A 144,179-nucleotide genomic window follows, 5' to 3' on the forward strand; every position below is an offset into this window, starting at 1 on the left:
GCTGGATACACACATATATATATAAAAAAAAATTGGGGTGTGGGGGGTGTGGCCAAATAAGACTTTTGTTATTGGGCCCCATGATATCTACTTACTCCCTTGTGGAAAGGTATATATTTTTTGCCAAAATTACTGTAGATGTCTTTGAAACCGCTATTAACGGCATTTCAGGATTTCGGGTTTAAGATCGATTTGTGGGATAAATGCCTTAAAGACTCAATTGGAAATCGCCCATATATTAACTGCAAATCAAGAATCTCCAAGCACCAGATCAACATCAGTGTCACTGAAATATTGATGAAAATTAAACAATTAAAAAGTTAAAAAGATGTCTGAATATTTTCATCAAAGAAGTACACGATGGAGAATGTTCAATATAATGTTGAGGGTTGTTGGCACCACATTTGAGCCCATTGCTGTGCCTAGAAGTTGTAAAAGAGGTGATTTTGAAAACTCTTAAAGCGATTATCCCACATTAATCTGTAAAGAAAGATGCAGAACCTGCATTTTGCAATGTTATTATAGCGCCCCCTAGTGTGGCTGCTTATGTCCTTTCATTGACTCGTGGTGCTTAGATGATAGCGCTTCTTGCAGTGATGGATGGATCTCTTTTGGTGATCAGTCATCTGTAGCTTCTACACTTTTCAGAGAAAGTGAGGTTGACACTTTGCTTCTTTGGCTTCCTTTTCAGAGAAAGTGAGGTTGACACTTTGCTTCTTTGGCTTCCTTTCTGATAAGCAGATAATTTAATCTGCTATTTTATAAGGCTCTATACACATGTCTAGTTGTCATCCACCTGTAACAGTATTTATCAAACTGGATCCATTACAAATGGGGCAAAAACAGGTGCAAAATGGAAAGCAAAGTTTACACTTCGCAAATAGATACTTTGGTTTCCGCTTTGTATCCATTTTTGTTCACTTTTCAACAAAACCATATTTGCTAGAAGTGTCTTTGAAAACGTGCAGTGCTAAAAAATGGATGACCATACTTTTCCCGTAAACATGAATGCTAAAAAACCAGATCCAGTTGCTATCCGATCCAGAAAAAAACACAAAGGATTGGGTCCTGTACTGGAAAGTTTTATTGTTTTTATTATGATTCCAAAACGGATCAGAAAATGGAAATAACTACTGGAGAAATAAACGCAGCTGAAAGGTTTTTTTTAGGAATTAATATGAAGTCTTACCATTTATCCTGATATGTTCATATGCATAAAAAATGTTTCTTCGTAGTGATAGTGCGTCGCTTTTCTGACGGGTCAACTGGATTATTGTATTCCCCCATGAAATAATAATTCTTATTCATTTATTCTTAAAATTCTGTAGTAAGACATCCCTCTATTATTCCTCCTATAAATGTATAATTATATTGTCCGATCAGTGCTCATAGAATAAGACTCTAGGGAAACACATGTTTGACAAGCAGATTCCCGAAGGAACAACAGAGGATCGGCACAATGCAGAGTCATGGAAAAGATGTTTTAGAATTGTTATTTCATGGGGAATACAAATGTGCACTAAAACTTTGGCAAATTCTCTTTAATTATAGTGTTCGGTTAAAAAATAAAAATTTTGTACAACTTACCTAAATACATTGATGAGTCTCCATCGTCAAGCAAAAAGCAAAACCACAGAACTCACCAATATCCAGGGTTTAGTATGGGAAAGGATGAAGTACATGAGTCGGACCCTAAACTGCAATTGCAAAGGAGACTTGGGCTGTAACGGAGGTCTGTCCTCTTCGGGGATGAGTCCGCTTTTGTTTTGGACGCCATGATAGACAGATTGGTCTGCAGGGCAGAGCTGAGTAGTCAATAAGGCACTTTGCAGTAGCAGATCTGGATGTGCAGACAGCACTCCGGAAAAACAGAGATGAGTAGACAATCAGATACCTTGTTGAAGCAGAGCTAGGTGTGTTTATAGCTCACAGGAAAAGCAAAGCTGAATAGGCAATTAAGCACATTGTTGTAGCAGAGCTGGATGTGCGGATGGCACACAAGTAGTCAGACTTGACAAGGCAATCAGGCTCCTTGTAGTAGGAGAGCTGGAATTGTGGATAGCACTCAGAAACAGCAGAGCTGAGAAGACAATCAGGCACCTGGTAGAAAATCTGAGGAGGACATGTGGCTAGACTACGGCATAAAATGTGCTGCCTCAATACTACCTGTGGATGCCAATACAATTGAAAGTGGAGGGGATCTGGGGCACTGGATGGGCACCATCGTGGACCCTTCCATGCCCCCCACTAGCTGCACTTCTGATTCCACATTGAACCTTTTGTTTTTATTCACCTCCAACATGTAATGTACATTGAGATGTCTTGACTACAAAAACCACAATGTCCACACTTATAATTGCCCCTCGGCATAAAACTATTGAGCCATATACGGTGTGTCTCTGATGTGATCCAGCCTTTTCCAGAATAAAACAATTATTTTTCTTGGGCACTGACACTGGCAAGCACTGCCATAAATTATAAAACATTGACTGCCTGCAACCACCACTAGGGGGAGCTCAGAAGCAATAGAAAAATCTCTAAGCAGCAAGCTCCCCCTAGTGGTAGATGCAGGTATCAGCCAGCAGGAATCAGTGCCTGGAAGCTGCACCACTGGTATAGAATAGCTGACTGTTTTTTCTATTTCTATAACGCATACATATTCTGCAGCGCTGTACACACATCATCATCATTGTCCCCATTGGGGCTCACAATCTACATTCCCTATCAGTATGTCTTTGGAGTGTGGGAGGAAACTGGAGAACCCAGAGGAAACCTATGCAAATATTTACATATCCACTAAAACTTTCATGTTCTTAATTTATTATTCATTCTATTTAAACACAATTGTGAATATGATAAGAAAGCTCAGTCCCCAGCGTATCACATGTCCTGTGTACATACCCATGAGACACAATGCTGTATGTTCTGCGCAAACAGACGTGATGTGTATATTTTGTGGATGACTCGTTGGTCACATCGATAATGAGTGATATGATATGTGTCACCTTGTTGCAATGTTGCACACGTGCAAATATAGAATGACTCTTTTGCATTACAGCATTTGGCGCCCTGCTATTCTTTTTCTCAGTGAAGCTTTGATTCTAGGTTCTGGGGGTTTGTACTCACATTTTATTGCAACTCTCTCAATCTTTATCTCATGGTGGGAAAGAGTGAATTTTAAAGGGATCGTCTCAAGTTCCTAAAAGGATAAAATTGCAAAGTGCAAACAAGCAACTTTGCTATTTGCTCCTCTCTGTTCTCAGCCCCCTGCGATCCTCCCATGCTGCACAAGCATAGATGCCTCTGTTAGCAGCTTGGGAGACGGCTTAGTTCCAACCAGAGGTGCAACCGTGCTGCTGGCCTGAACTGTCAATCATCAGGAGTGCACCGCCCCCCCTGGCAAGGCAGGAAGCCAGGGGCTGGGGAGTCGTGTGCTCCTGAAGGTTCATCTTGAGACCACACCTCTAATGGGGCTGGCATATAGTAAAAATTCCTGCGTGCATGCTAAAAATCACGATCTCCTAAGAAATCACAGGTTATGCTTCATGGTAGTACAAAGATGGCAGCGACAGAGGCCTTCAATAGGTAATAGTAACCCCGGATCAGATGCCCCAACAGCTCTGCACCACTTAAATGCCGCTGTCAAAGATTAACACCGGCATTGAAATGGTTAAACTGTTCCAATCGCAGCTTTAGAGGCAGGAGCCGGCTTTACAACACAGCTGGCACCTGCCATGTATGAAGCTCAGCTCCTGAGCCCGCACCAATCACCCGCACTCGTCAAAGGACATACATGTATGTGTTATGTCAGGAATGGCTGGTGGCTAATAAAACCGCATCTTGGGTGTCCCCCATAACGGAACAGACAAACCCTGCGAGGTCCGATCAAAGGTCTGCATAGGAGCTGTATACACAAAACGGTAAGAAGTTTTGAAACAAGACTGTTAGCAGCCTTATTTTTTTTTCTCGATGGACTAACACAAAAGTAAAGTTGCAAAAGTATGCACGCCTTTTATTTTTACAGTCCCATAGTGACTATGGGACTGCAAATGTTCTGCAGTGAACTAGTTACAGCAGGAAGGAAGAGTTAAATCGCTGCACTCCATACAGTGAAGGAGGAGTCAGCGCTGAACTTTGCACATAACATAGAGAAGTAAGAAACTGTGAGAAGCTGATGTTTTCCCCATAACCAGTGCTGAGCACACAAGCTGCACTGTCACAGGGGCAATGGCGGCTGATCCAGGGACCTCCAAGCCACGGGACCAGGTCATCAGGGTCACCTACCTACTGACTGCCCTCGATGTCTCCTGTCTGTTCATGCAGTTTGCGGTGACACCGGTAAGTGGTGGTGATTGTGGTATGTGCAATGTGTCCAGTACATCTACATAGAAATAACTTTACACCATTACATCTGTATGCTGACGGTATAATATACTTTCTGTTTCAGTTTCTCCCCATTTTCAGGATCCATGTTCAGGACTGTACACAAAGATATAAGATCAAAACTAAAACCCAAAATAAGTTCCAACCCCTCTGAAATATCTGGCACGTGTGATCCATTGTTATTAAAATTAATGAACAGAATTCTGATTTTAGGTCCAACACTTTGAGCACATAGATGTAATGATGTGTATATACCGTATAAATGTATACGCCGCCCTATATAGGGTTGAAACCAGAAGTTTCCGTACACTATACAGTATATAAAGACACATCTCCATGTTTTTCTCAATATCTGACATGAAATCAGAATAAACCTTTCCCTTTTTAGGTCAATTAGGATTACCATCATTTTTAATATTTGCCAAGTGCCAGAATAATGAGAGAGAGAGAATGTTTTAAGGCATTTTTATTACTTACTGCAAACTCAAAAGTTTTCATACATTTCATTAGTATTTGGTACCATTGCCCTTAAACTGAATGACTTGGGTGAAACGTTTGGGATTTCCTTCCACAAGCTTCTCACAATAGTTGGTGGGAATTTGGCCCCATTCCTCCTGACAAAACTGGTGTAACTGATCCAGGCTTGTAGGTCGCCTTGCTTGCACTTGCCTTTTCAGGTTTGAGATCAGGGCTTTGTGATGGCCACTCCAAAACATTGACTTTGTTATCCTTAAGCCACTTTGTTACCATTTTGACAGTATTGTCCATTTGGAAGACTCATTTCCGCCCAAGCTGTAACTTCCTGGCTGATGTCTTGAGATGTTGCTTCAGCATTGCCACATAATCTTCTTTTCTCATGATGCCATATATTTTGTGAAGTGCACCAGTCCCTCCTGCAGCAAAACAACCCCACAACAAGATGCTGCCACCCTCATGTTTCACAGTTGGGATGGTGTTCTTAGGCTTCCAAGCTTCTCCCTTTTTCCTCCAAACGTAACGATGGTCATTATGCCCAAAAAGTTCAATTTTAGTTTCATCAAACCACAGGACATATCTCCAAAAATTAAAGGGAATCTGTCACCCCCTGGGACCCATCAGACCGCTAATATGGGCATACAGGTGATAGAAATGTGAATTTATACTTACTTGTATGGCCCATATTAGCGGTCTGATTGCTGTGTAATAACTTTTTTTAAATTCGCATTTGTAATGACTCTATATAATATATGAGTTTCACTTTTTGTATTGAAGAACTGAAAGAGACACACCTGTATCAGTGTAGCCCCAGCCTTATGGCCGTCATCATAGCAGCTCCTCCGAAGGGTTAAAGATCTTTCGGACAAAGAGAGAACTCTTCCTTACCCCACAGGTGTCTCCTTCCCTGTAGATCACCCCTTTGTCCTTCTGCAGGTGACGCCCCGAACATTCCTAATATTTGCCACTATATAAACATTGTTTTTGCTTTCTTCACATGATACATCCGTTCTCTGATTCCTGCAGTATCTCGCTCGGACTCTCGGCTTGGATACTGTCGGATTTGGATACCTGCAGACCGTCTTTGGCATCCTTCAGCTTGTGGGAGGCCCTGTTTTTGGCAGGTATAAACTTTGAAATACTATTTTTTCTTTTTTTATATTAGGGGTGAAGCAGTATTATTCATAAAAAAACAGCTCATTTTATATCCCACCAACTTGCAGCACAGAGTATTTCAGCTCACCATCCTTTCATGTGATTAGTGAGAAAAGATTTTTTTTTTAGATATATAACAGGGATATAATATGTGGTTTTGGCTGGACAGCAGCACAGAGTATTTAAGCAATGTGCTGATCCTGTGTGGAGCAATGACCTGTCCTTTCATGTGATAATTTTATTGAGGAGGGGGGGGGGAGGGGGAACCTTCCAGAAATTGTTAACAGTTTGTAGATCTTTGCTCTGATTAAGGAGCTGTAATGAGGTCAATCACTTCTGTCCTGGAGTCTTAAAGGTAAAGTGTCAGTGACCTCCTCTAATTCCGGGACTCACGTAAATCATTAATAATTTCAGGTGCAATTATCTTTACATGCATCCAGCGAATAAATCTGCTGCAAACCATAAGGCCGCTACTTCAGGGGACTGCCATAGACGGAAGAGGCCTCCGAGCAAGAACCGTATATGGGCCCTTTGCGGCCCAATAATCTGACTCGCTGTGGCCCCCTTCCCTCTTGTGCCCCTGTGTGGCTGCACCAATGCCACGTCTGCCCCTGTACTACTTTATGCATCCCCATAATACATGCTTAAGTGAAGCCAAAGACTATGATGTAGATATACATATGTACAGTGGGTACGGAAAGTATTCAAACCCCTATAAACTTTTCACTCTTTGTTTCATTGCAGCTATTTGATAAATTCTAAAAAGTTCATTTTTTTCTCATTAAAGTACACTCTGCACCCCATCTTGACTGAAAAAAAAACAGAAATGTAGAAATTTTTGCAAATTTATTAAAAAAGAAAAACTGAAATATCACATGGTCATAAGTATTCAGACCCTTTGCTCAGACACTCATATTTAAGTCACATGCTGTCCATTTCCTTGTGATCCTCCTTGAGATGGTTCTACTCTTTCCTTGGAGTCCAGCTGTGGTTAATTAAACTGATAGGACCTGATTTGGAAAGGCACACACCTGTCTATATAAGACCTCACAGTGACTGTCAGACCAAATGAGAATCATGAGCGCAAAGGAACTCCCGAAAGTGCTCAGAGACAGAATTGTGGCAAGGCACAGATCTGGCCAAGGTTACAAAAGAATTTCTGCATTACTCAAGGTTCCTAAGAGCGCAGTGGCCTCCATAATCCTTAAATAGAAGAAGTTTGGGACCACCAGAAGTCTTCCTAGACCTGGCCGTCCAGCCAAACTGAGCAATCGTAGGAGAAGAACCTTGGTGAGAGAGGTAAAGAAGAACCCCAAGATTACTGTGGCTGAGCTCCAGAGATGCAGTAGGGAGATGGGAGAAAGTTCCACAAAGTCAACTATCACTGCAGCCCTCCACCAGTCGGGCCTTTATGGCAGAGTGGCCCGACGGAAGCCTCTCCTCAGTGCAAGACATATGAAAGCCCTCATAGAGTTTGATCAAAAACACATGAAGGACTCCCAGACTATGAGAAATAAGATTCTCTGGTCTGATGAGACGAAGATAGAACCTTTTGGTGATAATTATAAGTGGTATGTGTGGAGAAAACCGGGCACTGCTCATCACCTGCCCAATACAATCCCAACAGTGAAACATGGTGGTGGCAGCATCATGCTATGGGGGTGTTTTTCAGCTGCAGAGACAGGATGACTGGTTGTAATTGAAGGAAACATGAATGCGGCCAAGTACAGAGATATCCTGGATGAAAACCTCTTCCAAAGTGCTCTGGACCTCAGACTTGACCGAAGATTCACCTTCCAACAAGACAATGACCCTAAGCATGCAGCTAAAATAACAAAGGAGTGTCTTCAGAACAACTCTGTGACCATTCTTGACTGGCCCAGCCAGAGCCCTGACCTAAACACAATTGAGCATCTCTGGAGAGACCTGAAAATGGCTGTCCACCAACGTTCACCATCCAACCTGATGGAACTGGAGAGGATCTGCAAGGAAGAATGGCAGAGGATCCCCAAATCCAGGTGTGAAAAACTTGTTGCATCATTCCCAAGAAGACTCATGGCTGTACTAGCTCAAAAGGGGGCTTCTACTCAATACTGAGGAAAGGGTCTGAATACTTATGACCATGTGATATTTCAGTTTTTATCTTTTAATAAATTTGCAAAAATTTCTACATTTCTGTTTTTTTCAGTCAAGATGGGGTGCAGAGTGTACTTTAATGAGAAAAAAATGAACTTTTTAGAATTTACCAAATGGCTGCAATGAAATAAAGAGTGAAAAATGTAAAGGGGTCTGAATACTTTCCGTACCCACTGTACAGGAAAGAAGAGTTTATGATACTTGATACCTCGTATAGTCTCCCGACCTTCTTTTCAGCTTACAAGCTTTGTAGCGTTACATCAGCTTCTTCCTATTGGGTCCCTGAGAGATACCTAGCAAGAAAAAGCCTACCATATGCTAAATTCTGCAACAGCAGCAACTGCTCAAACCAGGAAGTGCAGGGTATTGTGGTTTTATGTTGAGGAAGAAGGTCCTAGCAGGGCACTACTTAGCTATCTCCTATTGCAATGACTGCAGAAATAACATCAAGGAGTATACACTCTGCAGTATACACCCAATGGAGCAGCCAGTCCGGATTTGGGGCGTGCACATTCCAAAAAAATGACCAGCAGAGGGCGTTCTTTGATAACAGTCAAATATTTATTGTGTGCTACTTTCTTCTAGATTTTCGGATCAGTACGGGCCTCGTGCAGCTCTCACACTTTCCTTCCTGTCTGCGTCCATCTATTACCTGATCCTTGCATTTACCACCAGCATCCCCTTCCTGTTCCTGTCCCGGCTCCCATCGGTTTTCATGCATGGTCTTCCAGGTACTGAACTTGCATGGGATGAGATAGTTCTTGTCCTTCATCTGGTCACAGAATGAAACAATAAAACTGGCTACCTGCAGCAGCCACAAGGTGGCGCTCTCTATCTATGTATCTAATTTTGGGGGGCAAGATGCATGTGCAGCAATGTCCCCCTAGTGGCAACTGCTGGAAACCTTTTTGGGAAATTATCTGCTGGTGGAAGATTTAGGGAGTTTCCAATACAATCTAGAAGAGTAAAATCTGAAAAAAAAATTATGTCATAATGTAAATAAGAAAGAAAAAGGGGGATTCCACCCCATCCCTCTTCCAGTAAGATTCAGACATTTTTGGGAAGAATTTTTCGTGCCAGGAGGGGTGAGCTCAGTACCAATGCTGAGGGCATGATGAGCGCTTCACCTTCTCACTGGCTAAATGGCAGAGCCTATCACACTGTCTAACAAGATTGTTCTCAGTAAGTGCTCATTCACACATCCGTATTTTGCATACAAGTGTTTTTCACGGATAGCCCTTGTACCTATAATAGTGAATGGGATCAGTCACATGTCCATGATTGTTCCCCTCAGAATATATGTCCAATATTGATCTGAGTGTCGGATCAAAACCAGAAATGCAAATCTATGAATTCATGAAAAGATAGGACTGCATTCAGATGCCATCCGTGTGCTGTTCATTTTTCACGGACTGTTAGGAGAAGGTGGGATACTCAATGATACATTTTTAGGGAACAAAGGCTGCGGTCACTGCCCCCTCTCTGAAATGAAGCATCATCTACTGAGCATGTGTTGATTTTCAGTAGATTCTTGTCACTGTGCACTGTTCTTCTAAGTGCACAGTGACAGTGCGCTCTCACTGGCTCTGATCACAAGTAACAAATCAGCAGGAGATAGCACTGTTCATGTGGATTGTAAGAATACCCAGCGTGCAGAGACCAGCACCGCCCCCACAAGTGACAACATTTGTGGGGGGCGACGCTGGTCTCTGCATGCCGGGTATTCTTCTTACAACACATACTGACAGTGCACTCTCCTGCAGACTTGTTACTTCTGATCAGAGCCGATGAGAGAGCGCACTGCCACTGTGCATATTGCACAGTGACAAAAATCTACTGATCATACATCGGAGTTGACAATCGACGCATGCTCATTAGAGGAAGGACTAGCCCAGGTCCTGAAAAGGAGGTCACTGATGGTGCTTCGTTTTAGGGAGGGGGGAAGAGGCTGCGGCAGTGACCACAGCCTCTGCCACCCTGATAACACTCTGAGTAACTCAGCATGCACTGGGATTCTCAAATGAAGCGGCATCAAAAGGGAAGTATAAAAAAAAAATAGCAGTTAGATAGAGTAGTTAGTAGTGATGGGCAGTCCGGCTCTTTTTGGTGATCCAGCTCTTCTGGCTCCGCTCACCAAAAGAGCCGGCTCTTTTGGATTCTAAATGGATCCTTATTAAATATGTGTTCAGCATAGGTGAACACATATTCAACATGACGTTGATGTGGCCGAAACCCCGCCCACCCATGGTCGAAACTCCGCCCACACTCAATTAGCCAATTAAATTGACGAGTGGGTGGAGTTTGGTTCGGGTGGGCGGGGTTACGACTGCCGAACACTACAATTTTACGCCCAGTGAAAGCCATTCAGAGAATTTAGTGGCTCTGCACATCAAGAGCCGACTCTTCATCTTGGATCGTTCGCGGCCGACACGTCACTATTAGTTAGGGAAGGATAGGGAATTTTTAATGCAAGTATATTAGAAAATAGATTGATTATGGCACTAAATAGATAGGGATTTAGGATGAAAATGAATTGGTATTTTTCACCACCCCTTTAAGTCTATGGGTGTGCGAAAAAAAATAGGATTAAATATGGAGCCACCAAACAGTATCTGATTTTCACGGATACATTACAATTCTTTATCATAGTAAACTGCATTTAGTCTTGTAAATATTTAATAAAACAGATGGACGACAAATGAGAAAGAAGTAGTCTTTTGAGTTCTCTGAAAGAAATTTGGACGATTTCTTTATAAGCTCGTGTGAACTTGGATTTATTGGGGGCATTCAATCTATTTTCAATTGGCAAACAAGGTAGCAAAAACTTTTTTTTCGAACAGGCGTCACCTTAGGTGTTTTCCATTAGTGCAAATGGAGGAGCCCACCCAGCAGGTGCTGGAGGAGCAGAGATGGATGAGGAGGAAGTGTCCACGCTGCGCTGCACAGTAGTGATACTGTCTACCCTCCCCCACCCAAAAAAAGCCACTTCACTATGGCTGATGGCTGTTATTCCACATCTTGTGGCCCCTTCCTGTAAACCAGAACAATGAGTGTATTGTATGTGGACCGTATAGACAAGTGCTCTATGCTGAATGTTACAAATGTCTGGAGTGTGTATAGTCAGTGAAATGTATGCAGGTGTGTATATAAGTATGCAACATGTATTTGTGTGCAGTGGAGAGTGTATACAGCTGTGCAGTGCACCTACATGATAAGGGAACTTTAACACTGGCCAATAAGCATTCCTAAGAACTGGCCAGTGTAAAGCTGCGTTCACATGCAGAGGTCATGCAGCAACTGTCTACCTGCACAATTACTTATCTTGTAGGTAAACACTGCAACTCTGATCATAATTGCCCTGTGGGTTTGCAGGTGAAACAGACCGAATCTGCATGTCATCAGGGTTTTACGCCACATCTCAGGGAAAGCATTTTGAAGCCATTGCATTAAGTTTCAAAAGAGCTGGTTCCACTATGTAGCAAAAATTTATTTTACCCCCCAAATATATGCATTAAGTAGACAAAAATGCTACAGCAATATTAGTTTTTTTCCACTAGATGGAGACATTGTATCATTATTTTCCTTGCCCCTAGCTGTGTTCATCCTGTTGAAGAGCAGGAATCCTGAACTGTATCAATCAGTTTTCAAGATCTCTGCTTGCATTCATTCAGGAGCCTGCAAGTGGTAAAAATCTGTCAGGTTCATGTGATGGACATATAGCTAGCTAATTGCAGTGCGTTTTGCTGGCACTTGATTGATTCAGGACAGATTTGTATCACACAAAAGTAAATATTGAAAGTTTCTATTGAACAACAAGCAGAGATCTTGAAAACTCTGAGAAACATTGAGAAAGAAAATTTTAAGTTTTGATTTTACAAAAAAAATCTTATTTGCTCAAAACTTGAATATCCCTTTAAAGAAAAAAAATAAATTCCACTTGGTCTTCTAGTGTTTTCTGTGCCATACTGATATAGATGGGGTTATAATATCTCCTGCTCACCTGTCAGTAAAAATGATTCTTTCATGTTTGATAGGAGCTCAGATGATTGTAACCGACCTGACCACGGCCCAGGAACGCGCTGGCGCTCTAGGGAAGCTCGGCCTCTGCTTCGGATTAGGAATCATTGTTGGATCCTCACTTGGAGGCTACCTGGCTACAAGATTTGGGTGAGAACTCTCTAATACAGTGGCGGACACAGACAGAAAGGGCCATTGTGCAAGAACAGAACATGGGCCCTTTGCAGACAAATAGTTCTGTCTATAAATGAAGCTACTTTGGAGCTGGTAGTGGGCTCATGTGCAGCTGCACCTACTATATACAGTGCCTTAACTAGAGTTCGATAGGTCCCATGCAAAACTTGGACCTGAACCTCCACCTGCATACTGTATTTATCAGATGTATGGCCCCTTGTAATGTTTCAGATCATGTGTTCATCTTCTCATGTAATAATGTCCCCCATCCAGTAATAATGTCCCCGATCCTAGTCCCTTCCTGTAATAATGTGACCTATTCTAGGCCTCTTTCTGGTATAATGTCCTTTTTCCGGTATAATGTCTCCTTTTCCCCTGGTAAAATGTACCCTAGGCTCCTTTCAGTAATATATGTCCTCCATCCTGGTATAATGCCCTCCATCCTGGGGCCCTTCCTAGCATAATGTCCTCCATCCTGGACCCCTTCCTGGCATAATGCCTCCATCCTGGTCCCCTTCCTGGTATAATGTCTCCATCCTGTGCCCTTCTTGGTATACTGTCCCCCATCCTGGGCTCATTCCAGTAATATGTGTCCCTCATCCTGGTAAAATATCCTCCATCCCAGGCCCTTCCTGGTATAATGTCCCCCATCCTGGGCCCCTTCCAGTAATATATTTCTCCCCTTCCTGGTATAATGTCTCCATGCTGGGCCCCTTCCTGGTATAATGTCCCCCATCCTAGGCCCCTTTCTGGTATAATTCCCTACCACCCTGGGCCCCTTCCTGGTATAATGCCCCACCCTGGGCCCCTTCCTGGTATAATGTCCCCCATCCTGGGCCCCTTCCTGGTATAATGTCTCCATCCTGGTCCCCTTTCTGGTATAATTCCCTCCCACCCTGGGCCCCTTCCTGGTATAATGCCCCCCTTGTATAATGTCCCCCATCCTGGGCCCCTTCCTGGTATAATGTCCCCCATCCTGGGCCCCTTCCTGGTATAATGTCCCCCATCCTGGGCCCCTTCCTGGTATAATGTTCCTGCATCCTGGGGCTCTTCTGGTCTAATGTGCCCTATCCTGGGCTTCTTCCAGTAATAATGTCCATGTTCTGTGGCTCTTCTCCAACAAATATAAAGTATATATATGAATGATTCTACCCCACTTCCTCCATCTTCCACGATGTGCGGCGGCGTCCTCTTCCATAACAAGCGCAGAAGCTGGCAGCTGCCTGCCATGTTCCACCAGTGACTTGCATGTCGACGTCAGCTGCCGGCCAGTGATTAGCCAGTCAACTGCAAGTTAAAAGATTGAGCCTGCAGAGGAGAAAACTGGTGAAAGTGCAGCATTCAAGTCATATCATGCAAGAAATAGTGTTACACACAGGACAGCTTAATCTGAAAAGTTACTTGGAAGTGTAATGTCTCAGATACTTTGGGAGGCAACAGATATGGCCCCAATTATCACTTTCAGTCTTCGTAAATCCAATCATTATGTATTTCAGTGTACGCTACCCTATACTGACCTCCAGTGGTCACATCAATTACTGCATGGAGACAGTTACTGATGTGACCACTAGAGGTCGTGTGGCCCTTCTCATCTAGACCTGGACTTTATGAAAGAGATCCTGTCATCCGATTTTTTTTTATACTTTTTTTTTTCTCACTAAAAATCTGGTGACAGGATCTTTTTAAAGAGGTGGATCGAAGCGTTAACTCCTAATTGTCTATAAAGATGACAGAGATCAGCATTACAGCTTCTTACAGGAAACATGGAGGCGTTCATAAAAACTCCCAGTTACACTGAGGCAGCATGCCCCCCCCCAAGAGTCTATATTGTCAACTTGTAGATAATTTAAAATAGTATATGGCTGTACACCGCTAATATAGAATTCAGTGGGAGCTGAAAGAATCTGTATGCAAGGAGCTCCCTCTAGTGGTGGCTACAGGGAAAGGCTATGACTTTGTGGAAGCAATAAAGTAAAGTAGCTCAGGGCAGCCCTCTCTAACCACAAACTCATGAAAAGTAGTTGTATCCATTATTACCAGGATGTTGTACAATCATGTGTTAATTTATTTTGTATGATTGTTATTGTTTTGGAAGATTATATAATCTTCAGTATATATATATATATATATATATATATATATATATATATATATATATATATATATATATATATAATGTATTAATCTGAATACACATATTATAGAAAAAGGGAGAAGTTGGCACCCAACTTTATGAGATTCTTGGCTCTGCAGTGATACATTCCTGCTCCTTCAATCACTCCATAACTTTGCGGATTTTACATTCTGGTTTCCAGAAAACTTGTGTGAGAACCACTTTTTTTGGGTCCCTAACAGCAGCCATATCGGCTGTCGTTCAGCTCTGTAGAGAGTATATTTCTCTTTAAACAAATCTGCATTTAGAAAATAATTTAAAATAATATTCTGGTTCCATGATCATTGTATAGTAAAAAGTTATTCACAGTTTTCAGAAACTTTGCCTGCTGTCAGCGAAACCCTTATTACAGGGTGTGAAAATCTTGTACAGTCCTTGTACTACTTACTGCTGTGAGTTTGTGTAGACTGGATAAAGTTGTAACCATCTTCAGAGAGCTGAGCCAGAGGCACTCCAGGCTGAATACATTGTATCACTGCATATGTAAAGTGGTGAAATGTATGCTATTGGTGTGAATCTATCTAACACTGGATACAATTGTGACAACTGACAATCCTTTAGGTGTGGGAAGTCTAGGCTTTCTTTAGGGGGTTCCATGCAATAAATGTTTTATGGCAGTGTGCACCTGTTACTTTATAGACAGAATACAGTCTGCCATAAACAGCACAGACACTCACAAGTCTTTTACAACGTATACAATTGCTACATACTGGGGCTTGTAAAAATTTGGGCACCCCTGGTCAAAATTACTGTTATTGTGAACAGTTAGGCAAGTTGAAGATGAAATGATCTCTAAAAGGGCTAAAGTTAAAGATGACACATTTCCTTTGTATATTAGGCAAAAAATAAAATAGCGTCATTTTATAACATTTTAAAAATTACAAAAAGGAAAATGGGCCGATGCAAAAGTTTGGGCGCCGTTGGAGATTTGTGTGCTCACATAACTTTGACCAAGGTTTCAGACCATAATTAGGCTGTTAGGGTTATGGCTTGTTCACCATCATCGTTAGAAAAGGCCGGGTGATGGATCAATCATGCTTTGGGGTTGTGTTGCAACCAATGGCACGGGGAGCATTTCACGAGAAGAGGAAAGAATGGATTCAATGAAATTTCAACAAATTCTTGATGGAAGCACAACAACATCTGTAAAAAAGCTGAAGTTGAAAAGAGGATGGCTTCTACAAATGGATAATAATCCTAAACACACGTCAGAATCCACAATAGACGACCTCAACATGCGCAAGCTGAAGGTTTTACCATGGCCCTCACAGTCCCCTGATCTGAACATCATTGCAAATCTGTGACTAGACCTCAAACTAGCAGAGCATGCAAGACGACCCAGGAATCTCACAGAACTAGAAGAATTCTCCAAGGAAGAATGGAGGAAAATCCCTCAAACAAGAAATGAAAGACAAAAAGCGTTTACAAGCTGTGATACTAACAAAAGGGGGTATTACTAGGCACGAACCATGCAGGGTGCCAAAACTTTTGCATCGGCCCATTTTCCTCATTGTAATTTTTAAAATGTAAAAGATGAAAATATATGTTTTTTGCTTAAAATACAAAGGAAATGTGTCATCTGTAACTTTAGACCTTTTAGAGATCATTTCATCTTCAACTTGCTTAACTGTTCACAGTAACAGTAATTTTGACCATTTCTCACATTCTTATAACGGCTGAATCATTTTTCTTCTGCATCTGAAAAATCTCGACATTTCTATTTCACAATATTTGTCATTTGTTGAGCTTACACATGGAAACCAAAGATTGTTTTATTAAAAAAAAGTTCATTTTTTGGCTGCCACTGATCACATCTTGCTACAGTGTGTCAGTACAGGTACAATGTGTTCATCTGAAGTTCTGATTGTCTAGACTGGATACAACTGTAACAAATCCTCAACTCTGAGAAGTATAAGGCTGTGTGTCCACCAGTGGCGTACCGCCAATGGCGGCAGGCCACGCGACTGCTATGGGGCCCGTGAGCTGGGGGGGCCACATAGCAGTCGCCCCCCTCCTGCACTCCCCGCTCAGCTGCTTGATTGACGCCGCCACCCACCGGCATTGTCTTCAGGCATGGCCACGCGCAGTGCGCTGTGCGGCTGTGTATTGTAGTAATGACACGGCAGGGGCGACACTGCACCTTTAATTGTGCTTGTGTCGCCCCTGCCGTCATTACTAGCAGACACAGTTGCACAGCGCACTGTGCGTGGCCATGCCTGAAGACAGTGCGGTGGGGCAGCGGCGGCAATCAAGCAGCGGAGCGGGGGGTGCAGGAGGGGGGCCCCGATGAAGAAGGGGTCCTGATGAAGGGAGGCCCTGATGAAGGAAGTCCCCGAGGGGGGCCCTGATGAAGGCAGGCCCCGAGGGGGGCACTGATGAAGTGCTGTCAATTAAGCATCACCGGTGGAGCAGGAGGGGAGCCCTGATGAAGTGCTGGCAATGAAACACCGCCGGAGGTCCTCCCTGCGGAGATGCTGGGGAAGCGGAGTGGGCCCCAACGGCGAGTGGGCCCCTCTGATGGTCCAGGGCCTGTGATGGCCATCAGACAAGCCGGCGGCCCTGCACAGCTGGACCGGACACAGGCCAAGGGGCAGGTGAGTGAGGCTTGTCGCCAGATTCCCCAATCCCCATATTAAATATATTTCTAATGTGTCTTGTGTGTATGTCAGTGTGTATGACTGTGTATATATACAGTACAGACCAAAAGTTTAGACACGCCTTCTCATTTAAAGATTTTTCGAAATTTTCTTGACTATGAAAATTGTACATTCACACTGAAGGCATCAAAACTATGAATTAATACATGTGGAATTATATACTTAAAGGGGTATTCCCATCTCCAATATCCTATCCCAATATGTAGTAGGTATAGTAATAATAATATTACCAAATACCTCCAATTAGAAATGTAGTATAGTATTTTTGATTCGCCTCTTACCTCATGTGCAGGTATTGCAGGACCTTAGGTATCCATGGTTAAGACCACAAGCAGCTAGCTAACTAACTGTGACTATATCAGTGGACGTAACCATGGATACCTAAGGTCCTGCAATACCTGCACATGAGGTAGGTGGCGAATCAAAAATACTATACTACATTTCTAATTATAGGTATTTGCTAATAGTATTATTATTACACTTGCTACATACTGGGATAGGATCTTGGAGATGGGAATACTCCTTTAACATAAAAGTGTGAAACAACTGAAAATATGTCTTATATTCTAGGTTCTTCAAAGTAGCCACCTTTTGCTTTGATGACTGCTTTGCACACTCTTGGCATTCTCTTGATGAGCTTCAAGAGGTAGTCACCGGAAATGGTCTTCCAACAATCTTGAAGGAGTTCCCAGAGATGCTTAGCACTTGTTGGCCCTTTTGCCTTCACTCTGCGGTCCAGCTCACCCCAAACCATCTCGATTGGGTTCAGGTCTGGTGACTGTGGAGGCCAGGTCAACTGGCGTAGCTCCCCATCACTCTCCTTCTTGGTCAAATAGCCTTTACACAGCCTGGAGGTGTGTTTGGGGTCATTGTCCTGTTGAAAAATAAATGATGGTCCCACTAAACGCAAACCGGATGGAATAGCATGCCGCTGCAAGATGCTGTGGTAGCCATGATGGCTCAGTATGCCTTCAATTTTGAATAAATCCCCAACAGTGTCACCAGCAAAGCACCCCCACACCATCACACCTCCTCCTCCATGCTTCACGGTGGGAACCAGGCATGTAGAGTCCATCCGTTCACCTTTTCTGCTTCGCATAAAGACACGGTGGTTGGAACCAAAGATCTCAAATTTGGACTCATCAGACCAAAGCACAGATTTCCACTGGTCTAATGTACATTCCTTGTGTTCTTTAGCCCAAACAAGTCTCTTCTGCTTGTTGCCTGTCCTTAGCAGTGGTTTTCTAGCAGCTATTTTACCATGAAGGCCTGCTGCACAAAGTCTCCTCTTAACAGTTGTTGAAGAGATGTGTCTGCTGCTAGAACTCTGTGTGGCGTTGACCTGGTCTCTAATCTGAGCTGCTGTTAACCTGCGATTTCTGAGGCTGGTGACTCGGATAAACTTATCCTCAGAAGCAGAGGTGACTCTTGGTCTTCCTTTCCTGGGGCGGTCCTCATGTGAGCCAGTTTCTTTGTAGCGCTTGATGGTTTTTGCAACTGCACTTGGGGACACTTTCAAAGTTTGCCCAATTTTTCGGACTGACTGACCTTCATTTCTTAAAGTAATGATGGCCACTTATTTTTCTTTACTTAGCTGCTTTTTTCTTGCCATAATACAAATCCTAACAGTCTATTCAGTAGGACTATCAGCTGTGTATCCACTAGACTTCTGCACAACACAACTGATGGTCCCAACCCCATTTATAAGGCAAGAAATTCCACTTATTAAACCTGACAGGGCACACCTGTGAAGTGAAAACCATTTCCGGTGACTACCTCTTGAAGCTCATCAAGAGAATGCCAAGAGTGTACAAAGCAGTCATCAAAGCAAAAGGTGGCTACTTTGAAGAACCTAGAATATAAGACATATTTTCAGTTGTTTCACACTTTTTTGTTAAGTATATAATTCCACATGTGTTAATTCTTAGTTTTGATGCCTTCAGTGTGAATGTACAATTTTCATAGTCATGAAAATACAGAAAAATCTTTCAATGAGAAGGTGTGTCCAAACTTTTGGTCTGTACTGTATATTTATGTCTGTTTTATGTGTTTTTAAGAATGTGTTCAAATATGTACGTATGTCTGTATGTGTACTTATCTGTGTATCTGTTTGTGTATGTGCATAGCTGTGTACCATGTGCATGTCCGCTTACCGTGTGCGTGCATTTTGCTTACCGTGTGCATGCATGTTTGCGTACTGTGTTTGTGCGTGTCTGCGTACTGTGTGTGTGCATGTCTGCATATGTGAAGGATGAGGGGACAGCCTGGGCCCTGTGTACTATGCCTATATTTCTCCGCCGTATCTGTGCATCATGAATTGTGGTATGTGCTAACGGGGCCCACTGAGACTCTTTCGCCTGGGGCCCATGAAAACCTGCAGCCGGCCCTGGTTGAAATCAATGATGGAGGAGGGAACGTCATGTGACACTCCATCTCCCATCATTCCTCCTCTGCGTCTGACGCAGCGGCGTGATGACGCTCCACGCTCTGTCAGATAGTGGAGCTGGCAGCTGCTGAGGTGATGACAGAGACGCGCTGCAGAGACTGAAGCAGCAGGGAACGAGGAGCGGTAAGTATGGATTTATTTATAAATCAGTGAGTACTGATAAAACTGGAGGACTGGGGGCTGCATTTTACCCTATGGTGGGGGGAAACTGTATTTTACCCTATGGGGGGCTGCATTATACTGCGTACAGGACCATGGGGTGCATTATACTGTGTTGAGGACCATTGGGAGTGCATTATACTGCATACAGGACCATGGAGATAGCATTATACTGCATGGAGGACCATGGCGAGTGCATTATACTGCATGGAGGACCATGGCGAGTGCATTATACTGTATGGAGGACCATGGCAAGTGCATTATACTGTGTGGAGGACCATGGCGAGTGCATTATACTGAGTGGAGGACTATGGTGAGTGCATTATACTGAGTGGAGGACCATGGTGAGTGTCTTATACTGTGTGGAGGACCATGGCGAGTGCCTTATACTGTATGGAGGACCATGGCGTGTGCATTATTCTCTGTGGAGTGTGGAGAGGTGTGGGGCCATTATATTGTATGTAGGCCCATTATACTGCATGGAGGGCTGTGTGGGGGTCACAGTTGGGGGATCATACTGTGTTGGGGTCACCATACTTTGCCTTGGGAGTTGAGGTGGGGTACAATAGGGTCATTATACTGTGAATGTGGAGGAATTCACCATGGGGGTATCATACTGTGTTTGGGGACACTTTTGTTGGCATTACACTGTATGGGGCAATGAAAAAGGAATCTAGGACTTCAGCAGGAGGAAAATTACTATGTAAAGGCTGGAAAGTAGTGAGATCTGCTCCTCTGTGGCCCCGACAATTATTTACTTTTTTTTGGGTGGAGGGGGGGGGGGCAATTAGAACTTCTGCTATGGGGCCCCATGATTCCTATGTACGCCCCTGGTGCCCACGATTCGTTTTTTAAGTGTTTCTACAGCAGCAAAAATGCTGCAGAAACGCTTAAAAAACGCATGGTAGAAGGCCTGCCATGTCCCCCAATGATAATCCGCATGTGCTGTGTACATGCTGCAGAAATTTCCGCTGCGGATTATCATTGCGGAAAAAAACGCAGCACTACCAATTATTTTGCGGAAGCGCTGCGTTTTCGCCACCATTGACTTTCATTGGAACGCATGGATTACGCATCACTGTATATGTAGATGTGCATTCCATGCGTTCCAATGTGCGGATGGTACCTGGGTGTAGAGGACAGGAGACTCTCCTCCGGACCCGGGTACCATAGAACATGTAAAAAAAAAAAAAAAATCTACTATATAATTGTCTTATCCTGTCTGTCCGTCTGTCTGTCTGTCTGTCTGTCCTGGAAATCCCGCGTCGCTCATTGGTCCGGCAGTGGCCAATCAGTGCCGCGGGATTTCTGAAAAAAGATGGCAGCCGTTAGCGGCTCATCTGGCGGATGGAGGTCAGCGGCGATGCAGCGGGGAGATGAGCGGCGCTAGCAGCACAACTACCCCGACCGGCGCCGCTGACCTCCATGCGGCTAACGTCGGAAGATCAGCGGCTTGGCCCGCTGATCTCCCGACAGCAAGTGTGAACGGAGGACCGGGGAGCGGCGCCGCCGGTCGCGATGCTTCTGCTGCGAGCAGCCGCTCATCTCCCGGCTTCTCGCAGCAGAAGGAGCCGCACAAGCAGCGCCGCTCCCGGGCCCACACTAATACGACGCGACCAATGATCGAGATGGGCGGCAAATTTAAACGCCGCTCTGCTGATTAATCGCGGCCGGCCACCGCGACCAATCAGCGAGCTGGGCGGCAATTTTAAACGCCGCTCTGCTGATTGGTCGCGGTGGCCGGCCGCGACCAATGATCGAGATGGGCGGCAAATTTAAACGCCGCTCTGCTGATTAATCGCGGCCGGCCACCACGACCAATCAGCGAGATGGGCGGCAAATTTAAACGCCGCTCTGCTGATTGGTCGTGGTGGCCGGCCGCGACCAATCAGCAAGATGGGCGGCAAATTTAAACGCCGCTCTGCTGATTGGTCGCGGTGGCCGGCCGCGACCAATTATCGAGATGGGCGGCAAATTTAAACGCCGCTCTGCTGATTAATCGCGGCCGGCCACCGCGACCAATCAGCGAGATGGGCGGCAAATTTACACGCCGCTCTGCTGATTGGTCGCGGTCGGCCACCGCGACCAATCAGCGAGATGGGTGGCACATTTAAACGCCGCTCTGCTCATTGGTCGCGGTGGCCGGCCGCGACCAATCAGCGAGATGGGCGGCACATTTAAACGCCGCTCTGCTGATTGGTCGCGGTGGCCGGCCGCGACCAATCAGCGAGATTGGCGCTAAATTTAAACACCGCTCTGCTGATTGGTCGCGGCCGCCGGCCGACCGCGACCAATCAGCGAGATTGGCGCAAAATATAAACACCACTGTGCTGATTGGTCGCGGCCGCCGGCGACCGCTACCAATCAGCGATTTTGGTGCCAAATTTAAACACCGCTCTGCTCATTGGTCCCGGCCGCCGGCCGGCCGAGACCAATCAGCGAGATTGCCCGCAAATTTAAACAACGCTCTGCTGATTGGTCGATTTTATCGCCAAATTTAAACAAGCTCTCCGGTCCTCACTAACACAGTTCGCTGATTGGTCGCGGCCGCCACCCGTGACCAATCACCGATATTGCCGCCAAATTTAAACAACGTTCTGCTGATTGCGCCGCATACATATTCTAGAATACCCAATGCGTTAGAATCGGGCCACCATCTAGTAAAAAATAAATATCATATTTACCTTCTGATGGCCCCCGCTGCGTTTGTCTTCACTTGCCGGCAGATCGCAGTGGACTGGAGGACCTGCGCTGACGTCATTTAGTCATGTGACGGCTGGTCCTTCAGTGTACCGCAAGCTGCCGGCAAGCCAGGACGGAGCGAAGCAAGACTGCGGGGGCCATCAGAAGGTGAGTATAGATTTATTTTTTAACATTCTTACGGTCACACCATGCCGGTTGCATGGATTTATATAGTGTGACCAAGTTGTCAAGCACTTTCCAAGTGATGCTAAAATCGCTTGGAAAAGCGCTTGACAATCCGCATGCGTTTTTTCTGTCAGGGAGATGCAGAAGCGCTCAAGAAAAAATCCGGAGCTTTTCTGCATCATGGGCACATAGCCTTAGCTTAGTACTTAGTATTAAATCGTTTCCACTCACTAACAGCAAGCAGAGATATTAAAATGAGTCATTAAATTTGAAAATATAGTAGAAAGTTGTAGAACTTCAATAAATATTGACTAAACTTTATGTACCTAAAACTTAGCATTGTAGATTCTTGCTCTATCTCTCTATCTATTTCTCTATCTCTCTATCTATTGCTCTATCTCTCTATCTATCGCTCTTTCTATCGCTCTTTCTATCGCTCTTTCTATCGCTCTATCTATCGCTTTATCTATCTTTCTATCTATCGCTCTATTGCTCTACCTACAGTATCTGTCGCTCTATCTATCTATCGCTCTATCAAATCAAATGGGCTTTATTGGCAGGACTAATTACATGTTAGCATTGCTAAAGCAAGTGGTACAATAATGGGGGGATGGGTATAGTGATAGGGACATATCCAGGGTGGGGTATCGGGGTCCATGACATATCCGGCTCCTCTTAGTCTGTGGCAGGCACTGACATATTGTGCTGCTATGGCCGCTGCACTTTCCTCTTTCCCCAGTAGTATAGGCAGTTTGTCTTCCTCCTACATGGAGGTTAAGTCTGGGAGGAGATCGGACAGTCTCATGAAGTGAGTGTCCCTCACTGTGGAGTATTTGGGGCAGCTCAGCAAGTGAGCCTCATCCTCCACGGCTTCTGGGGGCACTGCTGGCAGAGTTTGCGCTCTTGGGGCTTGTAGTTATGTCGGTGTCGCCCGGATTCGATGAGTAGGCTGTGGGCGCCCAGTCTGTACCGGCTCAGGATCTGTCGCTCTTTGGGGTTTGCGAGTTTCTCTAGATATGGGGCCAGTTTGTACTCCCTCTGTAGGTTCTCGTATATCGTCAGTTTCTGTGATTTGGTAATGTCGTTCCTCCAGACGCTGAGATATTCCTCTTTGTCTTTGTGTACCATCCTCTGGATATCCCCTTTTGTCAGCCCATGCAGGTTGGTGGCTTGGTCAGGCTGGTTTGGGGTGATTTGTGTTGAGGGGCTTCGTTCTCCTGGGGCTTCCTGGTGTAGCAAGGCTTTGTGATGGTAGAAGCTGGGACTACTACTTTGTAGATGAGCCTTGAATGGTAGCGCCTTCTTGCGGATCGCAAGGTGTAGCGGGAATCTGCCCCACTCCGCTCGGCAGACGCTGTTTGATGTGCTCCGATGGACTTGGAGGAGGTGTTTGCAGAACTCTAGGTGGAATATTTCTGTTGGTCCAGCGTCACACTTTGACCAGTTTGGGTATGAGACTGGACCCCAGACTTCACTGCCGTACAGAAGGATTGGGGCAATGATGGTACCAAAGATTTTTAGCCAGACTATTACAGGTGCCTTGAGATGCTACAGACGTCTTCTGACGGCATGGAAGGCTTTGCACGCCTTGTCTTTCAGCAACTGTATGGCTCCCTGATTGGCTGAGTTCTAGGCCCAGGTAGGTGTACTTGCTGGTTTCTGTAAGTGGACAGCTGTCTGTTATGAAGGGCGGGTGGCCTGCTGGTTTCTGCTTTCTTTTTTGGAACTCCATGATATTCGTTTTCTTCCTGTTGATTGGCAGAGCCCATGGGGTGCTGAAGGTCTCTAGGATTTTCAGATTATCTTGGAGGCCTTTCTCAGGTGGTGATAGAAGCACGAGGTCATCAGCATACAGCAGAAATGTCACCTCTGCGTCATGGAGGGTGAGTCCTGGTGCTGAGGAGGACTCCAGAGCCACCGCCAGCTCGTTGATGTAAATGTTGAAGCGTTGGACTGAGGCTGCAGCCCTGTTGCACTCCTCGGCTCTGTTGGAAATACTCCGTCCTCCTTCCATTTACCCTCACGCTGCAGCTGTTCAGTGTAGGAGTTTCAGATGACATCAGATGTTTTACCTCCTATCTAACAATCTGCAGTATGTGTCTCATATCTATGTATCACTCTCTCTATCGCTCTATCTATCTATGTATCGCTCTCTCTATCGCTCTCTTTATGTATCGCTCTCTCTATGTATCGCTCTCTTTATCTATGTATCGATCTCTCTATCTATCACTCTCTCTATCTATGTATCGCGCTCTCTATCTATCGCTCTCTCTATCTATCGCTCCCTCTATCTAATGCTCTCTCTATCTATGCATCGCGCTCTCTATCTATCGCTCTCTCTATCTATCGCTCTCTCTATGTATCGCTTTCTCTATCTATCGCTCTCTCTATCTATCGCTCCCTCTATCTAACGCTCTCTCTATCTATGCATCGCGCTCTCTATCTATCGCTCTCTCTATCTATGTATCCCTATCTATCGCTCTCTCTATCTATCGCTCTCTCTGTCCATGTATCGCTCTCTCTATCTATCGCTCTCTCTGTCCATGTATCGCTCTCTCTATCTATCGCTCTCTCTATCTATCGCTCTCTCTATCTATGTATCGCTCTCTCTATCTATCGCTCTCTCTATCTATGTATCGCTCTCTCTATCTATCGCTCTCTCTATCTATGTATCGCTCTCTCTATGTATCGCTCTCTCTATCTATCGCTTTCTCTATCTATCGCTCTCTCTATCTATGTATCGCTCTCTCTATCTATCTATCTATCGCTCTCTCTATCTATCGCTCTCTCTATCTATCGCTCTATCTATCTATCGCTCTCTCTATCTATCGCGCTCTCTATCACGCTCTATGTATCGCTCTCTCTATCGCTCTTTCTATCTATCGCTCTCTCTATGTATCGCTCTCTCTATCTATCGCTCTCTCTATGTATCGCTCTCTCTATCTATCGCTCTCTCTATGTATCGCTCTCTCTATCGATCGCTCTCTCTATCGCTCTCTCTATCTATGTATAGCTCTCTCTATCCATGTATCGCTCTCTCTATCTATCGCTCTCTCTATCTATGTATCGCGCTCTCTATCTATCGCTCTCTCTATGTACGTATCGCGCTCTCTATCTATCGCTCTCTCTATGTATCGCTCTCTCTATCTATCACTCTCTCTATCTCTCGCTCTATCTATGTATCGCGCTCTCTATCGCTCTCTCTATCTATCGCTCTCTCTATCTATCGCTCTCTCTATCTCTCGCTCTTTCTATCTATGTATCGCTCTCTCTATCTATCGCTCTATCTATGTATCGCACTCTCTATCTATCGCTCTCTCTATGTATCGCTCTCTCTATCTATGTATCGCGCTCTCTATCTATTGCTCTCTATCTATCGCTCTCTCTATCTATCGCTCTCTCTATCTATGTATCGCTCTCTCTATCTATGTATCGCTCTATCTATCGCTCTTTCTATCTGTCGCTCTCTCTATCTATGTATCGCGCTCTCTATCTATCACTCTCTCTATCTATGTATCGCGCTCTCTATCTATCGCTCTCACTATCTATCGCTCTCTCTATATATCGCTCTCTCTATCTATGTATCGCGCTCTCTATCTATCACTCTCCCTATCTATGTATCGCTCTGTATCTATCGCACTCTCTATGTATCGCTCTCTCTATCTATCTATCGCTCTCTCTATCTATCACTCTCTCTATCTATGTATCGCTCTCTCTATCTATCGCGCTCTCTATCGCGCTCTCTCTATGTATCTCTCTCTATCGCTCTCTCTATCTATCGCTCTCTCTATCTATGTATCGCTCTCTATCTATCGCTCTCTCTATCTATGTTTCGCTCTCTCTATCTATCGCTCTCTCTATCGCTCTCTCTATCTATGTATCGCTCTCTCTATCTATGTATCGCGCTCTCTATCGCTCTCTCTATCTATGTATCGCTTTCTCTATCGCTCTCTCTATCGCTCTCTCTATCTATGTATCGCTCTCTATCTATCGCTCTCTCTATCTATGTTTCGCTCTCTCTATCTATCGCTCTCTCTATCTATGTATCGCTCTCTCTATCTGTCGCTCTCTCTATCTATGTATCGCGCTCTCTATCTATCGCTCTCTCTATCTATGTATTGCTCTCTCTATCGCTCTCTCTATCTATCGCTCTCTCTATCTATGTATCGCTCTCTATGTATGGCTCTCTCTATCTATGTATCGCTCTCTATCTATCGCTCTCACTATGTATCGCGCTCTCTATCTATCGCTCTCTATTTATCGCTCTCTCTATGTATCGCTTTCTCTATCTATCGCTCTCTCTACGTATCGCTCTCTCTATCTATGTATCGCTCTCTATCTATTGCTCTCTCTATCTATGTATCGCTCTCTCTATCTATCGCTCTCTATCTATCGCTCTCTCTATGTATCGCTTTCTCTATCTATCGCTTTCTCTATCTATCGCTCTCTCTATCTATCGCTCTCTCTATGTATCACGCTCTCTATCTATCGCTCTCGCTATCTATCGCTCTCTCTATCTATGTATCGCGCTCTCTATCTATCGCTCTCTCTATCTATGTATCGCTCTTTATCTATCGCTCTCTCTCTATGTATTGCTCTCTCTATCTATCGCTCTCTCTATCTATCGTGCTCACTATCTATCGTGCTCTATGTATCGCTCTCTCTATCTATCGCTCTCTCTATCTATGTATCGCTCTCTCTATCTATCGCTCTCTCTATCTATGTATCGCTCTCTCTATCTATCGCTCTCTCTATCTATGTATCGCTCTCTCTATGTATCGCTCTCTCTATCTATCGCTTTCTCTATCGCTCTCTCTATCTATGTATCGCTCTCTCTATTTATCTATCTATCGCTCTCTCTATCTATCGCGCTCTCTATCTATCACGCTCTATGTATCGCTCTCTCTATCGCTCTTTCTATCTATCGCTCTCTCTATCTATGTATCGCTCTCTCTATCTATCGCTCTCTCTATGTATCGCTCTCTCTATCGATCGCTCTCTCTATCGCTCTCTCTATCTATGTATCGCTCTCTCTATCCATGTATCGCTCTCTCTATCTATCTATCGCTCTCTCTATGTATGTATCGCGCTCTCTATCTATCGCTCTCTCTATGTATCGCTCTCTCTATCTATCGCTCTCTCTATCTCTCGCTCTATCTATGTATCGCGCTCTCTATCTATCGCTCTCTCTATCTATCGCTCTCTCTATCTCTCGCTCTTTCTATCTATGTATCGCTCTCTCTATCTATCGCTCTCTCTATGTATCACTCTATCTATGTATCGCACTCTCTATCTATTGCTCTCTATCTATCTATCGCTCTCTCTATGTATCGCCCTCTCTATCTATGTATCGCTCTATCTATCGCTCTCTCTATCTATCGCTCTCTCTGTCCATGTATCGCTCTCTCTATCTATCGCTCTCTCTGTCCATGTATTGCTCTCTCTATCTATCGCTCTCTCTATCTATCGCTCTCTCTATCTATGTATCGCTCTCTCTATCTATCGCTCTCTCTATCTATGTATCGCTCTCTCTATCTATCGCTCTCTCTATCTATGTATCGCTCTCTCTATGTATCGCTCTCTCTATCTATCGCTTTCTCTATCTATCGCTCTCTCTATCTATGTATCGCTCTCTCTATCTATCTATCTATCGCTCTCTCTATCTATCGCTCTATCTATCTATCGCTCTCTCTATCTATCGCGCTCTCTATCACGCTCTATGTATCGCTCTCTCTATCGCTCTTTCTATCTATCGCTCTCTCTATCTATGTATCGCTCTCTCTATCTATCGCTCTCTCTATGTATCGCTCTCTCTATCTATCGCTCTCTCTATGTATCGCTCTCTCTATCGATCGCTCTCTCTATCGCTCTCTCTATCTATGTATAGCTCTCTCTATCCATGTATCGCTCTCTCTATCTATCGCTCTCTCTATCTATGTATCGCGCTCTCTATCTATCGCTCTCTCTATGTATGTATCGCGCTCTCTATCTATCGCTCTCTCTATGTATCGCTCTCTCTATCTATCACTCTCTCTATCTCTCGCTCTATCTATGTATCGCGCTCTCTATCGCTCTCTCTATCTATCGCTCTCTCTATCTATCGCTCTCTCTATCTCTCGCTCTTTCTATCTATGTATCGCTCTCTCTATCTATCGCTCTATCTATGTATCGCACTCTCTATCTATCGCTCTCTCTATGTATCGCTCTCTCTATCTATGTATCGCGCTCTCTATCTATTGCTCTCTATCTATCTATCGCTCTCTCTATGTATCGCTCTCTCTATCTATGTATCGCTCTATCTATCGCTCTTTCTATCTGTCGCTCTCTCTATCTATGTATCGCGCTCTCTATCTATCACTCTATCTATGTATCGCGCTCTCTATCTATCGCTCTCACTATCTATCGCTCTCTCTATATATCGCTCTCTCTATCTATGTATCGCGCTCTCTATCTATCACTCTCCCTATCTATGTATCGCTCTGTATCTATCGCACTCTCTATGTATCGCTCTCTCTATCTATCGCTCTCTCTATCTATCACTCTCTCTATCTATGTATCGCTCTCTCTATCTATCGCGCTCTCTATCTATCGCGCTCTCTCTATGTATCGCTCTCTCTATCGCTCTCTCTATCTATCGCTCTCTCTATCTATGTATCGCTCTCTATCTATCGCTCTCTCTATCTATGTTTCGCTCTCTCTATCTATCGCTCTCTCTATCGCTCTCTCTATCTATGTATCGCTCTCTCTATCTATCGCTCTCTCTATCTATGTATCGCGCTCTCTATCGCTCTCTCTATCTATGTATCGCTTTCTCTATCGCTCTCTCTATCTATCGCTCTCTCTATCTATGTATCGCTCTCTATCTATCGCTCTCTCTATCTATGTTTCGCTCTCTCTATCTATCGCTCTCTCTATCTATCGCTCTCTCTATCTGTCGCTCTCTCTATGTATCGCGCTCTCTATCTATCGCTCTCTCTATCTATGTATTGCTCTCTCTATCGCTCTCTCTATCTATCGCTCTCTCTATCTATGTATCGCTCTCTATGTATGGCTCTCTCTATCTATGTATCGCTCTCTATCTATCGCTCTCACTATGTATCGCTCTCTCTATCGCTCTCTATTTATCGCTCTCTCTATGTATCGCTTTCTCTATCTATCGCTCTCTCTACGTATCGCTCTCTCTATCTATGTATCGCTCTCTATCTATTGCTCTCTCTATCTATGTATCGCTCTCTCTATCTATCGTTCTCTATCTATCGCTCTCTCTATGTATCGCTTTCTCTATCTATCGCTTTCTCTATCTATCGCTCTCTCTATCTATCGCTCTCTCTATCTATGTATCACGCTCTCTATCTATCGCTCTCGCTATCTATCGCTCTCTCTATCTATGTATCGCGCTCTCTATCTATCGCTCTCTCTATCTATGTATCGCTCTTTATCTATCGCTCTCTCTCTATGTATTGCTCTCTCTATCTATCGCTCTCTCTATCTATCGTGCTCACTATCTATCGTGCTCTATGTATCGCTCTCTCTATCTATCGCTCTCTCTATCTATGTATCGCTCTCTCTATCTATCGCTCTCTCTATCTATGTATCGCTCTCTCTATCTATCGCTCTCTCTATCTATGTATCGCTCTCTCTATGTATCGCTCTCTCTATCTATCGCTTTCTCTATCTATCGCTCTCTCTATCTATGTATCGCTCTCTCTATTTATCTATCTATCGCTCTCTCTATCTATCGCGCTCTCTATCTATCACGCTCTATGTATCGCTCTCTCTATCGCTCTTTCTATCTATCGCTCTCTCTATCTATGTATCGCTCTCTCTATCTATCGCTCTCTCTATGTATCGCTCTCTCTATCGATCGCGCTCTCTATCGCTCTCTCTATCTATGTATCGCTCTCTCTATCCATGTATCGCTCTCTCTATCTATCTATCGCTCTCTCTATGTATGTATCGCGCTCTCTATCTATCGCTCTCTCTATGTATCGCTCTCTCTATCTATCGCTCTCTCTATCTCTCGCTCTATCTATGTATCGCGCTCTCTATCTATCGCTCTCTCTATCTATCGCTCTCTCTATCTCTCGCTCTTTCTATCTATGTATCGCTCTCTCTATCTATCGCTCTCTCTATGTATCACTCTATCTATGTATCGCACTCTCTATCTATTGCTCTCTATCTATCTATCGCTCTCTCTATGTATCGCCCTCTCTATCTATGTATCGCTCTATCTATCGCTCTCTCTATCTGTCGCTCTCTCTATCTATGTATCGCGCTCTCTATCACTTTATCTATGTATCACGCTCTCTATCTATCGCTCTCACTATCTATGTATCACGCTCTCTATCTATCACTCTCTCTATCTATGTATCGCTCTGTATCTATCGCTCTCTCTATCTATGTATCGCTCTCTCTATCGCTCTCTCTATCTATGTATCGCTCTATCTATCGCGCTCTCTATCTATCGCGCTCTCTCTATGTATCGCTCTCTCTATCACTCTCTCTATCGCTCTCTCTATCTATGTATCTCTCTCTCTATCTATCGCTCTCTATCTATCGCGCTCTATCTATGTATCGCTCTCTCTATCTATCGCTTTCTCTATCGCTCTCTCTATCTATGTATCGCTCTCTCTATGTATCGCTCTCTCTATCTATCTATCGCTCTCTCTATCTATCGTGCTCTATCAATCGCGCTCTATGTATCGCTCTCTCTATCGCTCTTTCTATCTATCGCTCTCTCTATCTATGTATCGCTCTCTCTATGTATCTCTCTCTATGTATCGCTCTCTCTATCGATCGCTGTCTCTATCGCTCTCTCTATCTATGTATCGCTCTCTCTATCTATGTATCGCTCTCTCTATCCATGTATCGCTCTCTCTATCAATGTATCGCGCTCTCTCTATGTATGTATCGCGCTCTCTATCTATTGCTCTCTCTATGTATCGCGCTCTCTATCTATCGCTCTCTCTGTCTATCGCTCTCTCTATGTATCGCGCTCTCCATCTATCGCTCTCTCTATCTATCGCTCTCTCTATCTCTCGCTCTTTCTATCTATGTATCGCTCTCTCTATCTATAGCTCTCTCTATCTGTGTATCGCACTCTCTATCTATCGCTCTCTCTATGTACCGCTCTCTCTATCTATGTATCACGCTCTCTATCTATTGCTCTCTCTATCTATCTATCTATCTATCGCTCTCTCTATCTATCGCTCTCTCTATGTATCGCTCTCTCTATCTATGTATCGCTCTATCTATCGCTTTCTCTATCTGTCGCTCTCTCTATCTATCGCTCTCTCTATCGCTCTCTCTATCTATGTATCGCTCTCTCTATCTGTCGCTCTCTCTATCTATGTATCGCGCTCTCTATCTATCGCTCTCTCTATCTATGTATTGCTCTCTCTATCGCTCTCTCTATCTATCGCTCTCTCTATCTATGTATCGCTCTCTATGTATGGCTCTCTCTATCTATGTATCGCTCTCTATCTATCGCTCTCACTATGTATCGCTCTCTCTATCTATCGCTCTCTATTTATCGCTCTCTCTATGTATCGCTTTCTCTATCTATCGCTCTCTCTACGTATCGCTCTCTCTATCTATGTATCGCTCTCTATCTATTGCTCTCTCTATCTATGTATCGCTCTCTCTATCTATCGCTCTCTATCTATCGCTCTCTCTATGTATCGCTTTCTCTATCTATCGCTTTCTCTATCTATCGCTCTCTCTATCTATCGCTCTCTCTATGTATCACGCTCTCTATCTATCGCTCTCGCTATCTATCGCTCTCTCTATCTATGTATCGCGCTCTCTATCTATCGCTCTCTCTATCTATGTATCGCTCTTTATCTATCGCTCTCTCTCTATGTATTGCTCTCTCTATCTATCGCTCTCTCTATCTATCGTGCTCACTATCTATCGTGCTCTATGTATCGCTCTCTCTATCTATCGCTCTCTATCTATGTATCGCTCTCTCTATCTATCGCTCTCTCTATCTATGTATCGCTCTCTCTATCTATCGCTCTCTCTATCTATGTATCGCTCTCTCTATGTATCGCTCTCTCTATCTATCGCTTTCTCTATCGCTCTCTCTATCTATGTATCGCTCTCTCTATTTATCTATCTATCGCTCTCTTTATCTATCGCGCTCTCTATCTATCACGCTCTATGTATCGCTCTCTCTATCGCTCTTTCTATCTATCGCTCTCTCTATCTATGTATCGCTCTCTCTATCTATCGCTCTCTCTATGTATCGCTCTCTCTATCGATCGCTCTCTCTATCGCTCTCTCTATCTATGTATCGCTCTCTCTATCCATGTATCGCTCTCTATCTATCCATCGCTCTCTCTATGTATGTATCGCGCTCTCTATCTATCGCTCTCTCTATGTATCGCTCTCTCTATCTATCGCTCTCTCTATCTCTCGCTCTATCTATGTATCGCGCTCTCTATCTATCGCTCTCTCTATCTATCGCTCTCTCTATCTCTCGCTCTTTCTATCTATGTATCGCTCTCTCTATCTATCGCTCTCTCTATGTATCACTCTATCTATGTATCGCACTCTCTATCTATTGCTCTCTATCTATCTATCGCTCTCTCTATGTATCGCCCTCTCTATCTATGTATCGCTCTATCTATCGCTCTCTCTATCTATCGCTCTCTCTGTCCATGTATCGCTCTCTCTATCTATCGCTCTCTCTGTCCATGTATTGCTCTCTCTATCTATCGCTCTCTCTATCTATCGCTCTCTCTATCTATGTATCGCTCTCTCTATCTATCGCTCTCTCTATCTATGTATCGCTCTCTCTATCTATCGCTCTCTCTATCTATGTATCGCTCTCTCTATGTATCGCTCTCTCTATCTATCGCTTTCTCTATCTATCGCTCTCTCTATCTATGTATCGCTCTCTCTATCTATCTATCTATCGCTCTCTCTATCTATCGCTCTATCTATCTATCGCTCTCTCTATCTATCGCGCTCTCTATCACGCTCTATGTATCGCTCTCTCTATCGCTCTTTCTATCTATCGCTCTCTCTATCTATGTATCGCTCTCTCTATCTATCGCTCTCTCTATGTATCGCTCTCTCTATCTATCGCTCTCTCTATGTATCGCTCTCTCTATCGATCGCTCTCTCTATCGCTCTCTCTATCTATGTATAGCTCTCTCTATCCATGTATCGCTCTCTCTATCTATCGCTCTCTCTATCTATGTATCGCGCTCTCTATCTATCGCTCTCTCTATGTATGTATCGCGCTCTCTATCTATCGCTCTCTCTATGTATCGCTCTCTCTATCTATCACTCTCTCTATCTCTCGCTCTATCTATGTATCGCGCTCTCTATCGCTCTCTCTATCTATCGCTCTCTCTATCTATCGCTCTCTCTATCTCTCGCTCTTTCTATCTATGTATCGCTCTCTCTATCTATCGCTCTATCTATGTATCGCACTCTCTATCTATCGCTCTCTCTATGTATCGCTCTCTCTATCTATGTATCGCGCTCTCTATCTATTGCTCTCTATCTATCTATCGCTCTCTCTATCTATGTATCGCTCTCTCTATCTATGTATCGCTCTATCTATCGCTCTTTCTATCTGTCGCTCTCTCTATCTATGTATCGCGCTCTCTATCTATCACTCTATCTATGTATCGCGCTCTCTATCTATCGCTCTCACTATCTATCGCTCTCTCTATATATCGCTCTCTCTATCTATGTATCGCGCTCTCTATCTATCACTCTCCCTATCTATGTATCGCTCTGTATCTATCGCACTCTCTATGTATCGCTCTCTCTATCTATCGCTCTCTCTATCTATCACTCTCTCTATCTATGTATCGCTCTCTCTATCTATCGCGCTCTCTATCTATCGCGCTCTCTCTATGTATCGCTCTCTCTATCGCTCTCTCTATCTATCGCTCTCTCTATCTATGTATCGCTCTCTATCTATCGCTCTCTCTATCTATGTTTCGCTCTCTCTATCTATCGCTCTCTCTATCGCTCTCTCTATCTATGTATCGCTCTCTCTATCTATCGCTCTCTCTATCTATGTATCGCGCTCTCTATCGCTCTCTCTATCTATGTATCGCTTTCTCTATCGCTCTCTCTATCTATCGCTCTCTCTATCTATGTATCGCTCTCTATCTATCGCTCTCTCTATCTATGTTTCGCTCTCTCTATCTATCGCTCTCTCTATCTATGTATCGCTCTCTCTATCTGTCGCTCTCTCTATGTATCGCGCTCTCTATCTATCGCTCTCTCTATCTATGTATTGCTCTCTCTATCGCTCTCTCTATCTATCGCTCTCTCTATCTATGTATCGCTCTCTATGTATGGCTCTCTCTATCTATGTATCGCTCTCTATCTATCGCTCTCACTATGTATCGCTCTCTCTATCTATCGCTCTCTATTTATCGCTCTCTCTATGTATCGCTTTCTCTATCTATCGCTCTCTCTACGTATCGCTCTCTCTATCTATGTATCGCTCTCTATCTATTGCTCTCTCTATCTATGTATCGCTCTCTCTATCTATCGCTCTCTATCTATCGCTCTCTCTATGTATCGCTTTCTCTATCTATCGCTTTCTCTATCTATCGCTCTCTCTATCTATCGCTCTCTCTATCTATGTATCACGCTCTCTATCTATCGCTCTCGCTATCTATCGCTCTCTCTATCTATGTATCGCGCTCTCTATCTATCGCTCTCTCTATCTATGTATCGCTCTTTATCTATCGCTCTCTCTCTATGTATTGCTCTCTCTATCTATCGCTCTCTCTATCTATCGTGCTCACTATCTATCGTGCTCTATGTATCGCTCTCTATCTATCGCTCTCTCTATCTATGTATCGCTCTCTCTATCTATCGCTCTCTCTATCTATGTATCGCTCTCTCTATCTATCGCTCTCTCTATCTATGTATCGCTCTCTCTATGTATCGCTCTCTCTATCTATCGCTTTCTCTATCTATCGCTCTCTCTATCTATGTATCGCTCTCTCTATTTATCTATCTATCGCTCTCTCTATCTATCGCGCTCTCTATCTATCACGCTCTATGTATCGCTCTCTCTATCGCTCTTTCTATCTATCGCTCTCTCTATCTATGTATCGCTCTCTCTATCTATCGCTCTCTCTATGTATCGCTCTCTCTATCGATCGCGCTCTCTATCGCTCTCTCTATCTATGTATCGCTCTCTCTATCCATGTATCGCTCTCTCTATCTATCTATCGCTCTCTCTATGTATGTATCGCGCTCTCTATCTATCGCTCTCTCTATGTATCGCTCTCTCTATCTATCGCTCTCTCTATCTCTCGCTCTATCTATGTATCGCGCTCTCTATCTATCGCTCTCTCTATCTATCGCTCTCTCTATCTCTCGCTCTTTCTATCTATGTATCGCTCTCTCTATCTATCGCTCTCTCTATGTATCACTCTATCTATGTATCGCACTCTCTATCTATTGCTCTCTATCTATCTATCGCTCTCTCTATGTATCGCCCTCTCTATCTATGTATCGCTCTATCTATCGCTCTCTCTATCTGTCGCTCTCTCTATCTATGTATCGCGCTCTCTATCACTTTATCTATGTATCACGCTCTCTATCTATCGCTCTCACTATCTATGTATCACGCTCTCTATCTATCACTCTCTCTATCTATGTATCGCTCTGTATCTATCGCTCTCTCTATCTATGTATCGCTCTCTCTATCGCTCTCTCTATCTATGTATCGCTCTATCTATCGCGCTCTCTATCTATCGCGCTCTCTCTATGTATTGCTCTCTCTATCACTCTCTCTATCTATCGCTCTCTCTATCTATGTATCTCTCTCTCTATCTATCGCTCTCTATCTATCGCGCTCTATCTATGTATCGCTCTCTCTATCTATCGCTTTCTCTATCGCTCTCTCTATCTATGTATCGCTCTCTCTATGTATCGCTCTCTCTATCTATCTATCGCTCTCTCTATCTATCGTGCTCTTTCAATCGCGCTCTATGTATCGCTCTCTCTATCGCTCTTTCTATCTATCGCTCTCTCTATCTATGTATCGCTCTCTCTATGTATCTCTCTCTATGTATCGCTCTCTCTATCGATCGCTCTCTCTATCGCTCTCTCTATCTATGTATCGCTCTCTCTATCTATGTATCGCTCTCTCTATCCATGTATCGCTCTCTCTATCAATGTATCGCGCTCTCTCTATGTATGTATCGCGCTGTCTATCTATTGCTCTCTCTATGTATCGCGCTCTCTATCTATCGCTCTCACTATCTATCGCTCTCTCTATATATCGCTCTCTCTATCTATGTATCGCGCTCTCTATCTATCACTCTCCCTATCTATGTATCGCTCTGTATCTATCGCACTCTCTATGTATCGCTCTCTCTATCTATCGCTCTCTCTATGTATCGCTCTCTCTATCTATGTATCGCTCTATCGCTTTCTCTATCTGTCGCTCTCTCTATCTATCGCTCTCTCTATCGCTCTCTCTATCTATGTATCGCTCTCTCTATCTGTCGCTCTCTCTATCTATGTATCGCGCTCTCTATCTATCGCTCTCTCTATCTATGTATTGCTCTCTCTATCGCTCTCTCTATCTATCGCTCTCTCTATCTATGTATCGCTCTCTATGTATGGCTCTCTCTATCTATGTATCGCTCTCTATCTATCGCTCTCACTATGTATCGCTCTCTCTATCTATCGCTCTCTATTTATCGCTCTCTCTATGTATCGCTTTCTCTATCTATCGCTCTCTCTACGTATCGCTCTCTCTATCTATGTATCGCTCTCTATCTATTGCTCTCTCTATCTATGTATCGCTCTCTCTATCTATCGCTCTCTATCTATCGCTCTCTCTATGTATCGCTTTCTCTATCTATCGCTTTCTCTATCTATCGCTCTCTCTATCTATCGCTCTCTCTATCTATGTATCACGCTCTCTATCTATCGCTCTCGCTATCTATCGCTCTCTCTATCTATGTATCGCGCTCTCTATCTATCGCTCTCTCTATCTATGTATCGCTCTTTATCTATCGCTCTCTCTCTATGTATTGCTCTCTCTATCTATCGCTCTCTCTATCTATCGTGCTCACTATCTATCGTGCTCTATGTATCGCTCTCTCTATCTATCGCTCTCTATCTATGTATCGCTCTCTCTATCTATCGCTCTCTCTATCTATGTATCGCTCTCTCTATCTATCGCTCTCTCTATCTATGTATCGCTCTCTCTATGTATCGCTCTCTCTATCTATCGCTTTCTCTATCTATCGCTCTCTCTATCTATGTATCGCTCTCTCTATTTATCTATCTATCGCTCTCTCTATCTATCGCGCTCTCTATCTATCACGCTCTATGTATCGCTCTCTCTATCGCTCTTTCTATCTATCGCTCTCTCTATCTATGTATCGCTCTCTCTATCTATCGCTCTCTCTATGTATCGCTCTCTCTATCGATCGCTCTCTCTATCGCTCTCTCTATCTATGTATCGCTCTCTCTATCCATGTATCGCTCTCTATCTATCCATCGCTCTCTCTATGTATGTATCGCGCTCTCTATCTATCGCTCTCTCTATGTATCGCTCTCTCTATCTATCGCTCTCTCTATCTCTCGCTCTATCTATGTATCGCGCTCTCTATCTATCGCTCTCTCTATCTATCGCTCTCTCTATCTCTCGCTCTTTCTATCTATGTATCGCTCTCTCTATCTATCGCTCTCTCTATGTATCACTCTATCTATGTATCGCACTCTCTATCTATTGCTCTCTATCTATCTATCGCTCTCTCTATGTATCGCCCTCTCTATCTATGTATCGCTCTATCTATCGCTCTCTCTATCTATCGCTCTCTCTGTCCATGTATCGCTCTCTCTATCTATCGCTCTCTCTGTCCATGTATTGCTCTCTCTATCTATCGCTCTCTCTATCTATCGCTCTCTCTATCTATGTATCGCTCTCTCTATCTATCGCTCTCTCTATCTATGTATCGCTCTCTCTATCTATCGCTCTCTCTATCTATGTATCGCTCTCTCTATGTATCGCTCTCTCTATCTATCGCTTTCTCTATCTATCGCTCTCTCTATCTATGTATCGCTCTCTCTATCTATCTATCTATCGCTCTCTCTATCTATCGCTCTATCTATCTATCGCTCTCTCTATCTATCGCGCTCTCTATCACGCTCTATGTATCGCTCTCTCTATCGCTCTTTCTATCTATCGCTCTCTCTATCTATGTATCGCTCTCTCTATCTATCGCGCTCTCTATCTATCGCGCTCTCTCTATGTATCGCTCTCTCTATCACTCTCTCTATCTATCGCTCTCTCTATCTATGTATCTCTCTCTCTATCTATCGCTCTCTATCTATCGCGCTCTATCTATGTATCGCTCTCTCTATCTATCGCTTTCTCTATCGCTCTCTCTATCTATGTATCGCTCTCTCTATGTATCGCTCTCTCTATCGCTCTCTCTATCTATCGTGCTCTATCAATCGCGCTCTATGTATCGCTCTCTCTATCGCTCTTTCTATCTATCGCTCTCTCTATCTATGTATCGCTCTCTCTATGTATCTCTCTCTATGTATCGCTCTCTCTATCGATCGCTCTCTCTATCGCTCTCTCTATCTATGTATCGCTCTCTCTATCTATGTATCGCTCTCTCTATCCATGTATCGCTCTCTCTATCAATGTATCGCGCTCTCTCTATGTATGTATCGCGCTGTCTATCTATTGCTCTCTCTATGTATCGCGCTCTCTATCTATCGCTCTCACTATCTATCGCTCTCTCTATATATCGCTCTCTCTATCTATGTATCGCGCTCTCTATCTATCACTCTCCCTATCTATGTATCGCTCTGTATCTATCGCACTCTCTATGTATCGCTCTCTCTATCTATCGCTCTCTCTATGTATCGCTCTCTCTATCTATGTATCGCTCTATCGCTTTCTCTATCTGTCGCTCTCTCTATCTATCGCTCTCTCTATCGCTCTCTCTATCTATGTATCGCTCTCTCTATCTGTCGCTCTCTCTATCTATGTATCGCGCTCTCTATCTATCGCTCTCTCTATCTATGTATTGCTCTCTCTATCGCTCTCTCTATCTATCGCTCTCTCTATCTATGTATCGCTCTCTATGTATGGCTCTCTCTATCTATGTATCGCTCTCTATCTATCGCTCTCACTATGTATCGCTCTCTCTATCTATCGCTCTCTATTTATCGCTCTCTCTATGTATCGCTTTCTCTATCTATCGCTCTCTCTACGTATCGCTCTCTCTATCTATGTATCGCTCTCTATCTATTGCTCTCTCTATCTATGTATCGCTCTCTCTATCTATCGCTCTCTATCTATCGCTCTCTCTATGTATCGCTTTCTCTATCTATCGCTTTCTCTATCTATCGCTCTCTCTATCTATCGCTCTCTCTATCTATGTATCACGCTCTCTATCTATCGCTCTCGCTATCTATCGCTCTCTCTATCTATGTATCGCGCTCTCTATCTATCGCTCTCTCTATCTATGTATCGCTCTTTATCTATCGCTCTCTCTCTATGTATTGCTCTCTCTATCTATCGCTCTCTCTATCTATCGTGCTCACTATCTATCGTGCTCTATGTATCGCTCTCTCTATCTATCGCTCTCTATCTATGTATCGCTCTCTCTATCTATCGCTCTCTCTATCTATGTATCGCTCTCTCTATCTATCGCTCTCTCTATCTATGTATCGCTCTCTCTATGTATCGCTCTCTCTATCTATCGCTTTCTCTATCTATCGCTCTCTCTATCTATGTATCGCTCTCTCTATTTATCTATCTATCGCTCTCTCTATCTATCGCGCTCTCTATCTATCACGCTCTATGTATCGCTCTCTCTATCGCTCTTTCTATCTATCGCTCTCTCTATCTATGTATCGCTCTCTCTATCTATCGCTCTCTCTATGTATCGCTCTCTCTATCGATCGCTCTCTCTATCGCTCTCTCTATCTATGTATCGCTCTCTCTATCCATGTATCGCTCTCTATCTATCCATCGCTCTCTCTATGTATGTATCGCGCTCTCTATCTATCGCTCTCTCTATGTATCGCTCTCTCTATCTATCGCTCTCTCTATCTCTCGCTCTATCTATGTATCGCGCTCTCTATCTATCGCTCTCTCTATCGCTCTCTCTATCTCTCGCTCTTTCTATCTATGTATCGCTCTCTCTATCTATCGCTCTCTCTATGTATCACTCTATCTATGTATCGCACTCTCTATCTATTGCTCTCTATCTATCTATCGCTCTCTCTATGTATCGCCCTCTCTATCTATGTATCGCTCTATCTATCGCTCTCTCTATCTATCGCTCTCTCTGTCCATGTATCGCTCTCTCTATCTATCGCTCTCTCTGTCCATGTATTGCTCTCTCTATCTATCGCTCTCTCTATCTATCGCTCTCTCTATCTATGTATCGCTCTCTCTATCTATCGCTCTCTCTATCTATGTATCGCTCTCTCTATCTATCGCTCTCTCTATCTATGTATCGCTCTCTCTATGTATCGCTCTCTCTATCTATCGCTTTCTCTATCTATCGCTCTCTCTATCTATGTATCGCTCTCTCTATCTATCTATCTATCGCTCTCTCTATCTATCGCTCTATCTATCTATCGCTCTCTCTATCTATCGCGCTCTCTATCACGCTCTATGTATCGCTCTCTCTATCGCTCTTTCTATCTATCGCTCTCTCTATCTATGTATCGCTCTCTCTATCTATCGCTCTCTCTATGTATCGCTCTCTCTATCTATCGCTCTCTCTATGTATCGCTCTCTCTATCGATCGCTCTCTCTATCGCTCTCTCTATCTATGTATAGCTCTCTCTATCCATGTATCGCTCTCTCTATCTATCGCTCTCTCTATCTATGTATCGCGCTCTCTATCTATCGCTCTCTCTATGTATGTATCGCGCTCTCTATCTATCGCTCTCTCTATGTATCGCTCTCTCTATCTATCACTCTCTCTATCTCTCGCTCTATCTATGTATCGCGCTCTCTATCGCTCTCTCTATCTATCGCTCTCTCTATCTATCGCTCTCTCTATCTCTCGCTCTTTCTATCTATGTATCGCTCTATCTATTGCTCTATCTATGTATCGCACTCTCTATCTATCGCTCTCTCTATGTATCGCTCTCTCTATCTATGTATCGCGCTCTCTATCTATTGCTCTCTATCTATCTATCGCTCTCTCTATCTATGTATCGCTCTCTCTATCTATGTATCGCTCTATCTATCGCTCTTTCTATCTGTCGCTCTCTCTATCTATGTATCGCGCTCTCTATCTATCACTCTCTCTATCTATGTATCGCGCTCTCTATCTATCGCTCTCACTATCTATCGCTCTCTCTATATATCGCTCTCTCTATGTATCGCGCTCTCTATCTATCACTCTCCCTATCTATGTATCGCTCTGTATCTATCGCACTCTCTATGTATCGCTCTCTCTATCTATCGCTCTCTCTATCTATCACTCTCTCTATCTATGTATCGCTCTCTCTATCTATCGCGCTCTCTATCTATCGCGCTCTCTCTATGTATCGCTCTCTCTATCGCTCTCTCTATCTATCGCTCTCTCTATCTATGTATCGCTCTCTATCTATCGCTCTCTCTATCTATGTTTCGCTCTCTCTATCTATCGCTCTCTCTATCGCTCTCTCTATCTATGTATCGCTCTCTCTATCTATCGCTCTCTCTATCTATGTATCGCGCTCTCTATCGCTCTCTCTATCTATGTATCGCTTTCTCTATCGCTCTCTCTATCTATCGCTCTCTCTATCTATGTATCGCTCTCTATCTATCGCTCTCTCTATCTATGTTTCGCTCTCTCTATCTATCGCTCTCTCTATCTATGTATCGCTCTCTCTATCTGTCGCTCTCTCTATGTATCGCGCTCTCTATCTATCGCTCTCTCTATCTATGTATTGCTCTCTCTATCGCTCTCTCTATCTATCGCTCTCTCTATCTATGTATCGCTCTCTATGTATGGCTCTCTCTATCTATGTATCGCTCTCTATCTATCGCTCTCACTATGTATCGCTCTCTCTATCTATCGCTCTCTATTTATCGCTCTCTCTATGTATCGCTTTCTCTATCTATCGCTCTCTCTACGTGTCGCTCTCTCTATCTATGTATCGCTCTCTATCTATGTATCGCTCTCTCTATCTATCGCTCTCTATCTATCGCTCTCTCTATGTATCGCTTTCTCTATCTATCGCTTTCTCTATCTATCGCTCTCTCTATCTATCGCTCTCTCTATCTATGTATCACGCTCTCTATCTATCGCTCTCGCTATCTATCGCTCTCTCTATCTATGTATCGCGCTCTCTATCTATCGCTCTCTCTATCTATGTATCGCTCTTTATCTATCGCTCTCTCTCTATGTATTGCTCTCTCTATCTATCGCTCTCTCTATCTATCGTGCTCACTATCTATCGTGCTCTATGTATCGCTCTCTCTATCTATCGCTCTCTCTATCTATGTATCGCTCTCTCTATCTATCGCTCTCTCTATCTATGTATCGCTCTCTCTATCTATCGCTCTCTCTATCTATGTATCGCTCTCTCTATGTATCGCTCTCTCTATCTATCGCTTTCTCTATCTATCGCTCTCTCTATCTATGTATCGCTCTCTCTATTTATCTATCTATCGCTCTCTCTATCTATCGCGCTCTCTATCTATCACGCTCTATGTATCGCTCTCTCTATCGCTCTTTCTATCTATCGCTCTCTCTATCTATGTATCGCTCTCTCTATCTATCGCTCTCTCTATGTATCGCTCTCTCTATCGATCGCGCTCTCTATCGCTCTCTCTATCTATGTATCGCTCTCTCTATCCATGTATCGCTCTCTCTATCTATCTATCGCTCTCTCTATGTATGTATCGCGCTCTCTATCTATCGCTCTCTCTATGTATCGCTCTCTCTATCTCTCGCTCTATCTATGTATCGCGCTCTCTATCTATCGCTCTCTCTATCTATCGCTCTCTCTATCTCTCGCTCTTTCTATCTATGTATCGCTCTCTCTATCTATCGCTCTCTCTATGTATCACTCTATCTATGTATCGCACTCTCTATCTATTGCTCTCTATCTATCTATCGCTCTCTCTATGTATCGCCCTCTCTATCTATGTATCGCTCTATCTATCGCTCTCTCTATCTGTCGCTCTCTCTATCTATGTATCGCGCTCTCTATCACTTTATCTATGTATCACGCTCTCTATCTATCGCTCTCACTATCTATGTATCACGCTCTCTATCTATCACTCTCTCTATCTATGTATCGCTCTGTATCTATCGCTCTCTCTATCTATGTATCGCTCTCTCTATCGCTCTCTCTATCTATGTATCGCTCTATCTATCGCGCTCTCTATCTATCGCGCTCTCTCTATGTATCGCTCTCTCTATCACTCTCTCTATCTATCGCTCTCTCTATCTATGTATCTCTCTCTCTATCTATCGCTCTCTATCTATCGCGCTCTATCTATGTATCGCTCTCTCTATCTATCGCTTTCTCTATCGCTCTCTCTATCTATGTATCGCTCTCTCTATGTATCGCTCTCTCTATCTATCTATCGCTCTCTCTATCTATCGTGCTCTATCAATCGCGCTCTATGTATCGCTCTCTCTATCGCTCTTTCTATCTATCGCTCTCTCTATCTATGTATCGCTCTCTCTATGTATCTCTCTCTATGTATCGCTCTCTCTATCGATCGCTCTCTCTATCGCTCTCTCTATCTATGTATCGCTCTCTCTATCTATGTATCGCTCTCTCTATCCATGTATCGCTCTCTCTATCAATGTATCGCGCTCTCTCTATGTATGTATCGCGCTCTCTATCTATTGCTCTCTCTATGTATCGCGCTCTCTATCTATCGCTCTCTCTGTCTATCGCTCTCTCTATGTATCGCGCTCTCCATCTATCGCTCTCTCTATCTATCGCTCTCTCTATCTCTCGCTCTTTCTATCTATGTATCGCTCTCTCTATCTATAGCTCTCTCTATCTGTGTATCGCACTCTCTATCTATCGCTCTCTCTATGTACCGCTCTCTCTATCTATGTATCACGCTCTCTATCTATTGCTCTCTCTATCTATCTATCTATCTATCGCTCTCTCTATCTATCGCTCTCTCTATGTATCGCTCTCTCTATCTATGTATCGCTCTATCTATCGCTTTCTCTATCTGTCGCTCTCTCTATCTATCGCTCTCTCTATCGCTCTCTCTATCTATGTATCGCTCTCTCTATCTGTCGCTCTCTCTATCTATGTATCGCGCTCTCTATCTATCGCTCTCTCTATCTATGTATTGCTCTCTCTATCGCTCTCTCTATCTATCGCTCTCTCTATCTATGTATCGCTCTCTATGTATGGCTCTCTCTATCTATGTATCGCTCTCTATCTATCGCTCTCACTATGTATCGCTCTCTCTATCTATCGCTCTCTATTTATCGCTCTCTCTATGTATCGCTTTCTCTATCTATCGCTCTCTCTACGTATCGCTCTCTCTATCTATGTATCGCTCTCTATCTATTGCTCTCTCTATCTATGTATCGCTCTCTCTATCTATCGCTCTCTATCTATCGCTCTCTCTATGTATCGCTTTCTCTATCTATCGCTTTCTCTATCTATCGCTCTCTCTATCTATCGCTCTCTCTATCTATGTATCACGCTCTCTATCTATCGCTCTCGCTATCTATCGCTCTCTCTATCTATGTATCGCGCTCTCTATCTATCGCTCTCTCTATCTATGTATCGCTCTTTATCTATCGCTCTCTCTCTATGTATTGCTCTCTCTATCTATCGCTCTCTCTATCTATCGTGCTCACTATCTATCGTGCTCTATGTATCGCTCTCTCTATCTATCGCTCTCTATCTATGTATCGCTCTCTCTATCTATCGCTCTCTCTATCTATGTATCGCTCTCTCTATCTATCGCTCTCTCTATCTATGTATCGCTCTCTCTATGTATCGCTCTCTCTATCTATCGCTTTCTCTATCTATCGCTCTCTCTATCTATGTATCGCTCTCTCTATTTATCTATCTATCGCTCTCTCTATCTATCGCGCTCTCTATCTATCACGCTCTATGTATCGCTCTCTCTATCGCTCTTTCTATCTATCGCTCTCTCTATCTATGTATCGCTCTCTCTATCTATCGCTCTCTCTATGTATCGCTCTCTCTATCGATCGCTCTCTCTATCGCTCTCTCTATCTATGTATCGCTCTCTCTATCCATGTATCGCTCTCTATCTATCCATCGCTCTCTCTATGTATGTATCGCGCTCTCTATCTATCGCTCTCTCTATGTATCGCTCTCTCTATCTATCGCTCTCTCTATCTCTCGCTCTATCTATGTATCGCGCTCTCTATCTATCGCTCTCTCTATCTATCGCTCTCTCTATCTCTCGCTCTTTCTATCTATGTATCGCTCTCTCTATCTATCGCTCTCTCTATGTATCACTCTATCTATGTATCGCACTCTCTATCTATTGCTCTCTATCTATCTATCGCTCTCTCTATGTATCGCCCTCTCTATCTATGTATCGCTCTATCTATCGCTCTCTCTATCTGTCGCTCTCTCTATCTATGTATCGCGCTCTCTATCACTTTATCTATGTATCACGCTCTCTATCTATCGCTCTCACTATCTATGTATCACGCTCTCTATCTATCACTCTCTCTATCTATGTATCGCTCTGTATCTATCGCTCTCTCTATCTATGTATCGCTCTCTCTATCGCTCTCTCTATCTATGTATCGCTCTATCTATCGCGCTCTCTATCTATCGCGCACTCTCTATGTATCGCTCTCTCTATCACTCTCTCTATCTATCGCTCTCTCTATCTATGTATCTCTCTCTCTATCTATCGCTCTCTATCTATCGCGCTCTATCTATGTATCGCTCTCTCTATCTATCGCTTTCTCTATCGCTCTCTCTATCTATGTATCGCTCTCTCTATGTATCGCTCTCTCTATCTATCTATCGCTCTCTCTATCTATCGTGCTCTATCAATCGCGCTCTATGTATTGCTCTCTCTATCTCTCTTTCTATCTATCGCTCTCTCTATCTATGTATCGCTCTCTCTATGTATCGCTCTCTCTATGTATCGCTCTCTCTATCGATCGCTCTCTCTATCGCTCTCTCTATCTATGTATCGCTCTCTCTATCTATGTATCGCTCTCTCTATCCATGTATCGCTCTCTCTATCAATGTATCGCGCTCTCTCTATGTATGTATCGCGCTCTCTATCTATTGCTCTCTCTATCTATGTATCGCGCTCTCTATCTATCGCTCTCTCTGTCTATCGCTCTCTCTATGTATCGCGCTCTCCATCTATCGCTCTCTCTATCTATCGCTCTCTCTATCTCTCGCTCTTTCTATCTATGTATCGCTCTATCTATAGCTCTCTCTATCTGTGTATCGCACTCTCTATCTATCGCTCTCTCTATGTACCGCTCTCTCTATCTATGTATCACGCTCTCTATCTATTGCTCTCTGTCTATCTATCTATCTATCGCTCTCTCTATCTATCGCTCTCTCTATGTATCGCTCTCTCTATCTATGTATCGCTCTATCTATCGCTTTCTCTATCTGTCGCTCTCTCTATCTATCGCTCTCTCTATCGCTCTCTCTATCTATGTATCGCTCTCTCTATCCATGTATCGCTCTCTCTATCCATGTATCGCTCTCTCTATCTATCGCTCTCTCTATCAATGTATCGCGCTCTCTCTACCTATGTATCGCACTCTCTATCTATCACTCTCTCTATCTATGTATCGCGCTCTCTATCGCTCTCACTATCGCTCTCTCTATCTATCGCTCTCTCTATCTATGTATCGCGCTCTCTATCTATCGCTCTCTCTATCTATTGCTCTCTCTATCTATGTATCGCGCTCTCTATGTATCGCTCTCTCTATCTATGTATCGCTCTTTATCTATCGCTCTCTCACTATGTATCGCTCTCTCTATCGCTCTCTCTATCTATCGCTCTATCCATCGTGCTCTATGTATCGCTCTCTCTATCTATCGCTCTCTCTATCTATGTATCGCTCTCTCTATCTATCGCTCTCTCTATCTATGTATCGCTCTCTCTATCTATCGCTCTCTCTATCTATGTATCGCTCTCTCTATGTATCGCTCTCTCTATCTATCGCTTTCTCTATCTATCGCTCTCTCTATCTATGTATCGCTCTCTCTATCTATCTATCGCTCTCTCTATCTATCGCTCTCTCTATCTATCGCGCTCTCTATCTATCACGCTCTATGTATCGTTCTCTCTATCGCTCTTTCTATCTATCGCTCTCTCTATCTATGTATCGCTCTCTCTATCGCTCTTTCTATCTATCGCTCTCTCTATCTATGTATCGCTCTCTCTATCGCTCTTTCTATGTATCGCTCTCTCTATCTATGTATCGCTCTCTCTATCGCTCTCTCTATGTATCGCTCTCTCTATCGCTCTTTCTATCTATCGCTCTCTCAATCTATGTATTGCTCTCTCTATCGCTCTTTCTATCTATCGCTCTCTCTATGTATCGCTCTCTCTATCTATCGCTCTCTCTATGTATCGCTCTCTCTATCGATCGCTCTCTCTATCGATTGCTCTCTCTATCGCTCTCTCTATCTATGTATCGCTCTCTCTATCCATGCATCGCTCTCTCTATCTATCGCTCTCTCTATCTATGTATCGCGCTCTCTATCTATCGCTCTCTCTATGTATGTATCGCGCTCTCTATCTATCGCTCTCTCTATGTATCGCTCTCTCTATCTATCGCTCTCTCTATCTCTCACTCTATCTATGTATCGCGCTCTCTATCTATCGCTCTCTCTATCTATCGCTCTCTCTCTCGCTCTTTCTATCTATGTATCGCTCTCTCTATCGCTCTCTCTATCTATGTATCGCACTCTCTATCTATCGCTCTCTCTATCTATGTATCGCACTCTCTATCGCTCTCTCTATGTATCGCTCTCTCTATCTATGTATCGCGCTCTCTATCTATTGCTCTCTCTATCTATCTATCGCTCTCTATCTATCGCTCTATCTATCGCTCTCTCTATCTATGTATCGCTCTCTCTATCTATCGCTCTCTCTATCTATGTATCGCGCTCTCTATCTATCGCTCTCTATCTATCGCTGTCTCTATCTATCGCGCTCTCTATCTATCGCTCTCTCGATCTATGTATCGCTCTCTCTATCTATCTATCGCTCTCTCTCTATCTATCGCTCTCTCTATCGCTCTCTCTATCTATCGCGCTCTCTATCTATAGTGCTCTATGTATCGCTCTCTCTATCGCTCTTTCTATCTATCGCTCTATCTATGTATCGCGCTCTCTATCTATCACTCTCACTATCACTCTCTCTATCTATGTATCGCTCTGTATCTATCGCTCTCTCTATCTATGTATCGCTCTCTCTATCTATCGCTCCCTATCTATCGCTCTCTCTATCTATGTATCGCGCTCTCTATCTATCGCGCTCTATCTATGTATCGCTCTCTCTATCGCTCTCTCTATCTATGTATCGCTCTCTCTATCTATCGCTCTCTCTATCTATGTATCGCACTCTCTATCTATAGCTCTCTCTATCTATGTATCGCTCTCTCTATCGCTCTCTCTATCGCTCTCTCTATCTATGTATTGCTCTCTATCTATCGCTCTCTCTATCTATGTATCGCTCTCTATCTATCGTTCTCTCTATCTATCGCTCTCTATCTATCGCTCTCTCTATGTATCACTCTCTCTATGTATCGCTCTCTATCTATTGCTCTCTCTATCTATGTATCGCTCTCTATCTATCGCTCTCTCTATGTATCGCTTTCTCTATCTATCGCTCTCTCTATCTATCGCTCTCTCTATCTATCGTGCTCACTATCTATCGCGCTCTATGTATCGCTCTCTCTATCTATCGCTCTCTCTATGTATCGCTCTCTCTATCTATCGTGCTCACTATCTATAGTGCTCTATGTATCGCTCTCTCTATCTATCGCTCTCTATCTATGTATCGCTCTCTCTATCTATCGCTCTCTCTATCTATGTATCTCTCTCTATCTATCGCTGTCTCTATCTATCGCGCTCTCTATCTATCGCTCTCTCGATCTATGTATCGCTCTCTCTATCTATCTATCGCTCTCTCTCTATCTATCGCTCTCTCTATCGCGCTCTCTATCTATCGCGCTCTCTATCCATAGTGCTCTATGTATCGCTCTCTCTATCGCTCTTTCTATCTATCGCTCTATCTATGTATCGCTCTCTCTATCTATCGCTCTCTCTATGTATCGCTCTCTCTATCGATCGCTCTCTCTATCGATCGCTCTCTCTATGTATCGCTCTCTCTATCCATTTATCGCTCTCTCTATCTATGTATCGCGCTCTCTATCTATCGCTCTCTCTATCTATGTATCGCGCTCTCTATCTATCGCTCTCTCTATCTATCGCGCTCTCTATCGCTCTCTCTATCTATCGCTCTCTCTATCTATCGCTCTCTCTATCTCTCGCTCTTTCTATCTATGTATCGCTCTCTCTACCTATCGCTCTCTCTATGTATCGCTCTCTCTATCTATGTATCGCGCTCTCTATCTATTGCTCTCTCTATCTATCTATCGCTCTCTCTATCTATCGCTCTATCTATCGCTCTCTCTTTCTATGTATCGCTCTCTCTATCTATGTATCGCTCTATCTATTGCTCTCTCTATCTGTCGCTCTCTCTATCTATGTATCGCGCTCTCTTTCTATCACTCTCTCTATTTATGTATTGCGCTCTCTATCTATCGCTCTTACTATCTATCGCTCTCTCTATGTATCACTCTCTCTATCTATCGCTCTCTCTATCTATGTATCGCGCTCTCTATCTATCACTCTATCTATGTATCGCTCTGTATCTATCACTCTCTCTATCTATGTATCGCTCTCTCTATCTATCGCTCTCTCTATGTATCGCTCTCTCTATCTATGTATCGCTCTCTATCTATTGCTCTCTCTATCTATGTATCGCTCTCTATCGCTCTCTCTGTTTCGCTTTCTCTATGTATCGCTCTCTCTATCTATCGCTCTCTCTATGTATCGCTCTCTCTATCTATGTATCGCTCTCTATCTATCGCTCTCTCTATCTATGTATCGCTCTCTCTGTCTATGTATCGCTCTCTCTATCTATCGCGCTCTCTATCTATTGCGCTCTATCTATGTATCGCTCTATCTATCGCTCTCTCTATCTATGTATCGCTCTCTCTATCTATCGCTCTCTCTATCTATGTATCGCGCTCTCTATCTATCGCTCTCTCTATCTATGTATTGCTCTCTCTATCTATCGCGCTCTTTATCTATCGCTCTCTCTCTATCTATGTATCGCTCTCTATCTATCGCTCTCTCTATGTATCGCTCTCTCTATCTATTGCTCTCTATCTATCGCTCTCTCTATGTATCGTTTTCTCTATCTATCGCTCTCTCTATGTATCGTTCTCTCTATCTATCGCTCTCTCTATGTATCGCTCTCTCTATCTATGTATCACCCTCTATCTATTGCTCTCTCTTTCTATGTATCGCTCTCTCTATCTATCTATCGCTCTCTATCTATCGCTCTCTCTATGTATCGCTTTCTCTATCTATCGCTTTCTCTATCTATCGCTCTCTCTATCGCTCTCTCTATGTATCGCTCTCTCTATGTATCGCTCTCTCTATGTATCGCTCTCTCTATCGCTCTCTATCTATCGCTCTCTCTATCTATCGCTCTCTCTATCTATCGCTCTCTCTATGTATCGCTCTCTATCTATCGCTGTCTATCTATCGCTCTCTCTATGTATCGCTCTCTCTATCTATCGCTCTCTCTATGTATTGCTCTCTCTATCTATGGCTCTCTCTATCTATGTATTGCTCTCTCTATCACTCTATCTATGTATCTCTCTCTATCTATTGCTCTCTCTTTCTATCTATTGCTCTCTCTATCTATCTATCTCTATCTATCTCTGTATCTCTCTATCTATCGCTCTCTCTATCTATCTATCTATGTATCGCTCTATCTATCGCTCTCTATCTATCGCTCTCTCTATCTATCGCTCTCTATCTATCGCTCTCTCTATCGCTCTCTCTATCTATCGCTCTCTATCGCTCTCTCTATCTATGTATCGCTCTCTATCTATCACTCTCTCTATCGCTCTCTCTATCTATCGCTCTCTCTATGTATCGCTCTCTCTATCTATCTATCGCTCTCTCTATCTATCGCTCTCTCTATCGCTCTCTCTATCTATCGCTCTCTCTATGTATCGCTCTCTCTATCTATCTATCGCTCTCTCTATCTATCGCTCTCTCTATCGCTCTCTCTATGTATCTCTCTGTCTATCTATCAGTCTCTCTATCTATCGATCTCTCTATCTATCGCTCTCTCTATCTATGTATCGCTCTCTCTATCCATGTATCGCTCTCTCTATGTATCTCTCTCTCTATCTATCACTCTCTCTATTGGTCCCGGCTTGTTGTGAAGCTTTTTTTAGCAGTACAGTCCACTATTGTTACCAGCGTCTTTTTCCCCCGTGCACATGAGAGGGCGTATTATTCTGTGGCCAACACGATCGCATTTTCTTCTGATTTCCACAAAGAATAAGGAGCTTATTTCCTGATGTCATGCATGAAGAATGTAACTCCACTGGTCGGCCCACGCCGCATTATTGTAACTGGCCGCGCTGGGCTGTGGACTGATAAACTGCGGGGACATCGTGTTTACTCACCATCTATAGATTAAGACGCCTTATTTCTGGGTAATGTCAGATCCCATGAGACTTGTCACCCAGCTTTCCAAGCTCCTGAGAGTCACTTATGTCTTCTTGCACAATAAAATAACTCCCTTTGACATTCAGACTCCTGGGAAAGTTGGGTGACAACAGCTCTGGGGAGTTGGAATTGCAGTTGGCCCAGAAGCTGATAATAGTAGTGGCCAGAGGTCCCCCTTATATTATTGATGGCCAGAATCAAATGGCAGCTGTATAGCGGGACTACGAGCTGCACCACCCCAAGGAATGTGAGGTCCAGTAGACCCAAAGGTGCCGAGCTGCTATAGGAGTTGCAGAAGGCTCCAATATTCTTGTCTGCCGTATCGGACGCTGGTATTATATGTGGCGGGGTGCGGCTCTGTTATAGATATTGTAATGGGGACCACAAGTTTCATCTACCTCCTCTGCAAATGGATCCATTGTTTGATAAAGCCCCTTGTTTAGGAGATCGGTGGGGGTCACCGCTTCACGACACCACCCTACAAAGTAACTGCTAATTAACACAATTAACCACAATAACATGAGCTTATGAGGCTCTGCTGCCGACCATATGCCGGGATAATTAGCAGAGGAGACAATCGTCCACGGGGCAAAGTAACATCATTCGGTGACAACATCTGCTCAATTATCAAGAAATACTTCCTGAAAATTATCAGGGGGAGAATGGTTGAAGGGAAGCAGCCTCTGACCCCCCCAACAGTGCTTATCTGACCCCATAACTAATTCATGAGGCTCGTATTGTTCCCACTTCCACAAGTCGTGTGTTTTGATCTACGTAACAGTCAGGAGAGTTTTACCCTGCAACAGACTTTAGTTATAAATGTAGCTGTGTGATTGGACGAGACGAGACCTTGGGTTCATGGACAAATTCCCACCCACACTGAATACAATTATGGCCCTGGGATATCTGCATTTTTTACAGTCTATTAATGCAGATAGACATTTCACAGAAAATTCAAAAAATGTACTACTATAATACTGCTTCCTGTATATAAGAATATAACTACTATTATACTGCCTCCTGTATATAAGAATATAACTACTATAATACTGCCCCCTATGTACAAGAATATAACTACTATAATACTGCTCATATGTACAAGAATATAACTACTATAATACTGCCTCCTGTATATAAGAATATAACTACTATAATACTGCTCCTATGTACAAGAATATAACTACTATAATACTGCCCCCTATGTACAAGAATATAACTACTATAATACTGCCCCTATGTACAGGAATATAACTACTATTATACTGACTCCTGTATGTAAGAAAATAACTACTATAATACTGCTCCTATGTACAAGAATATAACTACTATAATACTGCCTCCTGTATATAAGAATATAACTACTATAATACTGACTCCTGTATATAAGAAAATAACTACTATAATACTGCCTCCTGTATATAAGAATATAACTACTATAATAGTGACTCCTGTATATAAGAAAATAACTACTATAATACTGCCTCCTGTATATAAGAATATAACTACTATTATACTGCCTCCTGTATATAAGAAAATAACTAATATAATACTGCCTCCTGTATATAAGAATATAACTACTATAATACTGACTCCTGTATATAAGAAAATAACTACTATAATACTGCCTCCTGTATATAAGAATATAACTACTATTATACTGCCTCCTGTATATAAGAAAATAACTACTATAATACTGCCTCCTGTATATAAGAATATAACTACTATTATACTGACTCCTGTATATAAGAAAATAACTACTATAATACTGCCTCCTGTATATAAGAAAATAACTGCTATAATACTGCCTCCTGTATATAAGAAAATAACTGCTATAATACTGCCTCCTGTATATAAGAATATAACAACTATAATACTGCCCACTATGTACAAGAATATAACTACTGTAATACTGCCCCTATGTACAAGAATATAACTACTATAATACTGCTCCTATGTACAAGAATATAACTGCTATAATACTGCCCTCTATGTACAAGAATATAACTACTATAATACTGACCCCTATGTACAAGAATATAACTACTATAATACTGCTCCTATGTACAAGAATATAACTACTATAATACTGCTCCCTATGTACAAGAATATAACTACTATAATACTGCTCCCTATGTACAATAATATAGCTACTATAATACTGCCCCTATGTACAAGAATATAACTACTATAATACTGTCCCTATGTACAAGAATATAACTACTATAATACTGTTCCTATGTACAAGAATATAACTACTATAATACTGCCCCTATGTACAAGAATATAACTACTATAATACTGCCCCCTATGTACAGGAATATAACTACTATAATACTGCTCCTATGTACAGGAATATAACTACTATAATACTGCCCCCTATGTACAAGAATATAACTACTATAATACTGCCCCTATGTACAAGAATATAACTACTATAATACTGCTCCCTGTATACAAGAATATAACTACTATAATACTGCCCCTATGTACAAGAATATAACTACTATAATACTGCCCCCTATGTACAAGAATATAACTACTATAACACTGCTCCCTGTATACAAGAATATAACTGCTATAATACTGCCCCTATGTACACGAATATAACTTCTATAATACTGCTTCTATGTACAAGAATATAACTACTATAATACTGCCTCCTATTGTGAAGACACAGGGTCTTCCGTGGGCTTAACACTACTCAGACAACACAGGGTGAAGGTAAAACAGTGTGGCAATATTTTATTGAACCACCAAAACGGACAATATACACCATAGAACAGTCCCAGCAGATACCCAAGATGGTACAACATTACACAGTCTCACCCTTCCGCTGGCCCATCTGGGATAGAACAGCTGCGACTTTGGAACTTCCAGGGCCATCTATCTCAACCAGTGGCCCCCCGCTTCTGGCGGGTCCCCACAGAGAGAAGGTAGCGGCAAGCTTAGGAAGCTGACAGTCCATCATCGAGGTACAAGGCCAGGAGACCCCTGGGTCCCACCCTGGCCTCTCCGAGAGTTTCCATGGGGCCAGATGACTGGTTGATCCCAATCTGGCTTCTCTGACTGTCTCCATGGGTTCCAGGCAACCGAAGGGTTTCACCTGGCAACCCCAAAAACATAACCATGGGGCCAGGTGACTTCATCGTCACAACCTGGTCTCCCCAAATATATCCATGGGCTCACTGATGGTCAATGTAGCAGATCCATATCCTTCCAGTCAGGGCCATATACCGTTAAGCTGGAATCATGTAGAATCCAAATCTGTGTCTCTTTGGATAAAGCCATGCTACCAAGCTGATGGTCTGAAGAGAGTCTGATCTTTGATTCTCCTTGTAAAGTCACTTTCAATTCTCTGTTTCAAATCTCCCAGCTACAGAGGCATATGTTCCTTAAATAGTTCATATTTGTTCTGTCAAGTACCCATCCACAGGGCAAGAGTTAGGGAGGGTATTATTCCACAGGGCTCAGGTCTCATTGTTTGAGCATTCAATCAACCCGCACAGCCGGCATAGCAAGGGGGACTCTTTAAGCCAACATCTAGCTGGCTTTAGTATAATATGCAATTAGCATAGTAACAAACATCATTGTTTCAGAACCAAGAGAAGACAACAATCAGGATTATACAAATACTGGTCTGTCCTTTTTGACCAGCCACAGAAATACACATACATTTACAAGTCAACACAAACACCATAGTGTATTTCTCTTGGCTTAAAACAAATCTAGACGTCTGGCTGATTAAGATAAGAAGCTGTTTCGTCACACCTATATACAAGAATATAACTACTATAATACTGCCCCCTATTTACAAGAATATAACTACTATAATACTGCCCCCTATGTACAAGAATATAACTGCTATAATACTGCCCCCTATGTACAAGAATATAACTACTATAATACTGTCCCTATGTACAAGATTATAACTACTATAATACTGCTCCTATGTACAAGAATATAACTACTATAATACTGCCCCTATGTACAAGAATATAACTACTATAACACTGCTCCTATGTACAAGAATATAACTACTATAATACTGTCCCCAATGTACAAGAATACAACTACTATAATACTGCTCCTATGTACAAGAATATATCTACTATAATACTGCCCCTATGTACAAGAATATAACTACTATAATACTGCTCCTATGTACAAGAATATAACTGCTATAATACTGCCCTCTATGTACAAGAATATAACTACTATAATACTGACCCCTATGTACAAGAATATAACTACTATAATACTGCTCCTATATACAAGAATATAACTACTATAATACTGCTCCCTATGTACAAGAATATAACTACTATAATACTGCTCCCTATGTACAAGAATATAACTACTATAATACTGCCCCTATGTACAAGAATATAACTACTATAATACTGTCCCTATGTACAGGAATATAACTACTATAATACTGCTCCTATGTACAGGAATATAACTACTATAATACTGCCCCCTATGTACAAGAATATAACTACTATAATACTGCCCCTATGTACAAGAATATAACTACTATAATACTGCCCCCTATGTACAGGAATATAACTACTATAATACTGCCCACTATGTACAAGAATATAACTACTATAATACTGCCCCCTATGTACAAGAATATAACTACTATAATACTGCTCCCTGTATACAAGAATATAACTACTATAATACTGCCCCCTATGTACAAGAATATAACTACTATAATACTGCTCCCTGTATACAAGAATATAACTACTATAATACTGCCCCCTATGTACAAGAATATAACTACTATAATACTGCTCCCTGTATACAAGAATATAACTACTATAATACTGCCCCTATGTACAAGAATATAACTACTATAATACTGCCCCCTATGTACAAGAATATAACTACTATAACACTGCTCCCTGTATACAAGAATATAACTGCTATAATACTGCCCCTATGTACACGAATATAACTTCTATAATACTGCCCCCTATGTGCAAGAATACAACTACTATAATACTGCCCCTATGTACAAGAATATAACTACTATAGTACTGTCCCCTATATACAAGAATATAACTACTATAATACTGCCTCTATGTACAAAAATATAACTACTATAGTACTGTCCCCTATATACAAGAATATAGCTACTGTAATACTGCTCCCTATGTACAAGAATATAACCACTATAATACTGCTCCCTATGTACAAGAATATAACTACTATAATACTGCCCCTATGTACAAGATTATGACTACTATAATACTGCTGCTATGTACAAGAATATAACTACTATAATACTGCCCCTATGTACAAGAATATAACTACTATAATACTGCTCACTATGTACAAGAATATAACTACTATAATACTGTCCCCTATGTACAAGAATATAACTACTATAATATTGCTCCTATGTACAAGAATACAACTACTATAGTACTGCTCCCTATGTACAAGAATATAACTACTATAGTACTGCTCCCTATGTACAAGAATATAACTAATACAATTCTGCCCCTATGTACAAGAATACAACTACTATAATACTGCTCCTATGTACAAGAATATAACTACTATAATATTTCCCTTTGGTAGAAGGATATAACTACTATAATACTGCCCCTATGTACAAGAATATAACTACTATAATACTGCTCCTATGTACAAGAATACAACTACTATAGTACTGCTCTCTATGTACAAGAATATAACTACTATAGTTCTGCTCCCTATGTACAAGAATATAACTAATATAATTCTGCCCCTATGTACAAGAATATAACTACTATAATACCGTCCCCTATGTACAAGAATACAACTACTATAATACTGCTCCTATGTACAAGAATATAACTACTATAATACTGCTCCCTATGTACAAGAATATGACTACTATAATACTGCTCCTATGTACAAGAATATAACTACTATAATACTTCCCCCTATGTACAAGAATATAACTACTATAATACTGCCCCCTATGTGCAAGAATACAACTACTATAATACTGCCCCCTATATACAAAAATATAACTACTATAATACTGCCTCTATGTACAAGAATATAACTACTGTAATACTGCTCCTATGTACAAGAATGTGACTACTATAATACTGCTCCTATGTACAAGAATATAACTACTATAATAGTGCTCTCTATGTACAAGAATATAAATAATATAATTCTGCCCCTATGTACAAGAATATAACTACTATAATACCGTCCCCTATGTACAAGAATACAACTACTATAATACTGCTCCTATGTACAAGAATATAACTACTATAATATTTCCCTTTGGTCGAAGGATATAACTACTATAATACTGCTCCCTATGTACAAGAATATAGCTAATATAATTCTGTCCCTATGTACGAGAATATAACTACTATAATATTGCCCCCTATGTACAAGAATATAACTGCTATAATACTGCCCCCTATGTACAAGAATATAACTACTATAATACTGCTCCTATGTACAAGAATATAACTACTATAATACTGCCTCCTATTGTGAAGACACAGGGTCTTCCGTGGGCTTAACACTACTCAGACAACACAGGGTGAAGGTAAAACAGTGTGGCAATATTTTATTGAACCACCAAAACGGAAAATATACACCATAGAACAGTCCCAGCAGATACCCAAGATGGTACAACATTACACAGTCTCACCCTTCCGCTGGCCCATATGGGATTGAACAGCTGCGACTTTGGAACTTCCAGGGCCATCTATCTCAACCAGTGGCCCCCCGCTTCTGGCGGGTCCCCACAGAGAGAAGGTAGCGGCAAGCTTAGGAAGCTGACAGTCCATCATCGAGGTACAAGGCCAGGAGACCCCTGGGTCCCACCCTGGCCTCTCCGAGAGTTTCCATGGGGCCAGATGACTGGCTGATCCCAATCTGGCTTCTCCGACTGTCTCCATAGGTTCCAGGCAACCGAAGGGTTTCACCTGGCAACCCCAAAAACATAACCATGGGGCCAGGTGACTTCATCGTCACAACCTGGTCTCCCCAAATATATCCATGGGCTCACTGATGGTCAATGTAGCAGATCCATATCCTTCCAGTCAGGGCCATATACCGTTAAGCTGGAATCATGTAGAATCCAAATCTGTGTCTCTTTGGATAAAGCCATGCTACCAAGCTGATGGTCTGAAGAGAGTCTGATCTTTGATTCTCCTTGTAAAGTCACTTTCAATTCTCTGTTTCAAATCTCCCAGCTACAGAGGCATATGTTCCTTAAATAGTTCATATTTGTTCTGTCAAGTACCCATCCACAGGGCAAGAGTTAGGGAGGGAATTATTCCACAGGGCTCAGGTCTCATTGTTTGAGCATTCAATCAACCCACACAGCCGGCATAGCAAGGGGGACTCTTTAAGCCAACATCTAGCTGGCTTTAGTATAATATGCAATTCGCATAGTAACAAACATCGTTGTTACAGAACCAAGAGAAGACAACAATCAGGATTATACAAATACTGGTCTGTCCTTTTTGACCAGCCACAGAAATACACATACATTTAGAAGTCAACACAAACACAATAGTGTATTTCTCTTGGCTTAACAAATCTAGACGTCTGGCTGATTAAGATAAGAAGCTGTTTCGTCACACCTATATACAAGAATATAACTACTATAATACTGCCCCCTATTTACAAGAATATAACTACTATAATACTGCCCCGTATGTACAAGAATATAACTGCTATAATACTGCCCCCTATGTACAAGAATATAACTACTATAATACTGTCCCTATGTACAAGATTATAACTACTATAAAACTGCTCCTATGTACAAGAATATAACTACTATAATACTGCCCCTATGTACAAGAATATAACTACTATAATACTGCTCCTATGTACAAGAATATAACTACTATAATACTGTCCCCAATGTACAAGAATACAACTACTATAATACTGCTCCTATGTACAAGAATATATCAACTATAATACTGCCCCTATGTACAAGAATATAACTACTATAATACTGCTCCTATGTACAAGAATATAACTGCTATAATACTGCCCTCTATGTACAAGAATATAACTACTATAATACTGACCCCTATGTACAAGAATATAACTACTATAATACTGTCCCTATGTACAAGAATATAACTACTATAATACTGCTCCCTATGTACAAGAATATAGCTACTATAATACTGCCCCTATGTACAAGAATATAACTACTATAATACTGTCCCTATGTACAAGAATATAACTACTATAATACTGTTCCTATGTACAAGAATATAACTACTATAATACTGCCCCTATGTACAAGAATATAACTACTATAATACTGCCCCTATGTACAAGAATATAACTACTATAATACTGCCCCCTATGTACAGGAATATAACTACTATAATACTGCTCCTATGTACAGGAATATAACTACTATAATACTGCCCCCTATGTACAAGAATATAACTACTATAATGCTGCCCCTATGTACAAGAATATAACTACTATAATACTGCCCCCTATGTACAGGAATATAACTACTATAATACTGCCCACTATGTACAAGAATATAACTACTATAATACTGCCCCCTATGTACAAGAATATAACTACTATAATACTGCTCCCTGTATACAAGAATATAACTACTATAATACTGCCCCTATGTACAAGAATATAACTACTATAATACTGCCCCCTATGTACAAGAATATAACTACTATAACACTGCTCCCTGTATACAAGAATATAACTGCTATAATACTGCCCCTATGTACACGAATATAACTTCTATAATACTGCCCCCTATGTACAAGAATACAACTACTATAATACTGCCCCTATATACAAGAATATAACTACTATAATACTGCCTCTATGTACAAGAATATAACTACTATAGTACTGTCCCCTATATACAAGAATATAACTACTATAATACTGCCTCTATGTACAAGAATATAACTACTATAGTACTGTCCCCTATATATAAGAATATAGCTACTGTAATACTGCTCCCTATGTACAAGAATATAACTACTATAATACTGCTCCCTATGTACAAGAATATAACTACTATAATACTACCCCTATGTACAAGATTATGACTACTATAATACTGCTGCTATGTACAAGAATATAACTACTATAATACTGCCCCTATGTACAAGAATATAACTACTATAGTACTGCTCCCTATGTACAAGAATATAACTACTATAATACTGCTCCCTATGTACAAGAATATAACTAATATAATTCTGCCCATATGTACAAGAATACAACTACTATAATACTGCTCCTATGTACAAGAATATAACTACTATAATATTTCCCTTTGGTAGAAGGATATAACTACTATAATACTGCCCCTATGTACAAGAATATAACTACTATAATACTGCTCCTATGTACAAGAATACAACTACTATAGTACTGCTCTCTATGTACAAGAATATAACTACTATAGTACTGCTCCCTATGTACAAGAATATAACTAATATAATTCTGCCCCTATGTACAAGAATATAACTACTATAATACCGTCCCCTATGTACAAGAATACAACTACTATAATACTGCTCCTATGTACAAGAATATAACTACTATAATACTGCTCCCTATGTACAAGAATATGACTACTATAATACTGCTCCTATGTACAAGAATATAACTACTATAATACTGCCCCCTATGTACAAGAATATAACTACTATAATACTGCCCCCTATGTGCAAGAATACAACTACTATAATACTGCCCCCTATATACAAAAATATAACTACTATAATACTGCCTCTATGTACAAGAATATAACTACTGTAATACTGCTCCTATGTACAAGAATATGACTACTATAATACTGCTCCTATGTACAAGAATATACAGACGTGGTCAAAATTGTTGGTACCCCTCTTTTAATGAAAGAAAAACCCACAGAAATAACTTGAATCTGACAAAAGTAATAATAAATTAATAATCTATGATAATGAACAAAGGAAAGTCAGACATTGCTTTTCTGCTTCCACAGAATTTAAAAAAAAATTAAACTCATGAAATCGGCCTGGACAGAAATGATGGTTCTTCTTAACTTAATATTTTGTTGAACCTTTTGCGGCAATCACTGCAATCAAACGATTCCTGTAACTGTCGATGAGACTTCTGCACCTCTCCACAGGTATTTTGGCCCACTCCTCATGAGCAAACTGCTCCAGTTGTCTCGTGTTTGAAGGTTGCCTTTTCCAGACGACATGTTTCAGCTCTTTCCAAAGATGCTCAATAGGATTTAGGTCAGGGCTCATAGAAGCCACTTCAGAATAGTCCAATGTTTTCCTCTTAGCCATTCTTGGGTGTTTTTAGCTGTGTGTTTTGGGTCATTATCCTGTTGCAAGACCCATGACCTGCGACTGAGACCAAGCTTTCTGACACTGGGCAGCACATTTCGCTCTAGAATCCCTTGATAGTCTTGAGTTTTCATTGTACCCTGCACAGATTCAAGACACCCTGTGCCAAATGCAGCAAAGCAGCCCCAGAACATAACAGAGCCTCCACCATGTTTCACAGTAGGGACAGTGTCCAGCGAGGTTGGCTACAGTCCCAGGGATCTTAAATTTCTGAATAATATGTGCAACTGTAGTCACAGAAACATCAAGCTGCTTGGAGATGGTCTTATAACCTTTACCTTTAACATGCTTGTCTATAATTTTCTTTCTAATCTCCTGAGACAACTCTTTCCTTTGCTTCCTCTGGTCCATGTTGAGTGTGGTACACACCATGTCACCAAACAGCCCAGTGAGTATCTGTAGCCCTATATACAGGCCCACTGACTGATTACAAGATTGTAGACACCTGTGATGCTAATTAGTGGACACAACTTGATTTAATATGTCCCTTTTGTCACATTATTTTCAGGGGTACCATCATTTCTGTCCAGGCCTATTTCATGAGGTCAATTTTTTTTTTTGAAATTCAGTGAAAGCAGAAAAGCAATGTCTGACTTTCGTTTGTTAAGTTTCATAGATTTTTAATTTATTATTACTTTTGTCAGATTCCAGTTATTTCTGTGACCATTGTGGGTTTTTCTTTCATTAAACGAGGGGTACCAACAATTTTGACCACGTGTGTAACTACTATAGTACTGCCCCTTGGTAGAAGGATATAACAACTATAATACTGCCCCCTATGTACAAGAATGTAGCTACTATAATACCGCCCCCTATCTACAAGAATATATCTGCTATAACACTGCCCCTAGGTAGAAGGATCTACAAGAATACTGCCCCCTATGTACAACAATATAACTACTATAATACTGCTCCTATGTACATGAATATAACTACTATAATACTGCCCCCTATGTACAAGATTATAACTACTATAATACTGCCCTCTATGTACAAGACTATAGCTACTATAATACTGCCCCCTATGTAGAAGAATGTAACTACTATAATACCGCCCCCTATCTACAAGAATATATCTGCTATAACACTGCCCCTAGGTAGAAGGATATAACTACTATAATACTGCTCCCTATGTACAAGAATATAACTACTATAATACTACACCCTATGTACAAGAATATAACAACTATAATACTGCCCCCTATCTACAAGAATATAACTACTATAATACTGCCCCCTATGTACAAGAATATAACTACTATAATACTGCTCCTATGTACAAGAATATAACTACTATAATACTGCTCCCTATGTACAAGAATATAACTACTATAATACTACACCCTATGTACAAGAATATAACAACTATAATAGAATCATAGAATCATAGAATGGTAGAGTTGGAAGGGACCTCCTGGGTCATCTGGTCCAACCCCCTGCTCAAAGCAGGATTCACTAAATCATCTCAGACAGATGTCTGTCCAGCCTCTGTTTGAAGACGTCCATTGAAGGGGAACTCACCACCTCTCGTGGCAGCCTGTTCCACTCATTAATCACCCTAACTGTCAAAAAGTTTTTTCTAATATCTAATCTGTGTCTCCTTCCATTTAGTTTCATCCCGTTGCTTCTAGTCTTTCCCTGTGCAAATGAGAATAAAGATGATCCTTCTACAATGTGACAGCCCTTGACATATTTGTAGACAGCTATTAAGTCTCCTCTCAGTCTTCTTTTTTGCAAGCTAAACATTCCCAAATCCTGCAACCGTTCCTCATAGGACATGGTTTGCAGACCAGTCACCATTCTGGTCGCTCTTCTCTGAACTTGTTCCAGCTTGTCTATGTCTTTTTTAAAATGTGGTGCCCAAAACTGTACACAGTATTCCAGATGAGGTCTGACCAAAGAGGAGTAAAGACCGATAATGACTTCACGTGATCTAGACTGTATGCTTCTGTTAATACATCCCAGAATTGTATTTGCCTTTTTTGCTGCTGCATCACACTGTTGACTCATGTTCAGTCTATGATCTATTAGTATACCTAAGTCTTTTTCACATGTACTGTTGCTTAGCTCTATTCCTCCCATTCTGTATATGCTTTTTTCATTTTTATTGCCCAGATGTAGTACTTTGCATTTTTCCCTGTTAAAAACCATTCTGTTGGTTGCTGCCCACTGCTCCAGTTTATTTAGGTCTTTTTGAATCCTCTCTCTCTCTTCTCTAGTATAAGCTATCCCTCCTAGCTTTGTGTCATCAGCAAATTTAATCAGTTTACCCTCAATTCCTTCATCTAAATCATTGATGAAGATGTTGAACAATACAGGTCCCAGGACAGAGCCCTGTGGTATCCCACTTGAGACATTCATCCAGCTGGATGTGAAGCCATTTACAACCACCCTTTGAGTCCGATCACTAAGCCAGTTATGAATCCACCTAACAGTTGCCTGGTCCATTGCATACTTGGTCATTTTTTCAATAAGGATGGTGTGAGATACTTTGTCAAATGCTTTGCTGAAGTCAAGATATACTATATCTACAGCATTTCCCTGATCCACCCAGTCAGTGATTCTGTCATAGAAGGAAATTAAGTTAGTCTGACATGACTTGTTAGTTACAAACCCATGCTGACTCTGGTTAATCACTTCATTCTTATCCAGGTACTTACATACATGATGTTTAATAATTTGTTCAAAGATCTTTCCTGGTATAGAAGTCAGACTCACCGGCCTATAGTTCCCTGGGTCCACCTTCTTCCCCTTTTTGAAGATAGGAACAACATTTGCTCTTCTCCAGTCTTCTGGGACTTCTCCTGTTCTCCAAGAATTTTCAAAGATTATGGAGAGTGGTTCTAAAATTTCTTCTACGATCTCCTTCAGTACTCTGGGGTGTAATTCATCTGGACCTGGAGACTTGAACTCATTTATGTTAGCTAAATATTCCCTCACAATCTTTCTGTTTACAGATAACTTGGATTCTTCTATTCCTTTAAAAGGACAGTGAAAATCAGTTGATGTTACATTTTCTTTCTGAGAGAAAACAGATGCAAAATAGGAATTAAAAAGTTCGGCCTTCTCAACATCCTCTCTTACCATTTCTCCATTTTCATCCTGTAAAAATCCTATAGCATCTTTGACTTTTCTTTTACTTTTGACATACCCCCAAAATCCTTTTTTATTGCTTTTGACATCTCTTGCAAGCCTTAATTCATTGTCAGCTTTAGCTAACCTGATACGTGCCCTGCAGGATCTGCAGACTGCATTATAATCTTCTTTAGATATGCCTCCCTCTTTCCATTTAATAAACATTTCTTTCTTTCTTTTTAGCATGTGTTTAAGTTCTGTGTTCATCCATCCTGGTTTCCTTAAATGCTTCCCATTCTTCCTACTTTTCGGGATTGTTAACGATTGTGCTTTGAGAATCTCATTTTTAAAAATTTCCCATCCTTCCTGGACATTTTTGTCCTTAAGGACATCCAGCCATTGGATCCCTCCTATTCTCTTTCTGAGTCTCTTAAAATCTGCCTTTCTAAAATCTAACCTTGAAGTTTGAGTCTTCACATGTCTTCCTCCTCTAGTTATCCAAAATTCTATAATAGCATGATCGCTGCCTCCTAGGGTCCCAGCCACCTTTACCTCCTCAACCATTTCCTCCCTGTTTATAAGGATTAGATCCAAAGTAGCAGATCCCCTTGTTTTCTCCCCTACCTTTTGGAAGATAAAGTTGTCAGCAAGAGAGGATAAGAATTTGCTTGACCTGTTAGTTTTACTTGAGAGAGATTCCCAACAAATGTCTGGATAGTTGAAATCTCCCATGACCACTACGTCATATTTTTTGGAGAACTTGGTCATTTGATACATAGAGAGTTCATCCATATCTTCAGCTTGCCCAGGTGGCCTGTAGTAAATGCCTACAATGGTGTCCTTTCCGTTGTTCTCTCCTTGTATTCTTACCCAAACAGTTTCCACAGAACTCCCAGTCTCTGAAGCTTCAATCTCTGTGCAGATATACGCTTTTCTAACATACAATGCGACACCTCCTCCTCGTTTATCAATTCTGTTTCTTGCAAATAAGTTGTATCCTTTTAGCCTTTTATTCCAATCATGTGTATCGTCCCACCAAGTTTCAGTGATTCCAATGACATCATATTTCTTTTCCTGCATTAGTAGTTCCAATTCTCCTTGCTTGTTGCCCATGCTTTGTGCATTTGTATAAAAACATTTTAGTTTGTGATTGGTTTCTCTTCCTCCCATATTTTTATTTAGATTTTTTTGTCTTTGTTCTTTCTTTCCACTTCCAGTAGCAGAGATCTCAATAGTATTTGTCAGCTGTATGGCTTTTTCTGGCCTTTTGCTTCCCTTCCCACATTGTTCTAGTTTAAAGCTCTTCTGATGAGTGTAGCAAGGCGACTTCCAAATACATGTTTTCCAGTCTTCGTAAGGTGCACCCCATCTCTAGCAAGTAGTCCATCGTATAGGTAATTCATTCCGTGATCCAGAAATCCAAATCCTTGTTGACGGCACCATCGACGTAGCCAGTTGTTCACCTGTAGAATCTTATTCCACCTCATTGTTCCATGGTCATCCACTGGGAGGATGGATGAGAAGACCACCTGCGCTCCCAATTCTTTCACTTTCTTGCCTAAGTCTTCAAAGTCACTGCAGATGGTTTCCAGGTCCTTTCTTGCGGTGTCATTTGTCCCCACATGTATTAGCAGGAATGGGTAGTGATCTGTAGGTCTGAAGAGTCTTGATATCCTGTCAGACACATCTTTAATTTTTGCTCCAGGAAGACAGCACATTTCTCTTGAGGTTATGTCTGGTCTGCAGATAGCGGCCTCTGTTCCTCTTAACAGGGAATCCCCCATGACAACCACTCTTCGTTTTTTCTTCCCAACATTCTTCTTTCTCCATCCAGGAGGATTCTGAGGACTTACAAGGTTATTCATTGCTGGCAAAGTCTTATCTTGCTGTATTTCTTCAAGGTTCTCCTGCGTGAGAGCCTGGTACTGGTTCCTGAGCAGTATGGGTGCTGACTGCCTCTCGATCCTCCGGCTTCTGTGGGTCACATGCTTCCATTCCTCGGTTTCGTCAGGTGCAGTTCGAATTTCTTCTCTTTCTGAATCATGAAGAGATAATTCTGCTCTGTCTAAGAACTCTTCACCTTCCTTAATGATTTTCAAGGTAGTTAACCTCTCTTCTAGATTTCGCAACTTTTCCTCCAACAGGGACACAAGCTTGCATTTCTGGCATGTGAAGTTTGGCTTTTCCACTGGCAAGTCTGTGAACATGTAGCAGGATATGCAGCTCACCAAATGGCTCCTGGACTCTTCCATGTTCTTACTGTTAATGTTCTGAAAACAGTGAAAAATGCTTCAAAATGCGCGCGCCGTTAGGGAATATGCAAATTATCTCCTCAGGACTCCTCCCCTGGTTTACCGATGTCCTCTTTTCAGCTCCAACAGCCAAAATCCAGTGTTCTTTGAGCTCGCGGAGACTCTTCACTTACCCCAAAATGCAGTGGGAATATGCAAATTATCTCCTCAGGACTCCTCCCCCTCCCTCCTACTGCCCCCTATCTACAAGAATATAACTACTATAATACTGCCCCCTATGTACAAGAATATAACTATTATAATACTGCCCCCTATCTACAAGAATATAACTACTATAATACTGCTCCCTATGTACAAGAATATAACTACTATAATACTGCCCCCTATCTACAAGAATATACAGTAACTACTATAATACTGCCCCCTATGTACAAGAATATAACTACTATAATACTGCCCCCTATCTGCAAGAATATAACTACTATAATACTGCCCCCCTATGTACAAGAATATAACTACTATAATACTGCCCCTATGTACAAGAATATATCTACTATAATACTGCCCCCTATGTACAAGAATATAACTACTATAATACTGCTCCTATGCACAAGAATATAACTACTATAATACTGCCCCTATGTACAAGAATATAACTACTATAATACTGCCCCCTATCTGCAAGAATATAACTACTATAATACTGCCCCGCTATGTACAAGAATATAACTACTATAATACTGCCCCTATGTACAAGAATATATCTACTATAATACTGCCCCCTATGTACAAGAATATAACTACTATAATACTGCTCCTATGCACAAGAATATAACTACTATAATACTGCCCCTATGTACAAGAATATAACTGCTATAATACTGCTCCTGTGTACAAGAATATAACTACTATAATACTGCCCCCTATCTACAAGAATATAACTACTATAATACTGCCCCTATGTACAAGAATATAACTACTATAATACTGCTCCTATGTACAAGAATATAACTACTATAATACTGCTCCTATGTACAAGAATATAACTACTATAATACTGCCCCCTATCTACAAGAATATAACTACTATAATACTGCCCCTAGGTACAAGAATATAACTGCTATAATACTGCCCCTATGTACAAGAATATAACTACTATAATACTGTCCCGTATGCACAAGAATATAACTACTATAATACTGCCCCCTATGTACAGGAATATAACTACTATAATACTGCTCCTATGTACAGGAATATAACTACTATAATACTGCCCCCTATGTACAAGAATATAACTGCTATAATACTGCCCCTATGTACAAGAATATAACTACTATAATACTGTTCCTATGTACAAGAATATAACTACTATAATACTGCTCCCTATGTACAAGAATATAACTACTATAATGCTGCTCCTATGTATAAGAATATAACTACTATAATACTGCCCCCTATGTACAAGAATATAACTACTATAATACTGCCCTCTATGTACAAGAATATAACTACTATAATGCTGCTCCTATGTACAAGCATATAACTACTATAATACTGCCCCCTATGTACAAGAATATAACTACTATAATACTGCCCTCTATGTACAAGAATATAACTACTATAATGCTGCTCCTATGTACAAGCATATAACTACTATAATACTGCCCCCTATGTACAAGAATATAACTACTATAATACTGCCCTCTATGTACAAGAATATAACTACTATAATGCTGCTCCTATGTACAAGCATATAACTACTATAATACTGCCCCCTATGTACAAGAATATAACTACTATAATACTGCCCTCTATGTACAAGAATATAACTACTATAATACTGCTCCTATGTACAAGAATATAACTACTATAATACTGCTCCCTATGTACAAGAATATAACTACTATAATGCTGCTCCTATGTATAAGAATATAACTACTATAATACTGCCCCCTATGTACAAGAATATAACTACTATAATACTGCCCTCTATGTACAAGAATATAACTACTATAATGCTGCTCCTATGTACAAGCATATAACTACTATAATACTGCCCCCTATGTACAAGAATATAACTACTATAATACTGCCCCCTATGTACAAGAATATAACTACTATAATACTGCCCCTAGGTAGAAGGATATAACTGCTATTCTCCCCTTTTTTATGTGACATTCAGTATAAATATTTCGGCAATGTCTTGTCAGTTTCTGAGATTTCGCAGACCCCGGAGTTATAACTTGGCCTTTTCTTTCCTTTACAGTAAGTGTCTTATTATCATTCAAGAGGAGACACAAAGTTCTCATTCTGTCTCTAAGAATCAAAGCTTCTGCTTGTCTGTCACAAATATCTTCCACAATCCTTCCATTGTCCCTGGCAGAATAGTTTGCGGGGTAAACCTACAGTCTATGCCAAGATATCAGTAGCACTCAGCGGGGGAAACCCTCTCCGGGATTAATGCTCTTCAGGGAGCGGCAATAATTGCAAAACTGAAATAGATAACTTCCGTCACAGCAGCCGGTTTGGCCTCAGGGCTGAGAGCGCCGAGGTCCTGGCGACCACATAATGGAGTCTTGGTTCTGAGCACTGCAGGAGGCTGGCAACGTATAGTTAAATCTCTTGTATTCTGGTGACCCTCTGTCCACAGTCCCGTCATCTTGCTTTTCATCTGTGTGAACCTTGCCCAGTCCAGCAAAGTGCGAAAATTTCTCCAAAATAAAATTGTCCTTAAGTACTCCCCCTTTTGCCAGCAGAACAGCTCTTACTGGTAAGGCATGGACCCCATGCGTCCTCTGAAATTGCCCTGTGGTATCTGTTGTAAAATTTTAACTGCATATCCATTAAAGGTATTGTCCACCTTTGGGAGACAGTTTTTATTATTGGGGGGTAAAAACAATTTTTGCTGTTGGGTTTCATTGAAAATGTTGCACCGCTTGGCTTTTATAGGTTCTTTGTGTCTCTGCACATTCAACTTTGATGTGATCATAAATCAGCTGAGAGGAGTTCAGAAATAGACAGATAGAAGAGTTACAAACGTACTAGCAGAAGTCATATAGATCTCACTGCTAGTTTCTCAGTTAACTCATTATGCAGCCACCAATAGACAGCCCAACACCATTCCTGAACAACTTTTATCCTGCTGAAAGAGGGCACTGCCACTATTGAATCTCGCTGGCTTGATCGGGGGTCCCAGTACCTGTATATCGGTAGTTGGTACGTGCATATTGGGAACACTCCACAAGACCTGCAGTATTGGAGATTTGCCCTTTGTCTAAGGCACTCCTATCCATACCCATGCTTCTTGCTTCCTCCACTAATTACTGACTAGCTGCATTTTCTATTGGAGTCCTAAGCAGTCTGAAAACGACTTCCCATCCTATCAGACCTTCGATTTCCTGTTCTCTCTCCCCCATGCTTTATACTGCAGTTGTGTAGGAATCCGTTATTTTGATTCATTGTTCTCTCCCCCATGCTTTGCACTGCAGCTCTGCTTGCTTAGATTCTGTTCTGCGTGTCAGCGTTTGCTGTTGCCTACGTCCTTTATAATGACTTCTGTTTAGGTCATATTCCTATTATTACTAATAATATTTAGACTTGGCACTAATGCCGGCTTCTTGTGTTGGCAGACTTTACACCCCCACCTTCATCGCGTTGGCCGCCAGCCTCGTTGCCTCTGTCATCGTTATGATCTACATCCCGGCACAAACCAAAGCAAAGCAAGAAGGACGAGCCCACGAACGAAGTAAGACCGGATCCCCGCAAAGTAATTGCTGCAGGCTTGAATGTATCATGACAATTGTATCATTGTCTCAACTTGACTCCCATTATCTTCCAGGTAAAGCCGGCGTATTCCACTTTGGAGAATTAGTCCGACTCTTACAGTTCCCAGGCGTCATGGCTATTTTTATTATTAAAGTTCTCTCTGGGTTTCCAATAGGTAATAGTCCTCTTGTTTTATGGGGAAAGTTTGGGAACAATGTGGTCAGATAAGGGGCAGCTATCACAAATGTGTCCATCTTTCATCCAAAATATAAGAAGATATGAAAAACTAGAACATGATGTTTCCTTTGGCTCTGCTATAACCAATGGCTCTGGCTCCGCTGCATTGTCCGATGGGGTCTTGTGGTAGTCAGAAATCTTTTTTCCTTGGAGCCATAATGCAGTTTTGTTGATATAAGAGGAATCGGTCATCAGAACTAATCCTTTTAAGAAAGGCAATTTCTATACGAATGCATCAGATATATCTCCTTCCAAGAGGAACAATATGGGCACAGGCATGACTTTTATTTAGATTTATTCCTTGATTTAAACTGACACCATACAGCAGGAGCGATGTCCCCCAATGATATAATAGGGTCTCTTTTAGTAAATCCTCTTCCAACAGTTTAAGTGGAAACTTGATTTATTCATTATGCTTTGCTTATATAGCGCCATTAATTCCACAGCGCTTCACAGACATCATCATCACTGTCCCCATTGGGGCTCACAATCAGTATGATAGGATTTGAACCCAGGACCCCAGCGCTGCAAAGCAACAGCGCTAACCACTGGACCGCCATGCTGCCCTGACAATAAAGGCATGTGCACTTCTTCATCAAACCTTATGTTACCAATATTTTCCTCAAAGGAACCAAATTTATGACTTCTCTAATAAGCTGTAATGATACCGTCCCTTTAATTATAGTCCTTCAAAATATTTGATTGGCTTTCAATGCAGTTTACTGGCATTGTGCACTGGATGAACCAATGCTGTGAACGTGGATTTATCAGGCAGGATACAACCATATTACCAATTTTACACAAAAAGCAAATATTAGGTGTGTAGTTGGTTAATAACATAGCCTTTAACAATAAACGACACACTTGAATGGAAGTTTAAATCTGAAAATATTTTAAAATATTTTTATTACAAATAAAAAGTTTAAAAAGTATTTATTAAACAAATATCGGGAGAAGGAAAAGGGATATGTAGGGTAATAATCCTAACAATAACCGTCCAGTGTACAATGAACATAATAAATAGTATTTTTAAACAGATGAGGGAAATTCATATGAGTAAAAGTGCAAATGCATAAATTATACCAATTTTCACATGCCGTAGTAATATAACATAGCAAGTTTAAGAATGTAATAAGGAATATATTCAGTACAGATTTTTTTTCAGATTAGTTAAATGGCTATATAATTGTTACCCAAATCAATCACCAGATATCTGTGCCCCAACGCGCGTTTCGCACATTTGCTTCCTCAGGGGGGCCTACTTTTTCCCTGGAATTTTTATATTTATTTATCATATGAAATTAATATTACGTATTTCTAAACTATTTAATAAATAATGTATTTTAAACTTCCATTCAAGTGTGCAGTTTATTCTTCTAGGCTAGGATACAACCATGATAAATAACTTCCTTCAATGCACATTTGTGTCTCTTCAGGTGTTTTCATGCTCATGTTTCCCATCGTTTCTGTCGACTTTTTTGGCCTTAATGCAGCTACGGCTGGATATCTAATGTCATATTTTGGGATTCTCCAGTTGGTAAGTCCCCCTGATGAAAAGTCCTACAATCTAAACTTGGATTCCAGATAGTAACAATAGTCTATAAATCTAGATTGTCTAATGAAAGTTTTTCTCTGTTCTTCCATGCTTTACACTGCAGCTTTGCTTGGTCAGGTCGGCTGCTCTATGTAAGCACAAGCTTCTTTTATCTCAGGTCCTTGAGCTTTTGCCTTCTGGAAAGTTTTTGGGCTTGTTGCTTTACAACATCTACTATTTGCTTTGAACTTTTTCCCCAAAGCAAATGGATCTATATTTGGACTTTTGATCTTTTTCTTCTTTGTTTATGTTATTACTTTAGAAATAATGAGTAGGAAATGGAAGAAAAATAATCTGTGTTTACTTTAAACTCGCCCGTGTTTGGACATAAAACACCGAAGTCTGTGAAGAGCGGAAGTGGCCGAGGGCGCGATGCTCTTCTGGAAAAACATTAAAAAAAATCTGATTAGTCCACTGATCTATAGGCGGCTTCAATCTGCCAGGAATATACATTGATGGCCTATCCTTGTGGTGTACTGAAAAATTCACAGGGGCTTTGTTCTGTCAGGAACATAAACTGATCGCCTATCCTTTGAATATGAGGAATATATTGAGATTACAAAAAAAAAGTAAAAAATATAAAAAAGAAAAAAATGAAAAAATATATTGAATTAAAATAAAATGATTGATTTATATTGAATTTAAAAATACATATAAAAATATATATAGAGAAAATATATAGAATATAAAAAATATATTGTATTGAATTTAAAAAAAAAGTGAAAAATATAAGAAAGTGAAAAAAAAAAGAAAAAATATATTGAATTAATACGGAAAGTATATTGGAAAAAAAATGTAAAAAATGAAGAAAAAATGTATTGAAAATGGCAAGAAATTAATATGGGAAGTATATTGGAAAATTGTATAAGTTTTCATTCTACAAAATATAACATTTATTTGCTAAAACTGGAAAATTCCTTTAAATTTTCTGCATGTTCATCCAGTTCTTCTGTTGCATCTTTTAGCTGGCAGGCTCTGTAGCTGGGCCACCAGGAACTGTTAATGTGTTGTGTTTCTATGTCTGAATAGATCATTTATGTGGATCCATGGTGCCCCCGGCATATAAACACATACATGGGTGGCTGTTATTTCACCTGACAACTATTTCCTTCCTCTCTTGTGCATGAATGACTGGACAGATTCTTACAAGCCGCTGTTTTCTTTGTACTGATCTTCAAAGACGATGAGACTACAAAGTTTAGACCCAACACATAAAGACCTCACTGATGGCAGCTGTGTGATCTCATTATTAGTGTTGAGCGATACCTTCCGATATCAGGAAATATCGTATCGGATTGGATCGGGCCGATACCCAAAAAGTATCGGATATCGCCGATTCCGATACCGGAAACCAATGCAAGTCAATGGGACACAAATATCGGAATGAAAATAAACCCTTTCTTTCCTTGTAGGTTAATTCTACATGAAGTAAAACAACTAAGAATAATGTAGAATGACATGAAAAGCCGGCAATTCATCAGCGGCATTCACCGGTACCCGACAATTTACAACAGAAAGAATAGAGCTTCACACATAGATTACATAGATAGAAACATGTCAGTCACATATATAAGAAGTACAGTGACAGTGTTGCTTACTGTACTTGTCATTTAGTGTAAAGGATTTATTTTAAAAAATATTAGTGTTTTCGTGCACCGTCTCTTTAAAAAAGCCGGCCGGCAATTCAGCAGCGGTACCCGACAATTTATAACAGACAGAATAGAGCTTCACACATAGATTAGATAGATAGAAACATGTCAGTCACATATATATGAAGTACAGTGACAGTGTTGCTTACTGTACTTGTCATTTAGTGTAAAGGATTTATTTAAAAAATTATAGTGTTTTCATGCACCGTCTCTTTAAAAAAGCCGGCCGGCAATTCAGCATCTGTACCCGACAATTTAGAATAGAAAGAATAGAGAATCACACATAGATTAGATAGATAGAAACATGTCAGTCACATATATATGAAGTACAGTGACAGTGTTGATTACTGTACTTGTCATTTACTGTTAAAACAAAGGATTTATTTAAAAAAAAAATTGGCGTGGGGTTCCCCTTAATTTTAGGCTCTAGCGGAGGTTAAGCAGACAGCTGGGGCAGATGTTTGAAGCCTGGGAAGGGGGTAATATCCACGGAGCTTCCCAGGCTACTAATATCAGCCCCCAGCTGAATACCTAGCTTTTATTAGCTATTAAAATGGGGGACCCCCCCAAAAAAATAACGTGGGGTCCCCCCTAATTTAATAGCTAGCAAAGGCTAGGCAGACAGCTGGGGGCTGATTTTAATAGCCCAGGAAGGGTGCCATGAATATTGGCCCCCTCCCAGGCTAGAAACACCAGCCGTCAGCCGCCCCAGAAATGGCGCATCCATAGGATGCGCCAATTCTGGCACTTAGCCTCGCTCTTCCCACTGCCCTGTAGCGGTGGCAGTGGGGTAATAGGGCTGGGGTTGATGTCAGCTTATAATGCCAGCTGACATCAAGCCCAGGTTAGTAATGGAGAGGCGTCTATAAGACACCCCCATTACTAACCCCATAGTCAAAGTTAAAAGAAAACACAAACACCCAGAAAAAAGTCCTTTAATTGAAATAAAGACACAATCCTTTATTGTTCTAAATTAAACCATACTTACCGTCACGCCCATTCCAGCTGAAGCCAACGATCTCCTGCAATAAAAGAAAAATAATAAAGCAACCTCATCCTTACCTTTCCATGGTTCCCACGACAGCTTCAGCTCTGCTACATCGAGATGACAGGCTGGACCGCAGCAGAACGCTGCCATCCAGCCTGTCATCCCGCAGACACTGAGAAGCGCAGGCATGCTTGCGCTCCTCAGTGTCTCTCTGTGACGTCATCCAGATGAGCCGAGTTCATGTCCAATGAACTCAGCTCACCTCATGCACGTCACTGACAGCGTGGGAAAATTCTCACGCTGAAGCGCTGAGTGCAGGAGAATTTTCCCACGCTGTCAGTGACGTGCATGAGGTAAGCTCATGTCCAATGAACTCAGCTCACCTCATGCACGTCACTGACAGCGTGGGAAAATTCTCACGCTGAAGTGCTGAGTGCAGGAGAATTTTCCCACGCTGTCAGTGACGTACATGAGGTGAGCTCATGTCCAATGAACTCGGCGCACCTCATGCACTTCACTGACAGCGTGGGAAAATTCTCACGCTGAAGTGCTGAGTGCAGGAGAATTTTCCCACGCTGTCAGTGACGTGCATGAGGTGAGCTGAGTTCATTGGACATGACCTCGGCTCATCTTTATGCCGTCACAGCCAGACACTGAGGAGTGGAAGCATGCCTGCGCTTCTCAGTGTCTGCGGGATGACAGGCTGAATGGCAGCGTTCTGCTGCGGTCCAGCCTGTCATCTCGATGTAGCAGAGCTGGAGCTGTCGTGGGAACCATGGAAAGGTAAGGATGAGGTTGCTTTATTATTTTACTTTTATTGCAGGAGATCGTTGGCTTCAGCTGGAATGGGCGTGATGGTATGTATGGTTTAATTTAGAACAATAAAGAATTGTGTGTTTATTTCAATTAAAGGACTTTATTCTGGGTGTTGTGTTTTTTTAAATACTTTACTAGAAATTCATGGTGGTCATGTCTAATATTGGCGTGACCCCATGAATTTGGGGCTTAGGGCCAGCTGATAATGCCAAGCTGGCCTTAACCCCTTTATTACCCAGTGAGCCACCGCACCAGGGCCCTGGATGAGTTGGGTACAGCGCCAGAAGATGGCGCTTCTATGAACGCGCCATTTTCTGGGGCGGCTGCGGACTGCAATTTGCAGCGGGGGTGGCCCAGAAAGCTTGGGTCTCCCTGCGCTGCGGATTCCAGCCCCCAGCTGCCTAGTTGTACCTGGCTGGGCACAAAAATAGGGCGAAGCCCCACGCATTTTTTTTTTTAATTATTTCATGAAATTCATGAAATAATTAAGAAAAAAAGGGCTTCCCTATATTGTTGTGTCCGGCCAGGTACAAATAGGCAGCTGGTGGTTGGGGGCAGCCCGTTCCTGCCTGCTGTACCTGGCTGGACACAAATATAGTGCGAAGCCCCACGTCAATTTTTTTAAAATCATTTCAGGAAATTCATGAAATAATTAAAAAAAATTGATGTGGGGCTTAGCCCTATATTTGTGTCCAGTCAGGTACAGCAGGCAAGAACGGGCTGCCCCCAACCACCAGCTGCCTATTTGTACCTAGCCGGACACAACAATATAGGGAAGCCCTTTTTTTCTTAATTATTCCATGAATTTCATGAATTTAAAAAAAAAATACGTGGAGCTTCGCCCTATTTTTGTGTCCAGCCAGGTACAACTAGGCAGCTGGGGGCTGGAATCTGCAGCGCAGGGAGGCCCAAGTTTTCTGGGCCACCCCCGCTGCAAATTGCAGTCCGCAGCCGCCCCGGAAAATGGCGCGTTCATAGAAGCGCCATCTTCTGGCGCTGTACCCAACTCATCCAGGGCCCTGGTGCGGTGGCTCACTGGGTAATAAAGGGGTTAAGGCCAGCTTGGCATTATCAGCTGGCCCTAAGCCCGAAATTCATGGGGTCACGCCAATATTAGACATGACCACCATGAATTTCTAGTAAAGTATTTAAAAAAAACACAAACACCCAGAAAAAAGTCCTTTAATTGAAATAAACACACAATTCTTTATTGTTCTAAATTAAACCATACCTACCATCACGCCCATTCCAGCTGAAGCCAACGATCTCCTGAAATAAAAGAAAAATAATAAACCAACCTCATCCTTACCTTTCCATGGTTCCCACGACAGCTTCAGCTCTGCTACATCGAGATGACAGGCTGGACCGCAGCAGAACGCTGCCATCCAGCCTATCATCCCGCAGACACTGAGAAGCGCAGGCATGCTTGCGCTCCTCAGTGTCTGGCTGTGACGGCATCCAGATGAGCCGAGGTCATGTCCAATGAACTCAGCTCACCTCATGCACGTCACTGACAGCGTGGGAAAATTCTCCTGCGCATGCGGTGAGCGTGAGAGACTCGGCTTATCGGGATGCCGTCACAGCCTGACACTGAGGAGCGCAAGCATGCCTGCGCTTCTCAGTGTCTGCGGGATGACAGGCTGGATGGCAACTTTCTGCTGCGATCCAGGCTGTCATCTCGATGAAGCAGAGCTGAAGCTGTCGTGGGAGCCATGGAAAGGTAAGGATGATGTTGCTTTATTATTTTACTTTTATTGCAGGAGATCGTTGGCTTCAGCTGGAATGGGCGTGACGGTAAGTATGGTTTAATTTAGAACAATAAAGAATTGTGTCTTTATTTCAATTAAAGGACTTTTTTCTGGGTGTTTGTGTTTTTTTTAAATACTTTACTAGAAATTCATGGCGGTCATGTCTAATATTGGCGTGACCCCATGAATTTCGGGCTTAGGGCCAGCTGATAATGCCAAGCTGGCCTTAACCCCTTTATTACCCAGTGAGCCACCGCACCAGGGCCCTGGATGAGTTGGGTACAGCGCCAGAAGATGGCGCTTCTATGAACGCGCCATTTTCCGGGGCGGCTGCGGACTGCAATTTGCAGCGGGTGGGGCCCAGAAAGCTTGGGCCTCCCTGCGCTGCGGATTCCAGCCCCCAGCTGCCTTGTTGTACCTGGCTGGACACAAAAATAGGGCGAAGCCCCACGCATTTTTTTTTTTTAATTATTTCATGAAATTCATGGAATAATTAAGAAAAAAAGGGCTTCCCTATATTGTTGTGTCCGGCTAGGTACAAATAGGCAGCTGGTGGTTGGGGGCAGCCCGTTCCTGCCTGCTGTACCTGGCTGGACACAAATATAGAGCGAAGCCCCACGTCAATTTTTTTTTAATTATTTCATGAATTTCCTGAAATAATTAAAAAAAATTGACGTGGGGCTTTGCACTATATTTGTGTCCAGCCAGGTACAGCAGGCAGGAACGGGCTGCCCCCAATCACCAGCTGCCTATTTGTACCTAGCCGGACACAACAATATAGGGAAGCCCTTTTTTTCTTAATTATTCCATGAATTTCATGAAATAATGAAAAAAAAAAAAAACGTGGAGCTTCTCCCTATTTTTGTGTCCAGCCAGGTACAACTAGGCAGCTGGGGGCTGGAATCCGCAGCGCAGGGAGGCCCAAGCTTTCTGCCCCCCTCCCCCCCCCCCGCTGAAAATTGCAGTCCGCAGCCGCCCCGGAAAATGGCGCGTTCATAGAAGCTGGATGCTGTACCTGGCTGGCATACAAAAATATGGCGAAGCCCACGTCAAAAGTTTTGGGAAAAATTAATTAAAAAATAAATAATAATTTAGGGACTGCATCTTTATTAACTCCTCAAATGTCATTTAGTGTTAAAATAAAGGATTTATTTAAAAAAAAAATGGCGTGGGATCCCCCATAATTTTAGTCTCTAGCGGAGGTTAAGCAGACGGCTGGGGCAGATGTTTGAAGCCTGGGAAGGGGGTAAAACCCACGGAGCTTCCCAGGCTACTAATATCAGCCCCCAGCTGAATACCTAGCCTTTACTAGCTATTAAAATGGGGGACCCCCCCCAAAAAAATGACGTGGGGTCCCCCCCTATTTTAATAGCTAGCAAAGGCTAGGCAGACAGCTGGGGGCTGATATTAATAGCCCAGGAAGGGTGCCATGAATAATGGCCCCCTCCCAGGCTAGAAACACCAGCCGTCAGCCGCCCCAGAAATGGCGCATCCGTAGGATGCGCCAATTCTGGCACTTAGCCTCGCTCTTCCACGCTGCCCTGGTGCGGTGGCAGGGGGTAATAGTGGTGGGGTTCATGTCAGCGCCAGCTGCCATGAAGCCCAGGTTAGTAATGATGGGCGTCTATAAGACACCCCCATTACTAACCTACAAAGTGTTAAAAAGAAAAAACACACTACACCCAGAAAAAAATAATTTATTTGAAATAAAACACACCATTTTATTTAATTCTTAGTTCACTAAAAATAATAGTTACCTGTCCACGTTCCTGTGCTGATCTCCCATGCACAGCTGTCACATCTGGAGATGGTGACAGCTGTGCATGGCTGCTGTAAGCTCACACTGCCGGGAACACGTCCGCTCCCGGCAGCGGGAGCCACTGACTGAGGTCACCGGAGTGCATTCAGGCAGCGCAGCTCCGGAGACCTCCTTTACGGCAGTGCTGTACCGTGGGAATTTCTCACGATACAGCAGGGCCGTAAAGCAGCTAACCGGAGCAGCGCTGCCTGAACTCCGGTGAACCCGCTTATGCAATGACGGGGCTGCTTTACGGCCCCGTCATTCTAGCGGCGGCAGCGGTTCAGAGCGGTCACATTCTATGTGGCTGCTCTGAACTGGAGATCTTCGTGGGACACTCGTCGACTACTCCGGAGGGGTAAGGATAAGGTTGTGGTTTATTATTTTATATTTTATTACAGGAGATCGATGGCTTCGGGGAATTAGGTGTCTAGGTGAGTATAGGTGTAGTTTTTTATTTTTTACTTTATTTTAGGTGGCGATCGGCGGGGACAGGTAATGTATGAACTAATTTATTGTAGGTAACCACTGGCCACCAATGACATGTATTTAACATTTATTGGGGCACAGTAGGGCAATTTAAATAGCAGGATCAGACTGATGGGAACTACTGCTCCCATCGAGCTGATCCTGCTGGCACGAGTGGACGGGGGACAGACATAGGCCGATGGGAGTAGTAGTGTCACATCGGCCTATGTCTGCCTGCACGCACAGACACCCGCACAGACACCCGCACAAACATCGCACAGACACCCCGCACACAGACACCCCGCACACAGACACCCCGCACACAGACACCCCGCACACAGACACCCCGCACACACACTAATCATGACGGGTCTGGGAGGTGAGGCTGACCTGTGCGGTCGTGGGAAAGTTCATGTGAGTTCATGCAGTCAAGCATGAACTCACATGAACCCTCTGAGGGCACCGCGGCTACTTCAAATGAACAGCTGATCGGCATCACCTGATACCTCAGCTGTTCATTTGAAATAACCGGCGGGAAAGCGCAGCACAGAACGGGAAAGCCGGCGGTGAAGTCTTTTCACTGCCGGCTTCCCCGCCCGGGTCCTTCGCTCCTTGGTGCTGCGCTCCCTGCCCGGTCCTAACTTACGATCGGGATGGGAGGTGGCGAGGGGAGCGGAGGATCGGGGTGGGAGGCTGTGGGGAAGCAGTATGGGGCTGTGTGATTGTTTAAAAGCCGGCGGCTTTTTACCGCGCGCCGGCTTTTAAACAATCAGGAGAATTCTCCCCCGCTGGGATGGCATTCTGATGACAGGCTGGATCGCGCTGCCATCCAGCTTGTCATCCTTCACAGACACTGCAGAGCGCAGGCATTATGGGAACTTCCGATTCCGGTATTCGATATTGTAAAAGTATCGGAATTAAGTATCGGAATTCCGATACTGCGAATATCGGCCGATACCCGATATTACAGTATCGGAATGCTCAACACTACTCATTATACGACAGACCACTCACTAATGTATCTATGTATATGGACTTGAGGTGGGAAAAAATAAATGGATGCGGGACTGAACTAATATTACTATGGGCATCGCCTAGGTCACAAACTGTTTGGGTCAGTTCCTTCTCTCTGCTTGTTGTCAAGAGTTAGAACATTTTTATTTACAATTCTAATTCTTCTCATGATGAACCATTTGTTACATTTGTATCCAACCTAGAGAACTGAGCAGACTGGATACATTTTACCTGAACTGATCACTTGTAACAAACCATTAGCTCTGGAGAGAGAGTTTTTGTTGCCTGTGTTCCATTGTATATCAAAACTTTGATAAACTCCCTTTAACAGACAATCCAAGACAATCTCAATTTACCATTGTGCGCAGCTAGTGTGTAGCTGATTGTTCTCCAGCTATGAAGTGTACATTGACTTTCTATATGGGACATACATGCAGTTGTGTAGGCAACGGACAGGGCCAGCGTGTTCCTCCTCCCACACAAGATGTCCTTGCTCTTCTCTGACTTACCTCTAATATAAATATTGTAATGATAGACTTATAAATCATAAACAGCAACTTAAATATCATAGAAGTGTGTATTGTTTTCTAATCAAACACATCACATAGCAAAAAGTAACTCCACCTAAAATAAATCCTAAAAACGTTGCTATGTAATTTGTGGAAAATAACTATTATAATACTGCCCCCATGTACAAGAGTATAACTACTATAATACTGCTACTATGTACAAGAATATAACTACTATAATACTGCTACTATGTACAAGAGTATAACTACTATAATACTGCTCCCTCCCTATGTACAATAATATAACTACTATAATACTACCCCCATGTACAAGAGTATAACTACTATAATACTGCCCTCTATGTACAAGAATATAACTACTATAATACTGCTCCCTCCCTATGTACAATAATATAACTACTATAATACTGCCCCCTATGTACAAGAATATAACTACTATAATACTGCTCCTATGTACAAGAATATAACTACTACAATACTGCTCCCTATGTACATGAATATAACTACTATAATACTGCCCCTATGTACAAAAATATAACTACTATAATACTGCTCCTATGTACAAGAATATATCTACTATAATACTGCTCCTATGTACAAGAATATAACTACTATAATACTGCTCCCTCCCTATGTACAATAATATAACTACTATAATACTGCCCCCATGTACAAGAGTATAACTACTATAATACTACTACTATGTACAAGAGTATAACTACTATAATACTGCTCCCTCCCTATGTACAATAATATAACTACTATAATACTGCCCCCTATGTACAAGAATATAACTACTATAATACTGCCCCCTATGTACAAGAATATAACTACTATAATACTGCCTCCTATGTACAAGAATATATCTACTATAATACTTCCCCCTATGTACAAGAATATAACTACTATAATACTGCTCCTATGTACAAGAATATAACTACTATAATACTGCCTCTATGTACAAGAATATAACTACTATAATACTGCCCCAATGTACAAGAATATATCTACTATAATACTGCTCCTATGTACAAGAATATAACTACTGTAATACTGCCCCTATGTACAAGAATATAACTACTATAATACTGTCCCCTATGTACAAGAAAATAACTACTATAATACTGTCCCCTATGTACAAGAATATAACTACTATAATACTGTCCCCTATGTACAAGAATATAACTACTATAATATTGCCCCTATGTACAAGAATATAACTACTAGAATACTGCCCCCTATGTGCAAGAATATAACTACTATAATACTGCCCCCTATGTACAAGAATATAGCTACTATAATACTGCCCCTATGTAGAAGAATATACCTACTATAATACTGCCTCTATGTGCAAGAATATAACTACTATAATACTGCCCCCTATGTACAAGAATATATCTACTATAATACTATCCCCTATGTACAAGAATATACTATAATACTGCCCCTATGTACAAGGATATAACTACTATAATACTGCCCCTATGTACAAGAGTATAACTACTATAATACTGCTACTATGTACAAGAGTATAACTACTATAATACTGCTCCCTCCCTATGTACAATAATATAACTACTATAATACTGCCCCTATGTACAAGAATATAAGTACTATAATACTGCTCCTATGTTCAAGAATATGACTACTATAACACTGCTCCTATGTACAAGAATATAACTACTATAATACTGTTCCTAGGTACAAGAATATAACTACTATAATACTGCCCCCTATGTACAAGAATATAACTACTATAATACTGCCCCCTATGTACAAGAATATAGCTACTATAATACTGCTCCTATGTACAAGAATATAACTACTATAATACTGCTCCTATGTTCAAGAATATGACTACTATAACACTGCTCCTATGTACAAGAATATAACTACTATAATACTGCTCCTAGGTACAAGAATATAACTACTATAATACTGCCCCCTATGTACAAGAATATAACTACTATAATACTGCCCCCTATGTACAAGAATATAGCTACTATAATACTGCTCCTATGTACAAGAATATAACTACTATAATACTGCTCCTATGTTCAAGAATATGACTACTATAACACTACTCCTATGTACAAGAATATAACTACTATAATACTGCTCCTAGGTACAAGAATATAACTACTATAATACTGCCCCCTATGTACAAGAATATAACTACTATAATACTGCCCCCTACGTACAAGAATATAGCTACTATAATACTGCTCCTATGTACAAGAATATAACTACTATAATACTGCTCCTATGTACAAGAATATAACTACTATAATACTGCCCCTATGTACGAGAATATAACTACTATAATACTGTCCCCTATGTACAAGAATATAACTACTATAATACTGCCCCTATGTACAAGAATATAACTACTAGAATACTGCCCCCTATGTGCAAGAATATAGCTACTATAATGCTGCCCCTATGTACAAGAATATACCTACTATAATACTGCCTCTATGTGCAAGAATATAACTACTATAATACTGCCCCCATGTACAAGAGTATAACTACTATAATACTGCTACTATGTACAAGAATATAACTACTATAATACTGCTACTATGTACAAGAGTATAACTACTATAATACTGCTCCCTCCCTATGTACAATAATATAACTACTATAATACTGCCCCCTATGTACAAGAATATAACTACTATAATACTGCCCCCTATGTACAAGAATATAACTACTATAATACTGCCCCCTATGTACAAGAATATATCTACTATAATACTACCCCCTATGTACAAGAATATAACTACTATAATACTGCCCCCTATGTACAAGAATATATCTACTATAATACTATCCCCTATGTACAAGAATATACTATAATACTGCCCCTATGTACAAGGATATAACTACTATAATACTGCCCCTATGTACAAGAGTATAACTACTATAATACTGCTACTATGTACAAGAGTATAACTACTATAATACTGCTCCCTCCCTATGTACAATAATATAACTACTATAATACTGCCCCTATGTACAAGAATATAAGTACTATAATACTGCTCCTATGTTCAAGAATATGACTACTATAACACTGCTCCTATGTACAAGAATATAACTACTATAATACTGTTCCTAGGTACAAGAATATAACTACTATAATACTGCCCCCGATGTACAAGAATATAACTACTATAATACTGCCCCCTATGTACAAGAATATAGCTACTATAATACTGCTCCTATGTACAAGAATATAACTACTATAATACTGCTCCTATGTTCAAGAATATGACTACTATAACACTGCTCCTATGTACAAGAATATAACTACTATAATACTGCTCCTAGGTACAAGAATATAACTACTATAATACTGCCCCCTATGTACAAGAATATAACTACTATAATACTGCCCCCTATGTACAAGAATATAGCTACTATAATACTGCTCCTATGTACAAGAATATAACTACTATAATACTGCTCCTATGTACAAGAATATAACTACTATAATACTGCCCCTATGTACGAGAATATAACTACTATAATACTGCCCCTATGTACAAGAATATAACTACTATAATACTGCCCCTATGTACAAGAATATAACTACTATAATACTGCCCCCTATGTACAAGAATATAACTACTATAATACTGCCCCCTAGGTACAAGAATATAACTACAAATAAGTACCTTAAAAAAAGGAGTATAGTGGCGCTAGTAGATCGTCTGATAGTCCTGCTGCAAATTGGGGCACTAGCCACAAAGTGCCCAAATAGAAAATTGTAGTAATAGACAATGAGATAATTTGCGCTGGACTACAAGAATATAACTGCTATAATACTGCTCCTATGTACAAGAATATAACTACTATAATACTGCTCCTATGTTCAAGAATATGACTACTATAACACTGCTCCTATGTACAAGAATATTACTACTATAATACTGTTCCTAGGTACAAGAATATAACTACTATAATACTGCCCCCTATGTACAAGAATATAACTACTATAATACTGCCCCCTATGTACAAGAATATAGCTACTATAATACTGCTCCTATGTACAAGAATATAACTACTATAATACTGCTCCTATGTTCAAGAATATGACTACTATAACACTGCTCCTATGTACAAGAATATAACTACTATAATACTGCTCCTAGGTACAAGAATATAACTACTATAATACTGCCCCTTATGTACAAGAATATAACTACTATAATACTGCCCCCTATGTACAAGAATATAGCTACTATAATACTGCTCCTATGTACAAGAATATAACTACTATAATACTGCTCCTATGTACAAGAATATAACTACTATAATACTGCCCCCTATGTACGAGAATATAACTACTATAATACTGTCCCCTATGTACAAGAATATAACTACTATAATACTGCCCCTATGTATAAGAATATAACTACTAGAATACTGCCCCCTATGTGCAAGAATATAACTACTATAATACTGCCCCCTATGTACAAGAATATAGCTACTATAATGCTGCCCCTATGTACAAGAATATAACTACTATAATACTGCCTCTATGTGCAAGAATATAACTACTATAATACTGCCCCCATGTACAAGAGTATAACTACTATAATACTGCTACTATGTACAAGAATATAACTACTATAATACTGCTACTATGTACAAGAGTATAACTACTATAATACTGCTCCCTCCCTATGTACAATAATATAACTACTATAATACTGCCCCCTATGTACAAGAATATAACTACTATAATACTGCCCCCTATGTACAAGAATATAACTACTATAATACTGCCCCCTATGTACAAGAATATATCTACTATAATACTACCCCCTATGTACAAGAATATAACTACTATAATACTGCCCCCTATGTACAAGAATATATCTACTATAATACTATCCCCTATGTACAAGAATATACTATAATACTGCCCCTTTGTACAAGGATATAACTACTATAATACTGCCCCTATGTACAAGAGTATAACTACTATAATACTGCTACTATGTACAAGAGTATAACTACTATAATACTGCTCCCTCCCTATGTACAATAATATAACTACTATAATACTGCCCCTATGTACAAGAATATAAGTACTATAATACTGCTCCTATGTTCAAGAATATGACTACTATAACACTGCTCCTATGTACAAGAATATAACTACTATAATACTGTTCCTAGGTACAAGAATATAACTACTATAATACTGCCCCCTATGTACAAGAATATAACTACTATAATACTGCCCCCTATGTACAAGAATATAGCTACTATAATACTGCTCCTATGTACAAGAATATAACTACTATAATACTGCTCCTATGTTCAAGAATATGACTACTATAACACTGCTCCTATGTACAAGAATATAACTACTATAATACTGCTCCTAGGTACAAGAATATAACTACTATAATACTGCCCCCTATGTACAAGAATATAACTACTATAATACTGCCCCCTATGTACAAGAATATAGCTACTATAATACTGCTCCTATGTACAAGAATATAACTACTATAATACTGCTCCTATGTACAAGAATATAACTACTATAATACTGCCCCTATGTACGAGAATATAACTACTATAATACTGCCCCTATGTACAAGAATATAACTACTATAATACTGCCCCTATGTACAAGAATATAACTACTATAATACTGCCCCCTATGTACAAGAATATAACTACTATAATACTGCCCCCTAGGTACAAGAATATAACTACAAATAAGTACCTTAAAAAAAGGAGTATAGTGGCGCTAGTAGATCGTCTGATAGTCCTGCTGCAAATTCGGGCACTAGCCACAAAGTGCCCAAATAGAAAATTGTAGTAATAGACAATGAGATAATTTGCGCTGGACTACAACAATATAACTGCTATAATACTGCTCCTATGTACAAGAATATAACTACTATAATACTGCTCCTATGTTCAAGAATATGACTACTATAACACTGCTCCTATGTACAAGAATATTACTACTATAATACTGTTCCTAGGTACAAGAATATAACTACTATAATACTGCCCCCTATGTACAAGAATATAACTACTATAATACTGCCCCCTATGTACAAGAATATAGCTACTATAATACTGCTCCTATGTACAAGAATATAACTACTATAATACTGCTCCTATGTTCAAGAATATGACTACTATAACACTGCTCCTATGTACAAGAATATAACTACTATAATACTGCTCCTAGGTACAAGAATATAACTACTATAATACTGCCCCTTATGTACAAGAATATAACTACTATAATACTGCCCCCTATGTACAAGAATATAGCTACTATAATACTGCTCCTATGTACAAGAATATAACTACTATAATACTGCTCCTATGTACAAGAATATAACTACTATAATACTGCCCCCTATGTACGAGAATATAACTACTATAATACTGTCCCCTATGTACAAGAATATAACTACTATAATACTGCCCCTATGTATAAGAATATAACTACTAGAATACTGCCCCCTATGTGCAAGAATATAACTACTATAATACTGCCCCCTATGTACAAGAATATAGCTACTATAATGCTGCCCCTATGTACAAGAATATAACTACTATAATACTGCCTCTATGTGCAAGAATATAACTACTATAATACTGCCCCCATGTACAAGAGTATAACTACTATAATACTGCTACTATGTACAAGAATATAACTACTATAATACTGCTACTATGTACAAGAGTATAACTACTATAATACTGCTCCCTCCCTATGTACAATAATATAACTACTATAATACTGCCCCCTATGTACAAGAATATAACTACTATAATACTGCCCCCTATGTACAAGAATATAACTACTATAATACTGCCCCCTATGTACAAGAATATATCTACTATAATACTACCCCCTATGTACAAGAATATAACTACTATAATACTGCCCCCTATGTACAAGAATATATCTACTATAATACTATCCCCTATGTACAAGAATATACTATAATACTGCCCCTATGTACAAGGATATAACTACTATAATACTGCCCCTATGTACAAGAATATAACTACTATAATACTGCTACTATGTACAAGAGTATAACTACTATAATACTGCTCCCTCCCTATGTACAATAATATAACTACTATAATACTGCCCCTATGTACAAGAATATAAGTACTATAATACTGCTCCTATGTTCAAGAATATGACTACTATAACACTGCTCCTATGTACAAGAATATAACTACTATAATACTGTTCCTAGGTACAAGAATATAACTACTATAATACTGCCCCCTATGTACAAGAATATAACTACTATAATACTGCCCCCTATGTACAAGAATATAGCTACTATAATACTGCTCCTATGTACAAGAAGATAACTACTATAATACTGCTCCTATGTTCAAGAATATGACTACTATAACACTGCTCCTATGTACAAGAATATAACTACTATAATACTGCTCCTAGGTACAAGAATATAACTACTATAATACTGCCCCCTATGTACAAGAATATAACTACTATAATACTGCCCCCTATGTACAAGAATATAGCTACTATAATACTGCTCCTATGTACAAGAATATAACTACTATAATACTGCTCCTATGTACAAGAATATAACTACTATAATACTTCCCCCTATGTACGAGAATATAACTACTATAATACTGCCCCTATGTACAAGAATATAACTACTATAATACTGCCCCTATGTACAAGAATATAACTACTATAATACTGCCCCCTATGTACAAGAATATAACTACTATAATACTGCCCCCTAGGTACAAGAATATAACTACTATAATACTGCCCCCTATGTACAAGAATATAACTACAAATAAGTACCTTAAAAAAAGGAGTATAGTGGCGCTAGTAGATCGTCTGATAGTCCTGCTGCAAATTGGGGCACTAGCCACAAAGTGCCCAAATAGAAAATTGTAGTAATAGACAATGAGATAATTTGCGCTGGACTACAAGAATATAACTGCTATAATACTGCTCCTATGTACAAGAATATAACTACTATAATACTGCTCCTATGTTCAAGAATATGACTACTATAACACTGCTCCTATGTACAAGAATATAACTACTATAATACTGTTCCTAGGTACAAGAATATAACTACTATAATACTGCCCCCTATGTACAAGAATATAACTACTATAATACTGCCCCCTATGTACAAGAATATAGCTACTATAATACTGCTCCTATGTACAAGAATATAACTACTATAATACTGCTCCTATGTTCAAGAATATGACTACTATAACACTGCTCCTATGTACAAGAATATAACTACTATAATACTGCTCCTAGGTACAAGAATATAACTACTATAATACTGCCCCCTATGTACAAGAATATAACAACTATAATACTGCCCCCTATGTACAAGAATATAGCTACTATAATACTGCCCCCTAGGTACAAGAATATAACTACTATAATACTGCCCCCTATGTACAAGAATATAACTACAAATAAGTACCTTAAAAAAAGGAGTATAGTGGCGCTAGTAGATCGTCTGATAGTCCTGCTGCAAATTGGGGCACTAGCCACAAAGTGCCCAAATAGAAAATTGTAGTAATAGACAATGAGATAATTTGCGCTGGACTACAAGAATATAACTGCTATAATACTGCTCCTATGTACAAGAATATAACTACTATAATACTGCTCCTATGTTCAAGAATATGACTACTATAACACTGCTCCTATGTACAAGAATATAACTACTATAATACTGTTCCTAGGTACAAGAATATAACTACTATAATACTGCCCCCTATGTACAAGAATATAACTACTATAATACTGCCCCCTATGTACAAGAATATAGCTACTATAATACTGCTCCTATGTACAAGAATATAACTACTATAATACTGCTCCTATGTTCAAGAATATGACTACTATAACACTGCTCCTATGTACAAGAATATAACTACTATAATACTGCTCCTAGGTACAAGAATATAACTACTATAATACTGCCCCCTATGTACAAGAATATAACAACTATAATACTGCCCCCTATGTACAAGAATATAGCTACTATAATACTGCTCCTATGTACAAGAATATAACTACTATAATACTGCTCCTATGTACAAGAATATAACTACTATAATACTGCCCCCTATGTACGAGAATATAACTACTATAATACTGCCCCTATGTACAAGAATATAACTACTATAATACTGCCCCTATGTACAAGAATATAACTACTATAATACTGCCCCCTATGTACAAGAATATAACTACTATAATACTGCCCCCTAGGTACAAGAATATAACTACTATAATACTGCCCCCTATGTACAAGAATATAACTACAAATAAGTACCTTAAAAAAAGGAGTATAGTGGCGCTAGTAGATCGTCTGATAGTCCTGCTGCAAACTGGGGCACTAGCCACAAAGTGCCCAAATAGAAAATTGTAGTAATAGACAATGAGATAATTTGCGCTGGACTACAAGAATATAACTGCTATAATACTGCTCCTATGTACAAGAATATAACTACTATAATACTGCTCCTATGTTCAAGAATATGACTACTATAACACTGCTCCTATGTACAAGAATATAACTACTATAATACTGCTCCTAGGTACAAGAATATAACTACTATAATACTGCCCCCTATGTACAAGAATATAACTACTATAATACTGCCCCCTATGTACAAGAATATAGCTACTATAATACTGCTCCTATGTACAAGAATATAACTACTATAATACTGCTCCTATGTACAAGAATATAACTACTATAATACTGCTCCTATGTACAAGAATATAACTACTATAATACTGCCCCCTATGTACAAGAATATACTATAATACTGCCCTCTATGTACAAGAATATAACTACTATAATACTGCTCCTATGTACAAGAATATAACTGCTGTAATACTGGTCTGCTTGTATGCTGTCTGGGTGTGAACAAAGTCATATTCTAGCAAGATTTCTACATGGTATTTCATCCATTGCTGCTGTGTTGTTTTTTTTTGGCTCTGTTTTGAAGTGTTCAAAGCTTTCTTTTTCACTGTTTTTTGGCCCTCTGTTGTATATTGGTTTGTTTACCCTGCATTGCATTGCCTGCTCTGTACTAATTGGCTAATTACTCAGTTTGGCCAATTGGTGCTGCTTGTTAGCAGACATTTCAATTCATATATATTCAGCTCTGGCTCAGGATAGCATGCGTGCTGGGTCACGCGTGCAACAGACTTTAAGTGCAATAGCTTAAAGTGCGTTTAATAAGCAGTTATACAACGACAGTTAGACAGGTAAGGTGTATAGGATATTCATACAAACATGCTGCTTCTTGGTCAGTCGTATTGCATTATGCATTGGTCATAGCTTATTACTTGTTTTAACTTCTGCTTTCTCACATCTCGTCCGCCCTTTAACACATTTTGTGCACTCACTCCATATCCACCCCTCCCTTCTCCCATATATAACTCTGAGGCTCTACTGATATTTCTCACCCACTCCAAACCATCCACTTCCACCATACAGCACTCAAAACGTTCATACAAATCATTGCACCACAAGCTCTTTCTCTTTTTTCTCCTTCTCCTAGTCGCTGGCGACATCTCCCCCAACCCTGGGCCTCCCTCCACTAGCATATTCCACTCTCCTCTAGCTGCATATAGAAACCCTGCTAATCTTATTAACATTCAGTGCATGCCCTCTCCTATCGCTTTCCATTGTGCTCTCTGGAACGCAAGGTCTGTGTGTAACAAAGTAACTTACATTCACTATTTTTTCCTCTCTAAATCCCTTAACCTTCTGGCTATTACAGAAACCTGGATCCAGCATTCAGACACCACCACAGCTGCTGCTTTCTCCTTTGGTGGGCTGAAATTTTCACATACTGCCAGACCCGAGAATAGACAGGATGGAGGTGCTGGTTTGCTCCTTTCACCACAATGTGCTTTCCAGGTCACCCCCGCCCCCCTGGTTCCCTCACTTATGTTTCCTTCCATTGAAGTGCAGGCCATCAGACTCTTCAAACTCTTCTCCCTGCGAGTGGCGGTGGTGTATCGCCCTCCAGGCTCCTCCCGCCAGTTCCTGGATCACTTTGCCACCTGGCTTCCTCACTTTCTATCCTGTGACATCCCCACCATCATCATGGGAGACTTTAATATCCCCATCAATGATCCCCTCTCCCAATCTGCCTCTCATCTACTTTCTCTAACCTCCTCATTCGGCCTCTCACAATTTACTAATTCTCCTACTCATGAAGACGGGAATACTCTGGACCTGGTTTTCTCCTTTCTCTGCTCGCTGCATGACTTTACTAACTCCCCTCTCCTGCTCTCGGACCACAACCTTCTTTCCTTCTCTGTCAAGAACCGTCTCCTCACCCAGGACATCTCCACTTACCACACTTATAGGAATACACGTACCATTAATACCCAGCAGCTTATGGACAATCTCCACACATCTTTAGCTCCCATATCCTCCCTCTCCTGTCCAGACTTGGCATTGTCACACTACAATAATACACTGAAGAGTGCCCTAGATGAAGCAGCTCCTTCTACTCGCAGAAAGACCCGACACAGACAACGGCAGCCCTGGCACACGATGCAAACACGCTTTCTTCAGCGTTGCTCAAGGTGTGCTGAGCGTCAGTGGAGAAAATCTCTTTTAGCAGAGGACTTCATCACTATAAATTCATGCTCAAAACCTATAACTCTGCCCTTCATCTGGCCAAACAATCCTACTTCACCAACCTCATCACTTCACTGTCCAACAATCCAAAACGACTTTTTGAAACCTTAAACTCCCTCCTGAGCCCTAAAGCACAGACCCCCACCACCAACCTGAACGGGGAGGATCTGGCCACTTATTTCCTAGAAAAAATCAATGACATCCATCAGGACATCTCAGCCCAATCTCCTCAGTGCCTGGATCCCCGTCCCTGCCGCACTTCAAGCTCACTTGCCATCTTTGAGCCTGTTACAGAAGAAGAAGTTACCCAGCTCCTCGCTTCTTCTCGGCCTACAACCTGCAACAGTGACCCCATTCCTTCACATCTCCTGCAGTCTCTCTCACGGGTGGTCACCACTCACCTGACTAAAATATTTAACCTCTCTCTTTCTTCAGGTATCTTTCCCTCCTCATTTAAACATGCCATCATAACCCCTTTACTTAAAAAGTCATCCCTGGACCAGAACTGCACTGCTAACTACAGACCTGTCTCTAATCTTCCTTTCATCTCTAAACTCCTGGAACGCTTGGTCCACTCCCGTCTAATCCACTATCTCTCAGATAACTCTCTCATCGACCCTCTACAATCTACAAGAATATAACTACTATAATACTGCCCCCCTATGTACAAGAATATAACTACTATAATACTGCCCCTATGTACAAGAATATAACTAATAATAATACTGCTCCTATGTACAAGAATATAACTACTATAATACTGCCCCTATGTACAAGAATATAACTACTATAATACTGCCCCTATGTACAAGAATATAACTACTATAATGCTGCCCCCTATGTACAAGACTATAACTACTATAATACTGCCCCCTATGTACAAGAATATAACTACTATAATACTGCTCCTATGTACAAGAGTATAACTACTATAATACTGCTCCTATGTACAAGAATATAACTACTATAATACTGCTCCTATGTACAAGAATATAACTACTATAATACTGCTCTTATGTACAAGAATATAACTACTATAATACTGCTCCAATGTACAAGAATATAACTACTATAATACTGCTCCTATGTACAAGAATATAACTACTATAATACTGCTCCTATGTACAAGAATATAGCTACTATAATACTGCTCCTATGTACAAGAATATAACTACTATTATTATTATTATTTATTGTTATAGCGCCATTTATTCCATGGCGCTTTACATGTGAAAAGGGGTATACATAGCAAAAACAAGTGCAATAATCTTGAACACAATGTGACAGCGACTGGTACAGGAGGAGCGAGGACCCTGCCCCCGAGGGCTCACAATCTATTAGGGATGGGTGAGGATACAGTAGGTGAGGGTAGAGCTGGTCATGCAGCGGTGGTTACTGCAGGTTGTAGGCTTGTCGGAAGAGGTGAGTCTTCAGGTTCCTTTTTGAAGGTTTCCACGGTCGACGAGAGTCTGATGTGTTGGGGTAGAGATTTCCAGAGTACGGGGAAGCACGGGAGAAATCTTGTATGCGATTGTGAGAAGAGGAGATAAGAGGGGAGTAGAGAAGGAGATCTTGTGAGGATCGGAGGTTGCGTGCGGGTATGTAACAGCAGACTAGGTCAGAGATATATGGAGGAGACAGGCTGTGGATGGCTTTGTATGCCATGGTTAGGGTTTTGAACTGGAGTCTCTGAGCAATGGGGAGCCAGTGAAGAGATTGACAGAGAGGAGAGGCCGGGGAATAGCGGGGGGACAGGTGGATTAGTCGGGCAGCAGAGTTTAGGATAGATTGGAGGGGTGCAAGAGTGGTAGAAGGGAGGCCACAGAGCAGGAGGTTGCAGTAGTCGAGGCGGGAGATGATGAGGGCATGCACTAGTGTTTTTGAAGATTCATGGTTGAGGAATGTGTGGATCCGGGAGATATTTTGAGTTGGAGTCGGCAGGAAGTGGAAAGGGCTTGGATATGTGGTTTGAAGGAGAGATCAGAGTCCAGGGTTACTCCAAGGCAGCGAGCTTGAGGGACTGGGGAGAGTGGACAGCCATTGACATTGATAGATAGGTCAATTAGGGGGGGGGGGGTGAATGGGATGGCGGAAAGATGATGAATTCTGTTTTGTCCATGTTAAGTTTTAGAAATCTATCAGAGAAGAAGGATGAAATGGCGGACAGACATTGTGGGATTTTGGTTAGTAGGGAGGAGATATCGGGTCCAGAGAGGTAGATCTGTGTGTCATCAGCATAGAGGTGATAATGAAAGCCATGGGACTCTATGAGCTTCCCCAGGCCTAAGGTGTAGATGGAGAAGAGCAGAGGTCCTAGAACTGAGCCTTGGGGGACACCGACAGATAGGGGGTGAGATGAGGAGGTGGTGTGTGAGTGAGAGACACAGAATGTCCGGTCTGTTAGGTATGAGGAGATCCAGGATAGGGCCAAGTCTGTGATGCCGAGAGATGAGAGAGTTTGTAGTAAGAGGCAGGGCCGGCTCCAGGTTTTTCTGGGCCCCGGGCGAAAGAGTCTCAGTGGGCCCCTTTAACACATACCACGATTCATGATGCAGAGATACAGCGGAGAATATATATATATATATATATATATATATATATATATATATATATAGTACAATGCAAAGATTTCACTTCTTACATTACATGAGTGATATCTATTGTAAATTCCACAATAGCTCAGAAACCGGTGAATCGCTCCACACAGAATACTGGCCCCCATATAAGGCTCCATACGGAATACTGGCCCCCATATAAGGCTCCATACGGAATACTGGCCCCCATATAAGGCTCCATACGGAATACTGGCCCCCATGTAAGGCCCCATACGGAATACTGGCCCCCATGTAAGGCTCCATACGGAATACTGGCCCCCATATAAGGCCCCATACGGAATACTGGCCCCTATATAAGGCCCCATACGGAATACTGGCCTCCATATAAGGCTCCATACGGAATACTGGCCCCCCATATAAGGCTCCATACGGAATACTGGCCCCCATATAAGGCTCCATACGGAATACTGGCCCCCATATAAGGCTCCATACGGAATACTGGCCCCCATATTATGCCCCATACGGAATGCTGGCCCCCATATAAGGCTCCATACGGAATACTGGCCTCCATATAAGGCTCCATACGGAATACTGGCCCCCATATAAGGCTCCATACGGAATACTGGCCCCCATATAACGCTCCATACAGGATACTGGTCCCCTTATAAAGCTCCATACAGGATACTGGCCCCCATATAACGTTCCATACAGGATACTGGTCCCCTTATAAAACTCCATACAGGATACTGGCCCCCATATAACGCTCCATACAGGATACCGGTCCCCTTATAACGCTCCATACAGGATACCGGTCCCCTTATAATGCTCCATACAGGATACCGGTCCCCTTATAACGCTCCATACAGGATACTGGCCCCCATATAATGCTGCATGCAGGCTGTTACCCCCCACATAATGCCCCATACAGGCTGTCCCCCCCTTATAATGCTCCATGCAGGCTGTTACCCCCCACATAATGCCCCATACAGGCTCCCCCCTTTTAATGCTCCATGCAGGCTGTTACCCCCCACATAATGCCCCATACAGGCTGCCCCCCCTTATAATGCTCCATGCAGGCTGTTCCCCCCCACATAATGCACTATGCAGGCTGCCCCCCCCTTTATAATGCCCCATGCAGGCTGTTCCCCACCTTATAATGCCCCATGCAGGATGTCACCCCCCCTCTATATAATGCCCCATGCAGGATGTCCCCCCCCCTCTTTATAATGCCCCATGCAGGATGCCCCCCCCTCTTTATAATGCCCCATGCAGGATGCCCCCCCCCCTTATAATGCTCCATGCAGGCTGTTCCCCCCCACATAATGCCCCATACAGGCCCCCCCCTTTTAATGCTCCATGCAGGCTGTTACCCCCCCACATAATGCCCCATACAGGCTGCCCCCCTTATAATGCTCCATGCAGGCTGTTCCCCACCTTATAATGCCCCATGCAGGATGTCCCCCCCCTCTATATAATGCCCCATGCAGGATGTCCCCCCCCCTCTTTATACTGCCCCATGCCTCCATACATTAAAAAAAAAAATCAAATACTCACCTCCCTTCTCCTCACCTGCTACCTGCTGCCCGCTGCTCGGGTCCGAACGCCAGCGTTGTCGGTGTCTTCCCGCTCAGCGCTCCCTGTGACGGCCAGGGGAGGGCGCGGTGAAAAGACGTCACCGCACCCTCTGACCTGAGACGTCACAGGGAGCTCAGAGCAGGAAGACAGCGGATCTGCGGAGGCACGGGGAGAGGTAAGTATCCAGCTGCCGGGGCCCTGAGCAAGCGGCGGAGAAGGGCGGGCGCTGACACCGCTCTCCTCCGCTCATAGCCCAGCGCGGTGCGCGACCGCCAGTGGGCCCCTCTGCCTGCTCAGGGCCCCGGCATTTGCCCGGGTGCGCCGGGTGCTGACGCCGGCCCTGGTAAGAGGGAATAGTCCACTGTGTCGAAGGCAGATGACAGGTGTAGGAGGAGGAGGACAGAGTAGTGTCGCTTGGATTTGGCGGTTAGTAGGTCATTGGTGACTTTAGTCAGGGCAGATTCAGTAGAATGGTGAGGTCGGAAACCAGATTGTAGGCGGTCGAAGAGGGAGCAGGAGGAGAGGTGGGAGGACAACTCAGAATGGACATGTTGTTCCAGTAGTTTTGAGGCATAGGGGAGGAGTGATATGGGGCGATAGCTAGTCAGAGAGGATGGGTCAAGGGAGCTTTGTGAGGATGGGTGTGATTGCGGCATGTTTGAAACATGAGGGGAAGACACCGGTTGTTAGTGACAGGTTGAAGAGGTGGGCTAGGGCTGGGATGAAGATATACTGCCCCTATGTACAAGAATATAACTACTATAATACTGCTCCCTATGTACAAGAATATAACTACTATAATACTGCCCCCTATGTACAAGAATATAACTACTATAATACTGCCCCCTATGTACAAGAATATAACTACTATAATACTGCTCCTATGTACAAGAATATAACTACTATAATACTGCCCCTATGTACAAGAATATAACTACTATAATACTGCCCCTATGTACAAGAATATAACTACTATAATACTGCTCCCTATGTACAAGAATATAACTACTATAATACTGACCACTATGTACAAGAATATAACTACTATAATACTGCCCCCTATGTACAAAAATATAACTACTATAATACTGCCCCCTATGTACAAGAATATAACTACTATAATACTGCCCCTATGTACAAGAATATAACTACTATAATACTGCTCCTATGTACAAGAATATAACTACTATAATACTGCCCCCTATGTTCAAGAATATAACTACTATAATACTGCCCCTATGTACAAGAATATAACTGCTATAATACTGCCCCCTATGTACAAGAATATAACTACTATAATACTGCCCCTATGTACAAGAATATAACTACTATAATACTGCCCCCTATGTACAAGAATATAACTACTATAATACTGCCCCTATGTACAGGAATATAACTACTATAATACTGCCCCTATGTACAGGAATATAACTACTATAATACTGTCCCCTATGTACAAGAATATAACTACTATAATACTGCCCCTATGTACAGGAATAAAACTACTATAATACTGTCCCCTATGTACAAGAATATAACTACTATAATACTGCCCCTATGTACAGGAATATAACTACTATAATACTGCCCCCTATGTACAAGAATATAACTACTATAATACTGCCCCCTATGTACAAAAATATAACTACTATAATACTGCCCCCTATGTACAAGAATATAACTACTATAATACTGCCCCTATGTACAAGAATATAACTACTATAATACTGCTCCTATGTACAAGAATATAACTACTATAATACTGCCCCCTATGTTCAAGAATATAACTACTATAATACTGCCCCTATGTACAAGAATATAACTGCTATAATACTGCCCCCTATGTACAAGAATATAACTACTATAATACTGCCCCTATGTACAAGAATATAACTACTATAATACTGCCCCCTATGTACAAGAATATAACTACTATAATACTGCCCCTATGTACAGGAATATAACTACTATAATACTGCCCCTATGTACAGGAATATAACTACTATAATACTGTCCCCTATGTACAAGAATATAACTACTATAATACTGCCCCTATGTACAGGAATAAAACTACTATAATACTGTCCCCTATGTACAAGAATATAACTACTATAATACTGCCCCTATGTACAGGAATATAACTACTATAATACTGCCCCCTATGTACAAGAATATAACTACTATAATACTGCATCTTATAAAGAGAAGATGCAACTTGCTTGCTAATGAGAATCTGAGCTCTCGGGACTATTTCCGCCTCACTAGTGACCTAGACATGGTATTTTTGACCAGAGAAATCTGGACTGGAATGCTGTCCTGAGTTGCGTGCACTTATGTTGCCACCTTGTATTTCTACAGCCACAGGGTTTCCTACAGGCTTTTGTGTGACAGGAGTGGCCTATTGTCCTTTGCTATGGGTGGCATTACACAGGTCTTGTTTCCTCGGCGTGCCGGCTGTCTCCTGTGCATAGTGCAAGTTTTATGTGCTGTGACTTGTCGCTGAGGTGGGGTTCCCCGGCCGCTCATTGTTTCCCTTTTTTTTCTCACGCTTTTATATTGAAGACTTTTAGAAAAGGTTAACATTTCATATTCGGAACAGAAAACCTGATATTTAGGATTGCGTCTATAATGATGAAGGAGCTATTGTATGACCTGATTTACTTGGTAGAGGAGAGAAATTAGACCGACTTAGGCGCCCATTTAGTAGTAAATCCTAAGCTCTATAATTACTGCTACTTATCCTTTCGTTTGTGAAAGAATGAGGAAAGTTTTAAAAAGTCCCAATTAACCCAAAAAAGACACCGAAATGACCATATAAAATGTTGGGCGATAAGATGATCGTCAGTCTTGTTTCCTGCTTTGATGGGTTATAGTAGAAGGTCAAAGATGATGGGGATTCAAATGTAATTACCCCAATTTTCTCCTCCGGCGATCTCTTCCATTGTATACAGTATCGACTTCTGTATAAATATTGGAATTCTATATACAGTTGTGCTCAAAAGTTTAAATAACCTGGCAGAATTTATTTTTGCTTTCTTGGCCTTGTTTCAGAGAATATGAATAATAACAAAAAAACTTTTTCTCCACTCATGGTTATTGGTTGGGTGAAGCCATTTAATGTCAAACTACTGTGTTTTCTCTTTTTAAGTCTTAATGACAACCAAAAACATTCAAATGACCCTGATCAAAAGTTCACATACCCCAGTTTTTAATACCGTGTATTGCCCCCTCTAACATCAATGACAGCTTGAAGTCTTTTGTGGTAGTTGTGGATGAGGTTCTTTATTTTTGTCAGATGGTAAAGCTGCCCATTCTTCTTGGCAAAAAGCCTCCAGTTCCTGTAAATTCCTGGGCTGTCTAGCATGAACTGCGCGCTTGAGATCTCCCCAGAGTGGCTCAATGATATTGAGGTCAGGAGACTGAGATGGCCACTCCAGAACCTTCACTTTGTTCTGCTGTAGCCAATGACAGGTCAACTTGGCCTTGTGTTTTGAATCGTTGTCATGTTGGAACGTCCAAGTATGTCCCATGCGCATCTTCCGGGCTGATGAGTACACATTTGCCTCCAGTATTTGCTGATAACGTGCTGCATTCATCTTTCCTTCAACTTTTAACAAGTTTCCTGTGCCTTTGTAGCTCACACATTTCCAAAACATCAGCAATCCACCTCCATGCTTTGCTGTAGGAATGGTGTTCCTTTCATCATATGCCTTGTTGACCTCTCTCCAAATGTAACATTTATGGTTGTGTCCAAAAAGCTCAATTTTGGTCTCATCACTTCAAATTACCTTGTTCCAGAAGTTTTTAGGCTTGTCTCTGTGCTGTTTGGCGTATTATAGGAAAGATACTTTGTGGCATTTGCGCAGTAATGGCTTTCTTCTGGTGACTTGACCATGCAGCCCATTTTTCTTCAAGTACTTCCTTATTGTGCATCTTGAAACAGCCACACCGCTAGTTTTCAGAGAGTCCTGAATTTCAGCTGATGTTATTTGTGGGTTTTTCTTTACATCCTGAACAATTTTCCTGGCAGTTGTGGCCGAAATGTTTATTGGTCTACCTGACCGTGGTTTGGTTTTTACAGAGCCCCTGATTTTCCATTTGTTAATCACAGTTTGAATGCTGCTGACTGGCATTATCAATTCCTTGGATATTTTTTTGGATCCCTTTCCTTTGTTATACAGTTCAACTACCTTTTCCCATAAATCCATTGATAATTCTTTCGCTTTCCCCATGACTCACAATCCAGAAACGTCAGTGGCTGGATGAAAGATGCAAGAGTCTGTCTGGATCCCAGAAACTCACTCAGCTTTTATGCACACACACTAATTACAAGCAAACAGGTCACAGGTGAGGAGGTTACCTTTAGTAGCCATTCAAACCCATTTATGTAAAATTCTGTGCGTTTTATCAGGCTAAAATCACCAGGGTATGTGAACTTTTGATCAGGGTCATTTGGATGTTTTTGGTTGTCATTAAGATTTAAAAAGAGAAAACACAGTAGTTTGACAATAAATGGCTTCACCCGACCAATAACCATGAGTGGAGAAAAAGTTTTTTTGTTATCATTCATATTCTCTGAAACAGGGCCAAGAAAGGAAAAAGTCTGACGGGGTATGTAAACTTTTGAGCACAACTGTATATTTCATATACTGATATCTCAGGATAAAGTTTGCTGACTTTTTTTTCTTTTTACATATGTTTATTACTTTGTCACTTTGGTTCACTCACAATTTTACAAGTTTCTAAAATTATAATTGTATTATTTATTTAGTTTCTTGAAAGATATTTAGTCACTTACTATTTTTATTCTTCCTACCTATTTTTAGTTTAACTTTATCTCTTTTCGTTCTTCTCTATGATTTATGTCCTCATTTTACAGGTCGTCCAGGGAATCATGGTTGGACGCCTGACCAGCCGCTTCTCGGATGATACTATGCTTCTGTTAAGCATAGTGGTTTCTATGGTTGTTGGACTGGGCCTGGTAAGAATTTACAAATTTTTGGAAAAAACCTATGTAGCCAGCAGATTTGCCATTCAGCTCTTTTGGAAAGCTGGGTGACATCAGAGCCCCCCTGGCAAGGTGGATCTAGTCCTGACCACTTGGAAGAGAGCTTAAAAAATAACCATCAAGAGGGAATTTTCTATCCAGGTGTCTCTGAGAGTTAGCCACAGTGCCCCCATAACAATAGTAGACACAGTCCCCCCATAATAATAGTAGACACAGTGCCCCCATAACAATAGTAGACACAGTGCCCCCATAACAATAGTAGACACAGTGCCCCCATAACAATAGTAGACACAGTGCCCTCCTAGCAGTTGCATACTGTTGTCCTTAAAACAGAGAAATCTACAGTTCTGCAATAATAGTATCAGATATAGTTGCACCATAACAGTTCCATCCAGACGTGCCTATAAAAAAAAAAAAATCAACCATAATAGCAACAGATAAATTGTCGCCATAACAGTTCCATTTAGGTGCTAAAAGGGCACCTTGATAGAACGGTCATAGTGAGCTATTATGGGTGTCTGAGGCTGACTCTATTATGGGGACATCAGGAGACAACTGTTATGGTGACATTACATTTGGAATTACTATGGGGTCACTATGCGTGACTCATTTTTACCTGGAGAGAACTATCAAAAGTTCACTAAAAGTGGCGCTGTTATGGAGGCACCAGGACTGGTTCTGTTATAGCCATAATAGCTCCAAATATTGTGTCCCCAGTTCTCTCCAGGTGGTGTTTACAAAAGAACCAGCCACGGTGCCCCCATAACAGCTCCAGATATAGTGGAAATAGTGTAACAGTTCTATCTTTTTTTTATAAAGGAGCCACTTACAATGCCCCCGTAGTAGTGCCAGGTATAATGTCATGACAATTCTATCCAGGTTTCCTTTATAAAAGTGTAAGTCACAGCCCCCATAATAGCTCCAGATGTAATTTAAAAAAGAGGAAAGACCCGTACAAAAGATCGGTGACACTTCCTAAATTTAAACAACATAAGTCTTTATTATGTTACAAACACAGAAACCTAAACAAGACAAATAAAAACATTTACAAATGCGCACATTGCGAGAGAACCTGTTTTTTGGGCCAAAAACTGGCACTGGGATAAAACCCGTATGACCGACATAATAACCATGGATATCTGAAAGAGTTATGAATGGACATTACCCCGAAAGTGATGGCAAATAGTATTCAGTAATGAAGAGAGGTGCAATGCACAGGAACATTCAGTGTTATGAGAAAATAAAGGACTAGCTATTGAACCCGTACTACGCCCGGGTGGTATATGGTCTCCCATGCTGGTATGTGCTGCCCCCATCCTGGTATTTGTGCTGCCCCCATCCTGTTACCCCATCCTGTTATGTGCTGCCCTCATCTCTATCCTGTTATGCATGGCACCCCTCACCCCCAATCCTGGTATGCATGGCACCCCTCATCCCCAATCCTGGTATGCATGGCACACCTCATCCCCAATCCTGGTATGCATGGCACCCCTCATCCCCAATCCTGGTATGCATGGCACACCTCATCCCCAATCCTGGTATGCATGGCACCCCTCATCCCAATCCTGGCATGCATGGCGCCCCTCATCCCCAATCCTGGCATGCATGGCACACCTCATCCCCAATCCTAGTATGCATGGCTAACTCATCCCCAATCCTGGTATGCATGGCACCCCTCATCCCCAATCCGGGTATGCATGGTACCCCTCATCCCCAATCCTGGTATGCATGGTACCCCTCACCCCCAATCCTGGTATGCATGGCACCCCTCACCCCCAATCCTGGTATGCATGGCACCCCTCACCTCCAATCCTGGTATGCATGGCACCCCTCATCCCAATCCTGGCATGCATGGCGCCCCTCATTCTGGTATGCATGGTTCCCTCATACACAATCCTGGTATGCATGGCACCCTCACCCCCCAATCCTGGTATGCATGCCCCCTCAGCCTTATCCTGGTATGCATGGGCCCCTCATCCCTATCCTGGTATGCATGGCACCCCTCATCCTGGTATGCATGGTACCCCTCATCCCTATCCTGGTATACATGGTACCCCTCATCCCTATCCTGGTATGCATGGTACCCCTGATCCCTATCTTGGTATGCATGGCACCTCTCATCCCCAATCCTGGTATGCATGGTACCCCTCATCCCTATCCTGATATGCATGGCACCCCTCATCACCAATCCTGGTATGCATGGCACCCCTCATCCCTATTCTGGTATGCATGATACCCCTCGTCCCTATTCTGGTGTGCATGGTACCCCTCATTCTGGTATGTATAGCGCCCCATCCCTCATCCTGATATGCATGGCACCCCACATCCCTATTCTGATATGTATGGCACCCCTCATCCCCCAATCCTGGTATGTATGGCCTCCTCATCCCCCAATCCTGGTATGCATGGCACCCAATCCCTCATCCTGGTATGCATGGCTCCCTCATCCCCAATCCTGGTATGTATGGCCCCCTCAACCCTATCCTGGTATGCATGGCCCCCTCATCCCCCAATCCTGGTATGCATGGCACCCCATATTCCTATTCTGGTATGCATAGTACCCCTCATCCCTATTCTGGTATGCATGGCACCCCTCATCCTGGTATGCATGGTACCCCGCATTCCTATCCTTGTATGCATGGTATCCCGCATTCCTATCCTGGTATGCATGGTACCCTTCATCCCTATTCAGGTATGCATGGTCCCCTCACCCCCAATCCTGGTATGCATGACACCCCTCATCCCTATCCTGGTATGCATGGTACTCCCTCATCCCTATGCTAGTATGCATGGTCCCCTCACCCCACAATCCTGGTATGCATTGTACCCTCTCATCCCTATCTTGGTATGCATGGTCCCCTCACCCCCCAATCCTGGTATGTATGGTACCCCCTTACCTCCCAATCCTGGTATGCATGGTACCCCTCATCCCCAATGCTGTTATGCATGGTCCCCTCTCCCCCCAATCCTGGTATGCATGGGCCCCTCATCCCCCAATCCTGGTATGCATGGTCCCCTCACCCCTCAATCCTGGTATGTATGGCACCCGTCACCCCCCAATCCTGGTATGTATGGCACCCCTCACCCCCCTATCCTGGTATGTGTGGCCCCCTCACCCCCCAATCCTGGTATACATGGTCCCCTCACCCAGCAATCCTGGTATGCATGGGCCCCTCATCCCCCAATCCTGGTATGCATGGTCCCCTCACCCCCCAATCCTGGTATGCATGGCACCCCTCACCCCTCAATCCTGGTATGAATTGCACCCCTCATCCCCCAATCCTGGTATGTATGGCACCCCTCACCCCCCTATCCTGGTATGCATGGTCCCCTCACCCCCCAATCCTGATATACATGGTCCCCTCATCCCCCAATCCTGGTATGTATGGCACCTCCCATCCCTATCACGCTGCACACATACATAAAAATAAACACTTATACTCACCTTTCTTCCCTGTGCTCCAGCGCTGAGTCTCATTCTGCCGGAGGCCAGGGGAGGAGTGCGGCACCGGAGTACGTGCGTGCCCATACCGCGGTGTCCAGCGCCATTTTGCTGAAGGCACACTGCAAATGTGTCTTCAGTAAAATGGCGCCGAATAGCGCTATGCGCATGTGCCGATTCCGGCGCAGCACTCCTGATCCGGTCTCCGGCTAGAAGAGAGGCGCCACAGCAACGCTCCTCCCGGTCAGGTAAGTATGTAAGTGTCTACGCATACCGCGATCTCCGGCACCATACACTCCTCTTACCTGCAACGGCTCCATGTGTTCTTCTATCTGGAGCCTGACTGTGCAGGCGTGTAGCGCTTGGTCAAGCTATAGAGGCTTCAGACAGAGGGACGCTTGCAGCGTTATATTATAGATGTCAGCAGTAACACTGTGCAAAGTGCCATGGGACAGTTACTCAATTAAATTGGCTCATTGGAAAATACTCATATGGGTATGAGGACCCCAAGCATAGCGCCACAGGAGGTGGCCCCCTCAGGGTTTCTCACACCTATCGCCACAGGAAGTGGCTTCCTCAGGAATCCCAACACATATCGCCAAAGGAGGTGGCTTCCTCAGGGGTTTCCACATGTATAGCCACAGGCAGTGTCTTCCTCAGGGGTCCCCACACGTATTGCCATAGGAGGTGGCTTCCTCAGGGGTCCCCACACGTATTGCCATAGGAGGTGGCTTTCTCAGGGGTCCCCACACATATCAGCACAGGAGAATTTACTGCTGACCTTTTTTATATTCTTTTGATACTGCATTATTTATGTATTATCTGTTCCTGTGCATTGCACCTCTCTTCATTATTGAATACTATTTGACATCACTTTCGGGGTAGTGTATATTCATATCTATTTCTGATATCCATTATGCTTGCATGTCTCTATTGGTTATCATGCCGGTCATATGGTTTGTTTCCCAGTGCCAGTTTTTGGCCTTGGAAACAAAAATGTGCACATTGTGCCACCACGTAAATGTTTTAATTTGTCTTGTTTAGGTTTTTGTATTTCTTACATAATAAAGTTTTATATAGTTTAAATTTAGGAAGTGCAATCGATCTTTTGTGCATGTTTTTCCTCTTTTATTGAACTGCATATGTTTTACGCGTATTTTGGTTAGCTTTGCATGCCAGGTGGTGCCCGCTCCATTGTTACTTTTTTAGCTCCAGATATAGTAGCAGTATAACAGTTCTATCTAGACAGGGCTAGACCTGAGCTAGCTACAGTACCCCCATAATAGCGCCAAATATAATGTCATCATGACAGGTCTATGCAGGTACCCTTTATAAAAGGGCTAAGTGCAGTGCCCCTCGAATAGCTCCAGATAGTGTCACTAGTTCTATTCAAATACCCTTAACAAAAGTGTCATCCACAGTGCCCCCATAATAGTTCCAGCTATAGTGGCATTGTAACAATTCTATCCAGGTCCCTTTATAAAGGAGAACTGTTACAGTTCCCCCATAATAGCGCCAGAAAAAATGTCGTCATGACAGTTCTATCCAGGTGCCCTTTATGAAAGAGTAAGTCACGGTGCCCCCATAATAGCTCCAGATATAATCAAACTAGAACAGTTCTATCTAGGTACCCCAATCCCAAAACTACCTGTAGTGCCCCCGTAATGGCTCCAGGTATAATGTCATCATGACAATTCTATTCAGGTGTCCTTTATAGTATTCAGGTACCCTTTAGAAAAGATCTAACCAGTGCCCCCATAATAGCTCCAGATCTAGTGTCTCCATAACTGTTCACTCTTCACAGGAGAGAATTTCTTCTTCTGCTTCTCAATGTTGATAGTAGGGTGAAACGAAATGCGACAATAGCCGTTGGCCATATCGCTGGTCATAGTGGTGAGATGTTGTCCATACTGATGGAGGACCCCAGTACTGGAGATCCTTGGACCCCTTTTTGATGTTTGAAAGCCGCTTTAATTTCTCCCTGGTATGCGGCTTCTTTGTGAATCGAAGGCTTGTTTATTTGCACGTTACTAATTATACCACAATAACAAATACAAGAATCTCGCTCTTCGCTGCCACTTATGAAAAGAGTCCTAGAAATAACATCCTTTATCACTGCTGCGCTGTTCGGGGCCCGAATACCTGCACTGTAATAACAAGACACAGGACTCAAGCAGATCTGACGCTTGTGCCGGCGGCTGAATAAATAAGGTCTTTATGGAATATTTTCTCATTCTTTGTATCAGTAAGTGTTGTGTTTTATCCTTGTCCTCCTATGTCTGTGTACATGGCACATCCCCATCAGCAGTGCACCCATGTTATTCTAGGAAACCATTTTCTTGAAGAATTAGACTCAACAAGTCTGGACTAATGAAGCATTGCAAAAAAAAAAAGTTTATTTAGCTTTGTCAAATACTCTTATGTTACAATTATTAAATATTCCACTATCGACCTCACCAATTCTTGTCCTCTATTAGCCGGACAGAAGCCATTAAATCTGCAAAAATGGGCGCGCTAGTTCAGCATTATTCGGAAAACATACAAATTTGCATTATTTCAAATCAATGGCAGCAACAACCCCATAGCATTTCCATCCATATACATAACAATGGCAGTGAATTTGCCCCATAACAACTCCTTCCAGGGGCCCCTATAATAGCATTCGATATAGTGCCAAGAAAAAATCAAGTCCAAGTGCCACATCACAAAGCCTTTCAAAGTGCCCCCATAATAACACTAGATATAGTGCCAACAAAAAATTAAAATAGAGCCAGCCTGCCCTAATAACTGCACCAGATATTGTAATTGGCAGTGCCGTCTTAACTATTTCACTTAACTATTTAACTATTTCACTTAACTATTTCAATATTAAATGGGAAACCGTTGGGGAAATCTGACATGGAGAAGGACCTGGGCGTCTTGGTTAATAGCAAATTAAAGTGGAGTGCCCAGGGTCAGGCAGCAGCTGTGAAGGCAAATAGAGTCATGGCATGCATCAGAAGAGGAATAGGGGCATATGATGAGAACATTGTTCTTCCTCTGTATAAAGCGCTGGTAAGGCCGCACTTAGAATATTGTGCACAGTTCTGGGCTCCGGTGCTCAGGAAAGACATATTGGAGCTAGAGAGGGTACAAAGGAGGGCGACTAAGGTAATAAAGGGAATGGAGGGACTAGAATACCCAGAGAGGTTGTCAAAATTAGGCCTATTTACATTGGAAAAGAGAAGGCTTAGGGGAGACCTCATAAACATATATAAATACATCAGGGGGCAGTACAGAGATCTCTCCCATGACCTGTTTATACCAAGGATGGTGACAAAGACGAGGGGGCACACTATGCGTCTGGAGGAAAGGAGGTTCCTGCACCAGCATAGAAGGGGATTCTTTACGGTCAGAGCCGTGAGACTCTGGAACTCTCTGGGAGAGGAAGTGGTAATGTCCAACTCACTTAAAGAGTTCAAGAGAGGCCTGGACGCCTTTCTTGAGAACAATAAAATTACATCTTATGCTTAGTTAATTAATCCAGGGATTTAATCTGACTGCCAGATTGGTGTCGGGAAGTGAATTTTTCCTCAATGATGTAAATTGGCCTATACCGCATGGTTTTTTGTTGCCTTCCCCTGGATCAACGCTGCGGTATAGCTGCAGTGCACAAGAAATAGGCTGAACTGGATGGACGCTTGTCTTTTTTCGGCCTTATAAACTATGTAACTATGTAACCCAGATTCCCCTATATACAGAGTCAGTCACAATGCCCCCATAATAACACTAGATATAGTGCCAACATAAAATTAAAATAGAGCAAGCCTGCTCTAATAACTGCACCAGATAGTTAAGAGGGCACTGCCACTTACTATATTTCACCCATATTCCCCTATATACAGAGTCAGTCACAATGCCCCCATAATAACAATAGATATAGTAAGTGGCAGTGCCCTCTTAACTATTTTACCCAGATTCCCTTATATACAAAATCAGTCACAATGCCCCCATAATAACACTAGATATAGTAAGTGGCAGTGCCCTTTTAACTATTGTACCCAGATTCCCTTATGATACAAAATCAGTCACAATGCCCCCATAATAACACTAGATATAGTGCCAACATAAAATTAAAATAGAGCCAACCTGCCCTAATAACTGCACCAGATATAGTAAGTAGCAGTGCCCTATTAATTATTTCACCCAGATTCCCCTATATACAGTCAGTCACAGTGCTCCCTTAACAGCAGTGCAGGTAGTCACTACCTAACAGTTCCTTCTAGGTGCCCTTATAACAATGCCAACAATGGATCAATATCATCATGAAGAAAGTAATTGTGTAATGTGCTATAAGAAGATGTAACAAACCTGTTTTCCATTATATTATATTATAATATATATACTGTATATATATATATATATATATATATAATATTACACTCCTGATGACACAATATAACAGTGCCAGTGATTTTTGCCCAAGGCAAGTCCTTCCAGGTTCCCCTATAACAAAGCCATCCTCTATGCCCCCATTACAGCACCACATATAGTTATAGGTAATCTCTCAGCAGGATTTCATCCCCCTCAAACTATTTCTATGTGCATGTAGTTCTTTCAAAGACAAGTACAGCAATACCTTTACATGGCCTGTCCCTCTGTTACTGAGAAATCAGCATTTGAATTGATATGGAAATGAGGCTGAAGAGCTATGGTAGATCCGAAGCCTCTGTCACTCCAGCTCTATTCCCAGCCTAGAACTGCCTAAAGGAGGAACGGACTGGTCATGTAAAGGTATCACCAGACTGGTCTGTGAAATAGCTACATGCACATATAAATAGTTTGGGGGGGGGGGAATCCTGCTGACAGATTCCCTTTAAATGTTCCATCCTGACATTCGTGTTACAATCAGGACCACTATGATCTTACATGACGAAAGAAGTTACATAAGACTTTCTCAATTCAGGCACAGTCATTTGGCTTCATGTGACACAACTTTCTGTCTTTCCTCCTTTAGACAGTAATGAGTAATGTCTTCCATTTCTGCATCATCGCTCTCCCGATGGTTTTCAGTCTGTGCGTCTCGGGAGTCATCACAGACAGTATCTTAACTAAAGCAGTCCCTCCATCAGAAACTGGTATGTACTGGGGTATGGCGGCGATACCATTCAGGACTGGGGATGGTGTCACCATCGCTTTTCATTCATTTCATTTCCTGAAATGCTCTGTGCTGCTTGGGACCTTGTCCGTTCTACTTTACAACTATCCCCCTGTTGATCTTCATCTCCCTCTCACATTATTTCACATATATCTCTGACCTTAAATATTTTATTTCATTTTGTAAACAAAGGCTTAATTGTTGCATAATGAAAAGTTTTGCAACTTCGCTCAAACTTCTCAATATCTCTGCTTGCTGAGAATGAATGTGAACTTTTATACTAAAGGCCGGGCAGGAATGCCGTAGCTCTTCTAAACTATGCATCTGAATAAGGCCTGAACAGACCCGGATCTTTCTAGGCTACATATCTCTTTTCTATGGGATATCTCATTACAGGGGTCTCGAGTGTCAGATGTGAATCTGCAAATTCTTCGCCTTTATGTTCGGTTTTGTATTACTTTTTTTGTAGGAGTTTTACATTCCAAACCTTCCCATGCCCAGAATATAAGAAGCGGAGACTAAGCCCCGGCACCTGTAATGAGATTTATGGAGACTTACAGTTCATAATAGATTGAAAATCCGCCTTCATTCCTTCCACAACGTACAAAATATCAGATTTGAATGTTTGAAAAAGAAAAATCATGGTTTTAAATAAATTTTTTCTTTTCCACTTTAATCAGTGAGTGTGGCACAACATACAAATAAATTAATGTCAATGGAAATTTTTAGAAGTTTATTATATGGAAAAGTTCAGAAAACCTCTCTCTATTCTCCACCTCATATCATAACACTGCCCTGTCTCAAGAAATTCCTCTGCTGAAATACTCTGTGCTGCTGGGAGACCCTGCTCCTTCCACTATGTAACTCTCCAATATAGTAATTAGGTCTTCTTTAGGCACCAGGACCCAGATGTGACAAGCATATAGCTAGGTACCAACTGTGAGCCCATTGCCTTCGTGTTAACACACATCTGAATGCTGCGGACCAGTAAACTGCCAAAACTTCGGCTTTTATAAAGTTGCTCACACTTATTGATGCCAATTAATCAATGGCATTTGATTAGCCGCACCTGGCTGCTACTTATCCTCTTACTTCCTTTGGAAGGAGTAAGGGTATACTTCATTTTTCACACTCCGCTACTGCATTTTGCTCTAGTTTTGAGTAAATAAATAGTGACACAATGTAATTTGTCACGTGTTGTTCTTCTTCATCTGAGGTTACATTCACCTATTTTTTTTAGACCTTTACAGACAAGATGGTTTTTATTATATCCTTTTTATTTATTATTCAAAGAGGGTGTATTTAGTTGTTCTCGTGACTGTAAGGTCACTTTCCCCACAGAGTCAGCACACTCATCTCCTGCTGTTGTCTTCCTTTTTATCTCTTCAGCTGTTGGGTGACTTCTACAGGTCTGGTGTTCGTTCTGATTGTGGTGGGGATACAACATACTGATGATATCTTTTCTCTTGTTGTAGGAGCGATGTTGGGGATCTGCGCATCTATCCAGCCCCTCATACGGACCATAGGACCCACCATTGGGGGATATCTGTATAAACACTACGGGGTGCCCTCCTTCGGCCTATTCAACATTATCATCAGTCTGTGTTTATTGATGTACCTTGTTAATAGTCAACCAAGGCGAACTATAGGGAAGGATGAATAGCGCAGCAAACAAGTTTTTTATTTAGATTTTATATATTTGCAAATCTAGACAATTTTAAAAGGAAAACTCTCTATAGCCCCCTGATGCGATAAAGGGTATTAACCCCATTCTTCCATAAAATAGCTATATTTCATGAGCCTATTTCATCCTTCAGGAAAGTTCAACCAAACAAATCAGGGTCGGGTAATGGTCTCAACCCTGTAACTATCAAGTTTTAGGAGAACCACAACTCACAACATGCTCTGACAACCATGTAGTCTCAAAAGCTGTGGCACTCGAGTTTCTATAAAATCTCAGCTCCATCAGCATGTCGCAGCTGCAACAAGACCCTATTGGAAACAGTCAGCAAGGGGCAATAATCTACCTCTTTATTTGAATTTTACCTGTGACCAAGTCTATCAATGCCCATCGGTGTCCTTTTTATGCAAATTGCAATTGATAGAATCGTTAGATGTAATATTTTATAGTTCAGTGTTTGCGTGTAAATAATAAATATTTACATAACAGAATGTGTCTGTGGATTGTGGGAAGATTTAGATTTGCAACATCAGATTGTCAGCTTGATACAATTGTAACAATCACTTGTGAGAAGTATCAGGTTTGTACTGGTTTTAGGGATCTGGATATAAAGAAGTCCCTCCGCATTCAGTGACAGCAAGCAGAGATCAAAATAGAGCACAAACTATATTAGAGAATTGCAGAACTTTATTTTACAGCTTATTACAAACTTTTACTGACTTCCTTTGGAGTTGGCCCTAAAAGTTTATTGAATGGGCACAGTTTTGCAATTTTTTACCAGGGCGGCTTAAACTGGTGAAACACAAAACCACATCAGTTTCTACATGCTTTTTTTTCTTTTTTTTACATGTGGTTCTCAGCCATGTGGCACAAATTGCTATGCATTCGGGTACCCTTAGGGTATGTTCACATTTTTTATGCATTTTTGGTGCTTTTTTTTATTTTTTTCATGTGGGCTTTTTGTGCGCTGTTTTTGCTCTTAACACATTTTGATCTCAATGGGGAAAAACTGTAGTAAAAGTGTTGAAAGAATTGTCATACTGCGTTTTTTTTTTAATGCACTACATGTCAAAAACCGTGAAAAAATGCACCGTGTGACAAATTTTAAAAATCTTATTAAATTTGCTATTACTGTAAAATCCTGTAATTTTCAAATGAGCAAAAAAAAATAGATAAAAAAATGCAACATGTGAATGAACAAGTCCCTACTTTTATTATGGACACAATAGGACTATTACATAAGGACATAGTGTTAGGGGTTACAATAGAACAACTGGAGGCACCAGTACCAGAGGGGTCCAAAGGTCCTTTTACTCTACCACTTGCACATGGGCGGTGGGGCCCTTTTGCAGATTTTGTATTGAGGCCCAGGATTTTATAATGAAGCAACTTTCACGTACATTGACTTTCTGTAGAGTGAAGAATATTTACAATGTTGTATAGGTTTTATTGTTTGTAGATTCTGCACTTGCTCATCCTCCATAAAACCATACGCACATCTGCTGTAAACGCTGCATAAAGGGCTGAGAACTCGATTTATGGAACTTGTTACCAATGTAATACAAGTGAATCACCGACACTACAACCTATAACTCCCTGATCCCTGTATGTGCTGTCCGTGTACAGGGCGGGGTGCAGCATTGTTTTAAGAAGAAAGCAAATTTAAATTCCACTCCCCTCCCCCATATAACATAGAGGTATAGATAATTCACTTGTACTATTAAAAAAGTAATTCAGTAATAGAGGGGAACCTTCATTTAGTTTTCATGGTTGTCAGCCCTTGTAATGCTTCATTTATCCTGTAGGGGTGCTGCTGAAAAAAAACAGCATTTATACTTTAGCAATAGGATCCTCAGTGATCAGCGGTATCCATGAGTTGCTCAGTGGCAAAATAAAAAAACAAAAACAACTTTGAACACCATGTACATAGGGCAATAATATGTGCTAATTCATTTCCTAATATAATTTGTGGCATTTTAACCTCCACTTTTGTTACAGGGCCCCTAAACCTCTGCATAAAAACTGAGTTTCTTCGATAAAATTCAGACTGCCCGGATCCACCACTAGGGGGAGCTTATGTAGCACCCTGAGGATTCGGCTGCTACAGGGGTATTGCACCTCAACCCAGAGGTGTGATATTCCACTCCCGGGTAAGGATGGAGTGTGGAACTGAGCTCGGTAGGCTGCATGCACTACACACATCCCATTTCCGAGGAGCAGACCGACGGTACTCCCACTTAGAAATGTGCAGGTACGACCGAGTCTGTTCCTGGCTGGAGTGGGAGGGGGGTGGTACATCCCAAGTAGTGTAGGGGCAGATAGGGGGAGCAGCCTGGGTAAAGATAGGAGCTCATTGGGTGCTGGTCACCTGAGCTCACACATAAAGGGTGTATATAAGGTGGGCACCATCAGAGATCAGGGTCAGTCAGTCTGTCAGCCTTTGCAGAGGAGTCACAGGAAGAGGAGCAGAGCAGATCCAGAGAGAGAGAGAGGGGAGAAAGAAGGAGAGACCCAGAGGGGGAAGCAGAAGAGAGGACTCCAAGATCCCAAATTAAAACAACGGGTGAAGAGTCGGCATTAGGGTACCGGAACCCAAGCTGGTGGGGGCAAAAAACACACCCCAGCCAGAGACCGGAGGCCGTGGGCAGCGTCTGCCACGGCCACCCACCACATCCACCACGAAGGCATACCACGTGGAGGGTCAGGGAACCCAAGGCCAAGGGTGTCCCAACAGAAGGCCCGAGGGAGCTGGACCTGGGTGGATCACTAGTGGGGACGGCCAGAGAAAGGACTGAAGGAGAGCTCAGGGTCACGCTCCGGACTCGCTTGGGGGTTGGCTGGATCCAGGACCTGGTGGACGCAGCACGGCTCGGGTGGTCACTTGAAGCTGGAGTGACCGGAACATCAGCAGTGAGTAAATACCCTAAACTGCACAACCCGACTCTGTCTTCTTTTAACATCTATGCTGCACCACCACAACCCCCATCCTCTGCACCTGACCCCCTGAGGCTATACCCCACCCGTTGGGGGTTATACCATCACAAGCTGCACCTACACCATCAGCCTCAGCGGACCCTGCTGCAGCGGCGGCCATAGTGACCGCAACACAACGGGTGGCGTAGTCGACATTAAGAACTAATAACATCTGTAGGACTGCCACATACAACTGAGTTTGACACCCTGGGCACGGACCGGGTCACAGCCACTCGGAAGACTACAACCCCCATCTGATCCGGCTCCGGAGATTCCCACTAACGAATATGGCCCAGGGGGCGCGTCAACTTTGGCGTAGTCGGCAGGATTACGTGCCCGCAACACCCGGGTACTGCGTGCCTGAAGAAAAGTGCGAGTTTACCTCAAAAGGGAGTCTCCTGCCGGTTCCGGAGGGTCCCCGCCATCGGACCCCATCACCAGTCGATTCCCGCCGGTTGTCCGCCATTAACAGCTTTTTCCCGCCATCTGCAGAGTTTCCCGCCACTGGGAAGCGATTCCCGCCATTTCCAAAGGTTTCCCGCCTTGGAAGAGCGGACGCCATTATGGGCGTGCCAGAGGGTGGCGAGAGGCCACCTCCCATCGTGGGCCAGGACCGAAAATGGCGCCAAAAGTGGAAACCGCCCCCACCAACAGAGACTGTGATGCTAGAGGTGTCTGTCAGCGTGAAAGAACTGCCCCTGGAGCTGACAGTCACCAAGTGGCCCGGGGACCGCCCTCGAGGGGGGAGGAGACGAAAGGAGAGAACAAAGATGGGTGCCGCCTGGAGCAGTCTAGAGCGAGCGCACCCGGAGGCAAGAAGCCTGGAGAGGAGTAGCAGAGAAGCTCACCCGGAGATGGCCAGAGAGCAGAGCAGCACCGGCCCGCTGGCCAGGAGCCTGCTGGAAGAAGAGCAGAGCAGCACCGACCCGTTGGTCAGGAGCCTGCTGGAAACCACGACCCCACTAGGCCTAGTGGAGGTCCTCGCACAGCTCCCCCGAGACCGGGAGTGTGCGCAGACTGCCCTGGAGGGCCTCGCACGGAGGATGGCCCGGGTACAGCGAGAGACATTGGCGGAGTGGAGCCGAGAGATGGCCCAGCAAACCAAGACCCGGAGCACGCCAGCCAAGATGAGGAGACAGACCGCCTCTGAGGATGGCGCGGGAGGACCCAAGGCCGGAGACGGCGCCGAGAAGGGAGCCGAACGCATGGAGGCAGGTAAAGGGAACGTCTATACCCCAAACCAGGACACCGCTTACCTGCCCCAGCTCCCCGTCGCAGAGCCCGAAAGTCCCCCTGCTGTGCCCGAAAACGCCATGTCACCGACGCAGACTAGGCCCCAACCGGAAGCCGCCGCCGCGACCCCTGTGACGCCATGCGCACCGACCCCGAGCGTGGCAAAACAGGAAGTAACACCAGCCTGGTCGCAGGGCCTAGAATTCCCGGGCGTCGCATCACCAACAGCGCCCCCTACCTCCGCGGAGCCTCCGGCCTGGCCGCAAGGCCAGGTAGCCCAGGGCGCCGCCGTCCTGACGGTGCCCTTCACCTTCCAGGTGCCCCAGGCCTGGCCGCAAGGCCTGGGCAACCCGGGCGCCACCACCACCGCGCCCGCACTCGTAAAACCAAGGGTGCCGCGTCTGGGAGAGGACTTGTTTGCCCAGCACACGTGGCCGGACGGGCAGCCTTTCATCTGGCCCCAGAAATATTATGAACTGGAGCACCAGAGGAGAGTTGGGGCCATGTGTGCACCCCTGATTCCGGCTCCGAAGCCCGTGATAAGGATCTCGCCCCCGCTTGAAGAGACCCAATTTGAGTGGGACCCCACCGGAGAAGACCTAATGGGGTTCACTCAAGAAACCAGGGCAGCTGCAGCGGAGCGTGCTGCGTGCTGCCGACAGCAGCTCGAGGAGTTTGCAAGGGAGCGGAGAGAGAGGCGGGTCCGGGAACAGCAAGCTCAAATAAGGAGCGCGGAGCAGAAGAGCCGGGCCAGGAGAGACCCCCGTGCAGCGCATAGTCCCCGCACCACCGGGACTGTGATAAAGTTTAACATGCAGCATGGGTGGGGCTTCATCAGCGACCACAACACCCCCGGCGACGTCTTTGTCACGCGCAGAGATGTGGAGTCCCATCTGCCGGAGGGGCACAGAGGTCGTGACCTTTATATCGGGGACGAGGTCACCTTTACCCGGCACAAGTGTGCCAAAGGACCTTACGCCCTCCATGTGCATCGCCTGACAGAGGAGGAGCTGCGATGTGAGGAGGAAGAGCAAGAGGATCCGGACGGGTCTGAAGCTGAGATCCCCAAAGAAGGAGCAGGAGGAAGACGTTGTTGAGTACAGCGGAGTAGGTGCTGTAAATAGTTACCCGATCGGGGTATAAAGAAACTGTTACTGCAAATATAGTCCCCGTTGGGACCAGCTGAGTGAACTGTTTACCCGTTTACCCTTAATCCCACAGGCTGAGGACTGTGAGCAGCCATTCCCTTTCCCTCCTTAACTGGCCGAGGACTGAGAGCGGCCATATCCTTGTATATAGTTGCGCGTCCTAAAGCGCCCCCTACCGGTTTTATAGGGAAAACCAGTTTTCTAGAAAGACTGTCGCACTTTGCCCGGTCAACAGTTGCACAGTGACCGGAGGAGAAACAAGAGACGACGAGAATGTTTTATCTGAAAAGTTTATATATATATAATGTTTTATATGTTTTATATGTTTATGAAAAAAAATGTATGTTTGGTGTTGTTTTTATCTTACAGCCCGAGGACGTGCTGTGATTTACCAGGGGGGAATGTAGCACCCTGAGGATTCGGCTGCTACAGGGGTATTGCACCTCAACCCAGAGGTGTGATATTCCATTCCCGGGTAAGGATGGAGTGTGGAACTGAGCTCGGTAGGCTGCATGCACTACACACATCCCATTTCCGAGGAGCAGACCGACGGTACTCCCACTTAGAAATGTGCAGGTACAACCGAGTCTGTTCCTGGCTGGAGTGGGAGGGGGGTGGTACATCCCAAGTAGTGTAGGGGCAGATAGGGGGAGCAGCCTGGGTAAAGATAGGAGCTCATTGGGTGCTGGTCACCTGAGCTCACACATAGAGGGTGTATATAAGGTGGGCACCATCAGAGATCAGGGTCAGTCAGTCTGTCAGCCTTTGCAGAGGAGTCACAGGAAGAGGAGCAGAGCAGATCCAGAGAGAGAGAGGGGAGAAAGAAGGAGAGACCCAGAGGGGGAAGCAGAAGAGAGGACTCCAAGATCCCAAATTAAAACAACGGGTGAAGAGTCGGCATTAGGGTACCGGAACCCAAGCTGGTGGGGGCAAAAAACACACCCCAGCCAGAGACCGGAGGCCGTGGGCAGCGTCTGCCACGGCCACCCACCACATCCACCACGAAGGCATACCACGTGGAGGGTCAGGGAACCCAAGGCCAAGGGTGTCCCAACAGAAGGCCCGAGGGAGCTGGACCTGGGTGGATCACTAGTGGGGACGGCCAGAGAAAGGACTGAAGGAGAGCTCAGGGTCACGCTCCGGACTCGCTTGGGGGTTGGCTGGATCCAGGACCTGGTGGACGCAGCACGGCTCGGGTGGTCACTTGAAGCTGGAGTGACCGGAACATCAGCAGTGAGTAAATACCCTAAACTGCACAACCCGACTCTGTCTTCTTTTAACATCTATGCTGCACCACCACAACCCCCATCCTCTGCACCTGACCTCCTGAGGCTATACCCCACCCGTTGGGGGTTATACCATCACAAGCTGCACCTACACCATCAGCCTCAGCGGACCCTGCTGCAGCGGCGGCCATAGTGACCGCAACACAACGGGTGGCGTAGTCGACATTAAGAACTAATAACATCTGTAGGACTGCCACATACAACTGAGTTTGACACCCTGGGCACGGACCGGGTCACAGCCACTCGGAAGACTACAACCCCCATCTGATCCGGCTCCGGAGATTCCCACTAACGAATATGGCCCAGGGGGCGCGTCACTTACAGTGGGCACAATTCTAATACTTACTTATGCAATAGGCGCTTAAGCGCCCACAAGAGGTGACAATGCTATATTTTAAATCTTTGTGCTTTGTATTCCAAAATAGAGCTTCGATCACTGTAAATATAGATTAGGAGATCATCACCGCAAAATGTTAGATCTAATAACAAGATCTTGGTAAAAAGTAAACATTCCCTTTAAGAGTCTGCACCATTTCTTGAAATAAATATTTGCACATACTGCATGTACAGGTGCATCCCACTAAATTAGAATATCATCAAAAAGTTAATTTATTTCAGTTTTTCAATACAAAAAGTGAAACTCCTATATTATATAGAGTCATTACACACAGAGGGATCTATTATATAGAGTCATTACACACAGAGGGATCTATTATATAGAATCATTACACACAGAGGGATCTATTATATAGAGTCATTACACACAGAGGGATCTATTATATAAAGTCATTACACACAGAGGGATCTATTATATAGAGTCATTACACACAGAGGGATCTATTATATAGAGTCATTACACACAGAGGGATCTATTATATAGAGTCATTACAGACAGAGGGATCTATTATATAGAGTCATTACACACAGAGGGATCTATTATATAGAGTCATTACACACAGAGGGATCTATTATATAGAGTCATTACACACAGAGGGATCTATTATATAGAGTCATTACACACAAAGTGATCTATTATATAGAGTCATTACACACAGAGGGATCTATTATATAGAGGCATTACTCACAGAGGGATCTATTATATAGAGTCATTACACACAGAGGGATCTATTATATAGAGTCATTACACACAGAGTGATCTATTATATAGAGTCATTACACACAGAGTGATCTATTATATAGAGTCATTACACACAGAGGGATCTATTATATAGAGTCATTACACACAGAGGGATCTATTATATAGAGTCATTACACACAGAGGGATCTATTATATAGAGGCATTACTCACAGAGGGATCTATTATATAGAGTCATTACACGCAGAGGGATCTATTATATAGAGTCATTACACACCGAGGGATCTATTATATAGAGTTATTACACACAGAGGGATCTATTATATAGAGTCATTACACACAGAGGGATCTATTATATAGAGTCATTACACACAGAGGGATCTATTATATAGAGTCATTACACACCGAGGGATCTATTATATAGAGTTATTACACACAGAGGGATCTATTCCACGTGTTTATTTCTGTTAATGTTGATGATTATGGCTTACAGCCAATGAAAACATAACAGTCATTGTCTCAGTAAATTAGAATACTTTATAACAACAGCTCGAAAAATGTTTTTAAAATCTAAAATGTTGTCCTACTGAAATGTATGTTTAGTAAATGCCCTCAATACTTGTTCGGGGCTCCTTTTGCATCAATTACTGCATCAATGCGGCATGGAGGCGATCAGCCTGTGGCACTGCTGAGGTGTTATGGAAGCCCAGGTTGCTTTGATAGCAGCCTTCAGCTCGTCTGCATTGTTGGGTCTGGGGTCTCTCATCTTCCTCTTGACAATACCCCATAGATTCTCTATAATAGATCCTCTATGGGGTTAAGGTCAGACGAGTTTGCTGACAATCAAGCACAGTGATACTGTTGTGTAAACCAGGTATTGGTACTTTTGGCAGTGTGGACAGGGGCCGAGTCCTGCTGGAGAATGACATTTCCATCTCCATAAAGCTTGTGGGCAGAGGGAAGCATGAAGTGCTGTACAATGTCCTGGTAGACGGCTGCGCTGACTTTGGTCTTGATAAAACACAGTGGACCTACACCAGCAGATGACATGGCTCCCCAAACCATCACTGATTGTGGAGACTTCACACTAGACCTCCAGCAGCTTGGATTGTGGCCTCTCCACTCTTCCTCCAGACTCTGGGACCTTGTGGAGTGTCAATGACTGCCTTCTGGACATCTGCCAAGTCAGCAGTCTTCCCCATGATTGTGCAGCCTACTGAAACAGACTAAGGGGCATTTTTAAACGCTTAGGAAGCCTTTGCAGGTGTTTTTTGTTAATTATTCTAATTTACTGAGATAATGACTTTTGTGTTTTCATTGGCTGTAAGCCATAATCATCAGCATTAACAGAAATAAACACTTGAAATAGATCCCTCTGTGTGTAATGAATCTATATAATAGATCCCTCTGTGTGTAATGACTCTATATAATATAGGAGTTTCACTTTTTGTATTGAAGAACTGAAATAGATTTACTTTTTGATGATATTCTAATTTAGTGAGAAGCAGCTGTAATTTCTCCGTCCAGCTTGGTCGGTTCTCTCCGGTATTGTTCCTCTCTTAGGTATTTTTAATGATGGGATTCCGATTATCAAACAGGAGGCTCAGGATGATCAATGTTATAAGTTCCCTGTTAGAAGTCACAGACCGGGCTCTCGGCAACGAGGTGTGAGTATTCTCTGACATTAGGCCATGGCTGTTCTTCTGTGCTTGGAAATCACTGATTACATAAGATATATTCATGTAATGACTTTATAGGATGTGATCGAAGTTTACAGATAACTATCTAGGGTTTTATTCTGTCTCCTTGTCATATAACACACGATCTGTGAGACCGCAGGTGAAGCAGAGCTTATTGCCGCGTGTGACGCACCATCTTGATCGGTTTGTGATTGCGCCAGTGATAGGTTACATCGGATGGCGCAGGTTATTTACTGACGATCGGCCGTATTCCGCACTGGATATGTCAGGCAAAAAGTGAGAAACTTCTGTTGTAGAACTACAAGTGCCAGAATGTTTGCTCCTAACATGGAAAATATAGCATTGTAAGTAATAAGGAATCTCATTCTCTTTCAGTAAGTGGTTTATATTCAAATTCTCTAAGGCCACGGCCGCACTATCAGTATTCAGTCAGTATTCGGTCAGTATTTTTTCTCAGGAGTAGGAGCCAAAACCAGGTGAGGAACAATCAGAGAAAAGGTATAATAGAAACAAGTCACCAATTCTGCATTTATCACCCACTCCTGAGAAAAAATACTGACCAAATACTGATAGTGGGGCTGTGGCCTAAGGGGGAATTCTGGGTTACTAGATGGGGGGGGGGGGTCTCTCTTTCAGGACCCTCATCAATTAGCCAGAAAGGAAAGTTTCTACAAAGAGGACCCAGTAAATCAGTACATTACATGAAAATTCAGTGAGGACTGTGTAATACTTTTTGCCTCCTGCGGGGGTGCTGCAGGAAACTTGAATAGGTTTAGCAGCAGATTACCGTTGATCACTTGGGGCTCCAGTAGAAGGGAGACCTGTGATCAACCTAATGTCAAGGGACCTTTAAGCAGGTCACGTTAGGAGATATAGCACTTGTGTGTGTTCCCCTTTAAATGGAGAACTGCTGTCACTTAAATGAACGTACATAGATATATATATGGATTTATGACAGCGGTATAATACAGTGTTTGCAGTCTATTTTATGGCACATGATTTAGTGCTTCGTTATCGCCTCGGGCCTTTGTGGAATGCAATCAAGGAATTTCCCTTCTTCCCATTGCGATGAACTTTGCACGGTGACGTCACGTCGCAGGTTGCTGCCTTTTCTTGTAAAGCCCGGTATATACACGTGACACAAGTGTGATCCCCCCCCCACCTCCCTGCTCGTTATCTAAGCCCTTATCGTGTAAAATCTCGGCACCGCCAATATAATAATTGCCCCCCTCCCCCATACACTCACCTTGTCCTTAAAAAGAAGTTTGCGACATTACTCTTAAGTGGATTCGAAAAACATGGCTTCCTTCTTCCACAAACAGCGCCACCCCAGCCTGAAGGTTGTGTGTGGTATTGCAGCTCTGAACCATTAACTTCAATACAAAACATTAACCTGAAGGTCAGGGTGGGGCTGTTTTTTGGAAGAAGGCATCTAAACCTGGACTACCCATTTATTTTATGTATGGTTTTAACCCTTAGAAGCAAGTTATATACTGGATTTGTTTCCCTGATAGGGCCCATTAGCCCCTGCTCTTTATAACAGGACTATATAATTGGCAGGAGATGAGATGGTCGAAATCTCAAGGAAACTTGTACAGATACCAATTCTAGCTCAAAGTTCAGGAGGAAATTCTACTTCAAAGAGAGAAGAAAAAAAAATCAAAAAGGTCAAACTTTGGGCGGATACAGGAAAGTCGTCATGTTATAATAGCGCTGGAGCGTTATAAGGTCTTAGTCACAAATGTATCTGGAGGATTGTGACATAAATTAGTGGTTATGGGGGGCATATACTTTTTTAAAATCGATGACTAAATGGTTCCATTGTCCCTTAGGCTTCGTTCACACGGTGAGTATTTGGTGAGTTTTTTGATGTTGCAGATTTTTTAGTTGCATTTTCTTCAAAAATACGCAGCGTAAAAAAAACTTACCAAAAACTCATCGTGGGAACATAGAGTGAACCCAAACATAATGGACTCCAACCTAATGTAACTACAATTGGCAGCTGGGAGTTGTAGTACCATGCCCAGCCCAAGGTGTAAGATTTATCCTTACTATTGAACCCCCTTCTCTTTTTTAATGCATAGCTTTATGAACATCATGATCTAGGAAGTAAAATATTTAACAAACGCATTAAGTATAAAAACATTTTTTTTTTAATATAATAAGTTAACATCTCAAATTCCATTCATTCCTTGAAATGAAACAATATATATATATATATTTATATTAAGAAGGAAAGCTGCGGAAATAAATAGATACATATACAAGATGAGAATATCAAATAAATTATCCGTCCCAGCCCGGTCTGACATTACATAAGGCTTTTCCCATGGATAAATAAATAGCACTAATGATCTTCCATCATCATCATCATGGTTGCTCAATCGTCAGCTCCTCGGGTTAGGCTCCAACGATCAATGCTCAAACAAATCTTGTTTAACTTGCTTTGTCCTCGCAAGGAAGTGGCTTCCTTTCTTCAGAGCCGGCGCTTTAGCCTCTGCTTTCTTATTTGGTCCATAATTCATGGGCGCTGCAAGGAACAAAGGGGCAAAAAGTTAATATAATCCCTATAAATCATACTAGTGCAATCCCATATAGACAGGACACACTGATATAGTGGTATACACCTATATACAGATCAATTCTATCATTACTCAGCATAGCTACGGATTGTCCCTTTTAATTAGTGGTTTAGAGACATGTATAGGAGAATATTATAAAACCACTATCTAGAGTTTCGAAATATAAGAAGTCGAAATGCTGCCATTATTTTTTATTTCATGATAATTTTGGGTGCATCACTAGTTAATAAAGAAAAAAGAAAAAAAATAATTTTTGTAAAAAGTAAAAAAAAAAAAATTGTGTTGATAGAAAAATGAGAAAGTCCTCGGATTTTCTTAAAAGCCATTGTAACGTTTAGAAATGAGAATTTGGAGACTAAATATTATTTAAATATATACTCGTATGTATTTGACGTGGAAGAAATAATCATCTGCAATGCTTTAGGACCGGAATTTGAACTAAAAAAATATACTTTAAATTTAAAAAAAAAATACATTTTCATATTTTTATATATTCTATAATATAAAAAAATAAAAAATTGTATAGATCATCGAAAAAAAAATATATGCTAAAAATGTCACGACTGAGAGTCTCTTCCTGTCGCAGCCACATGGCAGCAGAGCCGGAGCTCCTTCCTGTTACTCCTCATATTTCACCCACCTCGTTCCTAAGAATCACCCCATATTATGAATATATGTTCTTAGGTCGAAGATTTACAAGTAGTTTTATAAAATGTTCCCCCTACAATATATACTCTTACAACCTATAGTTATTTAGCATATTTCAATTTTTAGTTAATCACAACTATCTTGTAACGAAGATACTATTTAACCATTTTGGAAAGATGTGGACATCCTCCATGCTGACAGGTTTACGAAAAGATTCATCAAATTATAAAAAATCAATGTATAATTGGCAAAATAAGCACCAAACTATATGCGTCTCAATGCCAGCTGGTAGCTGGAAAGCCCACGCTTGTGGCTTTTTTTTTGTGAAAGGACAAGTGCCGGCATGTTGGGCCACGTTCTCTTGACTAAGATCTTATCAAGTTTCTGTTCTCACCTGCAAGGTGGGGTTCTGTTGCATGAATCCAGTCTCTGGATCACACACACGGGGCCACCCTTCTCTCGCTGTTCTGGCGAGACCTAAAATGTTGGATGGCCTTCTTGTTCTGGAAGTCAATCAAAGCCATGGTGATAGCGGTGTTCCAACAGCTTTCATCTGGGCAACGGAAATCGATCTCCTTATTGTCGGTGGTGACAATGGTGAAGTAGATGTATTTTCCTGTCCGTTCAACACAATCCAACTTCTTGATGGACTGGAACTTGAGTTCCTTGCACCTGGTCCTCCTCTGGCCATCAGCAAACATGTTGAGGCTATCCTTGGTCAAGACACATTGCTTCTTTCTCCAGAACTGTAGGAGATTGTCGCTTCTTTTTTCCAGTTCTCCTTCCATGATCACCTCTGGGTTGACCTGCATTTTCATTCTTTGGTGGGTAGGAAGGCTGGTGGAAGACAATGTGGGCACAAGTCCTACTGGGTTCAACTTGACGTTGGCCAACGTGGTCTTCTTAGCCAATGCTGGGGATAGTCCTAGGCTCAGGATCTCGAGGTTGTGCCTTTGGCTGTGGCTGGGACTGTGAATGAGAAGAATAGTGAGCTATGTAAGAATTTATGTCACTGCTCACCACTCCCTCCCATCCTTGCCAGTGACGGGCTTTGGAATGCAGTTCCGCCCAGAGCTTAGTCACTGGTCTGCTCCAGTGTCTGGGATTGAAATCAAGCCACTGGCACACCCACCGCTGCTAACCCTGGCTTCATTCATAACTGCGGCTCCTGTCACATCACATGGCTGCGCACCTAACCACCGAGCCAACGTCGCGACAATTGCAACTATTTCTACCAAAGAAATCGCCATCATTTTCTTTTTTCCTGAAATGGAATGTGCACTTTTGCTGCAAGTTTATTCTGTTTATCCAATGTATCAAAAATTAAAAAAAAAAAAAAAAAAAAAACATTTAGGAACTAGTCTTGATTTGCAAAATCTCATGGCGTTTTGTGTATACAGTTCCCATGCAGAACTATGCATCTCCCAAGGTTTTGGAGTACAAATAAACCCTGTGTAATCTGATCCTGCAGTCAAGGCTAAAGAGAGACAGGGGACGCTTTGGTCCTACAAGAGCTGGAACAGCAAGGCACGCTGATACTTGTAGTGCTCAATAGATGGCAAGACTATATTCGCAGTGGGTAAAGATTCAGTTCCCTGCCTTGACCCATGTCCAAGGCAGAGTAGCTTTTTGGTGCCACCCCTGGCACCAGGGATGTACTTTAATGGGTGCGGGGGTTGCAGTCGCTCTGGGGACCTGGAGACTAGGAGACCTTAAAGGAAAAGGACTATTATTATTAAAGACCTGTGATAGTTGGGGGCCCTGTTGGGAGAGTTTGCATTGGGGCCCACAAGCTTCTAGTTACACCACTGCCTGGCACCCAGCACCCTCACACATGGATCCTACATAACTACAGTGGGTGAAGAGGTTGCAGTCGCATCGGGGCCCAAAAGGTTCCTTTGACCCATATAATAAGACCAATTCTGTAAAAGACCCGTGATAGTTGGGGGCCCTGTTGAATATTTTGCCTTATGGTGCACAAGCGTCAAGTAACGCCATTGCCGCCACCCTAAATCCGTCCGTTGAAGATGGACAATGTTTAGGACGTAGTGTCAAAGTGCAAGTAGTTGGGAAAAGTTGCAGAGCAGGCTGATACTTGTGGTTCTACAAGAGAAGCGCTCTGCAGTAGATCCAACGTTCTGTGCATTTTTGCATCCTTTTACTTATGGTTCTTCAGGTGTAAGGAGGATACACGTGTCCCCGCTGTAGCGGTATGTCATTTCCTGACCCCCTGCTGGGACAGTGCCGGTTTTTTACAGTCTGTGCAGGTTTTCCCTGTTTTGTTAAGTAGCAGAGATGGTGGATTGATATCTGCAGGAGCTTAAAGGGGAATTCCAGAAACACATTGAATGTTTTTTTTTTTTCTTAAAAGTTTCATCCATTAATACCGCCATATAATGCCAAATTATGCTTTAATGCAATACCCACACAATGCAACCATTCAATGGCCATAGAGTGCCCGCATCCCACTGCTGGAACTAGCAGAATGCACTTTTTGCACCATTCTCCAATATCACCATAGTGGTCCATAGCTGTGGTTGTGCATTTGCACCTGTGGTTAGGTGGGCTGCAGAACATGCGCTGCATCATTTGGGGTTTTTGTTCTGCGGGGATGGAGGGGGGACGTGTCACATCATTGTCTCAGGAGTGTAAGGAATTTACTGTACAATTTATTACCGTCTGCCCATTGTCGGCACCAGTGATCTCCTGAGTGCAGGTTGTATGTTGTCATCTTCTGGGCTGATAACATCAGGGGGGCCTGAGGCTTTGCGTCTCCCCTTCACCACGACTGCGGTTACATGTGTGTGTCCACGTCACCCTCTGGACAAGTAGGCTGTTCACGGGAGACCCAAGACCCAATGACCCCTCTACACATTACAACAAACAGAAAATTATAAAAATTATACAAAGTTTGCATTGGGGTCCAGGACAGAAGCTTCATGTTATATTCCTGTGACCCCACTCCATCCTCTACCGTGTAATTTAGCCATGAGTTTGGGGTGAGCAAAAGTTGCCATGAATCCCTGACCAAAGACAATATTTGAAAACAGCGCCACCAATGTCCTCAGGTTATATGTGGTATTGCAGCTCAGCCCCATTCACCCAGCCCCAGACAGGACTCATGGACCGGGATGGGGCTATACAACCTGTTAATATTGTCTTGGGTGGTGACTGCTATGCAACTATTTAGAGCTCAGCTGCAATACCAGCAGCAACCTATAGACCAAAGTGGCGCTGTTTCTTGAGAAAACCAATTTAAAGGTGTACACAATCCCTTAGACGTGGTCAGAGCAGACATGTATGATGGTTCTGTAGTTGTCACATTGGAGACATAGATCGCTTGGTGTTTGGGGAGAATTCTGAAGCTCGGCGGTGGGTGTCTTGTTTTTGGGTGACGTGCACCTATAGCCGTTACTGACAATGAAGTTTCCCACGCGCCTCCCATTGTTCTCAGGACACTCCTTGTAGCACCTTCCAACACAAGCAGAACTAAACCAGACCGAGGTGGATACAAAAGATTGTGATACATTGCTGATAAGTCCCTGACATTTCACACTGTGACCTCCACATAGTGATACAATGTCACCCCTAGTGTAGCTGTTGTCACCCAGCTTTCCGAGAGCCCAGAATAACAATTTGGACTAATACTGCAGGGCTTAGACCACTTTTGGGGGATTTGTATTGGGGCGTGGGACCCTTTTCTCTGAAGCTGATTGATAAGTCAGGTTCTGTTCCAGGAACGGTAAGTTCCACGAACAGACAGAATAAGTAATCCGATGCATCCGATAGGCAAACAGAAGCACAGAGACCCCGTTGATTATAATGGGGTCCTTTTTTTTAGAATGGGGAAAAAAAGTCATGCACGCAGAACGTCAGATATAAAAAACAAAAGATAATTTATTCTGTCTGGTCCCAAAACGGAAGAGATGAACGAACGAGTGACAGTGCCTGATATGTCCAGAGCAGTCACAGGTGCGGACACTCAGCTTTCCAAAAATCCTGATGGACAAATGACTAAAGTTTTGTACCACAGTGAACACGTTACATAGTAAGTATCCAGACTTAGGACTTTAGAAATAAAACTGAAGCCGTCACCCAACTTTTCCAGGAACAGATATAATTAAGGGAAAGGGACTGCATTTTGGATGGGGACACCTCCAGAAAACAGTTGACTTTAATGGCGGAAGCCTCATCTGGCCAGATATTAGGAGATGTGTAACACTGACCCAGGCGTGAAGTCTCCACCACTTTCGGTGGGTTCAGCCAATTTTAACACATGTATTGTCTATAAGTCTGACAGAGATGGCCAACAGCAGTGCCCCATTCTTCAGGTTGGTTGGGGTCACAATGGTGAGACCCCCAGCAATTAGCAGGTCATCACTTTCCTATGGATAGGTGATAACTTTAAAAACTTGGTACATACCCTTAAGTCTTATGGAAATCATAGAGGGAGATCCCTGACTGTGGACCCCAAAAATTTGGCAGAATAAGGGGCCACTTTGGAAGAATGGCTTCCCCTTCATGCAGACAGACTCTCTGCATATTAGGGTGTAGAGGGGGGTCGTGAGTAAGGGACCCCCTTCTATGACGTATATAAGCCCCATAAACTCTGAGGATGAGATTTATATTTCCTGGAGAATTTTTGATTAGAGGTTTCGCCTTTTGTTGGTCTCCACCACTTCTGGCGGAAACGTGGCAGTGAATAGAATGCGAGTTTACAGTAAGTGCGGCCGTCCTGACCAGGATCCCATAAATACACTATAAACATCGGGCCCACGTTTAGCAGAAATACTCCGCACATCTCTTTCGTGTTTATATACAGTCCATTAATGTGCGCGCAATGTCCGGGGCTTATGTCACACTTCCGATGTCATGTCTATGGTGTTTCATCAATTTCTTATAAACTCGTCCTCAGAGCTAAACAATGGGGGCTTGTGACGCCGATTCTATAGGGGACACGGGGCTTTGCACATGTAAGGACATGTCTCAATGCTGGAATTTGCCTTCTCTTCTGTAAATAAATGTTCCTCCTACGCCTCACTCGCTCCCAGATGAAATCTGATATCTGGCAAAGCTGCGAGGACGCCCAGGAGAGCTCATTCTCAATATTCTGGGCGTTTACAGAAAAAATAATTGACTCAGGGCCAATTGTTCCCACACACCCTTTAATTCCCTTTCTGAGAGATCGTAATAGCGGAACAAGCTGGGAATGGGCAGAAAAGTTCTTACCTGGATTGAGGGTGTATGTAGGGAGAAGCTCCATCTATAGAGGGGTATGTCCCCTCTCCATCTATGGCACCCCTACACCAAGGGGTATGTGCCCTCTCCATCTATGGCACCCCTACACCAAGCGGTATGTCCCCTCTCTATCTATGGTGCCCCTACACCAAGGGGATATGTGCCCTCTCCATCTATGGTGCCCCCACACCAAGGGGTATGTCCCCTCTCCATCTATGGTGCCCCTACACCAAGGGGGTATGTGCCCTCTTCATCTATCGCGCCCCTACACAAAGGGGTATGTCCCCTCTCCATCTATGGTGCCTCCACACCAAGGGGTATGTCCCCTCTCCATCTATGGTGCCCCTACACCAAGGGGGTATGTGCCCTCTCCATCTATGGCGCCCCACACCAAGGGGTATGTCCCCTCTCCATCTATGGTGGCCCCTACACCAAGGGGTATGGTCCCTCTCCATCTATGGCGCCCCTAAACCAAGGGGTATGTTCCCTCTCCATCTATGGTGCCCCTACACCAAGGGGGTATGTGCCCTCTCCATCTATGGTGCTCCCACACCAAGGGGTATGTCCCCTCTCCATGTATGGCGCCCCTACACCAAGGGGGTATGTGCCCTTTCCATCTATGGTGCTCCCACACCAAGGGGGTATGTGCTCTCTCCATCTATGGCGCTCCCACAGCAAGGGATATGTCCCCTTTACATCTATGGTGCACCCACCCCAAGGGGTATGTCCCCTCTCCATCTATGGTGCCCCCCCTCAATCTATGGTGCACCCACACCAAGGAGTAAGTCCCCTCTCCATCTATGGTGCCCCCACACCAAGGGGTATGTTCCCTCTCCATCTATGGTGCCCCCACACCAAGGGGTATGTTCCCTCTCCATCTATGGTGCCCCCACACCAAGGGGTATGTCCCCTCTCCATCTATGGTGCCCCTACACCAAGGGCGTATGTGCCCTCTCCATCTATGGCGCCCCTACACAAAGGGGTATGTCCCCTCTCCATCTATGGCGCCCCTACACCAAGGGGGAATGTGCCCTCTCCATCTATGGTGCTCCCACACCAAGGGGTATGTCCCCTCTCCATGTATGGCGCCCCTACACCAAGGGGGTATGTGCCCTTTCCATCTATGGCGCTCCCACACCAAGGGGGTATGTGCTCTCTCCATCTATGGCGCTCCCAGCAAGGGATATGTCCCCTTTACATCTATGGTGCACCCACCCCTAGGGGTATGTCCCCTCTCCATCTATGGTGCCCCCCTCAATCTATGGTGCACCCACACCAAGGAGTAAGTCCCCTCTCCATCTATGGTGGCCCCACACCAAGGGGTATGTCCCCTCTCCATCTATGGTGCCCCCACATCAAGGAGTAAGTCCCCTCTACATCTATGGTGCCCCCACACCAAGGGGGTATGTGCCATCTCCATCTATGGCGCTCCCACACCAAGGGGTATGTCCCCTCTCCATCTATGATGCCCCTACACCAAGGGGGTATGTGCCCTCTCCATTTATGGTGCCCCCACACCAAAGGGTATATGCCCTCTCCATCTATGGCGCTGCCACACCAAGGGGTATGTCCCCTCTCCATCTATGGTGCCCCTACACCAAGGGGATATGTGCCCTCTCCATCTATGGTGCCCCCACACCAAGGGGTATGTCCCCTCTCCATCTATGGCGCCCCTACACCAAGGGGGTATGTGCCCTCTTCATCTATCGCACCCCTACACAAAGGGGTATGTCCCCTCTCCATCTATGGTGCCTCCACACCAAGGGGTATGTCCCCTCTCCATCTATGGTGCCCCTACACCAAGGGGGTATGTGCCCTCTCCATCTATGGCGCCCCACACCAAGGGGTATGTCCCCTCTCCATCTATGGTGGCCCCTACACCAAGGGGTATGGTCCCTCTCCATCTATGGCGCCCCTAAACCAAGGGGTATGTTCCCTCTCCATCTATGGCGCCCCTACACCAAGGGGGTATGTGCCCTCTCCATCTATGGTGCTCCCACACCAAGGGGTATGTCCCCTCTCCATGTATGGCGCCCCTACACAAAGGGGGTATGTGCCCTTTCCATCTATGGCGCTCCCACACCAAGGGGGTATGTGCTCTCTCCATCTATGGCGCTCCCACAGCAAGGGATATGTCCCCTTTACATCTATGGTGCACCCACCCCAAGGGGTATGTCCCCTCTCCATCTATGGTGCCCCCCCCTCAATCTATGGTGCACCCACACCAAGGAGTAAGTCCCCTCTCCATCTATGGTGCCCCCACACCAAGGGGTATGTTCCCTCTCCATCTATGGTGCCCCCACACCAAGGGGTATGTTCCCTCTCCATCTATGGTGCCCCCACACCAAGGGGTATGTCCCCTCTCCATCTATGGTGCCCCTACACCAAGGGCGTATGTGCCCTCTCCATCTATGGCGCCCCTACACAAAGGGGTATGTCCCCTCTCCATCTATGGCGCCCCTACACCAAGGGGGTATGTGCCCTCTCCATCTATGGTGCTCCCACACCAAGGGGTATGTCCCCTCTCCATGTATGGCGCCCCTACACCAAGGGGGTATGTGCCCTTTCCATCTATGGCGCTCCCACACCAAGGGGGTATGTGCTCTCTCCATCTATGGCGCTCCCAGCAAGGGATATGTCCCCTTTACATCTATGGTGCACCCACCCCTAGGGGTATGTCCCCTCTCCATCTATGGTGCCCCCCTCAATCTATGGTGCACCCACACCAAGGAGTAAGTCCCCTCTCCATCTATGGTGGCCCCACACCAAGGGGTATGTCCCCTCTCCATCTATGGTGCCCCCACATCAAGGAGTAAGTCCCCTCTACATCTATGGTGCCCCCACACCAAGGGGGTATATGCCATCTCCATCTATGGCGCTCCCACACCAAGGGGTATGTCCCCTCTCCATCTATGATGCCCCTACACCAAGGGGGTATGTGCCCTCTCCATTTATGGTGCCCCCACACCAAAGGGTATATGCCCTCTCCATCTATGGCACTCCCACATGAATTAGATATGTCCCCTCTACATCTATGGTGCCCCCACACCAAGGGGTATGTCCCGTCTCCATCTATTGTGCCCCCACACCAAGGGGTAAGTCCCCACTCCATCTATGGTGCCCCCACACAAAGGGGAAAAGTCGCCTCTCTATCTATGGTGCTCCCTTACAAAGGGGTTATGTGCCCTCTCCATTTATGGTGCCCCCCACACCAATGGGGTATGTGCCCTCTCCATCTATGGTGCCTCTACACCAAGGTGGTAAGTCCCGTCTCCATCTATGGCGCTCCCTCACAAAAGGGGTATGTGCCCTCTTCATATATGGTGTCCGACACCAAGAGGGTAAGTCCCCTCTCCATATATGGTGCCCCCACACCAAGGGGTTATGTGCCCTCTCCATCTATGGTGCCCCCCACACCAAAGGGGTGTGTGCCCTCTCCATCTATGGTGCCTCCACACCAAGGGGGTGTGTACCCTCTCTGTCTATGGGGCTCCCACACCAAGGGGGTATGTCCCCTCTCCATCTATGGTGCCCCCACACCAAGGGTGTGTGTGTCCTCTCCATCTATGGCGCTCCCACATGAATTGGATATGTGCCCTCTCCATTTATTGTGCCCCCTCAATCTATGGTGCACTGTGCACTCACACCAAGGGGGTATGTGCCCTCTCCATGTATGGTGCCCCCACATCAGGAGGTTATGTGCCCTCTCCATCTATGGTCCCCCCACACTAATGGGGTGTGTGCCCTCTCCATCTATGGCACCTCCACACCAAAGGGGTAAGTCCCCTCTCCATCTATGGCGCTACCTCACTAAAGGGGTTATGTGACCTCTCCATCTATGGTGTCCCCCACACCAAAGGGGTGTGTGCCCTCTCCATCTATGGTGCCTCCACACCAAGGGGGTGTTTCGCCTCTCAGTCTATGGTGCCCCCACACAAAGGGGATGTGTGTCCCTCCGTCTATCGTGCCCCACACCAAGGGGGTAAGTGCCTTCTCCATCTCTGGTGCCCCGACAACAAGGGGGTATGTGCCCTTTCCATCTATGGTGCCCCCACACAAAAGGGGTATGTGCCCTCTCCATCTATGGCACCCCCACACCAAGGGGGTACGTTCCCTTCCAATGTATGGTGCCCCCACACCAAAGGGGCACGTGCCCTCTCCTTCTATGGTTACCCCACTCCAAGGGGTATGTGCCCTCTCTATCTATGGTGCCCCCTCCAGATGGTAACAAACACAACTACACCAAAGATGGACAAACTAAAGCTTATGAAGCCCAAAATATTGCCTTCATTTGTAGCAGAGGGGTCTTTGGGCACTTCTTGGGCACAACGGCCCGAGTGGAATGACAACCCATGGAGTCTCCATCCCACCACCAATTAGGGATGACTACAAAATGGTCTGGACGATCTCTATCTTGGAGCTCCATGGCATCTGCACAGTTTGACCACCTGGTGCCAACTTTTCTGGAATCCCTTCCCAGTCTTGTCCCCCCCCTGTGCTGGACCACATCTCCTCCACACCTCCTTTACTCCTCTTTGAAGCCCCCTAAATATGCAGTTGGATACTGGGGCTCCGGCTAATGATGGAATATCTCCATGTTGTGCACAAAAAAAACTTTTGGAGGCAATAATTTCCGGAAAATTTCTATGCCCACTTCTCCGAAAGTCTCTGAGGTCTCTCAATTCCATCCAGCAAGCCTCAGTTGGCAAGGGTTTGTCTCTATGGTAAATAAGCCCTTAATTATAACATCTGGTGCCCAAACCTAAAGGAGAATTCCACCTTAAGTCTGAAATTCCTGATATCCATTACTTTCCAACCTTGTTGTTTTCTGTTTGGATTTAGATTGGGTTGGAAGACGTCAGTAATGTCTACTTGGGGCATGCAAATCTGTGGGCGGACATCAGACTTGTGCTAAGAAGAAGATCAGACCCATGAATGGGCAGCCATATAATGAGGGAAATATTATCAGGGGTTTATGTATAAGGGTATACATTGAGTCATTCTCAAATGCAATGGCTGATACTCTAACATTGCTCGAGGGTCCTTTACCAAGGTCCAGGAACCATAACCTTCAGCTTGACGCAGATGTTTAGTCATTGGTGGTAGAAGGAGAAAGGTGGAGGAGACTTCCCTTACCCAGACTGACATGTATTATGGCACTTGTTAGGGGATTGGCAACGATCCTGTCTGGTGCATGGTATGGGTGAGGACCTAGACTGGTGGCAAAAACCCAACAAGTGGTGGGTATCTCACCTGAGAGCCCATGTGCCTCTGACCCAAACAGTACCCAGCATAGATGGAGACATTGTCTCTGAGCCTTCCATCATGGACATTATATTACCTGTCCGGTCTCTTGTAAGTTATGGTTTCCAATGAAATGATAGTGCATTGTCCTCCATTGTCTTTGATCAGTCAAGGTCATTGTTCGTCCTTATCTGGAGGCCATAATACAGATGAGTCACTGCCTCTATCACATCTCTGTACATGAATGACGTGTGTATCTGGTTGGGGACTGTTACAGGTCTGGTTATCACATCCATAAAGCTGGAATTCCATAAACTGAAAGAAAACTGCAACAAATAAGGACCATCTATTGAAATAGAGCATCAAGGGAAGTACTACAAGTAGTACAGTAGATACTACATGCAATGAGGGCAGTAGTTATAGTGGTCCAAAGTGCAGTAAATGGGACATATACACGTCACCCCTCCTCTGTCCCCTGTCCTTTACTGCCATACATGTAGTTATCAAAATATTCATGAACCAGGAGGTTCAGGGTGAACAAAGCTATAGGATTGGTGCAGAGCTGGGGACTAAAGAGGAACAGGAGAAATGTTGCATCTACGATACAGAAGATTTCGTAATACGAAAAGTCTTATGCCATAACATGATCTAGAGGGGTCCGACTTCTTAAACCCACTTCTGCATGTCTCCCACACCCTATTTTTAGTCAGTGGCCCTTTCATTCTGAAAATCTGCAAAGTTCGGCTAGGGGTCTTAATTAATTTTATGGGTTTGGTCTGTATTTAGGGATTTGGGGGTCTGTGATCTTCGGGTATTTAAGGGATCGTACCTGTAATCTGAATTTGTTTAGATGGGGCTGGTCTGGGGTATATTTGTTTAGGAGGACTGGTCTGGGGTATGTATTATTTTAGGGGGTCTGGTCTGTGATCTGCATTTGTTTAGATAGGGCTGGTCTGGGGTATATTTGTTTAGGAGGAGTGGTCTGGGGTATGTATTATTTTAGGGGGTCTGGTCTGTGATCTACATTTGTTTAGTGTATCTGGTCTGGGTTCTTTTTTTTATTTTGGAGTTTGGAGTCTGTATCAGTTTAGGGAGAGCTGGCCTATATTTAGGAAATCTGTATTTAGGGGGTCTGGAGTCTATCTATTTAGATGAACCGGTCTAGGTTCAGTATTTGTTTATTAGATTGAGGTGTAGATTGGTTTAGGTGGACTTTCTTGAGGGCTGTATTTGTTTATAGGGTCTGATCTGGCGATTGTATTGGTTAAGGGGTCTGGTTTTAATTTTTTGGGGTCCAGTCTGATGTCTGTTTTAGATTCTGGTATGGGCTGGAGTATTTGTATAGGGAATCAGCTTCTTTTTACTTTGAGGTCTGGTCTAGAGTCTTTATTTGTGGCCCTTGTTAGTTTATGGGGGTCTGGTGTGGGGGTCTGTATTAATTTTGGGTAGCGTGCACTGCTTGTCATTCGTAGGCGCGAGAAGACTTCACATCTCAGATTCTCCCTTACGGTATTTTGCATATTGGAATTTAGTCCATGGATAATAATTAAAACCAATTAATTAGCATTTATATCGGCCATAAATATCATCCTGGGAAAATTTCTAAAACGTCATTTGTTTTTATGTGACAAATTCCCAGGAGCGGCCTAAACCTGTAAAGTCGTCCCCAGAGCTCGGGCTGCTCCTGGACGTTCCCACACAAGGATAAAGGGTGGATATCCCGAGGATCCTCCCTCCTTTAATCATGTCGTTAAAGAAGAAAGAGGTTAACGACTCGAGTTGTTCAGTATAATCAGCTTTAATTAAACTGTAAACGGCTGGAGTAATCGGAGTCCGCGGCAGAACTGCAGGGCTGAAATTCCAGCATATTATATTATGATTATGGCATCATCCTTGTGTTTGTGCAATCCTTTTCCCATAAATCAATATTCCAGCACCGGCTGTACACAGTAGTATGGTGCCCTATACTCCTGTACCTTCTGTTGCCTGCACCATATGTTGTACTGCCATACAGTGCACAAGTAACCAACCCATATAATGCTAATTATAAATGCCAATTATGTTGTGTAAACACAGTGCAATACATGGGCCAAATAATACTTCCATATAGCCGCCACATTAATAGTGCTATACAGTGTTGCAACTATTATACAATGCAATGATAATGTACAGCGCTAAGTCACACAATGTAAATACCGCCATACAGTGTATAACTAAAATCAGTATATAGTGCATGAATAATACAACCATACAGTCCATAAATATTACTACCACAGAATGCTTAAAGGGAACCTGTTAGCACATTTTACATATGCACCTATACAGTCATACCACTACTGCCATATGCAAAAATGTGCTAACAGGTTCGCTTTAAATAATACTATCAAAAAGTGCGTAAATAATACTAACAGAGAGTACCTAAATAATGCTGTCATAGAGTGCCTAAATACTACTACTACACAAAACAAAAATAATAGTACTATACAGAGAATAAATAATACTACCAAAGAGTGCTTAGATAATACTATCAGAGTGCAGAAATATTACCATACAGTGCCTAAATAATACTACCATACAGTGCTTAGATAATACTGCAATACATTGTATAAATAATGCTGTAATAAAGTGTCTAAATAATACTACCATGGAGTGCATAAATAATACAACCATAATACTACCACACAAAGCAAAAATAATACTACCAAAGAGTGCTTAGATAATACTATCCTAGAGTGCAGAAATAATACTACCATACATTGAATACATAATACTATAATAGAGTACATTAATAATACTACCACACAGTTGATAAATAATACTACCAGACAGAGAAAAAATAATACTACAAAAGAGGGCTTAGACTGACATAGAGTACAGAAATAATACTAAAATACAGTGCTTAGATAATGCAATCATATATTGCATAAATAATACTATAATAGAGCATGTGAATAATACTACCATAGAGTGCCTAAATAATACTACCATACAGAGCAAAAATAATACTACCAAAGAATGCTTAGATAATACTATCATAGAGTGCAGAAAGAACACTACTATACATTGCATAAATAATACTGACATAGAGTACAGAAATACTACCATACAGTGCTTAGATAATACGATCATATATTTCAGAAATAATGCCATAATAGAGTATGAAAATACTACTACCATTGAGTGCATAAATAATACTACCTTACAGTGCCATTGAGTAGTACTACCAGATAGATAATAAATAATACTACCAGAGTGATTAAATAATACAATTATACATTGCATAAATAACACTGCAAAAGTGTTTGGATCATTCTATCACACAGTACATAAATAGTAGTACAATACAGTGCAGAAATAATACTACCATATAGTGCATACATAATACTGACATATCATGCTCACCAGTACCATACAAAAGCTAATCAAAATAGATAATACTGTTATAAATTATTCATGGTGGTCACAAGTCACAGGGGCCCGGCCATTTGTGGTGGTGCAGGGAATATTGGTCCCTTTAAGAATCTAAGGGTCATTTATATTTGGCTCAGATTCGGATCTTATATGGGCAGAAATTAAAAACTTCTGATCTATTTTGTCTTAAAAAAAACTCCTTTGCGATCCTGACTTTAAAGAATAAATTCAACTTTGCAAACATTTTATAGTCTTAGGGCATTTAAAATAAAAAATAAATAACATTGCTTTTTTTTCCTATTTTTTGCAGACATATTTGTGGTCCTGTATTCCTGTCTGCCTACAAAGAATAAAGAGAAAAATGGAATGGAATGACAGGAGACTGCAGGATTAGACTTGTTTGTAGCTCGTAACCATGGAGGCACATATATCTGCACAGGGGCTGTATACACAAAACGGTAGGTGGATTTTTTTTTATGTCATTTATGTTTTTTCTAGAAGCAAAGGTAGCTGGATCCACAAACATAACTCTTATACCAAGATATGATTCTAAAATTGGAAATGGTCCCAAAAAGGGAGGTTTGGCCGCACGTCTCCTCCACTTGCTTTCTGCTTACCAATATCATGCTTCTTATAAGAATTAGGGGATTTTTATTTTTTTTCTAGAAGCAAAGGTAGACGGATTCACACACATGACTCTTATACCAAAATAAGATTCTAAAATTGGAAATGGACCTAAAAAGGGAGGTTTGGCCGCACATCTCCTCCACTTGCTTTCTGCTTACCAATACCATAATTTATGATGCTTCTTATAAGAATTAGGGGATTTTAAACAATAACTCCAGTAGAATTACGTAAAGCACCATCAATACTCAGGGAGTTCTCCAATTGGGCCTTTTTTTTTTTCCCTGAAGATGTTAATGAGTCACATTCTCCATGCAAGTTGTTCTACCTCTGTTAAAAAAACTTTTTTTTCTGGGCATTCCATGACCATACGGAGCCACGGCTGCCTGCTGGTTATCGTCACACGACGGGGCCACGTTCTCGAGATGTTGTCGACATGTCTTGACTGTCCCAGATGGAAGCTTCCCTTCTAATAACAGCAAGCAGAGATCTTGAAAATTACAAGAAATGAATACAGAAATAGTTTGACCTTTAAATGAACAATGTGAATGAATCGCACACACAATAATGAATGTAATCTGTGCCGCAGTTGCAGACCTGATCGGGGGATTAGATTTGATGATCTGGAGCGGAAATATTGTAGATTCTATGAAAGGTTAAGATAACATTATTTTGCCCGTGTAAATCACATTAAATTGCCGCTTATCTCCAGGTTCTTGCTTCACGTTGTTTATACAGAAATATTCAATTGTCTAATGTCCCGGTGTGTGAGCCGCTTATCAGTCCTCCATTCATGGACCGATATTTGCTTTGTAATTTAGACACTTAGCGTAAATCCTGAATGGATGATTTACCGGCCATGGTATAAATGGCGCATTGACTCTATACCAGTAATAAAACTGTATCAGCTTATCACAACATGTTCAGAACTGACAGATAAGCGGCAATCACCGAGCATTGTTCCCGGCTTCATGATTTTCTATGAGCTGATTTTACCAGATTCTCGCATTATGGCGATTGCTGTACTTGAGTCAATAAATCAAATTTGAATTTGCCTCTCTTGGATCCAGTGCCGAGCCACTATAGCGACCCATACATATTAGGCTAACATCATCCGATAGACGTCAGGAAGACAAACAGCAATTAATCATAGAAATAAACACATTAATCCTACGCGTTTCAAGCACTAAAGCTGTTGATCATAAAAATAAACAGATTAGTCCCACGCGTTTCGAGCAATAAGGCTCTTTATTTTATTAACACACTAGGCCTACGCGTTTCAAGCACTAAGGCTCTTTATTTTATTAACACACTAGGCCTACGCGTTTTGAGCACTAAGGCTCTTAATCATAAAAATAAACACATTATCCCTACGCGTTTCAAGCACTAAAGCTGTTGATCATAAAAATAAACAGATTAGTCCCACGCGTTTCGAGCAATAAGGCTCTTTATTTTATTAACACACTAGGCCTACGCGTTTCAAGCACTAAGGCTCTTTATTTTATTAACACACTAGGCCTACGCGTTTTGAGCACTAAGGCTCTTAATCATAAAAATAAACACATTAGCCCTACGCGTTTCGAGCAATAAGGCTCTTAATCATAAAAATAAACACATTAGGCCTACGAGTTTCGAGCACTAAGGCTCTTTATTTTATTAACACACTAGGCCTACGCGTTTCAAGCACTAAGGCTCTTTATTTTATTAACACACTAGGCCTACGCGTTTCAAGCACTAAGGCTCTTAATCATAAAAATAAACACATTAGCCCTACGCGTTTCGAGCAATAAGGCTCTTAATCATAAAAATAAACACATTAGGCCTACGAGTTTCGAGCACTAAGGCTCTTTATTTTATTAACACACTAGGCCTACGCGTTTCAAGCACTAAGGCTCTTTATTTTTTTAACACACTAGGCCTACGCGTTTTGAGCACTAAGGCTCTTAATCATAAAAATAAACACATTAGCCCTACGCGTTTCGAGCAATAAGGCTCTTAATCATAAAAATAAACACATTAGGCCTACGAGTTTCGAGCACTAAGGCTCTTTATTTTATTAACACACTAGGCCTACGCGTTTCAAGCACTAAGGCTCTTTATTTTATTAACACACTAGGCCTACGCGTTTCAAGCACTAAGGCTCTTAATCATAAAAATAAACACATTAGCCCTACGCGTTTCAAGCACTAAAGCTGTTGATCATAAAAATAAACACATTAGGCCTACGAGTTTTGAGCAATAAGGCTCTTTATTTTATTAACACACTAGGCCTATGCGTTTCAAGCACTAAGGCTCTTTATTTTATTAACACACTAGGCCTACGCGTTTCGAGCACTAAGGCTCTTAATCATAAAAATTAGCACACTAGGCCTACGCATTTCGAGCACTAAAGCTCTTAATCATAAAAATAAGCACACTAGACCTACGCGTTTTGAGCAATAAGGTTCTTTATTTTTATGATTAACACACTAGGCCTACACGTTTCAAGCACTAAGGCTCCTAATCATATAAATAAACACTCTAGGCCTACACGTTTCTCACACTAAGGCTCTTTCTTTTTATCATTAACACCCTAGTCCCACGCGTTTCAAGCACTAAGGTTCTTAATCGTAGGTCTAGTGTGTTTACTTTTATGATTAAGAGCCTTAGTGCTTGAAACGGGTGGGCCTAGTTAATCATAAAAAGAAATAGCCTTAGTACTCGAAACGTGTGTGTTTTATGGCTACTGCCTAATTCTCGAAACGCATTGTCCTAGTGTGTTTATTTTTATAATCAAGTGCCTTAGTGCTCGAAACGCATGGGTATAGTGTGTTTATTTTTAGGATCGTTCAGCCAACAGATATCTTGTGTATGGAGGCTTATGACTGTCTAACAGACCCAGCTCCGCTACACCGCTGATCTTCCCTGCCTTTGACTTTGTGGCAAATCCAGCTCTGCTACATCAATGGGTAACTCTTTTACACCAATTGTTAGCTCTACCTTGAACTCTGTGACAAACCCAGCTCTGCTACTTCACCGAGGAACTCCACCATACAGCTTAGAGTCAACACTGGTATAGCGCTCTGCTAGGTCTGCATTATACTCTTTGACAAACTCAGTTCTGCTATATCGAGTCATCTCTTCATTGGACTGTTGCAAATCCAGCTCTGCTACTTCAGAGATTTTGCTGGGTAATTCTGCTATATTGCTGTAC

At 42.5% G+C, this 144,179-nt stretch overlaps 2 protein-coding genes across 2 annotated transcripts; one reads left to right on the top strand and one right to left on the bottom strand.

The window, feature by feature from the left end:
* The first annotated feature begins 4,097 nt into the window (after positions 1-4,097).
* On the top strand, positions 4,098-114,294 carry SLC67A1 (solute carrier family 67 member 1). Its single transcript, XM_073658171.1, has 10 exons — positions 4,098-4,338; positions 5,884-5,981; positions 8,734-8,879; positions 12,183-12,315; positions 71,729-71,844; positions 71,938-72,039; positions 73,538-73,638; positions 103,415-103,516; positions 111,982-112,102; positions 113,598-114,294. Exons 1-10 carry the CDS (start codon positions 4,228-4,230, stop codon positions 113,783-113,785), a joined length of 1,218 nt encoding a protein of 405 aa, XP_073514272.1. The 5' UTR covers positions 4,098-4,227; the 3' UTR covers positions 113,786-114,294.
* An 11,080-nt stretch (positions 114,295-125,374) lies between these two features.
* On the bottom strand, positions 125,375-127,469 carry PHLDA2 (pleckstrin homology like domain family A member 2). The gene is made up of 2 exons (XM_073659454.1): positions 126,864-127,469; positions 125,375-125,769 (listed from the first exon to the last, which is right to left on the bottom strand). The coding sequence occupies exon 1, from the start codon at positions 127,285-127,287 to the stop codon at positions 126,904-126,906; it is 384 nt and encodes a 127-aa protein (XP_073515555.1). The 5' UTR covers positions 127,288-127,469; the 3' UTR covers positions 125,375-125,769; positions 126,864-126,903.
* Between the last annotated feature and the right edge of the window lie 16,710 nt (positions 127,470-144,179).

This window comes from Phyllobates terribilis, unplaced genomic scaffold (genome assembly GCF_046119375.1).
Source record: "Phyllobates terribilis strain yellow unplaced genomic scaffold, ASM4611937v1 Scaffold_13__5_contigs__length_258822181, whole genome shotgun sequence".
In the NCBI taxonomy this organism is placed as follows: Eukaryota; Metazoa; Chordata; class Amphibia; order Anura; family Dendrobatidae; genus Phyllobates; species Phyllobates terribilis.

What these genes read in the sequence shown, in the direction of transcription:
- SLC67A1 (XM_073658171.1), top strand. Translation starts at nt 4,228, where the DNA reads ATGGCGGCTGATCCAGGGACCTCCAAGCCACGGGACCAGGTCATCAGG. An exon ending in TACCTGGCTACAAGATTTGG is followed by an intron (nt 12,316 to 71,728) that starts GTGAGAACTCTC and finishes TTGTGTTGGCAG; the next exon opens with ACTTTACACCCCCACCTTCA. An exon ending in TCTCTCTGGGTTTCCAATAG is followed by an intron (nt 72,040 to 73,537) that starts GTAATAGTCCTC and finishes GTGTCTCTTCAG; the next exon opens with GTGTTTTCATGCTCATGTTT.
- PHLDA2 (XM_073659454.1), bottom strand. Translation starts at nt 127,287, where the DNA reads ATGAAAATGCAGGTCAACCCAGAGGTGATCATGGAAGGAGAACTGGAA.